This window comes from Sceloporus occidentalis, unplaced genomic scaffold (assembly GCF_023333645.1).
Source record: "Sceloporus occidentalis isolate IW3139 unplaced genomic scaffold, rSceOcc1.0.p SCAF_5, whole genome shotgun sequence".
Taxonomy (NCBI): domain Eukaryota; kingdom Metazoa; phylum Chordata; class Lepidosauria; order Squamata; family Phrynosomatidae; genus Sceloporus; species Sceloporus occidentalis.
Window position 1 is genome coordinate 122,151,796 of NW_028316985.1, and position 144,179 is coordinate 122,295,974.

A 144,179-nucleotide genomic window follows, 5' to 3' on the forward strand; every position below is an offset into this window, starting at 1 on the left:
GAACTCCTACATAATTCAAATATCTGAACAAACAAGCAGTTTAAGGGTATTGTTTACCTAATTTGTTTTTTTACAGAGCTCCCTTGCCTGCCACTTCCTTTTCATAGATGAGATTAAGGCATCATTTGGAAATCTAATAACTATGACTGCATTTTCCTTTGTTCTGTATGCTGCATTCAAATTTAGACTTACCGTATATCCTTAACTATAAGTCGACCTCATGTATAAGTCAAGGGTAAGTTTTGGGGCCCAAACTATGGATTTTGATAAGACTCATGGGTAAGTCGAGGGTAAAACTTAGGGGCATGTAACAAAGAATCTAAAGGATGAAGCAAAGGAAAACAATACCAAATAACTTCCAAAAATCCAGGAGACATAACTGTTTGCGCTCACACTAAAGGCAGGATGGATAAGAAAATAGAGCAGGGTCAGTGCTTCCATGATAGATTATATCCTTGCCTTTTACCAGGGGATACTTCTCCCTTTTTAAATAAAAGTTAAAGTACAGCATTTACATTGACCCATGGATAAGTCGATCCAGTTTTTTGGGGTCAATTCTTTGACTAAAATTAATAGATTTATACATAAGTATATATAGTAAATGAGGTGTTAACAGAATATGTGCATGGAAGAATCGCACTATATGTAATGCATTTTCCTAGGAACAGTATGCAAAGGGATCTTGTAGTACCTTTGAGACTAACTGAAACAAAGAAGCTGAAGCAGGTTTCATAGGCTCAAGTCTATGAAACCTCACACTACTAATTTCTTTCTGTCCATTTGTCTCCAAGGTGCCACAAGATCCCTTTGCATGCTGATTTTCCAGACTAACATGCCTATGTCTTTGAATTCTTCCTATGAACAGTGGTATAAAAACCACAACCTGTTACTCAAACATCAAAAAGAAATTTAACATCCTATTGTATCACCAGGGCAAGATTGAAGGAACAAACAAACCTGTTTGCAGTCCTGTTGCCCCATGTCCTAATGAAAGGTTTCAAGGGAAAGTCTGCATCAGCTATTTGTGGTATGTACTGGGACATATAATAGGTGGGAAGTGCATAATGCTGCAAGATTAATCTGCTTGTTTACAGGCCTGCCTTGCCACTCCCTTTTACTGGATGAGGTAAAGTTATAAGCCCTCTGAAAGACAATCCCATTTTTATTTGGAAGAGGTTAGTGGTGAAAAATGTTACATGGAAGACTAAGAAAACCAAACTATTTTTCTCAACCACTCCTTAGTGACCTTGAAAATATATGATCTGTATAGAATCATAGAAGCAAATATTATACTTCACAAACCTAAGCTTGAGTTTGGAACAAAAATCAAGTCTGGCATGGGATGTCCATCTGTAGAAGTTATATTTTGTAGTCATAGCTAAAACAGATGAAATGGATGAGGACATACATTCCAATTCACATTCTCATCTACCTCAGCTGTTCTCCATCGAACTAGCTGAATGCTTCCTTGAGGTAGTAATTATTCTCCGTAATGGGTTGTTGTGCACTGCTTACCCCTGGGTAGATCTGGATCAAAGTCAGTTGGATTACTGCATGCCCCTTTTTAGATCTTGCAGCACGCTGCTTCTGGAAACCCAGTTCTCAAGAGGCTCTCAGAACCTTTTGGCACAAAACATTTTCATTTACAAGGCAATGGAAGAGACAGGTAGGCACCACCAATGAGGTTATTTTCAGTGCCAGTTTTGTCCATACATGATCTCCAAAATTTAAATACTGGCACAGGGAGTGACTACAGAAGTAGCAAGCATACCACTTTAATTCTAAGATTAACCATCTGCCTTGTATGGTTTTATCAGCATGTACAAAGCAGCATTTCTCAACTTCTACTTGGAAACAGAGATGCCAACTGAAATACAGCAAGAAACCCAACACTTGATGGAAAGAAAAAATTAAAGTTGGAGGTTGAAGGACATTGTAATTTGCATTTCCTACAAGAGATTTAACTTCTTCCATAATTATTCCTCCACATGGTGCTACGGATGCAGATAATCACCAGAAAACAAAAACCACATTATTTTTGGTAAGTCTTCTGTGCCTTTCCAAAACAGCAAAAGCCAAGTATTGACAAATAGCATGTTTAGGAATTGTTGTTGTGGTGTCAGTAATTCCAAGTGTAAACTCAGTGTGAACGGGGCCATATCTGTCTGAAGAAAAGACTCGAGTACAGACTTTGATAATGTAAACACTACTTCTTCAATCGTTTATTTTTATTCTCAATCAGACAAGAGTCTTAATCAGTAAAAAAAGTATTTTAATTTTCAACACTCAAAGTACATGTGATCAAATATGACCTTGCAAAAGAAATAAATTGCTCCAAGACAAACTTTAAAGCCAAGTTTCAGCCTACAGCAGAATTTTATGGTTATATAAATCAATCTCTGGACAATAGTTTATTTAGAAGTGCTGAGATCTCTAGCTACAGTGGCGTGTACACTGCCATATATGGGTACGGGCAAGTAAAATGTTCCACAGGGGAGGCACACTTTATACAATATAAAATTAAAATATTCTATCCTTGAATTTTTGTATTACTGAGTATAATATGCTTTCATAATAAGATATTTTTGTAAAAAAAACCAATCCTCCTTTGCAGCCAACATTTTTGCATCCTAGACAAAACATCTCGCTTGGCATTTTATTTTCCACCTTAACAGAAGATTTTGCTAAGTCCACCTTCAGTTTTATGGAAGGTGCGAAGGGCATTTCTAATGTTTCTCCAGTCTTTAGCTGCAAAAATAGCATGATTTGCCTTTACTAACAAGTTGACTTCTCAACAGCAAAGGAAGTAACAGTGCATTCTTGGATATGGTAGTGAGGAGTACATACCAAATCAGAGCACTTATCAATCCTATGTATATCTGAAAGCAAAGACAATGTTTAACCATAAGGAGTGCATTTGTACTTACAAGACACATTAAATTTCTAAAAATAAATTTTGAACAGGTCATTAACAAGCAGACATGCACTATGTAGTCTTTAAATTTGTAATGCTTATGACATGAATATCTTCAACATATCACTTCAGCAAAAAAAAACCTCCAATTTAATTTTGCTAACTCAAGGAAGAAAGAGAAAGCCTCCTGCCAAATGAAACAGTTGATACAGAGACCTGCAGCCAATTGGAAAGAGTGGACAAATCTATTACCTATCAGCTGTATATGGCTCTCTCATAGCATTTACAGGTTAAAGTGCATATTGGTAAGCTATCAGTTCCAAGATGTTTATTCTGCAGAATGCAAGAGAGAGAAAAATAATTGGCAATGTCCACATCCTCTCGTTCATTTTAAAAATATCTGCATGTAATGATATCTGCATGTCTTTTGTTTTTAAATCCTGCAGTCATGGGTCAAATCACTCCCTTGTTCTGACACTGAAACAAGGTGCGTGTCTGAATTTTATACATCTTGCTCCTTTTTAAACATGTTATGGGAGAATTGTACCTAGGAAGGGAATCTAATTCAGAATACTTATCATTGAAACGGGTAGCCTAAACAACTTTTGAACAATATATTATGGTTTAAAGAGATTATCTGTCTCATTATAAATTCCACTATGAAATAGGCAAACAATGACAAAATCAAACAGAAATAACATCTCCTTTCATCCTTTTTCTAAACTGAAGTAGAGAGATAAGGAAGAACATAGAACACAAGTGACAGTTTTTCCTTAGTCCCAGTAAAGGGGAAATCTGATAGAACATGCATTATGACAATATTTATTCATGAAGTACATGTCACTATATTCTTCAGCTTTTGTCCTTTACAATATACATGGTGAAGGCAGCGGCATCACACACACACTCTTGTGTGCTACATCCAATTCATTCACGCCACACCCAGAGTCTCAAGAAGATGTCTATAATAAGGAACGTATTAAAGGTTGTGATCTTTTATTTAGAAGCCCCTGAGCATTTTTTCCCCTAGAGTTAGGTGGAAAAGGCAATAATGAACAAGACTAGGCTTGCTCTTTTAAGTGCTTTGTGCAACAACGTTCAGTGAAGTTATTACAGAAGTCTGTTCTTTTTTTAATCAGGCAGAAGCACTGTTTTGAATTCTGCTCCTGAACTTTCAGTATGTTATAGCAATTTCTCACAACAGCAGTTTCCAGTTATATTTCAGTCACATTTAGCTAATATAGCTCTTTGCTCCCTCAATCCATGTATTTAGTTTGCAGCAGATCATGAATGAACTGCCTGCATGGAGAGTCAATCTTCAGAGACGTGTCATCTAGGTGATACAGTTGGGCTGGAGAAGGAGCTGGAATTCCTAGGTGACTGAAAAGGCATTGGTGGGGTGCTTGGGGATAGTTTTTTTGGACTGCACAGGTCTCCGTTGTGTAGCTTCCATAAAAGTTCTTCATTCTCCATTGAAAGTCGTTTATTTACCTTTGATTCTTTCTCCAGGGATTCCTGTAAAACTGCTTGTTCAGTAGAAAGTTGCCTGTTAAGAGAGAAATAAATATATATCTGTATACCATCTAGATCTGGATTTACTAAGTTATAAGCAGGGCCTACAACAAAATATTAAAATAGCTAAGATGTTGTTTTGGCTGGTGGACGGCAGATCTCTGCCAGAACTGTTCTATATAGTCTTCTGCTGAACCCAGCTATGCAACTGCCACTTGAAGATACTATGGCAAACTTCATGCCAAGCTGTTGGGCAGGTGCTCCTGGGAACCATCTGGATGCAGTTACGCAGCAGAATGGAGCTTGGAAGCACCTCACCCAACCCAGTTGCCCAGCCAGGTGGGTGCACCCTGATGTCATCAAGCTACAGTTCACCAAGGGGTAATCATTCTACAAGGAAGTACCAGATCCTTCCTTCTAAACAATGACTGAAAATGTATATACCCCAGAAAAACAGGATATTATGGCAGAACATGCTACCAATTAAATTTTTATCAATGACCTGGGACAAACGGGCAGGAAAAAGTAGCTTGCTCCTTTTTCCCAAAGTGGGTCGAAACCCCACTGCCAACACAGCCCATTCCCAAAACGGGCTGAATGCTCATGGTCTGACTGCACAGAGCATTGTCAAGCGGCACTGCAGGGTAATTTTTTTGCCTCCCACCATATATGTGCACTGTTGCATAAACACACCACCAGTCATCCCCAAGTACCTCCCACATTCGCCCACATGCCATCCCATTGGATGGTCACCCTTTTGAATGGCCACACAGTTGCATGTGTGATGATCCGCCCATACATGGCACTGTAGCTTTGGTGTGCAAGTGATACTTTGGCAAAGCACAATGATGGAGGCCACCCCCCTACACACCCTCCTCAAACACACTCTTCATCCCATCCCCCCTTTGGACTGTCTGGTTTGCATATGCTGTAATTAAATCTATTGGAGTTGGCACACTTTCATCTCTCTCTCTTTTTTTGCCGCAGCTCCGCGCTCGTGTTGGGATATTTATATGCAGGTGCCAAGATGTGCATCTTCCACGCTAAGCTGGACTATCCCAGGTTCTGTTTGCTCCAGCTTTTAGCCCTGGAGTGCAGCTTCAGCCCACTTTGAAGGCATGCGTCATCTAAATGCCCTGCCTTCAAAGTGACTGGAAACCACTTTGTTTTGTCTGTCTGTTCTGTCCTAATGTATTTTCAGCTCCAGAAGTACTCCTGTTCAACAATACTCCACCAAACTTTTCTTCAGAGTGCAGTAAGGTGTAAGTAGGCCAAGAAATTTTTGTTTAGCTTTTCTTTTCCAGTGGATACTCAATGTTCTGTGGCTTCATTGGGCTTTTTGAGAAGGCTGGGTGGGGTTGCACCTTTGGGGATTTCCCCCCACAAAATATTTTGTATTTCTGCATACCTTGGAATTTATCCAAGCATGCTGATATTTCTGGATTGTTTCTCAGTAACCCATTTTGTCTCCATTCCTGCTGACATTCCAAATCTAAGCAGTATCAATGTGAAATGATAATGCAACCATATTTTGATTTGGAGGCCAAAAGGTTGTCTGCCTTTTTTTTTTATGATGATGGGCATGTCTTCCAAAGTCCCCTGGGATCTAATGCAGCATCCAACAGTCACCCACTGAGGACATTAAGCGATATGAATCCTTAAAGGGATTTCCAAAGGGAAAGGCAAAGCCAAGCCACAGCTGCCATTTCCCCACAGCCATTGGGACTGTAACAGCAGGGACTTAGTGGTTCCTGCTGCAAGGAGGGGATGAGCATGCAGAAATAATTTATTTCAGGCACCTTTTTTTAAGAAGTGCACCCTTGAAATTTAGAAAAAGTTACTACACAGGACTTGTTTTGGAACAAACATTTTCACAAATCCAATACAGTTTAAGCACACTCACATTTAAAAGATTTCTCTATTTTCTGCTAGGACAAAATTCTCAAACATTTATAAGCTAGAGCTGCTTCCTTATGTTATCATTCCCAAACTGCTTTTACTTTCAACAAAAGCATCTACTGAAGTTGAGTTTTGTGAAAGTCGCATTGAAATAAATCGGAACAGTGCTGACAGGGGATTCCACATATATACAGTGTGAGATTTCATGTTTATTTTCAGTCTCACCCTATTACATTAAGCTCAGCATAGCATATAACATAACTTTTCACTCAACTTAGCCCTTTGCCATCTACATCCTCCCTTGCATAAGATATATTGCAGCTGTTAAGAAAGAGCTCAGCTAAAATAAATCTTTTAGATTACCTGGACAGCTCCATGTGTTTGTCCATTCGAGCTTTTAATTCTTCATTCTCCTGTTGAAGCTTTCTTAGTTTTTCCATCAAGGCGGTGTTGTTCTCCACCTCGGATAACATGTGCAAATTGGATATATTTTTATTTGAGACATAGGTAGAGAAAGGCTAACTATACATATTTCAGTTAAGCTGCTGTAGCATGCCAATTCTGGTAAACGTTTGAATGACACTTCCAAATCTAAAGCAAGCATTTTTATTTAGTTTGCCATTCAAATAGCAGCATTTCACTATTAGCCCACTAAGAAAAACTATACGGGATATTATATTTTTACACCAGTAACATATCTTTTCTCCAATAACCTTAGGAAAAAATTGAACAGTCATCTAATCAGAATAGCCTCAGAATACTGAAATACAACAGGTAGTTGTGTCAATCTGTTGTGACTGATGAAGCTGCTTTAAACCCATTAAAATGTATGCTATAATTGTTAAGCTTTTAAGGGGTGCTATATGAATGTTTCTGGGGAAGTCTCATGCTAAAAAACAAGCACTCATGCAAGTTTTTTTTTAAAAAAACACTGAACAAACTCTGTTCCTCCCTACTGTAAAAGTAACCATTTCAGACTGTAGAAGTGCCACCTTGAAGTGCATTTAAGTGAGGTCCAGTGGAGTGTATCGAAAAGGGTCAAGCCTGGATTGAGGTCACCAAAGTTTAAAATTCTCATTCAGCTGCTAGGTTCACAGAGTAACCTTGGGCTATTAAATGTCTCAAACAGGATTGCTGTAAGGATGAAGTGGAAAGAAATCCGATGCAGAGCAATTTGGGACAATGGAAGAATGGGTCCACATCAGAAAAGCAAAGCAAAATTCACAAAATACTGAAATCCCACATAGTTTGTCAGTACAGCACAACAGTACAGTTAAAATACACAAATCTATACTCAGAGCCTATGACTTGTGGCTATTTTGCCACCATGTGTTAGTTTGCATTGCTAAATGTTCTCTGTTACTTTGAAATATTGGACTGATATTACAGGTCAATTAAACCACTGTAGAACCAATGAAGAAAAACAATTAAAACATACCTAGCAAATACAACAACATTTTTGTTTCCTGACTGCCAAGTTTCTAGGTGGTACAATTCTTAGCAGAGCTCGCCTGATTAACACCTCATAGTTTAAGGGCATGTAACAAGTTAATGGATAATTCTGACTTGGTTTTAGCTGCAGCACAGTACAAGCCTTCTTCAACTTTTATGATGGAAAAACCCGAACCTCCTCTTTAAGGGTACTATCTCTCCCTGCATTTGTAAAGTCTAACTAGGGAAGGAAAGATTTTGGTGTCCTGTTTCAACTTTACTCCTTAGTGACTTAAGTTACAGTCACTGTGCCTATTTTTTGCATTATCAGCACAAATCAAGATTTTGGAAGATGGCCGCTCCAATAGAAACCTCACCAGTTTTTCCGTTTTCAATAGTTTGATATCTTGCTGATGTAGCTTCTCATTCTTGATTTCCAACACTGCTTTCAAACTTTCCAGTTCTTGTTCCAGATACATAATCTGGGGGTTTTTCTGAAAAATTATGAGCAGAGAAGTTTACAGAGGGCTCTCAACATGCCAACTGTAGTAAACATATCTTAAATTAGGTTTATACAATACTGGCCCGTAACGCAGTCCATTTAAAACATTCATACTCAAAAGATTTGTATGACTAAATAAATGCAACAACTCTTTAAAGTAAAACTTTCCCCAAGAGAACAAGTGTTACAGCAGATAGAAAAGTTTAAAATGAACACTGCTCACATAATATTCTTTAATTTATTTTAAAAATGTGGCAATGGGCAAACAATCTATAGAAAGTCAAACTGAAATAAAATTCAAGATGATAATGAGCTGTTTCTCCTCCAAGGTGCATGTCTCTGTCCAATAGCACCTTTGTTTCCTTGGGTAACTTCACCTGATGGGTAGGCAGGTTCATGCACATCTCATTTTCCTCTCCTCAAATACTAACACCTCTTCCCAGTCCTCCATGGGGAGTGAATGTATAAAATACTGGAAATCCTACTCCAGAACGATGCTTCATAACCATGGGCACCTAGTGCTAAGTGACCTCCGCGAAGAGGTAACTAAATAATTACAGCAATGAATATACAACATAACTGATGCATTATGAACGCTATAGCACTACTGCAACAACCACTAGCGCAGGATTTTCTTTGCATCGTGTATTAACAAAACACAGCCTTAAGACTCAGGAGTGAAACAACACTCACAAACTAGTAGCGATATATTCTCAGCTGGGTCATGCTTTGGAAACAAACATCAAGATGTATTTTAAGGGAAATACAAGAGACAGCTTATTACTTCTAAAGAGTCCCAGAAAGAAGCTTTCTATAAAAATAAAAACAATAAACAAACTATCTTACAGATATTTAATATATTTCAGTTAGCAGTAATTTAGCTAAAGGCATGCACTGCTTTGGTCTGGAATGTATAGCCCAAGACAAAATCTGTATAGTAGACTAACTATAAAGACAAATGATATCCCCTCAATGGAGACACATTAACATAGGAATCCATCTTTTGAAAAGAGTTAAAGCAAATAATTGACTGCATTTATAAATACCTATTTAAGATTAAATCCAGTTGCTAATCCCAAGAACAATTGTTAAATGATAAATCAAAGCTTAAGCATAACTGAAAGAGTCTAGCTAGAGCTAGCATACAAATATAGGCCATACATACTCTTATGTGTGTGCACACCACTTTGTGTTAGGCAGCATCTGCACTGCAAAAATAATCCGGGTTGACACTACTTTAACTGCCTTGGCTCCATGAGATGGAATTCTGGGATTTGTAGTTTATTGTGGCACCAGAGCCCTCTTACAGAAAAGGCTAAATATCCCATAAAGCTACACTTCCCAGAATTCCATTGCATGGAGCCATGGCAGTTAAAGTGGTGTTAAACTGGATTATTTTTGCAGTGTTGATGCAACCTTAGCAATTTGACTTCAAGTATTTTTTTTACAGAGAAATAATTGACAAACATTTATAAAAAGTTGTATATCCCCACTCTATTTCCAGTACCCTTTATCCTTGTCATGAAAAACATAAAATAAACGTGTGGTGATGGTTCTGTTACAGTCCACATTAGTGTCCTAAAGTACAAATTGAAGGCATGACTTTTGTCTTAATTATATAGCAGTTTTTTCTTAAGCATTGTTGTTATTCATATTTGTAACAGTTATTAATAGAAACATTATAGGGAAGAAATCAGTAAGTCACAAGAGTTGAGGTAGAAAATGATAAATTCTCTGCCTTGAAATACAAGTGTTCCACAACAGTTAGTCTACTTTAACAATACAACAATTAAAAACAGAATTGATTTCTCATTGCAGTAGTTTCCATCTAGCAAACTGTTAATCAGCCAAAATTACTAACGAAGCCAATTTCATGTACAAGAGTAATGGGCTGACATAGATTAATTTTTCATACCAAGCGTGTACTTTTCCAGAAAAACGTCAAACCTATGTGAGTTGTGTAGTAGTATATTCAGATATGGAGGCATGTGATATTAAATATCAGTTGCTGATTGCCCTTTTTTAATATTAAAGGAACTAAATCTGCACCATTTGTGGACTAATATATAGTGATCATTTTCTGACACTGGGCATCTAAATGAATACTGTATAACCTGAAATGACTCATGAAAAGTTCAATGGTCTGATCAAGATGCATACAATCCTTTTATGAGGCACGTGGCTTATAATATGCTCAGTCTGGTGTGAATGCATAAATATGCAGTATCACAGAGATCCACACCAGAAAACGAGCAGTAAATATCAATCCACATTTGATATGATTTTGGTCCTTTTCCAAAAGTTATGCCATGAACAAAGAAGGGGTGGGCAAACTCTGGGCTTGGAAATAGGGGGAAAATATTTTTAATAAAACCCACAGCCCTTAGAAGGACTAGTAGACATTTCAACATGTTGGCCTCTCCAAGGCTGGAGAAGAGGTCTTTTTATATCAGAAGGTAAACCGAAGGTTCGTTTTTGGTTTGAAAAGTTGCACTCCTACCCCTATCCCCCAAACATGGAGTGCTGGTGGATCCTTGGAGGCCCCAAAAACAGCTGCATGTAGCCACACTGGGCATATCTATGACTTAACATTTAGTTTGATTCTTTGGTTCATGCAAAACATTTACAACAAGAAATGTTTATGTTAGACAGGTAACTCCATGTTTCTTTCAAAAAGCATATGATACCAGTTAAAGAGTTCTACATTTACAAAGGCATTATCCAGGCATACATCTGCATTCAGGTGTACACCTACATACTTACAAGATTTGCTTTTTCTTTGGCTATTCGCTTTTGTTCTTCTGATTTCAGCTTTTCATTCAAGGAATCATTTTCACTCTGTAATTCAGCAATTTTTTTCTGAAAGGTAAAATATAGTCAGAGATAATACATATATTTGTAACATAAAACAAAGACAGTTTAGGAGATTTTATCAAGCTAAACTGAGTAGCTACAAGTCAGACTGATATGAAAAATGACAATCTGGAAACAACCACCCTACTTATAAATTCGGTAGTTGTGTTGGCTAGAAGATAAATTCTTAGGTCTGTATTGTAGTAATCCTTTTAAAGGTTACAAATACATTTTGTATGTTTTATAAAGGTATTTCCACAATATAGATTTTGAAATATGCCACACACCGTCTGTCACACAGTCTGTCAAAATTTCAGATTAGCAAAACATGTGGCTCTCCATCCAGTGTTGATTGTAGTTTCCATCATCGCTCACCCCTGACTGATATTTAGGGAGAATGAGATCTGAACATCTGAAGAACTACTTGTTCACCACCCATGGATTAGAGAATTAATATCTGAAAGTAGTACAGTCCTTGCCAAGCAACTGGTTGGAGCAAAAGTGTTATATCTAAAAAAGTAATAACAACTAGTAGAAAACTAACAAGGAATCTGTATCGTTTCTTACTCAATGTTGAAGATGAGGTGTTACAAACATAAGAGGCATACAAAGGTGTAAAAGTTATGGCAGCATATATGCCAGCAAGTCGTTTTACAGTTGTCTCTACTCTAGTAGGCAAAAAGAAATTACAGACCTCTAACTCCTCTTGTTTCTCGTGGAAAGATTCTTCAAGCTTTTTCCTCTCTGACTCATGGATGCTCTTGAGTTCTGAAAAATATTTAAGAGTTTTTGTATCCACTCCTTTAAAAAAACACTTCTTGGACCTGGAGTTCTGTGGCAACTACTACTCTGCTTCTAATATCTTATTTTTGGACAAGGGGAGGAATATCTTGACTCCTTTTAATCTGGTTCCAGGCCTAAGTAAATTCTGAAATGTCTTTGATCACCATGGTGAATGAAGTCGCCTAGAGAAGAATGGGAAAGCATCTCTGCCTTGAATGGGCCGCAGTAGCTTTTCATATCAACCTAGGCATCTTACGAGATCATCTCTGTAGGTTGAGGATATAGTGAAATGGCAAGCTTTTTACTATCTACAGGATCGAAGTACTGTGGGACAGAATTCCATGGCAAGCATGCTATGGTATCCTGCAGAGCTCTATTCTATCTCTGATGCATTCTAATTTCTATATAACACTGCTAGGAGATATCATCAGGGGATTTGGGACAAGATGTCAATAGCATCCGGCTGATACTCAGTTACACAAGCTTGTCAACTGAGTCAAAGTTGTCCAAAGTTCTGGATTGATGCATGAAACATAAAAGATAGGATAGGAGCCAACAAAACAAAAGGGCTTTAGGCGATCAGTTTTCAGGCTTAGTAATGAGGTAGACAACCTCTTCTGCATGCAGCTGATTCCCTTCGAAAGAGCAGATGCTGAGCCTGGGGATACTCCTTGATCTGACTTGATCACTGGCATCTCAGTGGACTGGAGCTCCTTTACCCATCTATGAATGGTGTGCTAGTTGTAGCTGCTTTTGGACATAGCTATCTTAGCCACAATGACTCATAATTTGGTAACCTCATGTTTGGATCACTGCAATATACCTTCTGTGGGATTTCCCCCTGAAGGTGATCTGGAAGTTACAGTTGATATAAAATATTAGGATCAGGATGTTCCAAACTCTCAGGAACAGTAAAACAGACATTTTGAAAGAACTGCATTAATTGTTCATCTGTTGCTGGGCCAAAGTCAAGGTGCTGATACTAACCTTCAAAGGTCTAAATCACTTTGGGATCCAGGATTGCCTCTCTTGTACCAGTCTGCCCATGGTCATAGGATTTGCTGGGAAAGCACACCTTCTAGCCCCAGTAAAATGAGAAGTGATATGAAAGAGGGCCTTTTCAGGGAAGACATTCTAACTTTGGAATGTGAGGTCTCATCCAACAGACATCCCTATTATGGATCCAGAGCCAGGCTAATTCCTATTTGTTCACCTGAGCATTTAAAATGGGTTCATTCTGCAGTTATCTGATTAATTTATCTAAGATTCATAGAAGTTTACTACACAGATACATTTATAAATCTAAGGTCCAAAACACACTGCAGAAATAATCCAGATTAAAACCACTTTAACTGCCATGGCTCAGTGTTAGGGAATCCTGGGAACTGTAGTTGACTGGGGCACCAGAGCTCTCTGATAGAGAAGGCTAAATGTCTAACAAACTACAGTTCCCGTAATTCACTAGCATTCAGCCAGGGCAATTAAAGCGATCTCAAACTGGATTATTTCTACAGTGTATTTTGGATCTTATATAAACATATTAATCAAACTACTCTAGAATGAATCCATTTTTAAAATTCGGTTGGGCACACATAACACACACACACATACAGTTTATTGCTGGCATTTGTTGTTAATGACCTGGTGGTTTTATTTTTTAAATGAAGGGCAGAATAAAACAAAATTTTAAATATAATTTACTGAAACATCACCTTATCACTCTCAGGAGGATAATAATGCTAGATATATTTAATAGCATGAGAAATATTTTTATTTTAAAATTTCCAAAAGCTAACAAATGTATTTAGAACAAAGAAGTCAAACAAGCTATACAGTTTACCTGAAAAGGATGATTCATACTCTTTCTTCAGCTCCTCTATCTTTTCTGTATGACTAGTTTCAAGTTCTAGCTTAAAGTTCTCATGTGTGATATTCAAGTTGTCAACCTGATGAGGAAGAACATTTTTAAAACATTTGAATAAGTCTTAATTTCTCTTCACTTTTTAAGTTCTCTTTCCATTTTGCACATAAGCATCTAAAACAAATCATCTTAACTAAAGGATAAGTGAACATTTCCATAGCTATCAAATTGCCAAGGGTCCTGTATTACAGGAAGTCTGCTTTCAATTTCTCCAGTTCTTGGATACTGATGAAGAATCAGCATGATGCATCAAACTTCCAGTGGAATGGTTTGCTCAAAAATACATGCCAGAATCATTCTAATCCTTAAGTATGATCCACTGAGAACCTCACAGGCCCTCTGATGTTCCTGCCAGTCATGAACTACAATGCTGCAAGATAAGCATTCAGTTGCATTTGATCCCCACACCAAGACTGTTTTGGCGGTCCCTAGCTCCATCCAACTACCTTTTTCTGATAAAGAAGCAAATCACTTCTCCTGGAATGGCCATTAATCTTTTAAATAAGTTGGAAAGCCTCTTATCACCACTCATTACAAAAATACCCCCCCTTTTTTTTCATTTGGGAAACATCCAGGTTTTGGGGGGTTTTGGAGGCATTTTTGGGAGTCCACAACATATGGGTTTCCATAGTTAAGTGGGGATTCAAACCCTGGTCCCCACAGTCGCAGGATAATGCTCAAACCACTATACCATAATACAGACTCTACCCCCAGCCTGTATCAACACACACAAGACACTGAGGTATATTTAATTGAATCAAACTGCATCCAGGCCTAATAGCTATATAAGCAATTTGAATCCTCACAGATAGAAATAGAAAGAACTTCAAAATCCTAGCACATAAGATTGATCTGACCTCAGTGAGACAGATCTGACCTCAATTTCATGAAAAGTCAAGTCAAGTAGCGTGGTGGAAGAACACACTCATTAAAAGGAACTATGGTGTAGACAACCATTTCCTACAGTTGTAAAATTCAAATTAAAGTAGAACTCTCTGAAGTGAAAGTGCTTTATACACAAGGGCAAACCACCTGCTTAAATAACACTGGAACAAATGAGAGGAGGGCATGGGATTGTGCTCAAGCAATTCCACAGAAGAATCTCAGTCTCATGCCAGCCCCACTTGCCTGGTCCTGGAGTTGTGCTTTATATTTTTCAGCTTCTTCAATGCAGATGCTCTGTAGTTTTTCACATTCTGCAGTATAGAACTGCTTTAGCCTCTCTTCTAGTTCAGATAAATCACTTTGGTGTTGTTGGTTCAGCTTCTGCACGAATCCTTCATAAGCTGCTTGTAGTTCATTTCTGTCTTTCTCTAATTTCTCACAGGCTGTAGAAGTGGTTACTGGAGGAGATAAATAACATTATTGCCTTTTTTAAGTGGAAGAGTTTTATGAACCCATATTTCAGTATTTATGGTATTTCTATTAGTATTTCTAATACTGGAGGTATTTTTAACACTACTAAAAAATAGAGCAGCCTGAGAGGCATATGGGGAGTTCCTTTCTGATCACTAGTTCCATGTTCATTTGTGAAAACCACTATGAAGCTGCATGTTTTAATGAAGGACATTGCTTTAAACATCTGACCATACTCAGTGGTAAAAGGCATGATGTTCCAGATTCAATTGTTAAAATCTTACTTTTAAAAACAGTAGGCACGCAATGGGAAATAACTCTACTGAGAAATGAACCTGGGACCTTATGTCCAGTAAACTGAAGAACTTAATGTATAGGTTATCCTAGACTTTTCACTCAGGAGCCAACTTTCAGCGCAATCTGAGGACGATGCATTCAGATGCAGCTCAACAATAACATAGTAGAGTATGGAAGCAAAAAGATACAGATATAGGTATTGGCAATACAGACCACTTTCCACACTGAAAAAATTACTCACAGACACTTTTGATTTCATCCAAATTCTTGGAGGTACAAATATTTACAACCTCTCCTCACTGATTCTCATTAACTTTACCGTACATCAGCTTACAGCAGTGATGTGCAAACTCTGGCCCTCCAGGTGTTTTGGACTTCAGCTTCCAGAAGCCTCAGCCACCTTTGCCAATGGTCTGGGATTCTGAGAACTGAAGTCCAAAACACCTGGAGGGGCAGAGTTTGCACATCACTGGCTTACAGCTTCAATTCAATCCAAACCATAACTGATCCAACTCACACTGAACCACATGAATCCAACTGGACCAACCCAACACCAGTCCACATGTGACTCTCTTCTGGCCCACTTATATACAATATTGGTTGTGAGTCATCACCTGGTGCCTCAGGGCATGATGCAACCTCAGCAGAATTTGCATCATGCCATGTGCTCTGACTTAGCATTCTATGGCAGGATACAATGCCACCTGTCAATCAAAAATATTTTCACAATTATTTAAAGGAATATTTTTCTAACATGAATAGCACAGCCAGTGATATTCTTCTGAATTGCCTGGCTGTGTTGGGTTTAAAAGGCCTTTTCTAGAGGTGCAATCAGAGAAGGTAGTGCTGGAAACTCTTGTGTCCTGAGGCATCTAAGATGTTAAAAGATTCCATTTTGTTCCTCATGCTATTTAATTTCAATAAGAAAGTGGCACACAAATTATGGATTCTACCACTGCTTTCCATCCTCAAAACTCAGAGAGGTGGAACTCATATTTGGAGTCAGTTTTAGAATAGTTAAAAGCAAAAAGACTGAGGCTCAGTCCAGCAAGGGTGGAGGTATTCTGTGAAAGGAAACCACATGAACTTTTAATGCAGAAAAGTGACATCTTTTTGAATGGGGTTGTACTCCCACTAAAGGATCAAGTTTACAGCCTGGGGCTTCTTCAGCAGAAGCATAAATGGACCTTTTAAGTTCATCTACCCTGGCGGGCTGTAGGTACAGGGACTTTGGGCTTTGTAAATCCAGTCATGTAAAGGCACTTTAAAGACCCACTTGTTACAAATGTTTTAATTAGGTGATTCTTGGGTGTTTGTGCTTCTAATTTGTCTCCATATGTTTTGAGATGACTTGTTTGTGTTGAGGAATTATATTCTAAAGAGTTCTAAAATTAAATTCTAAAGAGGTTATTTTAAACTCTCACAGTTTGGGATATTTTTATTATCCAGCCCTGATTCGTGCTTCTGCTCAGCTTTATCTGACTTTTTCAAATAGTTTATTCAGCTTCATCATGTTGTTTGTTTAGATATGCTCTTCAGCAAACTCTGGGGCCTTCCAGAAAAAGGTGTATTTAATCTGAGCTCATATGGCAATGCAAAGGCATTCAGGCAAACTCTATTCAATAAGTCAATCTCAATGTATAAGTCGAGGGCAGGTTTTGGGGCAAAAATTATGGATTTTGATATGATCCATGGATAAGTCAAGGTTAAAACAGGGCCATGTAACAAAGGATTAAAAGAATGAAGCAAAGGAAACCAATGCCAAAGAACTTACAAAATTCAAGCAGGCATAACTGTGCTCACACTAAAGGCTGGATGGATGAGAGAACAGAAGTGTGTCTGTGCTTCTAGGACATAGATTATGCTCTTGCATTTCAGCAGGGGAGAGTTCCTTTTTTAAAATAAGAGTTAAAGTACAGTACTAACATTGACATGTGGATATGTCGACTTTGGTTTTTGGAGACTTTTTTTGACTAAAATTTCTAGACTTATACAGGAGTATATATAGTAAGTGCCAGAGCGTCTTTTGACTGCTAACCTATGAGAATCTAAGTTTGAATGAGTTATGTTGTCCTCTCTAGCCCCTTAGTCTCCCTACATGTAGCCCCCTTTATTCCCTGGAATACAGTAAATTCAGTCAATTGGATTCACAGCCAGTGAAAATCACATTTATTCTTCTATGCATAGCCCTGGGCTCTTTTTTTCTTCATAATCCAAGTGTAGGATAAATGAGAAGGAATTTGGGAATAGGAAAGCTAAAAAGAGAAGGAACTTGGGAATGGGAAATCTAAAAAGAAAAGGCACTTGGGAATGATAAAGCTATTAGTACATAGATTGAATAGCACATCTCAATACCAGAACAGATCTTTGCCTTTACTCAAATCTTCAAAACTTTGCTATTCAACACCAATTAGCAATTTTCTTGGTATTAATTTATTGTATGTTTTATATGTAAGGCAACCAAACAATTAGAGAATCCCTGTCTTGTCAATGGTTATACAAGTCCCAAGATCAGATTCTTAAACATAACTTGTTGTATGTATTTATCTACATGTTAGTATTAAAAAATCATGTCACTTTTTATCTTGGAAGGTGAGACTCACACATCAGAAGCACCACTATAAACATTAACAGATACACTCTGGAAAACAAAAGGACAGGCCAGTTCTGATTCCTAGAACTGTGCATGTATGTGTCTACAAGTCACCTGTTGATTTATGGCAACCCAATGAATTTCATTGAGTTTCCTTAGAGAAAGAATACTCAGAGCTGGTTTTGCCGGTTCCTTCCTCTGAAATATAGCCTACAGCGCCTGGTATCCTAAAACTACTAAACTCAAAAATAGCCTAACACAATTTTTCACCAATGCTATCTGTGATCCTTTGAAGGCCTTAATATTATACAGACTGATAATTCAGCAATTCTTTTTACCCTATCCTTTCAATAAAGTGGATATTACAAGAGGGTGATATAGTGACCTATGATATCCCTGGGAACACATTACCTTTCAGATTACTTTAAAAATTTATTTTTTCTGCTATTTCACATTATTACCAAGCTGAGATCAGCTCTCCTAAAAGTGGAGATGAACATTTAATTTGTGGGGAATAAGTAGAATAATAAAAGAGAGGAAATACATAATTTAATTCTTTATTAACCTTATTAAATATTCATGTGGTTTATACTTGAAGATTAACGTATTTATGGACCAAATCAGGAAAAGGCCCTTTATCTAACCTACTCTAAGTTTTTAATAGATACACTCTTTGTAAACTATGAGATGACAATTAAGAATGTAGTTATTAGTCTATTATGGTCACATGTTACTGAAGTTATAACAAGGCTATAACACTACACTGTTATTGCTCTTCTATTTCACTTTAACTGCTAAGGCTGCCTCCTGTGGAATCCTGGGATTTGCAGTTTAGGGAGAGGCATGTAGCATTTTCAGACAGAGAGCTCTTAGGCTCTCTAACTACAAACCCCAGAATTCCACAAGAGACAGTCATAGCAGTTAAAGTGGAATGATAGCACTATAACAGTGTAGTGTGATAAACAGATAAACACAACAAACACAAAGAACTCTAGCAAAGCTACTAGACAGAAAAGTGCCCTACTTTAATAACATGATAGTTAATTATTCTCTTTTTAAAAAAAAAGCTTGAGCATACCAGAAATGAAAATGAAGTGTGCATTTCAATTACGTTTTACAGGTTCAGATTTGATCAATGTATATAATATACTGCTCCAGTAATGTCAAATACATTATCTGATCTCACTCATTCTTCCTACAGAACTGTAAGGTAGGCCAATCTTATCTCCATGTTACAGAAGAAGGGGGAAGCTAATGGTCAGAAGCTTGTCTGAAAGCCACCCAATGAGTTGTGGAAAAATGTAGACTAGTAAATACTTTGCTCTCTTAACCATTTTATAAAAATTATTATTTTTTATTTAAAATTAAGCATTCTACTGCCCCACTTAAGAGGCAAACTTCCATTCTGCAAATGTTAGCCTTTTCTCCATTTAGACCATTTTAAGCATTAATCTAGTATGTTGCCCTGAGGCATTTAACCTGTTTACTGTCAGTGACTTTTCTCTTTCTCTCAATCATTTTATGTCTATTGTCTCTGAAGTTGCAGGGTGACATATTGTGATGAGTAAAACACAGTATATATTACAGCTGTTTCACTTACCGATAAAATGTGAAATAAATGTCTGTAAAACCATTTAAACAAACAGGAGCAAATGCTTAACAAGTGAAGAGGCACCCTCCCCCAACAACCAGAAAGTGAATGTTTTGAGCATCAGAAGCATTTTTCCAGAGAAGGCTCTGGAAAGCTTAGTCAAGTGTGTGCCAGGAACAGAAATAAACCCAGGGTCACACAGTCAAGACTCCAGAGAAATATAGAACAGAAGTGTTTGAACAGAATGCAGTCAGGGAATTCGATTGTGCTGGTTCTGTACTATGACCTATGTCTCTCAAGTCAGCTTTGATGGTACATTTATTTTATTTTGTTTTTTAAATGAAGGACAACAGAAGCTAGCATGCTCTTACCCAACTCTCCACGAAGATTGAGAAGTTCTAGGGATAACTCTTTATGTTGTTTTAGCACTTCATCCCTCTGTGGAAAAAACAACACAAAGACACACAACCTTAATGAACATTTCAAGCAGATAACATGTCCCTTTCCAATAATTAACTTGCAGGTTATCTGCTGAAAGACAAGAGACAGGAAAGAGAAGCCAAGATATGAATCACCGAGGACAACATTAGAAAAACACAGATGGCCCTGACTTCAGGAAGCAACACAGGAGAAGATATGTTTAAATAAGATCCCTAAAACTGGTTGCATAAAGTTAATAAAAAAAATTCTTTAATGTGAAGTTAACAGAATCTTAGTTTACAAGTAAAATACAGGACACTCTAAGGAATAAATATGCAGTGTTTAACTAGTATTCAACAAACTTTCTAGGTTCTATCGCGCATGCTTCCTACCCATAACTTTTGAGAACACAGCGCAAAGATAAACATTACGTGGAATGTACTTTGTAACAAAGATAAACACGGGCTTTTAAGAGTGAATGCTTCATCTTCTATAGAATTTTATGGACCCCGCTGCAAAATTTAATTTTTTTCGCTGAAGGAACAAGTTCCTCAATGGGTCAACATTTCAGACAAAACACCAAGTTTACAAACACACTTTCTCACCCCCCCCCCCCCGTGTGTGTGTGTGATAACATTTGCTGTCAGCATGAAACCAGCCTGCAGTTTACATGCCACAAAAGAGGAGAGAAGTATAGGTTTTTCTTTCCACTCTACCAAATGCAGTATCAAACATATTGTAGACAGCTGACTAAAGGGTTTAAATTAATGAGAATCAAGCAGCACCCACATAAATCTATCATCTGCTAGTATTTCAATACATCCTTTCCCTCCAAGAAGCAGCCACTGCTGAGGACAGATTCACATTGCAGAGATCACAAGACCCAGGCTTCCACCTAGTCCCTTGCTGCTGGGACCGTTTTTCACCTTGCTTGCAGCAAGCCACTGCTTAAAACTCCTTGACATTATTCCAAAAGAGCACTACCGAGCAAATACTAATTACCTTTTTTGCAGCACACTGAGAATACAGGCACATTTTGCTGCTTGTGCAGCCCATTGTACAGCTTCTGCCCCAGCTTTTCTTCTGCCCCCTGCATACACACAGCAGGAGTGTACAGGTGGCAGGCACTGCCACAAACCAAACTGGTCAGGCCACATTTAACTGGCTACTAAGTAGTACTCCATTGGGCACTGCCTCCTTCGGCCCTACTTCATCCTGCTGTGCAGAGTTACCGTACTTCTTCTACTGGTCTCTCCCCAACACAGAAGCAGACACTGCAGCTTCTGCACTTGGCACAAGCAGCCAGCGATTACTTAAAGCCACAGCCCTTTCGTTTTTGAAAAATGAGAACCAGACATTACGAAGATCGATTGCCACTTACTCAAATATCAGCTCATACAGTAGGGCAGCGGAGGGGGAGCAGGCAGAGAAAACATCCTGACCATCTCTACAGATAATGGATCTTATTTTTAGCTTTTCTGAATTAATGATTCTAGGCTTTCACTCTTAATTTATAAATGAGAAGAAAACGTGATATGACTTGAAAGGAGGAGAGAATGGGAAGAGACCCTGACCATATTACTATATTATTTGTTATACAGTTCCATCCAAGTATGTATGCAGGGCTTTACATGATAACTGGGAGAAGAGACAAATCCTCTCTCCAAGAAGATTAAAATCACAATATGGCAGAGGGCTATGACTACTGGATCAAGAGATATGAATAAATGAACCTATGTCTACATGAATATTTTAGCACCAGTTTTGTAGTTGCCCTCCCAAGTACACTGTCATTATTATTCTCCTACTCTAGTCTAGGCAATTACTAACTGGCCCAAGCATATGCCATGAGTCCATACCAAAAGGCTAAAATGCAAAATAACAGCTTTACAGAATCAATTTGCATTAATTCATATTTTTGGATTGTTTCTGAATACGGTTTTCATTTTTGTGCACCTCCAGACTGAAGAGTTCTCAGAAACTTAAAAGTTTGCTCGCTGTGTTTTAAATGCACTCCACTGATAGTTTTGGATTTCTTTCCCCTCTAGCCTGTAGTAATAGTTGTTCTTGTTTTTACTACTACTACTTACATTATTATTACAGTATTACTTACTATTACTACTATTACTACTGTTTTGATTACAGTTGGACCTCTGTATCCACTGGCTTGCCATCCACAGATCTGATGGCAAGCCCTGTTGTTCCCAATGGCCATGGAGCTGTGCTAGAGGCGCACACATGTTGCGTCACCATTAGGGGTCCTTTTTTAACTATGGGGTGTGTATGTCCAGAATGAATTCCCTGTGGAAATGGAAGTCCAATTGTATTTACATTTTAGAATGCATATTCATAGGGCAAAATTCCTAAGATCTTGTAGTCAGTTCAGGAGCCAAATCTTTGTTTGGGTATAAGTTGGACAGGGTGACTTTGGACAAGTCAATATTTTGCCTCAGTTTGGGGATATATTTTGCCTCAGTGTGCGGTGAATATTAAGGCAGAAATATTAATGTATATTTAGAGGTGTTTAGGATGTACATGGAAAGATCAGTACAGCCATTTATGTGTGTGTGTGTGTGTGTGTGTGTGTGTGTGCGTGTGTGCATACACACACACACACACACACACACACACACACACATTTATAATGTGTGTGTGTATTCTAAATACAGTGGGACTTTGGTATCCCCTGGGGTTTGGTTCCAAAACCGCCCATGGATACCAAAAACCGTGGATACTCAAGTCTCATTAAATACAATGTAAATAAAATGATGTCCATTATAATCAAGATTTGCTGTTCTGGAATCTATCATCTATCTAGATCCATATTTCAAGCCATGGATAGTTGAATCTGTGGATAATGAATCCGTGGATTCAGAGGTCCAACTGTCTATGATTCTTATTATTAAGTCTATAAGTAATTTATGAGGAGCATATATACAAGGAACTATGGTAAGTACATGCAGACAGACAAGAGAGAAAGCCCCACCTTGAAAATACACTGGTGACTTTCAAGACATTCACTCCAACTACAAATTGGTTCAAAACTCACAATAAGAAAAATCCACTTATCTGATAACCCGATTAGTGGCTAGCCACTCCTTCAACCCCTGGGTAATAGCAACAGCTGAGACATTGTTCTTAAGAGATCTGAGGGCAATAGAGTAGGGAATCCACCTTCTAGATAAGTAAGAACCCATTACTCTTAAAATGAATGGCCTACTGTTCAGATGGCTACGTTGGATACATAAACTTTAAGGTAGCTATCTTACAATGAGCCATCGTTCGTATTACAAGCTTGAGCTACAGAAAACAAAACTGGCTTAAAAAATTCAATAATAAAGGCAATTTCCAGAGTTATGTAAGCAGTCAAAATCAGGAAACACTCAGCATATGCAGGAAACACTTGTTAGATGAAAACAGGGATACATGACAGTGATGCAAGAAAGGAGTGCAACAAAGCCACTGCATTCCGCAGTTACTTCTGCAGAACTCTGGATCATGGACAAAATGGCATAATCTTATCTAGATATGACATACATGGGGCTTAATAAAGAATAACCTTTCTATGGATCTAACACCATGACTTACAGGTGAGCTAAAGTCTCTTTTTGTGTGGAATCAAAGTCCAGCAAGCTAAGCCCCTACTTCAGTAGCATACTTGCTGGATTTGGTTGCACACAGGGGAAAAAAGAAGTGGTTTTTTTCACCGACACAAGTGTTATCTGAGTAGCACCATCTAACAACTCTTTCACTTAATTAAAAAAGAAAACAGCTTAGGGACTAAATGTGAACCAGAATTCAATAAGCACTTGATTCCTGCAATTAATTCTCTTCCATAGCAGAAAGTTATTTATCAGATGTGGTGTAGAAAATGGCCAACTGGTGGATTCAGGAATTCTCTGAACTGAATTTCATCTTAGATTTTATTGCCTCAGAAACAAGGGCGGTTTACATACCGCTGAGAAGCGGCGGTCTGGCTCCGCCTCCGCTTGCAGTGTCCGGGAACCACAGACTTTAAACCGCACGGCTCCCGGATGCTCCGAGGAAGGAGCACAGAAATCACGCTCCTTTCTGGGCCCCGGAAAAGATGCCGTGAGGTGCTAGTCGCGCACTTGCGGCATCACTTCTGGGGTGCGACGTGCAGACGCACAGCGTCCGCTATGTCAATATGGCGGCGGCTGTGTGGAACGGCCGCTGCCATTTGTCACGGACTCTGTCCGTGATAGGGTTAGGGGCGTCTGGAAGAGATACCCCTTTTTCAAAATGGGATGTCCTAAGGACGTCCCTTATGGCGGTCTGTAACCTGCCAAGGAGACAGCTTTATGCTAAATCAGATTTTTTGTCCTTCTAGCCTAGGAATGTCAATGCTGATGGTTCTCTGGTGTTGTAAGTTTTAGGACCTATCTGAAGCTGCTAGGGACTGAACTTGGAACTGTAGGGTTACAAGGAATGTTCTCCAACGCTGAATCATAGTCTGTACCCTCACTATGTGGTTTTTGACATGTCACTAGTACTCAGCCTTGGCTGCTCTCCCCATCCCATTTTGTTCGTCCATCTTGCACTCAAATATTATTTTCTTTTTCCATTTTTAAAAGCTATTAAAATCAAGCTTGATAAAAACAGTGTGCCACCATATGATAAAGCAGGAGACTTCTCATGCATGAATGCAAGAATTAATTTCCAAGAATGCAAAATCAGCAAGTTCCAGAAAATCAAAACATTTACTAATACATCAGATCAACAGATGCTTCAATTCACATTCTGTCACGACATCATAGGAAAACATTACTGTTTCTTGTTACATGGGAGATATGGAGTAGAATCAGTTATCTGTTGGGGATGCTTTGATTTAGATTTCCTGCATGGCAGGGGGTAGGACTGGATGGCCCTTGTGGTCTGTTCCAACTCTATGATTCTATGACACTAAATTTTGTGAGGGTCTTTTTCAAGCTGTGAGAATGACCATTGTGGGTGGTGCATATTTTTATTTGCAGAAAAACTTACTCTTCAGTCTCTTGTGGATTTTTATTAACTCTGCTCCATGTTCTTCTTATCTGTTGCTACTGGTCAAGAGAAAGAATTGGTTCTTGTTTCTAGGAAGAGGGTGGGAACTCTGTTGAGGGATGACAAAGCTGGAACTCCCTTGCATTATGTTGTACAGCACACTAATGTGGAAATCGTGTATCCAATGAGAAGCCATGTAGTTTGCGACTTCATCCTTCAGACAACTGTTCCTTTGCAAATAGTTCTGCATTAATTTGGAAAGGGGTGAAAAACGCTCACAAAACGTATCATCTTGATTGTGACAACAGGAGTAAACTAGGATTACTGCTAAACAGATGGATCCTAGTACTAACAGCATACTGCTGCTCTGTTGTAAGTCAAAGAGAGTTACAGCAACAAACTTTCTGCATAAAGATAAGGTGCATTGCCTCTATGAATATCCCACTATGGCCTGTTACAGACAGGCCAAAATAAAGCTGCTTCGAGTCACTTTGAGGTATGGTATTTCAATGATGCATGAGTCCTAGGAGTCAAAAAGCTGCACTAAAGCCACGCTCCAGTCCTAAGGACTGGAGTACAGCTTTGGTGTGGCTTTAGGACTCTTAGGACTCATGCATCATTGAAATACCATACCTTCAAAGTGACTTGAAGCAGCTTTATTTTGGCCTGTCTGTAACAGGCCTATGTTTGTTTGAAACAATACACCTCTTCAGCTTTCTCACTCTTCTCTCTCCATCTTCAATTGTATTATAAATATAGTGTTCTACCTGTATAATGCTATTTTAAAAATAGATTTCCCAGTCGCCAGCCAATAACTAGTTGTTCAAATGGTGATGACTGCAATTAATATGATTTTCTATATCATCATCATCATCATCATCATCATCATCATCATCATCATCCCACTTTTACCCCAAAATTGGGACATCCAATACTGCTGGAAGATGCCAAGTAGCAAAAGGCTGCATTAGTCCAGCCAATGTTCACCTCTTCCTACCCACTATTTTTCCTTGATGCACAATGCCTGATATAGTTCCCTACAGACATCTTACTAAAATATGATTCCTTACCCCCATCATAAATACAAACCAAGTATTTATATAAAACATGAAAAATTTAAAAAGGTGACGTTTTGCCTACCACTACTATGCTCAGGAAGTAAACAGCAGGACAGAGAAACAAAGAACAATACAATTAAAACATACAAAAGTAAGCATCAAAATAGAATTATACTAGTATAGTATTAAAACATATCACTCATTAAAAGAATAAAATACAATTAATAAGATAAAGGTGCTTAAAATCAGTACCTATTAAAGCAATTAAAAATACAAAACCATATACAGACCCTTTAAAAACTCCAAAACCAACATCGCACATCATTAAGAGCCCAACCTCTACTGTCTGTAAAAGCCTAGTGGCACAAAAATATTTTAACTTGTCACCAGAAAGATGACAGAGCCATCCTGGCCTCTCTGGGGAGGGAGTTCCAAAATCTGGGAGCAGCCAATAAGAAGGCCCCCCTCTCACTTGTTTGAACCAAACAAGCCCGAGAAGGTGGTGGGAAAGAGAGGAGGGTATGTCCAAATGATCTTTAAAACCCCTAATGGGCTCATACTTGGAGATACATTCCTTCAAATAACCTGGACCATAGCTGTATGGGGCTTTATAGGTCAAAACCAGCACTTTGAATTGTGCCCAGAAACGGACCAGTAGCAAGTGCAGCTGTTGCAACAAGGGCGTTGTGTGTGTGCTCCCTGTAGCCAGTCCCAGTTAACAACCTGGCTGCAGCTGTTTGGAGCAACTGAAGTTTCTGAGCACTTTTCAAAGGCAGACCCATGTAGAGCTCATTATAGTAATCTAAACAAGATGTAACCAACGCATGTACCACCGTGGCCATATCCAACTTCTCCAGGAACGGGTGAGGTTGGCACACTAGCTGACTGTGCAAAAGCACGCCTGGTCACTGCCAAGAAACTCAGCGCTGAATCTAGGAGTGCTCTCAAACTGTGGGCCTGTGTTTTCAGTAGAAGCTGAATGTTATTAAGTCTACATTTATGGTACACTATGATATTTTGATATATATATTTAATAAGCAACTAGCTTTAGTTTTAAATAGTGATTCTCAGAGAAAAACTAGGATTTAATTAATTTAATTAATTCAATCTGTGGGGGTTTCAGAATGGAAATAGGGTCTTTCCATGCATGGAAATAAAAGAATTGTTTACTGTTGTTTTCCACAATAACATTAAAAATTAGTGGAAAACATAAAGAGAAGTAAGGCATGCTTTCAGATGCAAAAATTGCTTGGTCTTGTTTCTAAACTTTAGAATTATGATTCCAATTTTTTGTTTTAAAATTGAAATGGATTCATAGCAAAAGACTTACCACTTCTTTCCTGTAGCTGGACATTAAAATCAGATGTGCCATTCCATCAAATCCAACAAAGGCATAAAAGAGTTTTACCAGTTTGCAACCCATGAGTGGTAATAAAATGTTGGTGAAAGAGAGAAGATGAAGTCCAACAATAGCCCAATAAATTTATGGGCATTTAATATTGTATTTAAGAGATCTGATGTATTTATTTTGAAGAGAAAAGGTAGCCCATATTCTCTACATTTCAACTGGGGAGAAAAGCTGTCATGTTATTTCAAGGAGAAAGCATGTGGACATTTTTTCCAGTCATGTCTTAATTAAAAGCCTGCATTTAAGAAACTATGAGCTCACCTCAATCTTTCCCAAGATCAAGGCAAAGAAATAGACAAAGGCTGTGATATCAATAGTTACTATAACAACAAAGATGTCACTAGTATAGGATTATGACTTCACTGCTTTTTGAAATAGAAACAGAAGATCCAACAACTATTCCTTTCACACAACTATGCTCAATGTGCCTTTTAAAAAAAGTATTTCTGGCAAATGTTTACAGAAAAAAGATTGACTTATACTTAAAGATTTCCCTTTGATACTGATGGACTTACTAATTTGTGCAATTATAAACACAAATAGTCTCAGCAGAATTTAAAGATATAGCCGAGTTAGTCTGTAGAATCAGTACGTAGAGAGATCTTGTAGCACCTTTGAGACTAACTGAAAGAGAGAAATTGGCAGCATGAGCTTTCGTAGACTTCAGTCTACTTCCAAATGTATCTGAGAAAGTAGACTGAAGTCTACGAAAGCTCATGCTGCCAATTTCTTTCTTTCAGTTAGTCTCAAAGGTGCTACAAGATCTCTCTAGTCCCATGAAAGTTGTTTTTACAAAAAAGTTGAACTAATCAAAAAGCTATGCTTCATCAGTAATTTCAATAAAGGTCCTCTGCTATCACACTGAGGCTCAGTTCTAACAAACAGAAAACATTAAACTGTGTCCTTAGGATTTTATTTAACGTCACTTCACACCACTAATGACAATTAAGGACAATTAACATTTAAAGTACCTGATATGTGTTGTATATGTCAGTCTATCTGAGAAGGCACTAATCTTCCAATTCAGACAATACTTTTAAAACTTTTTAAAATGTATATTGGTTTTATATTCTCTTTTAAAAACCTTTCAGGTTACTGCATTTAATGCCTCATTAACTTGGTACTGTGTTTTGACTTTACTGCTATATTGGTATAGAGGAGAATAGCATTTATAATATTATTTCAAAAACTTGAAAGTGGGTTAGGTACTCAGAGTTACAGTATGTGTTTTGGTTCTACTGACCTCTAGCTTTGGGTAATGCAGCTTCCAGTTTTATCAGTAAGTTAGCCAATAGTATGAATTCTACAGGAATTATAAATTTGAATGAAGTGCTGCTGAGCTGAAAGGACAACCTTGCAAATAGAGTTTTGTCCCAAAACTTCTATTTTCCTTTAATGAACATTGATAAAACACCAGATATCAAATTCTGTGTACCATGAACAGCTTTGGCATCAGGTGCCTCAACTTGCAAGAAATGGTAAGGCTGGTTTTTGCTTTAAAATCAAAAGCATTCTCATTATATCTGATACAAATATTACCAGAAAAAGATAACCAAAGTATGCACTTTTTAGAAAAACAACCACATTGAATGTACAAATGACCAGACTGGTTAACTGCATTTTGAAATATCCCATGCCCTCAATGCCACAGAAGTGTTTACAGTGATAAAAACCTACCTAAGGACTGTATATGGAGGTAGTCAGACATTATTTCATTACTGAAGGTAAAAGTTTCCCCTTTGACAAGATTATCAAGTCGTGTCCAACTGTTCTCTGTTACTAAGCAGAGGGAGCCAGAGCTGTCAAAGACAATGCCATGGTCACGTGGCCAGCATGACTGCATGGAGCACTGTTACCTTCCCACTGAAATGGTACCTATGTATCTACTTGCACTTTTACATGCTTTTGAACATCTAGATTGGCAGAAGATGGGACTAGTGACGGGAGCTCACTCCATCACGTGGCACTCGAACTGCCAATCTGCTGACTCTGTGATCGTCAGTCAACATCTTAGCCGCTAAGACACTTCCTTGCTACTCAACCCCAAACACTTATTCAAAGAGAGAGATAGGTGTGACATGTTTCCAATTCCTTTTCTGTCCCCAGATGGGACACAGAAACAAAGGCACAAAACAGGAGAGCCTATTATTAGTGGAACACAGAAGCTTTCCCGACTGTAAACATTTATTCTTTAATATTTTGAATAATTAGGAGTCATCAAAAGCCCAATTTCAATTAACAGATATCCCAACTGAGAATATCTTGAGATTATCCCAGTTTGGACAATCATGCCTACACACAGCAAGGGCAATGGAGAAGTCGACATTTAAACATTCAAAGAGAGTAGACTTCTGTTATAGTTATAGTAGTTAAACCCTAGGTTTCTAACCTTGTACTACTACCCATAAATATTTTAAAAAGAGATTAAGGAAGGTTTTACGTAAGTGAGTAAGAAGAAAGCAAATTATCACCAATTAAAAACACATTTAGAGTTCCAGAAAATTTACCTCAGACTGTAAGTGTTGGATCACAAGAGCTAATGCTTCAAACTTCTGATTACTGCTTCCCAAGCATTTTTTCAGTTGTTGGATAATTCCACTTTGGTTTTCACATTTTCTTTTGTATTGTGTCAGCTCATGTGTTTTCGTTTCTGTGGAATGCACTTCAGCAGAAATCCGGGTCTGTATGCATGAGTTTTTAGGAGTCTTCTGCTTACCCTTGTCAACTGCAAAAAAGGGGACAAAAATAACATTGAATATCACAAAACAAATAAACATAACAGATCAAATCATCAACTGTCAAAACTGTGTTTTGACAGCTGCAACAAGGAAAATAGTTATCACATATTTCAAAACTATAATGTTTCATTATGTGTGTTTTGTAGATTTTCAGTAAACTCTTCCATTACTTCCTTTCCAATTAATACTGCAGCTCAGCAGTGTTTGACCTAATGACATGCTGATTTCATACATTGGCCTAAATCCTATGTCCTGACTAGGGTGAACCCATAGAATCAGTGGGATGTTTTGACTCACCATTCAGCAACTGTTTCAGTGAGTCTACTTTATTTGGGATTAACCAAAAGGATTCCCACCATTGTTTCTACTTCGGTATCTTTACCTGAGAGTCAAGGGTAGTAAACATGCAATTCTCCATATGTTTTTGGGCCTTAATAACCCTAGTAAGCATAGCTAATGTGTGTGTGGGGTGTGTGTGTGTGTGTGTGTAAAAAAAAAGTGCTTCCAAACAAGTATTGCCTTCCACTTTCTGTTGCTTTGAATTTCTTACATGTGCACTGGAAAATACAAACTGAGTTAGGTTTGTCTTCAATCCAGTGTTTTCCCAACACTATTACATAATAGCTTTTAAAAACAGAGGGCTTCCTTATAATTGCAGCATTATAAAAACTTTCATGGAATTTTGATTACAGTTCATTGATGATTGTAAAAAAATTAGTCATTAACATCAAAGATACAGATCTTTCAGATGTAAGAGATTTATTAAACTTTATCTGGATCTCTTCTGCCAAGGATGGATTCTAAAAAAGCAATCTCAGCAAATGCAGCCACACAGCGTGTCTTGTATTTTTGGTAGGTGTCTTACATAAAAGGTGAGAAAATATTGCCTGGCATCACATACATAAAGACGACGTTACAGTTGCAGAATTGTTTGTTTTTATATTAGTTTCAATTTGTTGTACAGTACCTTCATTCTACAAAGGGACCAGAACAATCCTCAAACCAACGATTTTTTAAAAATAATAATCTAGGGTTAGGTATGGAATACAGTACAGACCTCTCTGTATATAAATATATAGATTAAAGCATTTTAAATTAGAGGGATGTCAAGAGGAAACATGATGGATGCAAAGAAGAACCTTGTTATCACAAATAATGGAAAAATAACCAATTTGAAAATTTAGTGGGCCTTGGCCAGGTTGTTGTTGCTGAAGACCTCACTTTTTGATTGAATGAAACCTATGTTGGACTGGTAGCATCTACAATCCTTAAAATTTGTTTCATACTATGCCCCATAGAAAATGGACCAAAATAATCAGACCTCTGTCCCACCCCTCAAATAAAGTTTATCAGTCAGACGTAAACTTGAATGAAAATATTCAAGGTTGGTTCTAACTGATAAACTTGTAATTTAAGCCTAGCTATCATGTTTGGCCAAAACTAGTTTATAAATGTGCATTCTATAACAAAAATTACAGAAACCAAAAGTGTTTGTTTAGAACAATCCCTAACTAAGTGGATGGAGCGATTCCAGAACTTGACTGTGGCTTTAGGTTTGGTTCCACTGGACAACGCATAAAGTTTGTTTGAGCATGTGGATTTATATAGCACCAAAGACAAACACTTTAAAAGTACAATTTAGAGCAGGAGTGAGTAATAGTCAAGTCGGGGCCACATTGCCCACCCTACTGGACCCTGAGGAGGCTTATTCCAGACTGTCATTTCTGTACTTCTGACCGCACATCAATTGGGCTGATACATTAGCAAACAATATCCCACTAGTGCAGTTGACCATTTTATCCTGTTCAGGGGTTCTTTTGGTCTCCTGCTTTCCTGGGGGAGAGACACAAAAACATACCCTCCAACTATCCTAGTTTGGCAGGTATAGTCTTTTTAATCCCCTCTTGTCCCACTTGGCTGCTTTTAAATTTCCGAGTTTCTTTCTCATTTTTCCATTTCCCCCCTTGGCCCACAACTTATTTCTACTACTGTAACATGAGTTCAAAGTGAAAAATAGTTTGCACCTCAGTGAGGGAAGAAGAGGGGCAAAATTTTGCCCTTCCCAGTACGCTTAGGCAAAGCAAACTGCTACAGTCTCTCCTAGCTTGTGTGTTCTTCCTCATTAAAATGTTTTGCCATCTTCAACGCACTTTGCTCTTGCTTGGCCACACACATTCCAGTTATCATACGTGAAATATTAGAGGGTGTGTTAAAATATATTGGCAGGCTGCACACAACTCATGGGCCACACTGTGCCAATCTATTATAAAGACTCATACAAATAGCTTTAAGGCTTTCAACCTAGACCTATTGAAGTATATAATGAGAGTAAGAAGTGTACCATTTACAGGACATTTCTAGTCCATGCAAACATTTCCCTGGCCCCTGAAGTTTGTTTCTTCCCAGCTGCCATTTCCTAGGCTAAAGTACAAAGGAAGAAACAAAATTCAGATTGAAAAATATATGAACCAACTGGATGGGTCTATAAACCAATACACTGTTGAGTCTTGTTAGATTAAAGGAGTCAAATCTCTCCTTCTGTATTGCTCAAGATTAGACAGTGTTAACCTGGCTGATACCCAATAAGCCCATCACTACAAATGAATATCTCTCTTTTATAAGCGGTTAATCTTAGGCACCTTTGAACTACTTTAAGATCTGAGCTTCTCAATCTTAAAAGATTTTTTGTTTCAAGCTTTCTACTCATATTGACTTCATCAATTACATTTAGTATGAACTTGGAATATTTTCACTACTAAATGAGTATATCCACACGGATACATGAAAAGAACACTGCTCATCCCAACTACATAAATTTGGATCGTATCCTGTATGGTAAATGGATAGTAAAAAATATGGCGTGGCTAGTGAATTCCAAAAACTGCTTAATGTTTTGTGTTCTGACTATGATTTAAAAGATTAGCATAATTGCCTGTGCAAAGGGGTAAATAGATGAGTGTAATAGAAGTAGGTGAGGTGCTTTAAACTGGTTAAATTTAAATTATAGGAGGGACAAAAAAATAGGAGTGTCAGCATGGTGTAGTCAGTGATTTGAGTGATGGACATTGGGAGACCAGGGTTCAAATCCCTGCTCAGCTATGGAAACCTAGTGGGTGACCTTGGACAAGTCACACTTTGTCAGCCTCAGAGGAAGGCTAAGGCAACCTCCTCTGAAGAAATCTAGCCTAGAAAATCCAATGATAGGTTTGTCTTTGAGTCCCCTTAAAAAACAACTTGGAGGCACACAATAACGGAAGTTTCTAGAGAACAGCCTCATTTGTCAATGCATATAGATGAAGAAAACAACCAAGATGAGTTACTGAAGTATACTATAAAATAAACTTGCTTCTTAGAAGAAAAGTAAGAATACTTAGCCCTTCCCTCCTCTCCATCTCCAAATGTTGGTAAGTATTAATGAAACAAGGTTAATATGAAAATAACAGAACTTGTCTGGAAGACCATTAAGAATGCATGAATATATTAAGTAATCAAAGGTAAGACGTCTTACAGTGCACAACTTATTTCTAAATTTTATGGAAATCTTGCATGTTTTACTGAATTTAGTTTTGTAGGCTTTTACTATTTTCAAGGCTGCTGTAATTATGACACAATGGCCAAAATAATTTTTCAAAAGGCAAAACTAAGTGTCAGGTGACTGTCCTGCCACTGAAAATGCAAACTACACCTGCTCCTTCTATTACATCAGGATAGTCCCATTATGAACTATCAAAAGGAACAGATGACACATGACAGCATGAAACACTAGAGCAGGGGTTCCCAGCCTGTGCTCCGAGGAGTCCTTAGGGCTCTGTGTGCACTTCTCAGGTGCTATACAGCTGCTGCAGGAAAATAAATAAAATTGCTGTATATACTCATCTATAATTTAAGAAATTTATGCCCCAAAATTGACCCCAAAATCCTGGGTCGATTTATATACTGGTCAATATGATAATGCCAATGATGGCAGTTCATTCAATGACAAGCGCACACCTTCCTCCCCACTTTCCCTCCATGCCTGGAAATGGGCTGCTGGAAGCAAAGAGAGTGCAGGGCAATTTTTATTTCTATGGGAGGAACAGCTGATCCACTCTCAAACACACACACACCTTCCTCCCCACTTTGCCTAGTCTAGCATGCATGCACGCGTGCACACACACACGCACACACACTTTCTCTCCTTCTTTGCCCCAAAACTTGCCCTCAACTTATATAGCTGAGTATATATATGGTAAAGAATAAGAATGTATTCTTATATATACTCCTAAACACCATTAACTAGTAAGACATAGGGTGGGCCTCTTAGGGGCTCTGCCATGGAATAAGGGCTCCATGAGTCAAAATGGTTGGGAACCCTTGTGCTAGAGGATATGAAGGTGAACAAGCCCATGATAAGAGTGTCAAGGTCTCAGCAACAGCAGTAGCAACGCTAGTTGTAGCTTGCATAATTGCATTATTGCATTCCTTGTGGTTTTATCACTATGTTGTTAACACTTCCTACTTTATATTATTAATGGCTCTTCAGCACAGATGGTAACACTTGATTCCAAGACATGCCATGTTTTGGAAACATAAGTGAGTCACCATTTTAAGTTGATTGGGAGTTAGGGACAGTGTCCCTTGCACAAACCATAAACTGCAGGGTTCAGTAAAAACTGCTACACAGATGTACTATTTTATTCTTTCTTTTCTAATAAAATATTAAATTAGATTTCTAACAGACATAACCTGTTATAAACTGTTATCTGCATTACTAGTTCAATTCATGTTAGGACCAGTTCACATGCTACGTGGGAGATCAGTACCAAAATCCCAATGTTCACACAGAAACTCAACAGCAAACATTTAACATAATAAATATGCAATGAATTGTGATTAAAAGACTTAAGTTTATGAGACCTGTTAGTTGTTTTTTGGCTCCCCAAAACAAATAAAAGCATGTTCTTTTGCTTTAGTACAAAGTTGCAGTCCAATGCATACTAAACTAACCATAGAAGAAACTGCCCCCAAGGCAATTGGATGTGTTTCATTTATAATATGCATTTCTGCATTGGTTAGTTCTTTTTAGTGAGTGTGTCTCATCCCATGAGGACCAAAAAGTGAAGAACAATCTTTTTAAAACTATGATCTTCAGATGGCTGGAGGTCCATAGGCTCCATTCAGCTGATTTGAAAAAAAGGATGTGAAACAAGTGAGAATGTCTGCAGATTATTCTTCACTTAATTTTTTCTTAGAGAAGGAGTGCATGCTATTCTGGTCATGGTTACTGAACAAGTGAACAAGGCTCTGACCTAGGGCCTAAAATTTAAATCACATGATGCTAGAGCACTATTATTATTTTCTTTAAAAATTAGAGAGTACGTCTCAGCAACCTGGCCTAGGGCCCATGATTTTCATAATATAGTACTGGCTGTGGATAAGCCTAGTGCTCAAAAAGATATTAAAATATGAATTCTGCTTTGGTTTGCAAAAAACAAAACAAAAACAAAAACAAAAACCTAAGTGGTAAATAAATGAGTGGCAGATTTATGATTCTAAGTGATCTGCATCTTCTTCTACTCCACCCTGACCCCAACTTTAAAATTGTACATCCAAATGTTTGAAATAACAAATATGACCATGATATCAAGTAATCAGAAGATATATGTGAGTTTTCCCTTTATATGAGGATTCCACCTTTTATCCTCCCCTTCTGTGGTCACCAAATGTTGTATGGTGTCCAACCTTTATCTCACCATATGTGGTGTTTACACTTGGGCAACCCAACCAATGCCACAAGGAAGATTACTCAGTCTCAGGCAATCCCACCACTGTGGCCAAACATGGGGTTTTTACTCTTTAACCCACCAACTATTAAGACTTCCACAGTGCTCACTACAATTACCAAAACTGTGGGGCTTTTCCCAATCCCCACCTCTATGACAACAACTTTGGCGACTTTCTAAATGTCCTCAAGGTATCTATGAGGATTTATGCAACTTCTATCCTCCACTACTCTGTATTTAATGCTGCCACCAAGCAAATTTTTTATTTACAGAATTTAAACATATCAAAACAGATTAAACATTTATTACCTTTCTCACCCCTCTCAAACTAACCCAGACCAGCCATACCAAACCCCCAACCAAAACTCTCTTCCCTGCATCCAACCCTCAAACCTTTAATTTAACTCAAAACTTTTCTAACTCTACTTTTCTCAAACCCTCGGCTAACTCACCACTGAGACTGAACTCACAGCTGTCATTCAGCGCTGGGGAGTAGGAGTAAAGAGTAAAGGAGTAACAGGTTTTTACAGGAGTAGGAATAAGGAGTAACAAAATATATGTTACTCCTTATTCCTGTTATTATTTTGTACATGCAAACATACACACACCAGCCTTGCAAAGCAACCAAGGCTTTCCCCCAGGGCTGGGGAGTAGGAGTAAGGAGGAAAGGAGTAAGAGGTTTTTACAGGAGTAGGAATAGGACTAACATTAAGAAAAAATACCTTACTCTGGAGCAGGACAAGGAGTTACCTGCAAATCACCACTACTCCCCAGCCCTGCATTCACTAGCCATATGTAAATCTCCTTAAACATTTCATCCGAAACAAAGCATTCACTCCAACATTCCATACTCTCCATTCCCAATAGCTCCTTGCCTCATACTCTTATTATACAGCCAGTAAATCAAACATTTCGAAATCCAAGTCCATGACGTCACAATACCAACCTGAGAATATATTTGATTCTTTCATGCATCCAATGAAGAAATATAAAAGCATTAAGCTTCCTCATCACTGAGGCCATCACCATTTGATGGTTATATTCAAAAAGACCACAGTACTAGGTACCCTCACCCCACTCATTTCTAAATTTGACACACTCTGAATTTCTCTTGCATCTAAACTCAACAAAGGCCTGTTCCAGACTGCCAAAATAAAGCTGCTTCGGGTCTCTTTGGAGGTATGCTGTTTAAATGATGCATGCAACCTAAGAATCCGAAAGCTGCACCAAAGCTGCCCTCCAGTGTTTAGGAATGGAGTGTGGCTTTGGCGCAACCTCCGGACTCTTAGGACCCATGCATCATTTAAATAGCATACCTCCAAAGAGACCCAAAGCAGCTTTATTTTGGCAGTCTGGAACAGGCCAATGTTTCAGAGTTTTAAAAAGGGCATATTAGTCATAGTTATCCTAAAGAGTTTGTGTTTTGAGAGCATAGAAAGCTGATCTAGGAATCACGGTCTCCTCCAACATTGTTTAAAACCTAAGGACCGTTTACTCAGTTATTAAAGGTGTTTCCAGATAAGGTCTTTACTGTCCAATTCTACTACCTCATTCATTGAAATTTATGAGAGATCCCCATGGCACTGTCTTCAGTTTACATCGCTTCCCCATTTCCTCATTGATTCCTCCATTTTGTTTCTTACCAGTGAAAATCTATTAAGGAAAATGAGGGAATATTTCCACACTGCATTTAATTACAAACAGTAACAGCCCTCTGCCTGGAAGCATTGCAAGATGCTTGGGCTCTGGTTAAAGATAATGGCTTTGCCAACTGCAAGAGAGCTGCTCCAGACTGGAGTATTACATCTGCTCAGACAACCAAGACCATAAAGCCAAGATCAAAACAAACCATCATGATGCCTGTTCTACTGCTTTATGTTTTCCCTTAATAAGATCTGGTTCCTCAACTTGCAATTTATCAGATTTGACAGTATTTCAAGAAGATAAACATTTTGTTTAGTAGAGTGCATTTCAAACACAGCTTCACATCATCTCTAGGCCAACAGTTCTCAAACTTTTAATCCTTGTGACACCCTTCACATTGACATGCAAACATCGCGCCCCACCCCTCTTGCCATAGTATGTAAATAAAAACATTTTGCTTGTTTAGTATGTCTATTTTTGTTCACACATTCATTCTCCTCCGCCTCCCTCAGCCAGAGGCTCCAAGCATCATCCTTGCCTTTCTCTTTCCCTCCAGGACAGAAAGTTTGAGACAAGATACTGGGGGATAGGGCCTCCAGGTCTTATGCCCCCCTTCAGCAACTCTCATGTCCCCCTGGGGTTTCCACCCCACATTTTGAGAACCACTGACAACAGAGAGTTACGCTTAACCTAGTCCTCGTGTTACCAAATGTGTATGCCCAAGCAATCAGACCAGCTCAACATGGCTTAAAATAAGAACTCATTATGAAATCTGCAATGGCCTTTATCCTAACCCAACAAAGGATGCAGAACAAAACTTAAATGTTTAACTCAATATTATATCTCCCAATGATTTTGATTACAACTCACATCATCCCCGACTAGTGGCACTTCTGGCAGTAGTAGTCCAAAACATCTAGACAGCCCAAATGTTTCTCTATACCATTTCAAGCATATTCTGGGTTTTCAAAAGCAGAGTACCACTTCTCCTAGCCAAGAAAAAGCCCATCTGAGAGCCAGGATTACTTAATTGTTTGATATACAGTAATTCAGTGCAGGCTATTTCCTCAAAGAGGGGAAAATGTTTTCTTCTTTTATTGATGGCTGATTGATATGTGTGGTGATATCAATCAGACAAGGCTACTGAGTTCTCTTACCCAAAGTCAAATTCTCTTCATTCCCCTCACTCCAACTGTTTGCTTTGCACTTGTCAAAACTTTCAGCTTTCTTATCCCAGAAACAGAATGCTTGTTCCCAATCATTTTCAGAAGCACCATTCAAATGGGAAGGGATTTCCTGGTTCTTCACCATTGCCTGAGAAACTTTAGTATTAGTCAGATGGTGGCTCACTTCCTTCATCAATGTCACCAAATCACCATGGGTGTTTAGTCTCATTTCCATTTCCATCCATGCTTTCTTCATCTCCTCAAGCATGCATTTTATTTCTAACTGACTGGATTTGATCTCTGCTGCAAAATCATCTTTAATTGCTTGCTGGATCTTCCATAAATCTAGAATTGTTCCATTCCCTTTTCTGGATTCGACCATGCTGTTCAGCTCTTTTTGTTCAGCTTTTACCACCTCCTCGTTGTCATTCATTCTTCCAAAGATCTCCATCAGCATGAACTGGAAAGTCTTTAGACCCACTTTCCAAGTTTTGCAAGTAGGACTTATGGGCAGAATAGGCAATCGCTTAATTTGATGTCCTTTCATTAGTTGAAATAAAGAATATGAATTTTTTCATTAGCTGAATAAAGGCATGTAATAATAGTAGAGCACATCCTTCCAGTCCCTGGTGTTCAGCCTAATTGCAAGTCTTGGCAAGAAAATACCAGTATACTGGATGTCTGACGTGGCCACACCTGAACCAATCAAATCCTTTGCTACTTTTATGTAGGATGTCTTTCAAGATACTCTCAGTCATTATAATCACATGTCAGTCAAAAGAATGTATATGGGTGTGTTGTTTTATTTGTATGACTTGTTTGTCTTCTTTAAGCAACCAGAGATACTTAAGAAGAGCTTGCCTTTTCAGCCAAAAACAATCTATCCACATGCTGAGAATGATCCACAGAGATTTTAGACCACAAACGTTTATCTGTTTTCCAGTCTGCCTCATTATCTGCTTGATGGATATGCTACTATCGGAGTAGCAGTCTGCATAAGCAATATCATGCTGGTATCAGACATATTTCATTTCGCTTCATTTTCAAAACAACTTCAAATTGCATCACATTTGCAGAATGACAAGGAAGCAACTCCCCTGACCAAGTAGAGCTGTATTTTCAAGTGCATTGAAACTATAGAATCCTTAAGATTATTAATACAGAAAATGCAGAATTCCTTGTAGTTTTAGAATCTGCAAATACAGTTTACCATCATCTGGGAACACCCATGTGCTTACTTATGTCTCATACTGTCTAAAGGAGAAACATATAACATGATGTACCATATACATTTCCTAGAACATACTTCAGAACAAGAGTGTTTCCACAGTTCTATATGAGCAAGGTGCAATATTTACATATGCATACCACACATTTTTGAACTAAGGATGTAGCTACACTGTAGAAATAATGCCATTTTATACCACTTTAACTCCATCCTACAAAATCCTGGGATTTGCAGTTCTGTGAGGTACCAGCACTCTTTGGCAGAGAAAGCAAAAGACCTGGTAAACCTACACACCCCAGGATTCCATAAGATGGAGCTACAGCACTTAAGATGGTGTCAAAAGAGAGTTGCCCCCTTCCACAAATCTACAACCTGTTCTTGTGAGTTTAGAAATCCTTTGTTCAAATGTGGTGTAAACCTGATGTAAACACATTAACCACATCAAAAGGGAGAATACAATCATGCTTTTGAAAGGCTGTGCTTCTGACACACACCGAAGGAAGTAAATGGGTTACAGCAAGGATGGGGAAAGTATAGGCCGAGAACTGTAGTGCCCCCTGCCATCATTTTGTGGGTCCCTGAGTCCCCTAGCAGCCTCCTAAAATATGGAGCGGAAGGTTATGCCATTTTTGAAAACTCATTTTTGCCCCAAATGCCCCACAGTAGCCAAGAGCTTGAGGGGAAATTTTACTACTTTTGCCCCCCTGGGGATCTTTTGTTTTGTTTGTTTGTTATTTGGTAATACAAAGTGATCTAGAAATTGATTTCAGTTTAGTGACCCTGTGTCTAAGCTGGAAAATATTTGGAGAAGGGGAAATACTTGAAGGCATACATGCATACACACACACACAGGTTACAGAACAGCTAGTGAGAGGAAGGGTAAAGAAGCAGAAATTGAATATGCTGAGAGATCAAACTTTACTAGCTGTGTAAAAATTAAAGTCCTGTAAAATCTGGCTAGTTCAACTGTGACTAATATATTTCAGATCCCATCTTCCTTATGGAAGCTGTTTTCCATGTATGACATATAACCTCCACCTCTCAGCAGATTCAGAAAGGCTGAGTTCACGTCAAACAGGATGTGGCTAAGGTAGGTAAGCAACAATTACTGTCAAGCTGTGGGAGTTCAGTATAAAAGCAGCCATGCATGGGAATGCAGTATCACTTAAAATACTGTTCAATGTGTGTTAAAAACAGGAACAATTTAAATTCAAGAATACTAAGTATCTGTGCTGAAAGAACTAAGTACTGTACCTACTATTTGCCTAAGGTAACCCAGTCAGTTTCCATGGCTGAGCTGGGAATCAAGCCCTGGTCTCCAAAAGTCCTAGTCCAGTGATAGCGAACCTATGGCATGTGTGCCACAGGTGGCACTCAGAGCCCTCTCTGTGGGCACATGTGCTATCGTCCCAGCACAGAGTTTGCAGAGTTTGTTACTAGAAAGCCAGAGGGACATGGCACTTTGCAATAAATAAGTGGGTTTTGGGTTGCAGTTTGAGCACTTGGCCTCAAAAAGGTTCACCTCGTCCAACGCTCAAACCACTATACCACGCTGGCTCAAAACAAAAACTTCTAATCAATTAGAATTTATACATCTGCAATTCTGCTCTTAAATTCCAAACAGTTCCCACACTTAGAGAGCTTGCTGGGATATAATATAAAAGACTGTCATGGCACCTAATTAACAAGTTTATTATTTGAGAAATAACTGCCTATTTAAATTCAAGGCATCAAGTGACAGAATGAGTAGTGAGATTATTCAGTACAAAAGCAGACAGTGGGGAGGAACCACAGCCACAATGTAGTTAACATTTTGTGAACCAATGGGTTGCACAAGTACTTCAGATAAGGTATAGCTTGCACAAGCACCATAAACCACAGTATTATGCCAAGTTTATTCTGGCAGACAGTCTGGCAGACAATAGCAGCACCTGAGATAATTACAGTTGTCAGTAAATGCAAGAAAACACAACATTCCCAAAGAAGAAGATATATGTTGATCCCACATTTCAAACTATAATTTCTACCAATTTAGGATATAACAATGGTCCAATTATGAATACCATATTTGTTTTCAGAAGAAAATAAACTGAAGTGCAGATTTTGGAGTACTTCTGATTACAACATCTAATTGGCTTTCCTAAGTGCCACTCCTTCCCATTTTTCAAAATTCATCTTCCTTTTACTGTTTAACTATCTTCTGACTCTTTCCACTACTGTATCAATACAATGATTTCAACCCCATTTCCTCCATTGGGCATACTGATTTTTCTCATTTATCTTCCCCGACCCCATTTCAGATCACAGGGTTACTCCCTCCCCTGCCACTTCCATGTATGTCAAAAATATACAGCATTTAGATGAAGAAATACAGTCAGCTCTCTGTATCCAGGTACTCTTTATCCATTGATTCAAGCATCCACAGCTTGAATATCTATCTATCTAACAAGCCTTGATTTTGCCATTTTATATAAGAGCCACCATTTTATTATTCATGTTATTTAATGCGATTTGAACATTCACAGATTTTTTTTTATCCACAGGGGGTCCTGGGACCAAACCTAAGTGGATACCAAGGGTCCACTACAGAATGACACATTTTTAAGGAGGCAAGTCAATTGAATAAGACACCCCCAAAAAAGGAATCTGAAAATTATTTAGATACTCAAATTATAACTCAGGCTCACTTCATAATACAGTTCTTAGAGCATCACGGATTGCATTAGAACAGGCAATTAAGGAATGTGATCACGCCATTAGAGAGCCAGCATGGTGTAGTGGATTGAGCAATGACAGCTTTTGGAAACCAGTTTGAATTCTCACTTGGCCATGGAAGCCCACTGGGTGACCATGGGCAAGTCACAGGCATTCCTTGCCATAAGTTGGAAACTATGTACTTCAAGGAAAACTACAACAAAAACAGCCCCATATTTTTGTGTTCCAGAGGCACAATGTCACTGAAGCTGCAAGTTATATTCTCCTTTTTCCCAGAATCTACTTACAAAAAATAGACAAAGATACTACCATTCTCACTCCTCATTTCTGAACAAATTAGGGCTTTCCAGGGACATGAACTGGGAAAACTTTACCAGTAAATTACTAATTGTTGCTTATGGTAAGTGTGTTAATTGTGTGCACTTCTGGAGCCTGCGTTCTTCTGCAGCAACAAACAAACACATGGATTAGTGCTAAACTACTCATATTAGATGACAATGCATGCTTTCTTCCGCTCTATTTTCTAAAATTTCAAAAATTGTTTTTACAAAGGGTATTTTATAGCCAGTTGTGTGCTAAAATATCCCTTAATGAAAAATACTTTTGCAGAAGCAGCTGCAATTATGAATTAAACAAATGGAAAAGCAAGTGTTCCTTAACTCTCCCACCACCACATTAAGCAGCAAATTACACAATTACACCCACCTTTTTTCAAAAACTGAACTCAGGGCAGACTAATCTTTCTGTACATGCTTCAGAATAAACAATTTCAGAAAGGTCTTTAAAAGAGATATAGTAATAAGCTAGACAGAATGAACTCAAAATGTTTTGATCAATCAAGAAGATGCCACCAACTCACTGAGCAACACATTCTAATTTTTTGAAGAATGAATACTAACTGCAAGTGTCAAGTATTATAAAGCATTTCCTCCTTTGAAGTTGAAACTTACTGTGACTTATTAATATGCCCTCTTTAAAAATGTTGTTTTGTCTTCATAAATAAAATAAACAGGTTATGCATAAGTTATTAGTTCATGATTTAGCAATTAAAAATAGTTTGGTGGAGCGACAGCCCTTGTTTAATCAGTATCTGAATGGCTCTCTCTGCAGCCCTCTACAGGCAATTTTTGGACTACAACATAAGCAGGAGACTGCTATGCTATTTTGAAATTTAACATGCAATGAACTACCCAACCAATATGATTTGTGTATTTTGCTCAAAAATTGAAACAAGCAAACAAGATTTATTTCATACATACAAGTCTGAGCTCTCAAAAGCCCATTCCTCCAGTGATTGCCTAGTCTCATGTTAATGCCCAGATTTCCTGTGAATTCATACAACATGGTTGCTTGATGGACCAGAAGATGAGCACTTTCCCCCATCACTGTAGTGAGGTCTCTCCTCTTTTCATGATCCATTAAGAGAACACTATTCACAGTATATAAAGCATACATTTCCTTCTTTGCACCATCATTTTCAAAACTTAGAGGTTTCCCCTAAATCATACAGATTTACTATAGTTAACATGCATCACAAGATAACTGGAGGCGTGAATCTAGGTTATGGTTGTAAAAAGTGGAGAGCTGTAAAAGGTAAAGTTTTGCTACCATTATCTATCTGTCTGTCTGTCTGTCTGTCTGTCTAATTTCTATGCCACCTTTCTCCCAGAAAAGGAATCAAAGGCAGCTCACAAGATAAAAGCATTTAAAAAATTTTTGCAATAAGAATTTAAAAGCAATTAAAATCATCTTGTTAAAACAGTATAAAAGATTAACACAAAAGCATACAGAAGTTACAAACAGTCTACATTCTACATTAATGTCTAGCCTACTACATATTTTTTTAATTCTCTGCATCAGATAATAACAAGCAAAGATCAAAACATTTTCTCTTAGGAGGCAACTATGCGGAATTGCGGAGCCAGCATGGTGTAGTGGTTTAAACATTGGACTATGATTCTGAAGGCCAGGGTTCGAATCCCTGCTTAGTCATGACAGCCCACTGTGTGACCTTGGAAAGTCACAGTCTCTCAGCTTCAGAAGAGGGCAATGGCAAACCCCCTTAAGAAACTTGACAAGAAAACCCTATGATAAGTTCGCCTTAGGGTCACCATATGTCAGAAGCAACTTGAAAACACAACAATTCAGAACTGTTACCCTGTGTTTCAAAACAAGATTGAGTAAGCTACTGAATATGCCATATAAGCACTTCAAGAGGAAGATACAGAGATTTAAAATTTGTTTTACATCTTATCACAGAACTATACATATTCTTTAAAATATTTATACCTCTTTTTTGCTGGCTGGCATAACAGCATGAATGTAAGGGCAATCTAATGCCCAGGACATGTGTTGTAGTAGGTACAGATCATGTTTTTCTATATGCAGTAGAATGTAAAACTTCAGTGATGATAAAGAGTAACTCTTTACAGAGTTAAACTTTTCTTGCTTATTGTTCATATTCCTCTTCTCAGCTAAGCATGCTCACATCAAATAAATACATTAAACAGCCCTTCAACCCACTTTGCCTTGTCCTCTGAAAAAGTTTAGAGATAACACTCAGCACAAACTGACATCAAAATATCTTGGCCACTAAGTTTCACTAAAAATGCTTCCTTTGCAAAATTAAAGCCTTGGAAGGATTAGAATTTTAACTGCCTGTGGGGAGTTGAAGGCTGCTAATTTAACAGAGAATGGCTGCTGACAGAAGCTTGCAGATCACACTTTACTGCAAAATCAAGTCTTTTGGTGGGGAGTATGACACTCTAGGCATTGGTTTCAGGTATCACAGATCTGTTCTTCCACTGGATAATGGAGTGTGCAGCCATCTCTTTGTCAAACAAAAAGTAACAAATTAATCTCTTCCACTTGTGTCATATTTTCTATGTTTCATAATTTCTATATTTTACTTCTGTCACAGCTGAAGTTCTACATTCTACTGCATATAGAAAAGCATGACCACCAATATGAATATTACCTATAGAGGTATTAAAACAAAGCTTGTGTGCCTTATCAGACTCTTGTTGCTTCTTCATCTGACTCATGGCACCCACTACATTCCAAATGGACAGAACAAGGGATTGGATAATAGTTAAATTATCTGGAGAGATCTGATGACAGGAAGTGCTTACAGACAGACATGTGAGAAGGCAAAGTGATAAGCAAACCTTACTTTGGCCATTTTATATATAGGACACCATTTGACTATGCCATTGTATTTAATAGGACTTCAGCATCCATGGACTTTGGTATCCACAGGCACTCCTGAAACCAAATCCCAGAGAATACCAAGGACACAATGTATAGTCAAGTTAGCCCACTGGCAATATGTACGGTGGGTCCACTGTACTGCATCTTCATAGAACTGCCATTTTGGTGAAAATTTATGAATTTGGTCATCGGTGTAAGGAACATTTAACTCTCCAACCTATTTGATCTAGTTTTTTCTACTTTAGGAGATCTCATGGAAGACTACTAGAACAATATACAGTGGACCCTTGTTATACTCTGGGGTTTGGTTCCAAGCTCCCCCGTGGATAACAAAATCCGTGGATGCTCAAGTCCCATTAAATATAATGACATAGCAAAATGGTGTCCCTTATAAAAATTGGAAAATCAAGGTTTGATATTTGAAATTTATATTTTTTTGAACATTTTCAAACCGTGGATGTTTGAATCCATGTATAAAAAATCCATGATAAGAAGGGCTCACTGTAATATCTGAAAAATAGGAACTAGAGTATTTTTCAATAAATTAGACTTGAAGAAAATATTGTCTCCTTGAATGAGTAGACCACAAGCTGAACATGAGTCAACAATGTGATGTGACAGATAAAACAGCCAACGTAAGTCTAGGCTGCATCAACAGAACCACTCTATTCTGCTTTGGTCAGACATCTCCTGGATTACAGTGTCCAATTCTGGGCACCACAATTCAAGAAGGATATTGACAAGCTAGAATGTGTCCAGGGCAGGGTGACCAAAATGATGAAAGGTCAATAAACCATGCCCTATGTGGAGTGGCTTAGGGAGCTCTTTAGCCTGGAGAAGAGTACCGTAGGTTAAGGATGTGATAGCCATGTTTAAATATTTGAAAAGATATAATATTGAAGATAGAGCAAGTACATGCAGCAGTTGATTCAAGCTATAGGAAAAGAGATTCCACCTAAACATTAGAAAGAAATTCCTGACGGAAAGTGCAGTTCAACAGTGGAACTTGCTGCCTCAGAGTGTTGTGGAATCTCTTTCTTTGAAGGTTTTTTAAAAACAGAGGCTGGGTGGTCATCTGTCAGGAGTGCTTTGATTGTCTATTCCTGCATGGTAGAGGGTTGGACTGGATGGTCCTTGTGGCTTCTTCCAGCAATATCATTTTATAATTCTATAATTGATTAAGTCTCAATTGTTTAAATCCTGGTGTCTGTGTTATAATCTAAGGCCTTGAAGAATCCACCCATTTCCAAAAGAGACGAAGTAGGATATTTAGTACTGCTATAAGCAAAGGAATTTCTCCCGTTAGACATTTCCATGGCTGGGTTGTGCTATTAATAGAGGTTTACAAAATCACTACAGGACCACATTGGTTTGAGTTTTGATTGTGTGTACTTCTTAAAAATTTCTTAAAGTGTGCATCTATGCTCACTTGCTAGAGCCATGCTGGTTGCTTTAATTATGGAGAGCTAGACTTGTGTACCTTGTTTACTCCAGTTTCTCAATACACTTATCGAGTTGATGCAGCTAATCTGTAGATTAATTAATACAAAGAGCTCCAGCCTTAGGGTATGCAGACAGATTAGCTCCTTGTGGCTACACAACTGGCTCAATGTTATATTTTACTTGTGTCATCACTGAAGTTCTACATTCTACTGCATATAGAAAAACATGATTTGTACCTACTACCAATATGAATGTTACCTATAGAGGTTATTAATACAAAGCTTGTGTGCCTTATCAGACTCTTGTTGCTTCCCTATCTGACTCACAGCACCCATCACATTCCAAATTGACAGGACAAGGGATTGGGTATTATTTAAATTATCTGAAGAGATCTGATGACCAGAAGTGCTTACAGACTGACATGTGAGAAGGCAAAGTGATGAGCAAACATTACTTTGGCCATTTTATAGATGATACCGTTTCACTATGCTATTGTATTGGCTCAATGTTAAGGTTGGCCACATAAAACAGTTTGCAAATTACAGCAGAAGACAAACTTAGAAATGCTGGCCGCAGTAGTGAGTCATGACCAATGTGTTAAGAAGTTATCATAATGCCCGGAAATCAAGCTGTAGGGCTCCACTGTGCTTTACTGACACTGGCCTCAGCATATCTGGAGAGAGAGAATTTTAAGAACAATAGTGTACATTGGTTTAGCCCACATAATTATAAGGATCTGAAAGCAGCTTACCCTAGCCCAAGTTCTTTTCACTGCACTGTTAGTTACCTAACAACTTCTATAACATTCATGCACGCTTATTTTTACTCCAATTTGGAACACAGTGGAGTTGACACTATTTTTGTCTAACACTGTCTTAGTTTTACGTAGAGAACAACAACGCTTTGCTTGTGGTTAAAAAGGATACCACCCACACATTTTTTAAAAATTAAAAAAAAATGCAATGACTAGTTGTTAACGGGAAAATGTACATAACACACAACTACCACTCTTAATTTTAAGATGCACAGGGCAGATCATCAACCCTTGTATGTGCATTTGAACTACACCAGGGGTGAACAACTGCGAAAGACCAGGGGACTGCATTAGCCTCCACCACCACCACCCCCCAAAAAAATCTTGGAGGGCCACAGCCTCACCATACCCACTCCCTGCAAAAATAAATCAGAATTTTTGCCCCCCAGATGTTCCTAAATGCCCTTTTAGGGTAACATGTGCAATATTTTCATCATGTTTCTGGGCATTTGAGGCCCAAGAAAGGCCGTAACAACAAGAAGTAATCAGAGATCACTTCCTTTTTCAACAAAGGCCTCTCCTGATCTTAAATTAGCTTTAGGGGGTCTGAAACACGATGGAATAATCCCTCAGACTCCCTGGAGAGCATCTGGAAGCAAACAAAACAAATCAAAAACACCCCCATACTTTGAAAACATTTACAAAAAATTGTTTTGAATTTTGGGAACCCAAAGACCCTCCAAACATGGTGGAAATTCCTTCTGTACCACACAGAGGTCATTTTGGAGCATTATAGAGCCAAGAAAGGGTGAGAAGCTCTGCCCCCAATTTTTGATCAATGGATGGCTCTGGAGGCCACAAAAAAGCTGTAGGGGTCCACATGTGACACTCAGTTGCACTTTGCCCACCCTGATCTAAGTTGTGGATGTCAGCAAAGGGAGATGAACAAGGCGAGTGCCTTGGTTCCACAGCTGGAATGGTGCCTGGAGCTGAAGATGTTGATTTGAAAGCCTGTGCACCTCAGCATGGTAGGCTAAAATGAACTGACAGTCCTCTTCAGGAAGCTTTGGTGTGTGTGTGTGTGGGGGGGGAGTTTTCTGCCTATGGCATTAAGTCTGCATCTTTCTATATCCAAGGAAGAAGAATGAGGTACTTACAGTAGCGGCCCTGAACCCAGGTATTGGAATACAACCTCAGTCCTCGATGGGGTTACACTCCCCTCAAATTGAATTGTTTAACTGTATTTTACTAAGAGGGGGTGGTTGTTGGAATTTGATTGTATTTTAACATGTAAGCCGCCACAGTTGTGCTGGACAGAGAGGCAGGGTACAAATTATTATTATTATTATTGGAGTTTGCAGCAAGATATTTGAATAGGAAGGTATAATTACCTTCTTGGATTTATTAGTCCAACCTGATGGGATGCTGAAGGAATGGAAGTTGGGTTCAGCCATGACTGGCCAGCTACATTTAGGAGGTAAGGCAAATACAGGTATTGAAGCTAGAAATATTGGTTTTGATTGGTGCCCAGATCAACACCATGCCCATATGTTAGTAAGTCTAAATAAGACTGAATGTTGTCAAAGCATACCAAAGGATGTGTGTCCCCAACTGTGGCATCTGGAGAAATGGAAGAACCCTGTTCAAATGCACTGGACGAAGCCATGGACTCATAGTAAGCATCACTGGATTCATGGGCATTACCTGAGAAAGAATGAAATGGGCAGCTATCAGATCTACAAGGAGATGGCAATATCCACTTGGCCTGCTGAAATGGATATGCTGAAACTACTGAAACTTTTGTTAGATCAGTGAAACACGAATGTGAAGTAAGCAAGTGTTCAGTGGATTCTGCAACAGCAGCAATCATAATCAAAACCACTGTGAGCACCAAAGTAGCATTCACAGTTACTGAAGCTGTAGATGGAATTTAGTCTTCACAAACAGTATGATCCAGGGCTCATGACAGGCTCATAAGGGCTTCTCCAGGGGTCATCCTCTGAGTGCTGAAGTTGATGTTTATGGAATATGGGTTGTTGGACTATCAACTGGGAATAGCAACAACAGAAGGGATCCCACAGAATTGGGAGCTGAACATCCTAAAGAGGTACTGGGTGCATGAAAGACAAGTCATGGCAAGATGAAGCCTAAAAACCAGACACACCTGAACAGAATTCTTGCGATTGAGGCTAGTATCAGTACCAACTGTGTCTTGGACCATGTCTGGGTCTTGGAGGACATGTACAGAAGTCTCAGCCCTTTGGAGAATGGGTCTGGGAACAACTCAGCAGACAGAATTCTAGAACAATCCCACTAAGAGTATTGAGAAGGGGAGCAGTCCAGGATCTCATTAACTGAATATACTGCAACTAACTGAACTTCATCAGCAGAGGGAGAAAGTGCACACCAAACCCTTTTGAGTATGGATTTGTGCACTGTTAAGCTCTGTGAAAGGAAGTCAGCTCTCCTTATCCAGATTTTTTATCCACAGATTCAAAGATCTATGATTTGAATTTTTTTTAAAAAAAGTATAAATTCCAAAGCAAATCTTGATTTGGCCATTTTATATGGGGGACACCATTTTGTTATGCCATTGTATTTAATGGGATTGAGCATCCATGGATTTTGTTATCCACGAGAGGTCCTGGAACCAAACCCCAGGGGATAACAAGGGCCCATTGTAGAAGGATGGATGAAGACATAGGCCATGTCTGCATGGGCTAAAAGGCCTGCTCATCCTGTCATCATCCTGTCCAGATGGCACAAGCCATTAGTCCCAAGCCAGGATCAGGCAGACTGGACATGGATCCCATGGATCCAGTATGAGCCTGGCCCAAAAGGCCCTTAATCTGATCTAAAAAGACCGGATGTTTGCAGCAGAGTTTTTCAGCGAGTTTGCAACAGTTTTCTCTGTCATGACAGCAGGACAGGCCCACAATTTTTACCTGTTGCAGCTGTTGCATCCTTTCTGAAGGTCCCTGCCACAGCCTGCAATCTTGGAAAGGGGTGCTTGGCCATGTGTGTGTAGCCAGGCGCCCTGTTTCTGCCCTTACAGGTTATGATGGGGTCTTCAGAGAGGATGCAACAGCAGTAACAGGTAAGGAGCATGCGGCGGCAGCAGATTCATGGTGTGGTGGAGGGTTGGCATGTAAACATGCTGTGCCAGCCTGGGGACTGACCTGGGTGGAAATTGTGGACAGGATACTATGGGGGCTTGCTCATGATATCCTGCCCATCTGTTTGTCCCCAAGAAGGCAAAGGAGCCAGAGATCAGATGTCACTATGATAACCAGTAAGTCCTCAGAATGTACTGGGAGACAGAGCTTAGGAAGTCTTTGAAGGCAGTGGACAGCAAGTGTGCCATAATGAAAGGCAGCTGGTGGAGTGTGAGCAAAAGGGAATCATGACTGAACAAAAATACACAGGACAAAGGTCAAGACAACTTTGACAATTGGTCAGTTGCCAGTGAGTCCCACGTGAGGGAGAAAGATGCTTAGAAGGAACTCTACAAAAAGAGATGCCGCAATACAATGCCCAACCCACAATACAATGGTGTTTACAGCACAGAGGAAAACACAGCACTCAGAACAACAAAACAAAGAAGTGGGAGTAGGTGAAATTACTGGCATACTTGAATGCCAAGAGCCCAAAAAAGGACACAACAGACTAAGGGTAAAGGCTAGGTATCTTCAACAGGCTATATGCTAGTAACCTCTAGCCTCACCAACCTTGTTTTTCTTTTAAAGAAACCACTGAAAGGGAAGATGTGACAGTATGTACAGAACTCATAAGTAAAACCAGCAACACAAGGCATCTGAAGGAAAATCAGGAAAAGGAGAGGAGAAGCTCCTCACAGGGTACAGATTAGGCAAAGAAAAGCCATTAGGCCAAGTAACTGCTTTGACGCTTTGACTATTTCTTGTGACACTGACACAATATGATGTGAGAGTTGTGCTACAATAGCAAAATGTCACAATAAACAGAGAAAGCATGAAACTAAAGCTTGAGCTTTTAAAAGTGTTTAATAGCACAGTACAACTGGACAGTATAAACAATAGCTAGAATTTCAATATTGTCTCCCCTTTAAGCCCATAACAGGATAGTCCTATTGAGTGCTGATTCACAAGCTGTGTGCATTTAACTGTACACTTTAAATTTAACCAAATTAAATATAAAAGCCTGTGTTCAACTCAGTATAGTTAGAATATTAAAAGCCAACAGCCTAATGGTAACCTAAGAGCTCTCCAGTGCCATAGCTTTTTAATATAGATACAGTGTCAGTGCTGAAAAACAAATACCGAAGAAGGGAATTAAATGTTTAAATGAAGGATGACTCATTTGAAAGACATGCTCCTTTCCTCTCAGTCAGGTTGGTCAGTTATTTAGGACTGAAACCTATTTACAAATATCTTTTGATCGCTATTCAACCCTTCTAATCTTGGAACAGCTTTCAAATCATAAAACTAAAATATCTCAGGTGGCATGCCAAGAGCAAGGCTTCAGGCCTCATAAGGAAACTAAACTGAAGTTAGGCTGCAATCCTATATCCACTTACCTACGTGTAACTCAACTGAACCCAGAAGGGCTTATTTTTGAATAATTGTCTGTAAGATTCCACTATTACTGAGTTAGGTAGTTGCAGAACAACTTACTAGCAAAGAAGCCCTGAGGTTAATGTACTATTAAATGTTACAAGCTGAGTGTCACCTGCAGAAATATATTTCTCCATGCCTTCAAATACAGCCTCAGCTAAAGATAGTGTGTCTCCTCTGAATGAATGCCTGGAGGAGGTAATGGGCTGGATGAGGAAAAACAAACTGGAGCTGAATCCAGACAAGACAGAGATGCTTACTATCAACAGTACCAACCTGGGTTTGGAAGCATTACAGTCCCACTGAAAGATTGGGTTCACAGTTTGGGGGTGCATCTGAATCCATTGCTCCAAATGATAGCTCAAATAGATGCAACAGACAGGAGGACTTACTATCAGCTTTGGTTATTATGCCAGCTGCACTCCTACCTAGAGCAGGAGGATTTCATAATGGCAGTGTACGCACTGACAACCTCAAGGCTGGGCTTTTACAATGCACTGTACATTGGGCTTCCTCTGTACTAAGTACAGAAACTTCAATTAGTTCAAAACATGGCAGCAAGATTGGTTACTGGGACATTCAGGAGTGATCATATTAAACCAGAATTAAAATCACTCCACTTGCTGCCAATTAGTTTCCACGCAAGGTACAAAGCTTTGGCTAAAGCCCTTTAGAGATGGGCAGGGACACTGCAAAGTCTACGGTCAACAGCCAATAGTTCCAGGATGACACTTTACTGAACTGGCCTTAAACATCCATTTCCATGTCCATGTCACTCCATGGTAAATCCCAGGAACTGCTTTTGCCACTGGGCAGGATAACTCATTTGTGCATGGCACAGAGATCACGAAGAAGAAGAATTTCTGCAATAGGTTCTTTAGGGCAAAGGGGTTGCATCCAAGTAAATTTCAGCAACAGCAAAGAGAATGGTTGAAATTCAAGAGTAGAAGCTCACCACCAGGAAGAATTTAATGTACTCAGCACACACTGTTAAATTTCTGACATATTTAAGAGCAATTGGAGCAATATTTGACTGTTTTTTAAAAGTTTACTCAAACAAGCATAATCAATGAACAACACATTTCAGATCTAGTACAATGAGGCATGCTGAGCTGAGTTATCTGAATAAGAAATCTCCTGCTGACATGGTAACAATGATAACAGAGTATCTTTACAAAAATTAACATAAGAAGAAGGAGGAGTGAGAAGACTGGCATTTTTAGTTGCATAACTGATAAATTTGTACCAATGGAGTAATTTTACTTAGGAGAAAGAACATCAATTAACCATCATTCTCAATTATCTTCGAAATGGAGAAAAGCCTTCTATTATCTGACACCATCCCAGTGTTAAGGCAGGGTGAAGATTTTACCCATACCAGGTGTCCCAAAGATTATTTTTATCATCACTTAATGTGTGTCATTCTATTCACTCAAACAATACTAATATGCAGAGAACATAATGCAACCAAACCTAAGCATTTTAAGCAATGCCCATTTTAATGAAAGCAAGTTAAGGAATATTTAATGGCATCCTTAAAAACAAATAAATTACCTCTGAAATCAAGATAAAGCCCAAAGAAAGAGAGAGAGAACAGTAAACACACACACACACACAGAGGAAGAGTTTTCTTATAGCTGGTAAGCAAATGTAGCACAAACCTGTATCTGGTTATTTAAAGCAAGTTATTTCTATCTCTATAGGATGCTCACTTTCACCTTGGGCCTGCAACCAAAAACTGTAGTCTGACTGGGTCTTGTCCATGCAAGAGTCAGCTGTACTAAAACAAATATTTATTTTATCCAGGAAAGATACCAATCCTATCACCTTCTATTCATCTTTACTCAAAGATAAAGGACAAACTATTAAAAGTATAGAATCTGGACACCTTCTTTTATAATATAGTACTCTCAGTATTAGTTTATTTATTTAAATGAACTAATACTACACAAACACATATAGTACTCTCAGTATTAGTTTATTTATTTAAATGAACTAATACTACACAAACACATCACAGTTAAGATTCTTTCCAGCCAGTCTGTGAAGTGTGAAACTGGAGACATAATCATTCAATCAGATCAAGGGTACGTAGCTTGTGACCCTCCTGATGTTGTGGACTTCAGCTATCATTAGCCACAAACACCACTGTCAATGATGAGAAATCAAGGAAATGGTAGTCCAACAACATCTGGAAATTCATGTTTCTCCTCAACTTTACACTAGGTGGTAGCCATGCATTTATTCCTATTAAGTTTTCAAGCAATCACACAGCTGCAATAATAATTCTACAGGTAAATCCTTTAAAATGAATCAAAATTTAATAAAAAATAAATAATGAAATAGCCACCAAGCATGCAGATATGCCATGAAATTACTCTATCTACTATAGAAGAACCAATGCTAAACGTTCCTCAACTATGCAACAAACCCAAATGGCTTTACTTTAACATCTGAATAAGAACATGGTTACACTGGTTGAGAACTGAAATGCAGCCAAAGTGGTGACCTCACAAAGTACTTTAAAGAGCTGTGCTAACCCAACAGGTAATACCCTAAAGGCACCAGATCCAGTCTGATCTTGGGAGAGCGCCAATGACTATTAGATGCTGTGGGCTATATTTCAGAAGAAGGCAATAGCAAAATCACCTCTTCTTGCCTAAGAAAACCCTATGAAATTCATGGGGCCACCATGAGTGGGCAGGCAACGTAAAGACACATACACATAAAATATCATTTTAATAACATTTACTGAGACAACAGTCCTGTTTAAAGATCCCTGAAGCTTTAATTAGACACTTTGTGCTTGCTTGTTTCTGGATCTCTCCTTGTTTCCTGTTCAAAAGCATTACTGAGCTGACCCCATAGTCAGTTTTTCCTCCCCATAGAAAATGTGGTTTGATTAGGGGTTTCTTTTCCCATTTGTGTTCTTCAGCTACTGATGGTAAGAGGCATGCTCCCTGCAGTTACTGAATATAGTATACAACTACCATGATTGGTTACCATTTAGAGTATGAGTCCTGTTGACATTCTGTTCATATGATGTCAACTCCTAACAATTTATCAGAGACGTTTTATTAATTGAAGTAAGAATTTCCTAAGGAGAATGCCATATGGCACTTCATGCTGTTTGTCAAGCCATTTGAATTTAACATCTACAACAAATATTTGATATGTTCGCTAAAAAACTGTTGGTGCACAGCAGATGTGCCCTAACCACTTATATTCTATGTCCAGCTAGCCCAGAATCTTTTCTTCATTGTGTCAAGATTAAACAAATCTGTGGATGTAGCATATCTTGATTTTAGTAAGGCATCTGACAAGTTCCCCCATTATAGTCTTGCAAACAAGCTAGTAAAATATTGGCTACACAATACTCCTGTTAGGTGACTCTGTAGTTGGTGGATAGACCTAACTCAAAGGGTGTTTACGAATGGCTTCTCTTCATTCTGAAGAAAAGTAACTAGGAAAGTGTCACAGGGCTCTCTCCTGGGCCCAATACTATTCAACATCAATGACTTGGGTGATGGGATAGAAGACATGCTTATCAAATTTGCAGATGAAGACAAATTAGGGGGGGAAGCCAATACCCCAAAAGACAGGATCAGAAGTCAAAATGATCTTTAACAGATTGTCATTAGAGAGTTGAGCCAAAACTAACAAAATGAATTTCAACAGGGAGAAATGTAAGACACTAAATTTAGGCAGAAATAACGTAGGAAGGATGACACATGCAAAAGTAGACCACAAGCTAAACATGGGTGAACAGTGTGATGCAGCACTTAAAAACCCCCAATATAACCCTAGGTTACATCAACTGGAGTGTAGTGTCTAGATCAATGGTAATACAGTTGGCCCTTCTTATACATGGATTTTTTTATACATGGATTCAAGCATCCACGGTTTGAAAATGTTCAAAAAAAGTATAAATTTCAAGAGATCAAACCTTGATTTTCCATTTTTTTATAAGTGACACCATTTTGCTATGTCATATTTAATGGGACTTGAGCATCCACGGATTTTGTTATCCACGGATTTTGTTATCCACGGGGGATCTTGGAACCAAACCCCAGCGTATAACACTGTAGTACTGTTCTATTCTGCTTTGTTCAGACTTCACCTGGACTACTGTGTCCAGCTCTGGGCACTACAATTCAAGAATGATATTGACAAACTGAAGTGTGTCCAGAGGAGGACAACCAAAATGGTGAAAGGTCTGGAAACCATGCCCTATGAAGAGCAGCTTAGGGATCTGGCTATGTTTAACTTCAGAAAGAGAAGGTTAAGAGGTGACATGATAGCCATGTTTAAATATTTGAAAGGATATCGTATTGAAGACAGAACAAGCTTGTTTTCTGCTGACCCAGAGACTAGGACATGGAGCAATGAACGCAAACTACAACAAAAGAGATTCCACCTGAACATTAGGAAGAACTTCCTGACAGTAAGTGCTGTTAACAGTAGAATTTACGGTCTTGGAATGTGATGGAGCCTCCTTTGGAGGTTTTTAAGCAGAGGCTGGATGGCCGTCTGTCCAGAGTACTTTGCCTGCATGGCAGGGGAGGGTTGGACTGGATGGAACTTATGGTCTCTTCCAACTCTATGATGCTATGAAAACTCTTTATACATATATATTGCATGCAAGCCTATGTACCTTCATTTTCCCTGATGAGATTTCTTACACTACACTTCAACTTGTGGTATGGATAACCAAATGCATTGTTTCAGCTATGATGGGCACACTTGTAACAGTTTCCACTTCCACAATACACAGAAGGAGGAACCAGTCCTTTCCTAGTCAACTCTTCTATTTGATTTAAAAGTAGAAAGAGGCACTTGTGCATTCATGGACCATTCAGAATAAAATATATTCAAAGTGAAGTAAGAGAAAACATGTTTGTTTATTGGGAGCCCTCTAATACAGAAACGGTGTGTTAAGAAATGTGAAAATTATTTGTTCAAATTAATTGAGCAAAATATATTATTGTTCAAAATAAACATTTGAACCCCATCCTCTGCATTTCATGGCAGCTATCTTAAGATACTTATCTATTCTGTCACATCAATGATGCATGAAGACCTTCTATTCAGTCCTTTGCACACAAATGTTTACTGGCACTAGGTAAATGCTTTTGAAATTTCAACAAAGCAATCTGAGAGAGAATTTGTCGTCTGTGCTTGATGGCCAAGGATATTTTGAATTTTTTTTAAAAATCCTTGCACCATTCTATGCTACCTTAAATGGCTTTTATTTTATTTTTTTTAAAAAAGGATTTCATTTGGGAGAATATTTACTGTTGTGTAATTCAAAAAACAGGACACAAACCTTACAGCCTTGTTCTCCTATAATACGCTTCATTATACAAAAACCATGTGCCCATAAATATAATTCTACAGCAAATCTTGCTAAGACAGCTTTAGGACTAGGAGAGCAATTTCAGTACAACTGTCCTGATTAAAATTTATTTTAACACTATCTTGAAGCTGTAGTGCATAGACCACTGTGCCATTCAGGAGCTACGTGCTGCTACAGAAAATGAAAAATAAATTCCTACATTTTACTGGAGTCATATAAAAGCAGTAGACTGTACCTTTGCCCACAAACAACGTCAAGTTTCTCAAGTAAATTATGAAAAAACCACATAAAATGGCCTGGGCTGCAAAAAGCTTGCTATGCAAATCCTGTTTTCATAGTATGTAAGTATAAATTATTCAAGCTTCTTTAGCTTTGAGTTCTCTCTAATGCTTCCATCTTATTTTCAGTTTCAGCCATGCTGACACAAAGCAGATCTGGGCTCATCCACGCAAATATAACAGTAACACCTCAAGGTACCATGTGCATTATGAAAGATACAACATTATGTAGGTGCTTTTTAAAAATTTATTTGGGGGCACTTTCTAAATCTACTCTCTGATTAATAATTATCCTTTATTAATTAGCTAGTAGGTTAGAAGGTGCCCCCAAATAACCAGACAGCACATGTTTGAAAACTATTTTAATACATGTCCTTAAAAAGACACGGGAAGAGCTGCCATCTTAGAAAAGGTAGTGTTCCTCCTTACTCAAGCAAAGAGAATACTTTTTATAATAAAGCCCACTATGATGTAAATAGGCACATTTAACTATCTAACAATGTTTTGTCTTTCTCTGAATAAATATTTTATTCCTATAAGCCAGTGATGGTAAACCTTTCAGAGGCTGACTGCCCAAACTGCAACCCAAAACCCAATTATTTATTGCAAAGTGCCATGTCCCCCGGCTTTCTAGTAACAAACTCTCGCAAACTCTATGCTGGGGCAACAGCACATGTGCCCACAGAGAGGGCTCTGAGTGCCACCTCTGGCACGCATGCCATAGGTTCACCATCACTGCTATAAGCAAATACAGTAAATCCTTTGAATAGGCAGGCTGGCAAGTCATGGATTTGACTGTGTGTGGATTGCCATGCGCCATATTTTTTAATGGTGGCACATGATGCATCCATGCACATGTCACCACCATTGAATAATAAGGGGCTCAACCTTCTGCATTTTTCCCACCTATCCCCCCCCCCCCGCAGAACCAAATGCCTATGGGAAGGGTCCATTGCATCACTCCATTAACACTCAAATATGAATTCTTTAACACTACTTACAGTCTAACTCTTATTATCTAATGTCTAACAGTTTTATTAATCAAACCTTAGAGAGTATCACACAAAATAATTTCACTATCTAACAATGTTTGTCTCATCCTTTGAGTAAATATTTTGTTACCATAACCAATTATAAATCCATTAACACCCAGCCATCAAATATGAATTCTTCAATAATAATAATAATAATAATAATAATAATAATAATTTTTATTTCTATCTTCCTGCCTCTCCTGATGGATCGAAGCGGGATCACAGCAAGGTTAAAATTACGATTACAATATTGCAGCATTAGTTACTGCACTATTAAAAAACACAGTTAAAAGAATAAAAACAAGAACATAAAAACATAAAAACCTAAAAACATTAACATCAATCAATCACGGGGTCAGCTGGTCTCGTTCCATGCTAGTGGTCTTCATAGGAGGTCAGGAGGATAAGCGCGGCGAAAAAGCTCTGTCTTTACCGCCTTACTGAAGGTTTCTAAGGATGTAACAAGGCGGGTCTCCTCTGGGAGTCCATTCCAAAGTGTAGGGGCAGCTATACTGAAGGCCTTTAGGGCAGTAGAAACATGTTTGGATGCTGGTATCTCCAACAAATTTTTCCCACTTGTTCTAAGAGTGCGGGACAGATTGTATAGGGAGATGCGATCCCGTAAGTAACCCGGACCCAAGCCATGTAAGGCTTTAAAGGTAATGACCAACACCTTGTATTGTGCCCAGAAGCTAACTGGGAGCCAGTGTAGATCTTTCAAATTGATGTTATATGATCAAGTCTCAAAGAACTAGTGACCAACCTGACTGCTGCATTTTGCACTAGTTGAAGCTTCCGAACTTGATACAAGGGTAGCCCCATGTAAAGTGCATTGCAGAAGTTGAGACGAGAGATTACCAGAGCATGCACAACAGCTTCAAGGTCCTTTCGGTTGAGGTAGGGTCGCAGTTGGCGTATCAACCGAAGTTGGTACCAAGAACTTCTGGCCATCGCATCCACTTGAGATGACAAACGTAGAGACTGATCCAGAAGTACTCCCAGACTGCAAACTTCATCCTTCAGGGGAAATGTGACCCCCATCAAGGAGTGGTGGACAAATTTCCCTCACCGGACCTAAGGAACATACCTCCGTTTTCTCTGGATTCAGCTTGAGTATGTTTTTCCTCATCCAGCCCATTACTGACTCAAGGCAGGGATTCAGAGGGGAGAAGTCATCCTTAGTCACTGTAGCAGTTGGGGACATAGAGAAGCATATTTGGGTGTCATCAGCGGATTGATAACCCCACGCCCCATGTCTCCGGATGATCTCTCCCAGCGGTTTCATGTAAATGTTAAATAGCATAGGGGACAGAATGGCGCCTTGAGGGACGCCAGATGTTAGCTCTTTTCTGGAAGAGCAACCGTCCCCTAGCCTCACCATCTGGAACCTGCCTGAGAGGTAGGATTGGAGCCACTGGAGCGCAGTGCGCCCTATACCTAACTCCCTCAGGCGCTCCAGAAGGATACCATGGTCAATGATATCGAAAGCCGCTGAGATGTCCAAGAGCACTAACAGGGTCACACTTCCCCTGTCTGTGCCCAGACGGAGATCATCGCTTAAAGGTGACCATGGCTGTCTCCACTCCATATCCCACCCTGAAGCCAGTTTGAAATGGGTCCAGATAATCGGTTTCATCCAAGACAGCCTGGAGTTGGAAGGTGACTGCTCTCTCGATCACCTTGCCCAAGAATGGTAACAGGGAGACCGGTCTGTAATTGTTTCTCTCTAGGGGATCTAGGGAGGGCTTTTTTAAAGGTGGTTTAACCACTGCCAATTTTAGTTGTGATGGAAATTTGCTTTCCCTAAAGGATGCATTGATTATTGATCGTAATAATGTAGTCATAGCATCCCCTCCCTGGGCGGTCAGCCATGATGGGCAAAGATCGAGGGTGCACGTCGTCCTCCTTACGCTTCCAATCGTCTACCGTATATACTTGACTATAAGTCAACCTCGTGTATAAGTTTGAGGGCAAATATTTGGTCCAATATTATGGATTTCGCTATGACCTGTGGATAAGTCGAGAGTAAAACTTAGGGCATATAGCAAAGGATCTAAAGAATGAAGCAAAGTAAAGCAATGTCAAAGAACTTACAAAATTCCAGCAGACATAACTCTTTGTGCTTACTCTTAAGGCTGGATGGATAAGAGAGTAGAGGGAGTCAGTGCTTCCAGGACAGATTGCACTCTTGCTTTTCACCAAGGGATTGCTCCTTATTTTAAATAAGAGTTAAGACATAGTATTTACACTGACCCGTGGATGTCGACTCTTTACCACAAACATCTATAAAATTTTAGTTTGGGTTGGCAGCTATTGGGGAGGGGGGGTTCACACTTTTCTCCAGGTACTCTTGGGGAGACCGTATACACCTCTGGCACCCCCCATGCAAAAAAAAAATACCAAATTCTTTGCACTAGCATGCAAACCAGCAATTTTACCACATTCCAGCCATCTTCCAGGGTCATATTAAGACCAGAAAAGACCTCTTCTTGAACAGAAAGTCATCAAAAGTAAAAAAAAAAATTAGGTCACTTCCAATTATGAAAAAGGCCTTTACTTACCATAAAACATTCTGGGAGAGTCAAAACATGACACAATATACCCTCTCACACATGTCAGTGTCAGGCATTTTGGCATCCCCCCCCCCCAAAAAAAAAAAAAAACCTTTTAGGCTTCATGCAGCCAAGGGCTGCACTTTCCCTATCATTGTCTATCTACTTATGTAACAACATCTTCTAGTCAGTGCTCTAGCTAAGCTATGGTAGAAGATGTTACAGCACAAACTTCTGCTAATTGAAAACAGATATGTTTTACTTATCTTCTACATGCTAAAGAACAAAAATATGGATAACTCAGTGTAAGTGTTATAATAATTGCATTTGGTCAAGTTAAGCCTATATTCCAGGAGTGATGTTTCATGAATATCATGCAGTGCACAGAAACAAGATGGATATCCATGGTCCCTGTGTGTAAACTGAATGTATGAAAATACCACTATAATACATCAAAGCTTCAAGCACAACCATGTTGACAGAAATGCATGGGCAAATAGCCTTCAAGCAAACAGCTATGCAAATCCAGCTATTGAGTCAACTGCATTCTAAGTCTTTGCACAGATGTACTGTTACTTTATTTTTGTGTTCCAATTAAACAGCAGGCAGCATACAATGTACAATATTCATCAGCTGATTAACACAAATGTTAACTAGCCTACCTGCTAAGATATTCAGACAGCAAGGAGTACCTCTCATACAAGCTGTGTTGCCTATTTTGATGCTTGGATAATTTGCTTATGAAACGTTCCGATCTGTCACTATTGCTCACAATTATAATTATGAGCTCAGTTCAACTACTGTGCTAAAGCAACGGAGCGACTATGTATGCCTGCATGTTCTCTCTCTCAGTCACACATACACACAGCAGCCAAGCTGATTTGCCTGCAAAAACTACCCAAGGGACTGAGATGTTAGAAAAGATATTAGCTGCCAGGCTGGACAGGGGAGAGAGAAACACGCAGCCAGCATTAAATTACTTGGGCAAAGAGGCATAATTAAACACACACACACAAAATAAAAAATACATGAAATTATGTAACTATTATGTGCACCGTTTGAAAATGCATTTCTAATACACTATTTTAAAAGGACGTTTCCACAACAGTACATTTATTTTATCAACCAATCGATTTAAAAATGTAATGAGGTCACATTTCAAAGCTTTCTATGCATTCGTGTCCTGTCTTTCCAGGAACTATAATTTGTTTTTGTTTTTTTACTGCCTATCTATGTGCATTAAATCTAAGAGTATTATTTTAATTTTAAAATGTAAAATATTTATCTTTCTCAAATTCAGAAGAAGAAAAAATTCAGCATGCCAACACACTGCTATTGTGCTAAACACATTTCATAATGCTTCTAACATTTGAATGTTTGCCATAAATTTTTAAAAAAAGAGCATCACATTCTTCACTTTACGAACAGATTAGCATCTGTCAGATTAACATCTCTCTCACACACACAAACACATACACACACTCTCACACAGCTCTGTTACTGAGAAAATGTCTAACTGTTCTAACAAATACACATTTTCCTATAGTGCCAGAGAGAAATAGCACCCTGAGCAAACCATTACTGGTATTAATAGCAGCAGAAGTAAACAAGATGTCCCCCATGCATACAGAAAAATTACCAACCTGCATGAAATACAACTGTGCTTTTCCTAAACCCAGAAGGAAGACGAAGGTTTCGGAGTAATCCTTTTGCTGTGAGTTGAATGTGCATATTGGATAAGGAGAATTTCGGAGACCATAACATGTCTTCAAAGCAATTGGAAGAAAATCAAGCAGGAAACAGCCTCCATGTACTGTCACATACTATATTTGTAACCCAGCACTGAGGTCACACAGCACTTGGCAAAAACAACAACACCCTCACAACACACCAAAGCCTTCCCTTGTTTCTCCACTGAGATTGTCCATAAACAGATGAAAAGCCAGGAGAATCCAAGAAGGAAGATACAATATCCACTATGTTAATGCTGCTGGCAGCGTCTTTCCCCACCAGATGCTGTAAAACAAAGCTCACCCTTAGAATAAAACTGCTCTGTGATTCAGAAGACAAGCAGCCTCTGAATTACATCACACTGTTCATGTTTAATCTACTATAGGACCCAGTAGGGATGGGAAGGAGGAGGAAGTGGGTGGTCTCCTGGCCGAATATATCACACAGCAATGTCACAGATCATATCATATACTCTTCCTTCAAGGCCACTGGAGAAGAAGATTTAATGTTCCACAAGATGCATTAGGATTATTCCTCATATAACCCAGAACCTTTTATTCATCAGATTCTATTTCAGTGATTCCAAAATATGTTCAATGCTGCAAGGATAGCCAGTTGTATTTTGGCACTTTCTAATCAGATACTAGCAGTTTTATTAGCTAATGCACTTCTTTATCTGCACTTAAACCGAGTTTTCTGCCTTAACAAGATCAAAATGTTTAGAGCTTAGCAGGAAAGATCAGACTAGTTTTGCAGCTTCTTGTCATTTAAAAAAATGCCTTAATACAGGGAAAGTAACCTGGGACTCCAATATAGGATCATGGTACAGTGGGACCTTGTTATCTACTGGGGTTTGGTTCCAGGATCCTCTATGGATAACAAATTCCGTGGAGCAAAATAGTGTCCCTTATATAAAATGGAAAATCAAGATTTGCTATTTGGAATTTATAATTTTTTGGAATATTTTTAAGCTGTGGATGTTTGAATCTGTGGATAAAAAAATCTGTGGATAAGGAGGGCCGATTGTATAAGATTTAAATACTAAAGGAGATATACTAGGTGCCCTTAGGGGAAAAAAGCAAATAGTCACCACACCACTAAGCAAATACAGCACTGTATATGTGGCCCTCCGGATGTTGGACTGCAATTCTCATCAGTCCAAATCAACACAGTCAACAGTGAATTGCAATCCCATTACATCTGGAGGGCTACAACTTCCCCACTCCAGAATATGAGGACCCACAAGTCAAAAACTAGTTAGGTCTAACTTTTAACATGACATGAATTCAAGAGATGCAGCTGATTATAACATAGTGATTATCTCATGATCAGGTTGAGATAGTGGCCCAATATCTGAACTTTAAAATTACATTAAATTAAAAAAAAAAAAAACAGCCAGTTAGATATATAGAAGGCTGTGACTTGGATTTCTTCTGTTACCCTGTACCTTTACGTACAAAAGTAACTTTTTTGTTGCAGTGAAAGTTCTGACTCCTGAGAACAAAAAGATTATTCTAACCACACTGGATAAAGAACATTAGAAACAATTTATTTGATTCTCTTTCTAAGAAACAGTAATTTTATATAATTTCACATAAAGCCAAGCAAGCCAAATAAGTAATCAAAATAAAATGGTCCAAAAATCTCAACAACCCCTTGCCTCTAACATGTGACATGTGGTAGCTAACTTCCTTACATTATATTCCTTCTAAAACAACAAGAAACAGTCAATTGTATAGGAAGGGAGGAGACAAATGGGAAGAGAGAAAGCTGAAGCTTTCTCACCTTCCCAGAAATGTTTTCTTTTCAGTCTCAAACTGTCCTGAGTTAATCTCCTGCCAGCCATTTCCTCTTCCTGTTCTCAGGACTCCCTTCTCCAATCCCAGAGAGGGAAAAATCCAGTCATTTTTTAAGTTCTGTCATCACCCTGGTTACCAAACAAAACAGTGTTTGCCTCCTTTCTTCTGCCTAATGATCAACAAATGCACACAGAGAGAGACTGAGTCTCTCTTATCCACAATTCCGAAATCTGAAATACTCCAAAATCAAAAATTGTCAACCTGAATTGGTGAGAGAGTGACACTTTTGCTTTCTGATGGTTCAATGTTCATCAACTTTGTTTCATGCACAAAATTATTAAAAATATTATGAATAAAATTACCTTTAGTCTATCTTTATGAGATGCAATATGAAATATAAATGAATTTCATGTTTAGACTTGGGTCCTATCACCAAAATATCTCATTATGTATACACAAATAATCCAAAACCTGACAAATCCAAAATCCAAAATACTTCTAATTCTAAGCATTTTGGATAAGGGAGACTCAACTTGTATCTTATTGTATGCTTCTTCATCTATAGGCTTAATTTTTCTCTCTCTTTCTGTATCACACAGACACACATGTTTAGCTCTTCCAGGAAATACTGTAGAACAAAAAGAACAAAATCTGTCTCTAACACAGATCCATGCATTTGGTCAAGCTTAAATAACATGACCTATTTTTCTTTATCATAATCAAAAACCTAATCTCAGCAGTGCATACATTCAGTTAGGTTGCTTTGAGCTGAATTTCAAACAAAGGCTCAGTCCTTTCATAAGTGTGAAGTTCCTCCCGCCATACCTGTGAAATGCAAAGCATTCTTCTTACAATGCTGGTTACTACTCTTGCTGTAAATGCAAATAGGGGAAAATATGATGTTAAGTCTGAATCTCACTGTGCACAACAACATCAGAAGCCAATTATCATCCAGCCTCTGATGTAGTGCTTTAATAAAGCAACTTGCTAGTCCTAAAACCAGTACTATCAACACCAACTGGAACCTTGTTATGGTACACAGAATTTCCCATGTCTGCTTAGAAGAAAACCTCCATCTAATTCAGTGGAATTCACTCCTAGGAATTTGAGCTCAAGACTGAAAGCTAAATACCTTTCTCAATAAATATGCAAAAGCCATAATTTCCTTGTGCCAACTTAGAATCATAGAGTTGGAAGAGACCACAAGGACCATCCAGTCCAAGCCCTGCTTGGAAACACAATCAAAGCACTCTTGACAGATGGCCATCCATCCGCAGTTTAAAAACCACCAGAGAAGGAGACTCCATCATATTCTGAGATAGCATATTCCACTGTGAAACAGCTCCTATGTCAGGATGTTCTTCCTAATGTTCAGGTGGAATCTCTTTTTCTGTACTATGAATCCACTGCCCCATGTCCTAGTCCCAAAGGGTGCTCAACAATGGCTCCTTTTCATCCTGGAGGGAAGTGACCAGTGGAGTCCCACAGGGCTCTGTCCTGGGCCCAGTGTTATTCAACATCTTTATCAATGACCTGGATGACAGAATTGGGAGCATACTTATCAAATTTGCAGATGACACCAAATGAGGAGGAATAGCTAATACTCCAGAGGACAGGATCAACATTCAAAATGATCTGAATAGACTAGAAAGCTGGGCCAAAGCTAACAAAATAAAATTCAACACAGAGAAATGTAAGGTACTGCACTTAGGGCGGAAAAACGAAATGCACAGATATAGGATGGGGGACACCTGGCTGAATGAAACTACATGTGAAAGGGATCTAGGAGTCCAAGTAGACCACAAGTTGAACATGAGTCAACAGTGCGATGCGGCAGCTAAAAAGGCCAATGCAATTTTAGGCTGCATCAATAAAAGTACAGTGTCTAGATCAAGAGAAGTAGTAGTGCCACTGTATTCTGCTTTGGTAAGGCCCCACCTGGAATATTGTGTCCAGTTCTGGGCACCACAATTCAGAAAGGACATTGAGAAACTGGAGCGTGTCCAGAGGAGGGCGACTAAAATGGTGAAAGGTCTGGAAACCTTGCCCTATGAGGAACGACTCAGGGAGCTGGGGATGTTTAGCCTGGAGAAGAGAAGGTTAAGAGGTGATATGATAGCCCTGTTTAAAAATTTGACAGGATGTCATATTGAGGAGGGAGCAAGCTTGTTTTCTGCTGCTCCAAAGAACAGGACCCGGAACAATGGATGCAAGCTGCAGGAAAAGAGATTCCACCTCAACATTAGGAAGAACTTCCTGACAGTGAGGGCTGTTCGACAGTGGAACACACTCCCTCCGAGTGTAGTGGAGTCTCCTTCCTTGGAGGTCTTTAAGCAGAGGCTAGATTGCATCTGCTGGGGATGCTCTGATTTGGATTTCCTGCATGGCAGGGGGCTGGACTGGATGGCCCGTGCGGTCTCTTCCAACTCTATGATTCTATGTATCAGCAGAAAACAAAGCTTTCTTAATCTTCAATATGACATCCTTTCAAATATTTAAACATAGCTATCATGTTGTTAACCTTCTCTTCCACAGGCTAAACATACCCAGTTCCCTAAGCCAAACCTCATAGGATATGTCTTCCAGACCCTTCACCATATTGGTTGCCCACCTCTGGACATGCTCCACCTTGACAATATCCTTCTTGAATTTTGCTGCCCAGAACTGGGCACAATATTCCAGGTGAGGCCTAACCAAAGCAGAATAGAGTGGTACTACTACTTCCTTCAATTTAGACACTGACTATACTCTTATTGATGCAGCCTAGAATCATGTTGGCTTTTTTAGCCACTGCCATCCCATTGCTGACTCACGTTTAACTTATGGTCTACTAAGACCTCTAGATCCCTTTTATATGTATTGTTGTCCAGCTAGGTGTCACTCATCCTATATCTGTGCATTTCATTTTTTTTCTGCTTAAGTGCAGAATCTTGTAGTTCTTCCTGCTGAAATTCATTTTGTTAGTCACAGATATAAAACTTCTATTGGGATTAACTCGAACCTTTGTAGTTAGGAATTACTAAATAAATACATGTCATGTATCATCAGGTTTTGGGGGGGGGGGTGGTAACTGATTTGGAGCGTGTTTCTTCTACAAGCATGGCCACTGAAAACTTTGGAAGCTTAAATGCAAATGGCAATAGAGTGTTTGTGAGGAGTGAACAACAGATAGAATATTGAGTCCTCCTATATGTATGTTGCTTCTCACCATAATTTTATTTTTCCTCAGCTGGTCTAACTTATGTTTTCAGGACTCAGATGAAGAGGTAAATATAACAAATTAAAAGTAACATATAGGGGCATTAAGCATTCCTGACTTTTCCAACTACACCCAATTTGCATTCTATTTTTAAAAATCCACACACAAAAAAAGGAACTCAGTGTATGCCTTCTTAGGGCAAATTTAGGCAATTTGACTGGGCTGGCTGATCCATCTCACTAAACGCAGGTCAGAGCTGATCTGGTATGAAACTAGGCATAATGTAGGAGCTACATAATGTGCAAAAAATAGGCTGAATTCTCTTGGCCCTAGGCTTGCCTCACCACCAGGTTCACAAAGTGTAGGTACTAGGACTTTTTTATTTTGTAAGGATGGATGATTACATCCTCTGCAACTACACCAACTTCTCTGTTCTTTTTTATCTTAATTGCAGTTCTCAAGATAAACAAGAGGAGGATTTCCCTATCAACAATATATTGTTAGAAACTTTGCCTGCTGTAATGCAGTATTGGGGGGGGCCGCTTGGTTCTGGATGAGCTATTAAGACATATTAGCCTTACAAAATACTTGCTTTTGAGAGAGGAAAACTGCAAGCAATAGTGTCTTGTCTTTGACCTAAAGTGTTTCTCCTTAGTTTTAAGAATAAGAAATTACTGGAAATATTGAGCTAACAATTATATACTGTCTGAGGACATGTTTTGTGCCGGTTCTTTCTCTTCTCATGCAGCCTCAGGTTTCTCCAGCCAATGTCCAACATACTAACCACTACACAGCCCTTTGCCAACCCCAGCTTGCCATTCACAAACAGACATAAGCCAGACACAAGATACGAATCAAGATGGATGCCTGTATTTTTTTTTAACTTTTTAAACTATCTGGCTTTAAGGATTGATATAAGTACCTGCATGGCAAAAGTTATCAACGCACCAATGCTCCCTGGAACGTCTCACCAAGAGTTTTCCTTCCAAATAATTTTATTTTAATAAAATTTATCCCCACTGAATAAAAGCATTCAACCAATTCAGTGACTGACAGAATTGCCTACAAAGCAGGAGAACATAAGTGAACATTTGTGTGAAATAATTTTTAAATGTGGGGATTACACATTTATGTACCATGGACTAAAAATATTCCATTCTTGCTTGGAAGTGTTATATCCAAATACAAACATAGGAAACAAACAAACTTACAAAAATCACAAAGTTCTTACAACAAACAACTTGCAGAACTGCACTAACATGTTGATCAGAACAAAAATTCTTCCTGTTCACATCAAATACTTAGGATCAAGAAAAAGAAGGATGGAGGAGATAAAAGTGCTTACCAGAATTGAATGTTGACAATCCATTCCGGGGCCCATTTTGTCCCAAAGGCCCTACGAAGGCAAAAATAAAACTTGAGATGGCACATTCATTTTACTGAAATGAACACACAACAAAGACCACTAGGAGCCAACCTGTATGTTACACACAGAAACATGTAAGTAGTAGCCTGGCATCTCTTTAAAAACAAAAAAGGAAGCACTTGTTAGTAACAGTCAACCAAAAATCTTTCCTGGCCAAAAGTACCCCATTCCAAATCCATTTGTCCTCTCATAGCAATTCCCCACCATGGGTATGATTCCAGATGCCTGTCTAGGGTAGAAATCATGCACTTTAAATTTTGGGAGAAGCACAAAAATAGTTATGCATACCTACCTTATAGATCTTGAGCCTCATATATATAGCAGAAATTGTGCAGTCAGACACTCCTTCAATAGCCATGGATCAATGCTATGGAATTCTGGGATTTGTAGTTTTGTGAGATATTTAGCCTTCTCTGTCAGAAAACTCAATGTTTTTTTAAAAAACTACAAATCCCAAGATTCCACAGCGTTTAGCTATGACAGTTAAAGCAGTGTCAAACTGAATTATTTCTGCAGTACAGGTGCAGCCTCAGATATCTTGTTTATTCAAAATGTCTTTTCCTTCCTCACACAGTGCTGAGGTTTTTCACCTACTCCCCATTTCATAAATTAAATTAAATTCCCTCCCAAATCTCTCTCTCTTGGTACATTCAGACACCTGTTGCAAGACATTTATCCACCACTGTGAATATGCAGTTTCATTTTACAAACAAAAAATTACTGTACAATGGAAATTGTGCAAATGATACATGTAATTAATCATCAGTTTTCCAGTGAAATTGGCATACTTAAGAACAGTGAAGCCCCACTGAATTCAATGGGGAAGCATGCGCATAGGCTGGCAGGCTTAAATCACAAATGTTTAATTGCCTCAGTTTAAAGACACTGCAAACCCCAACACAAGTCATGTTTCCCAGCACAGGTTTGATTCATTGACCGAACAAGCTGAATGGTACATCAGCTATGTCAGTGGAGAGGATGTTGGAGAAAACACAAAGATGCTCACATGGCATCTTTATAATATAATAATGAGATTGATACTTTACCTGGCCGCTGGCAACCTCTTGAATCACTGGTTTTCCTTCCTGGAAGAAGTGGCCCTGCTGATTTTGGCACACATGGGCTTGCTAATCCTAACTTGGATTTTGCTCCTTTAAAAAAAGCACACATTGAAATAAGGTCAAATTTTGATCAGACAATTTCAGATGAACACCATGATCAGGTTTTTTAAAAGTTAGCAGATTACCGGTACGTGCCACAAACATTTAGGATCTAGCTTGGAGCTGGGTAGCTTCAGTGCATTCAAATGCCACTTTGCCACCACCACCATAGGACTCCTCCTGGACCAGAGCATGCCCCCAAAAAACAAAACTAGAAGTGGCCACTTATAGTTTCATTAATATCCTATTTGTAACAAAAACGGAGATGTGTCAAAGGAGAACATGCAGCATGCTTAGAAGAGAATCTGGTGTTTGGATGCTTATTTTCTTGTTCTCGGTATGCTGAGAAAAAAAAAGAACATTACAATCCACTTTGTGGCTTAAGGAAAATCATTGTGACAGCATCAGACTGTCTTTTCAGGTCATTTAAGGATAAAAAAAATGCACCTGCCATGGTTGTAAGGTATTATTTTCCCAGACCACAACTCCCAATACAAGATCAAATACCAATCATTTAATCAGCCCTTGGCCTTTTCCTCTCTGCTTAGCTATCTAGCTTCTATGGTTCATCCAGCACTTAGTCCATTGTTGATAACCAGGGCTTTGAAATATTAACTTGGACTATGATTTCCAGAAGTCCATAGTTGGCACACAATCGGCCATATTGTTTAAGCATCCTGGGAATTGCGGTCCAAAAAGTAGCTTTTCCAGGCTTTCACTGATATTAGAATAGGAAACAGTTGTCCTCTGTACTGCACCAGTGATGATTTAGCAATTCCACTCATCTCACAAAGGAGATTTTCATACCTGGCTCCATCACTGCTAAAACATCCTCCAAACGTCCCTAAAAGCTGGAGGAAGTGCCTATGTCTGAAAGCCAGGCGTGCTTCCTGAATCGCCATGGAAACGTGCCTCCCTCTAGCATCCCTGATGGGGAGCAGATTTCCTATGAACACAAACTTTGCGTTTAGAGGAATTCTGCTCCCCAGGAATGATTCAGGGACACAAAGGAGGGATTGAGGAAGCGCACCTGGCTTTCAGACACAGGGGCTTCCTCCACCTGTTAGGGACATTTGAAGGACATTTTAGCAGCGATGCAGCCAAGTATGAAAATCTTCAAATTCTCTGTTGACAGGAAACATGGATGCATTTGAAAAATGACTCATTATACACGATCACTGCTCATATAAAGATTTTCCCATATGTAGGGCCATTCATCATGCTTGAGGAACCAATGTAAGAAGTTACCTTTTGGGGTGTTTCTCAGGGAAAACACTCTTGGCCTGGCCGCTGGCTTAAGAGAGAGGGGTCCAGTTGTACCATTTTGACAACCCAATCTGGAAGGCCATTCTCCATTTTTGATGATAATTGTGGCACTTGTAGCTGCCAAGATTTTAAAAAAAGACACATATGGAATTCAGTTCAAATACTACATGCCAATAAAAATACTCAAAACACATTTTCTAGTAAATAAGAAACCATGCTAGTCCACAGTAACAACACAAAAAAGCCATAGAGCACAGAGCACAGATGCTCTATTGCAGCCCAAGACATTTTGTTTCCTAAGGCAAAAGATACCACAGTGCACCTTCTCATTCCATACAGAAGATGACTTCACTTCCATATGGTTCTTGTTTCAGTATTAGTGACAGGATAGTGTCATTCACTGTTGAGGGCAACAGATGATTACACACAACTTTGTCGTTTAGCAGAGGGCCCAGGAGCTGAAGAAGGAGTGTCACATAGGACCTTATCACACTAAGGACTTAACACATGGATATCGTTGCCCAAACGTTGCCAAACACTCCAGAAGCGCCGGAGGTGGGATAATCCGTCGCACTTCTCAAATATCACTGAAGCACTCTTGTTGTTCTCCCGTCGAAGAATCGTTCACTGAAAAGCCATTTTTGTAATAACAGAAGATCTTGTTTTTACAAAAATGGCTTCTCAGTAAATGATTCATCAATGGGAGAACAACAAGAGCGCTTCAGTGATGTTTCAGAAGTGTGACAGATGATCCCATCTTCGGCACTTCTGGAGCGTTTGGGCAACGATATCAGCACGGTTAGTTCCTAGTGTGACAAGGTCCATAGTGGTGGCGGCTGCTGCTGCCTCTACCATCTGCCACCTGGAGTGCTTAAGTTGCCTCATTCTGCCTAAAGGTAAGCCTGGATTTATTGTGGCATACACTTTTGTGAACTAAAGTCCACATCGTCAGCTGCCAAGGGATGGGAAGAGACTAATTCACATCCAGTATTTGTTACACTGATAAAAAGCACAAGAGCGAAACACTGAACTCTTCTATTAATAGTGGTGGTTGTTCATACCAAGATCCTGGGATAACTAAGCTAATATGTACAGAACTAGATCTATGATTGCCTCCTCTGTCCATAAATATTTCCAAGGATAGGGAAGAACTGGCAAATCATCTCTGAATATTCCTTCCTAAGAAAACCCTGTGAAAACCATGGAGTCATTGTAAGTCCACAGACAACTTGAAGGCACATGTACACACACAATATGCACATTAACCATTTCTGCACAAGGAGGTCAATAACATTATTATTATTATTATTATTATTATTATTATTATTATTATTATTTATCCTAATAAACTCCCTCGTTTTCTTGTAACAGTTTTACTCCGTTGGCTGACCATTTACCAAACTCTAACTAGCTGCTGCATTTCAACAGCTGGTTGATCATGTTTATCTTATAACATTTGGAGGACATTTTACATCATAAATATACAGCAAGCACTCTACCAGCTAAAACCCCAGCATTGTGTTCCCTTACATTTTCATATGTGCAAATATCCTTCAGATGTTACACAAAACATATGGTCAATCAGCAATAGAAATTCTGTAATGTAGGCACATCTGCACATTACAGTAAGCCTGGCTTATCATAGCCATTGCTTAAGCCACAACCGACAACTAAACAAACTGTAGCTTGTCTTCCTCATTTTTGGTTTGCTTCTCCCTCATACCTTTTGCCATCTCCTCTTTCAGGTTAGAGATCTGGGGAAACAAGCCATGGATAAGCCACAGCTTCAGGTTTAGTTATAACAACGCTCTAGGTTTGTAAGCCAACAACAAATAATAGCTTCAGATTGCATTCTGAGGCCCGAAACATATGGGCCAAAAGAAGCATCTTCTGGCTACTTTGGGGGTGAAGCATTTACATGACACACGTCCCCAAAGTATCCAGAAGCTGCTCTGCCACTGCCAAAGGGAGCCCAAAGCCGCTGCACAAAGGAGCCACTTAAATATGTCTCCTAGGTGGTGCAGCTCGGGATTGCAGACTGCGGCCCACTTTGGGAGTGGGCTACATGGTCGCCTGCAGTCCTAGCCTGATCTCGGCTGGAGGCTGCTCCTTCCCAACAGTCTGTTTCACCCATGAGACTAGTTAACAAACCATAGCAGAAGTAGATTCACTTAGCACAAAGCATTTTTGAAGAAGCCACTACATGGTTTGACATGATGTGTGTACAGAATGAACAACACATACTAGAAGTTACTTGCTGTCCTCCATATAGTACTACTTTTTTTAGTATGCTCTTTGGTAATGTGCAACTATTATATGTTAGCCAACTATTTTTTTCTGTATATTCATCAGGTATGCTGGTTGATGTGGTTTTTTTCTTCTTCCACAATTGTGGAATTTCAATAATTCTAGCACTTTTTAAAAATACTATCTTGTAAAGGTGTTGTAGGCTATATTTCAGAGGAAGGAACTGGCAAAACCACCTCTGAGTATTCTTTGCCTAAGAAAACCTTATTAAATTCATAGAATCATAGAATCATAGAGTTGGAAGAGACTGCAAGTGCCATCCAGTCCAACCCCCTGCCATGCAGGAAATCTCAATCAAAGCATTTCCGATAGATGGCCATCCAGCTTCTGCTTAAAGATCTCTAAGAAAGGAGACTCCACTCTGAGGGAGTGTGTTCCACTGTCAAACAGCCCTTACTGTCAGGAACTTCCTCCTAAAATTGAGGAGTAGCTTGCATCCATTTTCCTGTAGCTTGCATCCATTGCTCCGGGTCCTAGTCTCTGGAGCAGCAGAAAACAAGCTAGCTCCCTCCTCAATATGACATCCCTTCAAGTATTTAAACAGGGCTATCATATCACCTCTTAACCTTCTCTTCTTCAGGCTAAACATCTCCAGCTCCTATAAATGGATAGGCAACTTGTAGGCACATATACACACAAAGATGATTCACCCTATACTACAGTGGTTCCCAATCTTTGAGTCTCCAGATGATTTGGACTTCAGATCCCATAATTCCTGACTATTGACCAAGTTGGCTGGGGCTTCTGGGAGCAGATCAGGAAGGACCCAACCAGCCACTGGAATAAGATACATGCTCTCACTAGTTACTATACTCTCCTCAAATATTAATACAGTTTTAGAATATCTGTTTAAATATTTTTGTATTTATGAGCAATCCAGTACTTCAAGTCTGCACGATGTGTCCTATGAAAGAATTTAGCACGAAGAAAATATGGTCTACTGACCTAGTTCTGTGGCAGCACTATACTGTACAACCATGCCCAGTTTTGACAAAGAATCTTGTCAGCGTAATAAAATTCAAATACAGAATTCACACAGAATTGTAAGTATAACACAAATTCAGAGTGAGAGTCTAAGTTCATATACATCCATATGAAACATAAAGTTCAATATTTTTGTGTGTTCTCCATTACAGTATTGCTTTGGCCAATGGTAAGGTGAATTCACTCAATTAATAGTGTACAAGCTACAGCATGCAGCATACTGTACATGGCATGAAAATTTATTTGACTTTCACTTTCTAGACCTGTTCCATTAGCTGGGTGAAAAGATCATACTGTTTGTCCAACAGGTCCCCAAACGCCATCACATTAATATAAGTGGCTAATGTGTCTTTATATCACGTTTCCAAAATTATAGGAAGAACCATCTCCATATTTCAGAAGCTGACTAGCCTAAGATTAACAGATATTTAAGATACTCATCAAAATGTCAACATTTATTCTTTTATTAATGCAGCCTCGATTTTCAGGCTAAAGTATTTTATAGGACATATGCTATAGTATTTACAAGGCACACACTTATTCCTGTTAGTTACTATTAAATATAATGTCACATGTTTATTTTGAGAAATCATGCCTGACTGTAGCACACAAACAGTTCTAATACAAGTACAGTGTGAACTCTATTGCTGCCTTTATTTCCTTAGGAGAGCATTTTCTCAAAATGGGGTTAGGGTGAAATTACAAAGAAAGGTCCACCATCAAAACACAGTTAAAAATACATTGCAAGAACCAAAACATTTCTAAGGAAGTCACACAAAGAACTGAGCACACACAATAACAGTACCACTACTATGTGGTTAGTTATATACACACACAAAAAAAAAACGTTTCCAATTATAATAGCCTTACTGAACAAGCATCTTACTTTGACCTTACAATGCCCCAGAAAATGTGACAACAGTCTACCACAAGCTGTTAAATTGTCTGACTCCAACATGTACTGAGCAAAGCTATACACTGACAGTCTTGAGGGGAGGGGGGGAGGGAAGAGAAACAGAGAATTTAAAAGAAGATGTACTTACAAATATTAGATGCAAAATATACAAGGGAACAGTTGGAAATGTATTCAGCTCATATATTCTCTAGAATTTGATTAAGGATCCTAAAGGAAAGGTCAGACTTACATTTGCTAGGCAGAAGCTGAATAAAATCAATCCTTCTTCCCGGACCCAAAACAATAAAAATCCAGCCATCCAGAATTTTAAATAGCATTCAATCTCACACATTCACTTTATTTAAGAAGCCATTGCATGCTGCATGTTTTTATTTTTTAAAAAAGGATGAACACCTACTTCTTCTCCCAGTAAATGTGGTTAACAAAGGAATTATACAAAAGCTGTAAGATCCCACTACCAACAAGGTCAATAAGGTAATGTCGTAGTGGCTTCCTGAATCTGTCGGTGGTGTTAGAGTAGAGTTGGTGAAAATATGAGGCGAAAAGTCAGTTTCTGTGCAACTGCGAAGTCCTCCTGGTATAGTCATTTAAAATGATCAAAGCAAGCTCAAAGCCCGAAAGACTGCAGCCATGTTCACCCTCTCTCTCTCTCTCTTGTATTCCCCACGCTTGCTCTTAGTGAATTAGAGTGGAAAAAGATTGTAAGCTTCAAGGCAGGAGACAAAACAGATTAAGCCAACTAGCAAATCAGGCTAAGAAAGAGTAGTCAATTGGATACCTAATCTGAAAAGGAGACTACCATATTTCTTTGTTATGCAGAAAAGATCTTTCCTTTGTTAAGAGCAAAGAATAGAAACGAACAGAGCATTTACAACCTGCTTAGGTGATCCAGGCAGCGTAGTAAATGAACAGGGGGAAAATGAACAAAAAAAACCCCAACATGGCTGTCAGTACAGAGCCAATCTATTTGTAGGAGAGATGCATGCTACAAAATTTAAATATTAGGATCATTCTTTTGAAGAACACCGCATGGGGGAAGATTTGTTTTACAATGTAAGGGGAAGCACAGAAAAGCCATTATTAAGGCTATGCTGCTGATGCTTGCCTCCCTTACTCAACAAGGTTTTAGCATAATATCCTACTCCCTATAGCAGAAATGTGTAGTACTGTTTCTGCTTCCAAATCATTACACTGTTCCTTTTAATACACACACCCACACAGAGAGAGAGAGAGAGAGAAAGAGATGTGGGCAGTAACAAACAGTTAAGTTTAGCAGGGTCTAATTAAGCATTAAATTGTTTTTATAATTAATAACTTACAAGCACCTGCTGCACAAGATAATTAGAAATATTTACTTTATTTTGTATATAAAGACATATATGCTATAATGAAAGAGAATATAACTGCAATATTTTTTGGAGCTGCTAGAATGTGCCACCTATTCCAGAGATAAGCAGGTACTTAGAATATATATTTGATTATAAGTCGAGAAGTTTTTGCCCAAAAAGTGACCCCAAAAACCTGGGTCTACTTATATATGGGGCAACAGGCTTGTCCTCTCAAGTGTCTTCCACAGCCTGGCTGCCCCAAAACCTGCCCTCGACTTATACACAACGTCAATTTATAGTTGAGTATATATGGTATATGCAACTCCTATTAGGCGTTCAGAAAGCAGAATTGTTTTCCAGTTATTGTTTTCTACCAATTAGCTATAAGACAGTCACAACTTCATTAGTGCACTAAACACCAACCAAGGAGAATTTTAACTGAACTAGTCACTAAAACAATACTGGATTCCCCAAGTGACTTACAATTTTTGCTGCAAGTACTTTGGTCGCTTTGAGTGCTGCTGATTGAAGAGATGCTAGAGGTTCTTCGAAATCCTGGTCCTTCAACGGGCACTTTTGGTTTGGGAATCAGTTTACCAGAAGTGGTCCAAGATCCTGGTGTGGATTTTAGAGAAGTAAGCCTTCCCTTGGGAGAAAATGTCTCTACTCCTGCCAGCATAAAAAGGGACAAAATCAGGAACAATACTGCCACAGTACTGTATTATCTAGAACAGTTAAAGAAACAGTACTTGTATTATCTAAAACAATAAAATAAAAAGTGGGTTGTTGTTGGTTTTTTTGCCCCATCAGAAAATAGTAAGCTAGGGAAACTTATCACTCTAACAAGCAAATTATGACCTCATAAATGTTGAAACAAGTCTGTGTTTCCTTTTCTGGAACATGCTAATGCATTGACAAAGGTCTTAAAAACCAAAAACAAGATGAGATGCATGTGCACACTCACAAGTACACTTGCAACATGTGTGGATGTTCACATTTAAGATCCTGTAGACAAATTTCAAAGGTTACTATGTGGGGAGATGTGCCACATGGCACTCATTCTGTGGGAAACAGAAGAAACTATGGCATTTCATAGTCTCTCTCCTACCGAGCATCACAAAAAAAAAGATGGAACAGACTTGTTCTGTTTGTTTAGAGGACATGATTAGAACTGATGAATAGAAATTCAAAAAAACAGATTTTGGCTAAATTTCCCCCAAATATTGTTTGACAATATACCCACAAAGAGGGTGGGCTCTTTTTGACAGAGCTATTTAATCAGAGAGTGAGTGACCATTTGATGGGAATGCTTTCCTTGCAACCTTAGACGGTGGAGTCTGCAGTGAGCAGGGGATCTATGTAGATGATCTCCAAAAGTAATTGCCATCTCTATGATTCTAGGATTCAGGAATGTATGATTCTAGGATTCAGGATTCACAACCTGAATGATTCCCAAAAGCAACAACTATCAGGGTTATATTTTAAAACTGCTAGTAAAAACCTTCAATATCTGTTTGAAAGAATCTGAGTCTAAACAAATACAAAATTTGGCAAAAAATTTTTTTAAAAACTGTTTGAAAAGCAACAGAGACGTCATTCTCCTCAACACTAGGTGGCACTGTATGATAACACAGCAACCTAAATAGCTTTTGCAGTTAAAAGCTGCACTTATTAGCTAGCTTTGAGCACTTCCACATTGGTCTAAAGAAGAATTAGTGTCCATCTCACAATATAGCTCAGTGGGCTTCGACTTCACTCAGCGGGCTTTGCCTGTTGTTGTCTCCTCCCTATTCACTTAATCCACTCTTTTTGTGTGTATATAGCTGTTTGCTGGATCTGCACTTTCAAAAGTTTCTAACTAGGGATGTGATCTGTTGGGTGATTCTATGATCTGAAGGGCTCATTTTCCCCCTTTATTGTTTTCTTTATTTTTTTTCCTCTTTTAGTTTTACAGTGTGAACGCGCATTTCAATGATGTACTGATGCACTATAATAAAAAAGGAAAGAAAGGAGGGGGGAAAAAGAAGAGACGAGACTTGTGGTGCAGCCACATTGTAGCATTAAAGCACTTTAACTGCCATGTCTAGCCTACAAAATTCTAGGATTAGTAGTTTGGTGAGGCACAGAGGTCTCTGACAGACCAAGGTGAATATCTCACCAAAATCCCAGGATTCTGTAGCATAGAGTCGTGGCAGTTAAAATGGCGTCAATCCAATGAACCAATGAAGTTGATCCCTTCCCCACCATTCCCTTATCCTTTTGTATCATCTCTTTTTAGATTGTAAGGCTGAGGGCAGGGAACTGTCTAATTAAAAAAACAGTAAGCTGCTCTGAGAGCCTTTGTGGCTGAAGAGCGGGGTATAAATACTCAAATTAATAAATAAATCTGTTTTATATTTTTTGTTCTGTCTCAGAACTAAAAAGAAAACCACTTGGAGATGGGAATGTTTCAGGTGGTGCTGGGAAGTGCCAGAAAATAGTCTGGAACAAAAGAAATGTTGTTTTGAAATCCATAGATCTATCTGTATGATAGATAGATAGATAGATAGATAGATAGATAGATAGATAGAGAGAGAGAGAGCTGAGTCAAGTCTGGTTCCCCAAGGTTGGGGAAAACTGAGTATTCATTATATCAGTCATCAGTAAATATAACAAATAGAAACTTTAACCTATGTATGCTACACAGTGCTGTAGAAAAGAGAACCCTATTTAGCAATGCAAGAAAATTCTATCTTTTAAACCAGGGATGGGAATCATGCAGCCTTCTGTTGTTAGGCTGCAACTCTCAGCATTCCTCGCCATTAGCTTATGCTGGCTAGGGCTGCTGGGAATTGCATCCAACAAAATCTGGATGGCTATACAATCCCCACTCACTGGACATAAACTCAGAAGAAATCCTGCAGACCAGGATTTCACTCTCACCAATGAGGTAGTAAGGCCAAGATTCTAAGAAAGGCCTAGTTTCAGAGCTTGAACATGCTATTTCGGACAATAGTTCCCACCATTCTCCGATCATCATGGCCACTGGTCACAGTGGCTAGGGGATTCTTGGAGTTGTAGTCCACATGTTAATGTGAAAGGGTCAGTGTAACTGAAATAAATTTTCATGATCCAATAAGAGGCAGGGAGGAGAGAATGGTCCTTTGAACCATTATATGCTTGCACTGAAAACTGATGTCCTGGCAAGCATCCTGCTCTCAAGCAAGAATGTTTGGAGAGCCACTGGTGTTACTAGTTAGACTGGGACATAAACTCTGCTGTGAAAAGGACTGGGTAGCATTGGCCCAGTAACACTAAGGGAAGCTATCTCACAAGGTTGTAGTGAAGATAAAGTGGAGACAAACTGAGCCATGTGCATCACTTTGAGCTCTTTGGAAGAAAGGCAGGATATAAATGTTACTGCTTCAAACCAGGATGGGTACAACTTCATTTGATAAATGTTATTAATACATCCTGGGCTGTAGAAGTACAGATGTAAACTTAGCATAACTAAATTATTGTCAGGAACCCCTCGCACAAGGTTCTACAGTTTTTAATTCCTAGTACAATAACCATTAGCTATGCTGCCGATGGCTGCTGGGAGTTGCAGTCCAGCAATATCTAGATGGCTAGACAATCCCTACCACCCACTCCCTAGTACAATAACATTATTATCCTGGGAGATCCTGGGTCTTTTGAGTCCTCCTTGTGCAAACATACAAGTTAAAATTGAGCTCATTGAGGGAGAGGGTGAGACTGATGAGCCTGCTTAGCTTCTGAGCCTATTAAGTGCTTCCCACCACTTGAAAGTTCAATCAAAAGGATTTGCCATCAGGTTTCATTGAAGACATTTTCCCCTATCCATCCTGTTGTAAAGTTTCCAGTTTAAATTGAATTTAAGAACTGAAACTATGTTAATGTACTACAAATGTCTTATTCCTTTATTATATGGCCACTGGGGCAGTCCTATGTGAACACTAGATCAGATGAATATGATTCCATTATAACCAAGAAATGCAAGGAGAAACGGCAATCATTCCTACAGTTTATCCACATAAAACAGCTCAGAGAATTGATCTGAAATTTCACAGTGTAGGAAAGGTTGGGTTGAGAAAGGTCCATGCCAATTTCATATCCTTTAACATTTCATAGATGAGAACCGGGACACATGTGGTCAAGTAACATCAGAGTCTGGTCAAGGTGGTCATTATTGAGGAATATCACACAAGCTAGGCGAGGCTACAGCACTTTGCTTTTACATGCATCTACTGAGAAGGAAAAGATTTGCCTACTACTCTCGTAGCACTGAGTTAAGTGAATGCAAACTACTTTTGCACCTTGAACTCAGTTTGGCACAATGGAAGAAAGCTGAGGATAAAGCGGAGAAAGTGAGAGACAGAAAAACGAGGACATTTTTAAAGCAGCTGAAAAAGTGGGATGACAGAAAATTAATTGGGACTGTTCTTAGTAACCCGGGATAGTTGGAAGGTATACAATTTTGAAGTAGAGAACTTTAAATTAACCTCCAACAGAATTTTCTAGCTATCAGTCCCCTTCCCAAAAATGGCTGGAATAGATTTCCTGATATTTGTACAGCTTCTTTCATCAAACGGTTATGTAAGGTCAAAAAGAAAGTCTAATGCAGGGGTGGGGAATTGTGGGCCTCTAGTCAGTCCAACAAAATATAAAGAAAAACAAAAAACCCATCAGGATTCTCCCACAGTTGCCCATTTGTGATCTAACAGCTGCTTTGTCCAACCATTAATTAGTACAAAGTGTTTGTAGCTTTTATTAAAAATGGAATGTTCCTGTAATTTTGTCTTGAAAAAGTCCTAAGGTCTATTTTTGCATTTGTTCAGTTAACATGGCCTTTCTAATTAACCTTACAGGGGAGGCGGGAGAGTAGAAGGGGCCTCTGGCTAATTCCCACGGACAGAGAGAGATGCAGGGAAGAAGGTTCAAACAGAGACAGAAGATCTCAGAAGGAATCTGTAATTATTCAACACACACACCTGAGAAGCAATCAAGATTTGAGAATAAAGAGGTTAAATTTATGCATTCTGCTGTAGTTACACTGGGTTGTCTACATAATTCTTTTTCACCTTAAATATATTAATCCTTTACAGTGGGACCTTGTTATTGGCTGGGGTTTGGTTCCAGGACGCCCCATGGATAACAAAATCCGAGGATGCTCAAATCTTATTAAATACAATGGCATAGCAAAATGGTGTTCCTTATATCAAATGGCAAAATCAAGGTTTGCTTTTTGGAATTTATACTTTTTTGGAATATATTCAAGCTGTGGATGCTCTCCAGAGTTGAAGTCCAATGCTCAAGCCACTATGCCACACTGGCTCTGTTAAACAGAAAAAAATACCCATGCCTATATTTACTACCTTTAAAACTGAGAATATTAAACAAAACTGAGAATATTAAACTGTACTTATTCTTAAGTGTAGCTACTTAACAACTTCAGATTTTTTTTAAAAAAATTAATAGGTGGAAACTGCCACACATGTGGTCAAGCAATGTTAGAGTGCGGTCAGGAAGGCAGAAGTTATTAATGAGGATGGACATTCAAGAGGAGGGGCTGCAGCAGTTTGCTTTTCCCTAGGTCAACAGGGATTTTTCCTCTCCACTTCCCCCTCTTCTGAGTTAACTGAGTGCAAACTACTTTTCACTTTGAACTCAGTCTGCAGAAATTGAAGTAAGCTGAGGATAAAGGGTGGAAATGGGAGGAAGAGAGAGAAATTAGGACATTTTAAAAGCAGCTGACAAAATGGGATGACAGGATTAATTAGGACTGTCCCTGCCAAACTGGGACAGTTGGAGCATATGTATTATAACAGGCCTTGGCTGTTCAACTTTGGTTTGTCCCAAGAGTCTACAACTCCATAAAGAGAGCAGGGCCAAATCTTCTCAACTGTCAGTTACCAGAGAAGAAGCTAGCAATAATATATTGGCTCAGTGAAACAGAAGGTGCTACAGTAATGAAAATGTTACCGTAAGGACAAATTATAGTTGACCCTTCACATTTGCGGAGTTGACTATTTGCAGTTTTGATTAATATGTTTTCTCTAGGAATCTCTAGGTCCTTCCGCACAACTCTGCCAGAAATTAACCACAGAGTTTTGCTGGAGAACCTAGAAAGTCCTAGAGAAAACACTTCTCTGGCCATTTGTAGGTCTCCAGCATGATTCTATGATCAATGTCTGGCAGATGTTGACCATATAGTTATATTGGAGAAACTGGAGATTCCTAAAGGTGTTCTCTTAGGTTAAAAGAATAGCGTTTTTTTGTGTTTTTTCCACATTTACGGGGGTCCTTCACCCATAACCCCAGTGAATGTGGAGGGACCACTGTAGACCATTTCATATAACCAGATGTGACCAGGCTGGACTTCTATAGCCTGTGATGGCACATCCAGTTATCTGTTTAAGAGTCAAATGTAAACCAGCTCCAGCTACCAAGTATATCAGTTCAAAGTCCACACCTATACAAGACTAGAACTACCCCAAGCATAAAATTCAGGGCCAACGGTATTCCCCACTCCCACCCTCCACTACAGAGAAGAGTTATCTGACAGTGAACACATCTTTCTAATTACAAATTAACTCATGATGTTCTTTAGAGTAAAAAACCAAGGGGAGTGCTTACCTCCACTAATTCAGTCTGCTCTTTTTAAATAAACAAAAACCTGTTTCATTTTAAAAAGAAAGTACGTAATTTAAAACAACAACAATAACACAACCCCAAATAGAAAAATAATTCTATATCTGCATGTATATAAAGGAGACATGCACAATTCAGGCTGTTTCTCACCTTGAAGAGGGTGGGAAAACCAGGCCAATTAAAACAGGTTTTTCTGGCTACAAGTCATTAGCATGCTTTTTAAATGATGGCATCCTTCAGAGTTAGCTTTTCATGTCCAGACTAACTTCACAGTTAACAATGCTTAAAAAGCCAAGGGTGGGAAAGTATTTATTCTGAACATACATAGTAGAGGTGTTGTGGCTAGATAACCGTAATTTTAGACAATTGCATGGGAAAATGTCAATGATCCAAAACACACTGCAGAAATAATCCAGTTTGAGACCACTTTAACTGCCCTGGCTCAGTGTTAGGGAATTCTGGGACCTGTAGTTTTATGAGACAGCCTTCTCTGTCAGAGAGTTCTGGTGCCACAATAAACTACAGTTCCCAGGATTTTCTAGCCCTGAGCCAAGGCAGTTAAAGTGGTCTCAAACTGGATTGTTTCTGCTGTGTTTTTGGACCAAATGACAGTCCATTTGCTAATTATGGAGTTCCTTTTCAGCCAAAGAGCAGAGACAGCAGTATCTACGAAACAGAAGAACAATATGCAAAAGGATAAAGAAGTTGTAGCACAAGCTACACTTCTACTCCCTCAGATGTGTCAAACTTCTGCTACAACTTCTTTCACACAGTCTCAAAGGTGCTACAAGATCCCTTTGCATACTGATATTCCACACTACTATATCTCTGAAATGTATCTCCACTGAATCAGAAAAGTGCCTTCAAAATGGAACTCAATTACAGTGCTGGTTGTGAATTGGGTAGTTCAAAGCTGTTCAGCGGTACAGACACACATCAACCTCATGTCCTTATTCAGCTGAGTGATTGAGGTGTGTTTCAAAGTTTCACATAAATAAGAAACTGACAACCAGAACCAACATCAGCATCATAAAAAACATCAATGCTGTGACTCAGTTTTAGATGCTATTCTATCCCATGGGTGGCCATAGTTCAGGGGACTAACCAACCTGGCAGGGAAGAAGAAAGGCAATCACTAAGGTGGTTTAGTGCTGCCTATGGTCATGGGAAAAGCCAGGTTCAAAATCTCTCAGAAGGAAACCTCACCAGGTGGCCTTCAAGCAAGCCACTACTTCTCTGAGTAAGCAATTTCACAGATTGTTGAGAAACAGAACCTCTGTCAAAACCATCAGAGTAAAGGTAGAGGAACAAGGTTGCTGGGATAATTTATAGAATGATGAAATATCCCAAATTGCATAAATTTCCAATTTTGGCGGACATTGTTTTCATATCAGTAGTATTAAGTCAGCGGAGGGCAATGTGTGGCCTGCCACATTCTTCTTCAAATTTAGGATCCACCCCTGGACTCATCATCCATCCACCCCAGGAAAAAAAAACTGTTTCAAAACCCTGTAAAACAAGGCAATATTAACAAAAGTTAGATGTCACTTAAAGCAGCACTATATATACCACTTTCTAGCCAAGCCAGTATTCACTGACTATAAGAGAAAGAAGACCATTAATATTTTAATATCTAAGGAACTGGACAGGCACGGAGATTCATGAGTTCCAGCCCACACATAGTAGTTATGCTTAGAACTTTTTATGGGATCAACCTGTTCCACATATAAAACTCAGCTAAAAAAAACACAAAGCAAAAGCAAACAAAAAAAATTGCAATAATGGACAATCTTCTGAAGCCAAACCAGAAGCTGATTTGATATCTCTATTTTTTACTTTAAAAGCACAGCCACATCCTGCTCCCAAACAGATTCAATCCTGCTGAGCATGCTATCTTCCCTGCAACACATATTCCCTGAAAAGTATTGTTTTCTCTACTCTTGGAGGTCACGAAAGCATCTCTTTGTGGCTATGAGCCAGTATGGTGTAGTGGGTTGAGTGTTCAACAATGTCTCTGGAGAGCAAATCCTGCTCAACCACAGAAACCCACTGGGTGGCCTTGGGTAAGTCACACTCTCTCAGCCTCAGAGGAAGGTAAAGACAAACCTCCCTGAACAAATCTTGTCAAGAAAGCTCTCTGATAGGTTTGTCTTTGGGCTGTCATAAGTAAAAAATGATGAAGGCACATAACAAGAACAGTAGTTGTATATGTGCTTGCATGTGCACAGGTATGTGTGTGTGTTTGAGAGAGAGAGAGAGAGAGAGAGAGAGAGAGAGAGAAGCTTGTCTCACTGGAACTATGGTCCAAAGTGAAAGGGTTATACTTTCTTCTCATACCACAACTTCAATCCTAATTGACGGTATTCACAAATGTTGTTTTTAAGTGTAAAAGCAAGATATATTAAATATCTACTGTACATGCATTTAACATACTTGGGATGGGATATAAGACTTTCACACCAATTATATGGACTAGCTATTTCTCTTGTAATGTCTTTGTTCACCTTCCAGAGAGGCAATTAAAATACAACATAAAAACAGTAGTTGACCTAATAGAATATTATGAGACTCATAAAGAAAAAAAATTAGGAATTTTGTTCCTGGATTTGGAAAAGGCATTTGATAATGTAAGTTGGGTATTTATGAAAGAGATATTAAAACAAAGTGGAGTAGGTGATAGATTTAAAAATTGGATTAATATAATATATGAACGACAACATGCACAATTAATAATCAATGGGGAGAGGTCAGAAAAATGTAATATAACCAAGGGGACATGCCAAGGATGCCTTCTTTCCCCACTTTTCTTAATTACAATAGAAATTTTATTGAGAAAGATAAGAAAAGATAATCAGATAAAAGGAATCCAGATACAGAATCATAAATTTGAACTAAGGGCCTTTGCAGATGACATCGCAATATTTTTGGACAATCCCACAGATAGCATTAGAAAATTAATCAAACTCTTAGAAGAGTACAGTCTAGTAGCGGGAATCAAGATCAATAAAAAGAAAAGTGGATTATTAACAAAAAATCTTACAGAAAAAGAAGAAAAAGAATTAGGAGAAAAGACTGAAATCATAATAGTTCGGAAAGTAAAATATCTAGGAATTGTAATCACAGATAGAAATTCAGATCTTTTTGATAACAATTATGTCACCACATGGAAAAAAGTAAAGGAAGATTTAAGGAAATGGAAAGGACTACAATTATCCTCAACAGGAAGAATAGCCACAATAAAAATGAATATCCTTCCAAAGATGTTATTTCTATTCCAGACTATCCCCATAATCACAACAAATGAACCATTTAGAATCTGGTCTAAAGACATTAAAGAATTTCTATGGCAAGGTAGAAAACCAAGGATAAAAACAAGAGTGCTTCAGGATTGTAAAGAAAAAGGAGGAATGGGCCTACCAAATCTGCAAATTTATTATAATGCTAGCGCATTTATCTGGATTAAGGACTGGATAAATTTAAAAGAAAAAAGATTGCTTGCCCTAGAAAGTGATGGTTTGGAAAGAGAATGGCATGCTTATCTGTGCTACAATGAGGATTTAAATTCCCAAACCTTCAACAAACATGTAATAAGGAAAGCCTTATTTAAAATATGGAATAAAAATTAAAAAAATATATATAATAAAATCCTGAGATGGACCTCTGTTTTAGAGGCCTTCTATAAAACAGGAAAGACATATAAAGGGAAATGGATTACTTATAATGACATCTTAGTTAAAAAAGGCGAAGAAGAAAGAATGAAAAAAATAAAGGAATTACAGGAAGAAGGAATAGATGTATGTTGGTTAACATACTATCAAATTAGAGGAAGATTCTTAAAAGATGTTAAAAATACAAGAATTGAAAGAGAAACAAATGAGTTAGACAAAATTATATCTCAAAAGAAAAAAATTGATAACCAAAATATATAAGATACTTCTTGACATAGAATTGGAAGAAGAGACAGTAAAAGTAAATATGGTTAAATGGATGCAGGACATAGACCAACAGATTACATTAGAAAGCTGGGGGAAAGTTTGGAAGAAGAATCTTAAGATTTACAAGAAGTACCTATCTAACAGAGAATTATTATAAAATGTTTTATAGATGGCATCTCTCACCATTAAAATTGGCCAAGATAAAAGGAAATAAAGACAGCAGCTGCTGGAAATGTAAACAACCTAATGCATCTTATTATCATATGTGGTGGGAGTGTCCCGAAGCGACTAAATTTTGGAAATTGATACATGTTAAAATGCAAAATATTTTGCAAATCGAATTTGAACTAAACCCTAAACTATATCTATTGAATATTGTGGAAGATGTAAAAGTAAAATGAAAGAGTTGTTGTTCTGCACTTGGTCACAGCAGCTCGCCTTACATTTGCTAGAAACTGGAAGGTATTAAGCACAGATCTACTTGAAGAATGGATTACGAAAGTATCTGATTTATCTATAATGGATAAATTGACAATGGTTATAAATGGAAAAACGGAACAACATTTCCAGAGGAAATGGGAAAAGGTCAACAGGTTATGGGATTGAAATCCCCAGATTTAAGACAAAAGGCTATAGTTTGGGCGGAACTTGTTTCTATATCTATATCTACTTTATTATGTCTGTCAATTGACAATATATTGCACATATAATAACATAGGCGAAATGCGAATTTCAGACTCTCTCCAAGCCAGGGTTTTTTTAATGTTTGTTTGATGGGGGGAGGGAACCCAGGTTCCTTATACCCCCAACACCAGTTTGCTTCTGTTTTGCTATGCTTAAACCAGTTTATTCCCCACGATTGTGTAGGACTACACCAATATTAAGTAACAAAATACAATTCAGATTTTATGGCTGCTAGCTTAAATAATAATTGTTCTTTTAAAAGTTCTCTGTTAAAGCAAGTTGATTTGACTGAACTTATGTCAACTGAAGGATCTGATTATGAATTGTATGTCTTACACTGTGAAATAAAGTATTTAAAAAAATTAAAAAAATATTGTTTTTAAGTGTAAAAGCAAAATATATTAAATATATACTGTACATGCATTTAACATACTTGGTGTGGGATATAAGACTCATTTTCACACCAATTATATGGACTAGCTATTTCTATTGTAATGTCTTTGTTCACCTACAAATGTAGATTTTGACCTATGAAGTCCAATATGGCTTGGGGCCGATTTACTAGAAAGACTGCTTTATGCCATAATACCATTCTTTGCAATGTAGCCTCAGCTATTAAGGTAACAATGCATGAGATACTTTTCTGTGGAAGCCACCCCACAACTCTGCTCCCTAACAATAGATCCATATAGTTCTTCTATTGCTCACATTTAGAAAGCCAATTAAGACTTTCCTTTTTAATCTGTCATTTGAGTACGCCTAAATATTTTGGTTGTTCTGCACTTTAATCTTTATTATATTGTTTTAATGTTTTTAGTGTATACTCCTCTGATCTCCATGTGGTCTGAGATGACAGCTGACTCACAACTTAGTTTCCAGTTCCTTTTACAAAATAATTTGCCAGGTTCTGTCTCACCCACTGGTAGGTCACTTACACCAACATACACTGAGCTACCCATAAACTGCAGCAAGACTGTAAAGCCAGACTAATTGAGTGTCTGTGATTTCTTGACAAAAGACCCAAGGTAAGGAGCAAAACACACAACAAGCAACTGTGGAGCCAAACAGCAAAGAAGCTTCCCTTTTTGTCAGGGTTGGAAAAGTTACTTTTTGGAGTAAACTTCCTAAATTTGTCATCCTGTTGGCTGGCGGCTTCTCGAATCTATCATCCATATTTCCTCCCCAATTGTTTCCAAGCTCTGCTTTTGTGCACATGGAACAGGTTTGGATAGCCATAAAGCTTAATAATGACAAGTGATGTTGAGTAAATGTTTGATTTACAGTAGCAAAAGTTGCAAGGGGAGAGTGCTGTAATTTTTAGCCAAAATGCCAACTTAAGCTAAACAGATCCTCACTTAATGTTAGCACTAACAACAATTTACACCATATACCCCTTCTGATTGAAAGTGGATGCATGACTTGAGGTCAACACTAATCTGCAGTATCCATTTAGCACAGATATAACTTTCAAAATTATGTTATTTGTAATGTCCTATCATAGCACATTCCATTCAAAGAGACACATTAAAAAAAAAATTCTCACCAGAAATTGATGACCGAACTGCTCTTTGAGGAGATGAACCTTTGGTTGCTTGAGTATTTTTATTCTCACTTCCTCTCCTGGAGCGGAATGCAATCTTGGATGGTGCTCTGCTTCTTAAAATGATGGGACTGTCCTTAGATAAAGTTTGACCTTGTGCTATATCTGCTTTAGGCACAGGAACCTATAGTATTCAACATCATGTAAAAAAACAAAAACAGGAGATGTGAATCAGAATACAACCAAAGTCCATAAGCTTTATATATTCATAGTGCTACTAAAATGCAGATAATTAAAACAACACTGGTCACAACCTGCTGAAAATATGTTCCAAATTAAAGGTATCCCAGATACAACATCAGAAAAACACTTGTTTTAATTATATATATTAACATGCTCTCATTTAAGCAGATAAGGAGTTATGTTCATAAGTTTATGGATAGCACCTTGTTCTTAAATTTAATTTTGATTTGGAGATAAAGAAGTCTGCTTGGGGTATGAAAACATAAGCTCTCCTGGTATACAGGAATTGCTAAACTTAAATGTATAGAAAAAAAGAAGAGCTAAATACTTATGACAATGTCTTTTACCGGCCTGAAACCTCCTGGTTCACAGGAGAGGGTAAGGGACATAACATCCAGAATCTCTACAGAGTACTAGACAATCCTGAGTTAGGAAGGCCTCACAGCTCAGTAGGAGAATGTATGTTCCACAATAAGAATGACAGAATCACAGAATGGAAAGGGACTACAAGGGTCATCTAGGGCTGCATTCCAAAGAGATGGACAACCTCTTTTTAAAAACCAAATAAGGTTTTTATAATATTCCAGGGTCAACCCTATTCCTAGGTAGCAGGATTTGAACATGGGCCTCAGATTCTAGAGAGACAATGGAACCTGTAGTAGGGTATCAAGCTAGACTAAATAGCAATTTGACTGAATAAAACAACTTCAATTGTACACAATCACTTTATGCTGGCAGTTTTGGTCAGTATCTTCTACACATGTTTCATCTTTTCCTGATAAAGTATGCAACCAATGTAGAATTGGTTGTAGAATATTCAGCACATTCAAACATCATTTCTGTATTATGTTCCTATTTAACAAATAAGCTTTCAAGTATGTAATCTAGTTTTAAGTAAAGATTATGGTGTAATGGTTTGACTGTTGAACTAGGACTACAGGAGACCAGGGTTTGACTAGGATTCAACCATGGAAAAACTCTGGATGACCTTAGGCAAGTCTCTTAGCCTTACAGGATGGGTAAAAACCCCACTGAACAAATCTTGGCAAGAAAACCATATGGTAGTTTCTCTTTACAGTCAACAGAAGTTAGAAATGACTTTAAGGCACTCAACAAAAATAAAAAAAAACATTAGTAGTAGAATTGAGAAAGATGGTTTTCCCTGGCCAAGGATTTGTGAAGAGAAGCAAGGAGCCACCATTTTTGTTCCAGACTCGTAGCCAACAAAAAAATATTTGTAGTTAAAAACCAATGAGTACCTCCCTGCTAATTTCTGGCATATGCACAGGACAGTAGTCATTATGCCCTGAGCTTTGGAGAAGCAGCAAGAGGGACTTGCACTATTTCTGCCTTCTCCAAGAACCAATGCATACTGAGTCAAGGTCCTTTTCTGCGAGGACCTGTGGAGGCGGGGGGAGACCATCCTCTCAATCTGCAATAGCTTCCAGAGGAAAGAAGTGGTAGTCTCTTACTGTTTCTCCTTTCCACAGAACGTACTGTGTGATAAGAGACTGGCCCCTTCCCCTCCTATGAATTCTATGTATAGCGACCACAAGTCAATCCAGACACTTTGCATATGGGAGGGGTAGGCAACTATGTGGGTACTAGAGGCCAATTTTCTCTCCCCAGACCACCCTCTCATGTCCTGCATCTCCATACAGCAAGCCCAAATGCCTGTCCCTCTCAAAATGGCGATGGGGAGTCATACTATGGCACTTCCTGTTGCCATTTTGAGAAGGATTAGAAAGAATAATGAATGTCTTTGGGGAAATGTGGGGCTCTTGAGTGCTTGAGGTTGGGGATATTTTGTGTGTTTTCATGCATTTGAGGGGCTTTCTGCATATTTTAAGGGGAAACTGCCTGAAAATTGGCCAGTTTATTAAAAAATGATTTGAGGGACTTGGTGGAGGGGCTTCAATGTCCATAAAAGCAGGGTCCAAAGGGAGCATACACCCCAAAAGCCATACTATGTCCACCTGGTGTATCAAATTCAGGATAGAAGCTACCACTACAGTGGAAGAACAATCACCACTGGCCACTTATCTATGAACGTCGCTTTGAAGTTTTTATTTTCATCGAGTATCAGTGTGAAGTTACATTTTCAAAAAAAGCTAGAAAATTTATATTCTGGGATATACCTGCAAACCTTTAAAATGATTGTGTTAAGTGTTCCAGATTGTAACAGGCTTTATAACTGACTTTAGGAATTTTTTTGTAGGTCTGCTAAGAACCTTCACTGAAGTTGACACTTGTGTAATATTTAATTACTGTACTGAAAGGAGAGAATTCTACAATCACTACAACTAGTAGCTGTCACCTAGGTAGTTTGATATAATATCGTTTTCACATGCTGTTTCCTCTTTCAGTGTCAGTCATGATGTTTGATTATTTTAGCCTAAATAATGTTGAATGGAAAGCTATTTTTGCAGCTATATGGGCGCATATCCAGGTCATATTGATTACTGTATTCAAACAGATTACATCCAGCTATGCAGAGAACGTTTACAGCTCAGATTATAGTATTAGATGTAAACAAGCTTTCTTGTATTAGATTTTTCAGCAAACAGGCACATCACAGCTGCATAGGCTGCACCCAGGTTTTAATTTCCCATTGCTAATTGTACCTGCTCTCTGGAGTAGAAACAGGCAGCAAATAACTTCATGTGGTTTGTAGCCACCAGGACACATACCAATGTGTGTTCAAAATTGGTAATAAACTATCTATTAGATTTTCTTTCTCACTCAAAGAAACAAATATCATGTGCTAACAGGTTCAAAAAGTTCACGCTTCAATAGCACGCAACCAGTGCTCTAAACACATGGCCTGAAGATACATTCAAATCAAGTTTTTAAAAAACTTACCGAAGGAAGATCTGCAAGTCTTAAAGCTTCATTTGTAGCATCTGGAACAGAGCTTTCTGCTGGCATTCCCAAACAGTCCTTCTGCTGCTCCTCCTCTTGAGGTATCTGAGACTTACTCAAAGCACAATGTGGCACCCAGGACCCTCCAGTTTCCATTTTGTCACAGGGCATCCCACCTGAGTCCTGAGAGCACATTACAGGCCCGGGACAGTATACTGAATTAGAACATCTTGCTCTGTCAACCTGTTCCACGTTCTGCTTTAATGCTGTTGTTTTTGGAACCTTGTGGGAAGTGTTTTCGGAATGAGTTGCAGCATGCAGAGCTTGGCTAGGAAGGTGTTTATTAAGATGTTGCTTATGGGTCTTATTCATTGGTGTTTCTGCTTTTGTACCTTTATCCAATTCAGTTTTTCTTCTCAGTGTTGCAATTACAGACAGTGGCTGTCTTGGGGAAGAAGATGGGGAAGATGAAGAAGCAACAGATAGCTGAGGGGATCTTTGAGTGGCCTTTAATGCTGCACTCTCTTTTGTCTGAGATACAGGTCTGGACATCACTTTGGGCTTGATGTTTTTAAAGTTTGGTTTTGGAAAGCTCACTATTTCTGCTTTCCTAGCTTTGGTTATGGTAGCTGCAAGGGGAGATCGGTTTGTTGATTTAATGGCAATTTGTTCACAATTATTTTTGAATGAATTCCTCCTGAGCTGTTCTTTCCCTAAGGGAGCATTCCTTCCAGATTTACAAGTCCCATCACCAGCTTCTTCTGGCATGGTAAACACTGCAAAGGTTGTGTTTTTTGGCCCTGCTGCAGGAGGAGAAGTCAAGTTTTGTTCATTTGTAGAATTAAAAACCACAAAAGTTGCTTGACAATTAGGTTCAGGTAGAACAACAGTTTCTAACTTTGGTATATCATTTTGTATTGCCGCAAACACTTTATCTTGTCCATCCAGCAAAGCATGATCTCCCTCATGTCCAACTGGCAAAACACGATCTCCTTCAGGGATATTTGGTACTTTGGTCAATATTCCTCTGTCTTCATAAAATTCCTGTCCTAAATGCTCATTGAAACTCTGAACTGCAAGAGGGCACACGCCACTAACAGCTCCGGGTTCAGCTGGCCATTTATTTTCATCATGCTCTGGCGTGCTATGCATATATCTCTTATCCTTGTTTTCGTATAAATTAAATGGTTCCAGTTCAGGTGAGCCCCCACAGTGAGGTTCAGGCCATTCAGCAACCTGGTTTCCTTGCTTTTCATGTTGTTCACTATTCTGTGATACCAAGTCAATATAATTGGTGACCTCATTTTCTGTTAGTGAAAGAGCAGTAGGAAGCACTCTTCTTTCTACATGGATGATGTTTGTCATATTTGGGCTGCTGAAGACATTTAGCTTAGGAGATCCAGCATGGTGGGCATGAGAGATAGTTTCACAAGTTTCCTCAGAAGATACAGGAACACATCCTATCTCGTAACACTTAGTTCTCATCGTATCCCTCAGATTTATAATTGTAATGAAAGATTCATTTGAACTAGCACCTTCCTGTTTCATCTGGGCACAGTTTAACCCATCCTGGATGTCAGCATTTGCATTCAGCTCCGTAGCTTCATCAGGCGTTAAATGCGCTAAGTTTGCCTGGCAATAAGGCACAGATTCCTCAGTACTACAACTCTGGGTATTTTTTACTGAACGACTGTTTTTGAGAAGGCTCTCTGGTTCTGAGAAAGTCTGATTCAAGGCATACATGTACAATGGTTCTTTTGGAGAAGGGACATGTGTGACTTCTAGATCTGAAGTCCCCATGCAGATATAGTCACTGGCAATTTTCTGCTGGTCTCGTGCTTCAGTACACTGAGAATATGAAGAAGTGCTTTTTGTCTCATTCCTATCCCTAAGTTTAATATAGTCTTCATCATCCACTTCTTGGTGGTGGCTAACAGTGCCTCCATTCAAGGTCACTGTGTTGCATACAAATTTATTGCCATTTTCATCCTTGATGATTAAAGGAGGCTGCAAGTCCTTACCTTCTATATCTTCAACATTCATTTTGATTGTACCTCTAACTTGTCATTGTCTCAATAGGTAGAATTCTCAGGTGTTCCCCATTTGATTGTTCAAGTGTCTCTTCAGTTTTAATTCATTGCTCTTGATTGTAGCGTTTTCAACTATATTCCCAACTTTGATCTAGAACTGGACACACTGAAAAAGCAAACAAGATTCCTTGTTTCATAAAAAATAAAGCTAAAAGACCTTGATCTAGCTAGAATTAATGTGATTAACATTCCACTAGAGCCAGTGTGATGTAGTGGTTTGAACATTGGACTACCACTCTGGAGACCAGAGTTCAAATTCCCACTCAGTCATGGAAATCAACTAGGTTACCTTGAGCAAGTCATACTCTGTCAGCCTCAGTGGAAGGCATAGGCAAGCCTCTCTGTGAACAAATCCTAGGGTCGCCATAAGTCAGAAGTGACTTGAAGGCACACAACAACAAATGTTTTCAAATATACATTAGGCTAACATCTACTTGTTGAAATATGTTTACTAGGCACTTTCTTCTTTTATAAAAAAAACAAAACAAAACAAAAAAAAAACAGTTTGCAGAACCGCTATCCAGGTTAGAGCCACAAGACAATGGAGGAGTGGGAGTAAAGCCCTTTCCTCCTTGAACTGATTACTCGGTGAAAGTTTCACACAATGCACAGCCATTTATGTTGTTTGCTCCTCAGATTAAAAGATCATAATGTTTCCCCTCCAGATTAAGAGATCATAACCTCAGTACACAGCAGTGTATAAGAAGGCAGCTCTCAGGTATTTATCCAAGATGAGAGCATAATATATTTTGTTTTTAAGATCCAACTATCCATTCATTGCTTTAGTCTGAGTAATCACAAACCCTGCAACTGACAAAGGCATGCAGAGGAAGGGAAAGCTGACAATATTGCTTTAAAAACACAGACAGATAACAAAAGCTGTCAAGAGCACCTAGCTCAGACTTGATCCCCTCCCCATTTTCCCAAATATAAATATCATCTTGTTTAAGTACAGGTTGAATGAGTATCCTTTATCTGAAAAGACCAGAAGTGTTTCAGATTTCAGGTTTCTTCGGATTTTGCATGAACATAATGAAATATCTTGTAGATGGAACCCAAGTCTAAACACGATACATATTTATGTTTCATATACATCTTATACACAAAGCCTGAAATTAATTTTATAGAATATTTTTAATAATTTTGTACTTAAAACAAAGTTTGTACACATCGAGCCATAAAAAAGTAAAGGTGTCACTATCTCAACCACCCATTTTAAAGGTTCAGGATTTTGGATAAGGAATATTCAACATGTAACTGGTTTTTTAAAACACAAGGAGTAAAATACTTCAAGGGTATCTTTCTTCCCTACTCTATTCTAAAATGAACACTAGTCCATAATAACATTCATCAGACCTTAGATACAAGACTGTGGATCATGTGGCCCTTCAGATGTTGGTGGGCTACAACTCCCATCAACCCCAACAATTGGGTATGGTACCTAAGCCCAAAGGGAATTTGGAAAGCCATTACATCACACATAATACCTCACAACTAGAACTTATTTCCCAGTACATCTATTTTTCTCTTTCAATTTTGCACTTTTTTCTTGTACCTTGACAGCACTGCCAATTACACCAAGCCTCACACACATACCCCCATGAGCAAATTCAAAATATATATTACCGTCGATTTATTTACCTCCCTCACTTACATAATATGAAGTGTACATTATTCTACACAGTTTTGCTTTGGCTGCCTCTGGGATAATACCTTCAATATTTACCTTCTGTGACTCAGCTAAGACACTCTTGAAGCAAAGATTTCCTGAATTACTCTTTGAAAAGAAAACTCTCATGTGGCGGCATGTTTATTTGTTTACTATGTTTGTTTGAACTTCTAATCCACCCTTCCCTGAAGGCTCAAAGTAGAAAAAGAATAGTCAAAGTAAAGTTGTGTGATGGTATGTTTATCCAGCCTCAACCATAATATGCCTGCTCAAAGATTATCTGGCCCAGGATGCATGAACCCCCTCAACAGTGAAAGGGACCAAGTATAGTCTAACCATTTGCATTGCTCAGCTGGTGATGGTTCTAACTGGAAATCAATCTTATTAAAGGATAGAAAGTTGGGAAAGCAAGAGGAGAGAGGAAGTAGTGGAGAAGGAGGAAAAAGGCACATTTGTGTTATCACTGTCATGACACCAGAAAAAACACACCTATAATGAAAGTGACATTTTGCAGACTGAGACAACACAAAGAGAAAAGAAACTACACCCATCCATTCCTATTTCAATTTTGAGATTTATAATCCTGCTAATGTCAGGAACATAGTCTGGATTGAACAGAATAAGGAGTGCATTGTATGAATCATAAAAATAAAAGCTTAAAATATATCCATGAATAAAATGCCCAAATACTCTTCTGTAAAACGCTCCAAACTTATCCCTAAGTGGTGTGGAGGGCATTTCCATCATATTTAGAGCACCTCTGGATTCCGAAGGGTCAAAACAATACTTTGCAAAAAATAAAATCAAATATATTTTTCACTTCAGGGAAGGCCTCCAAATATGTCTCCTAGAAAGGGGTTGGAGGACTTTGGGGTAAAAATTGTTTGGCTTTGTTTTATTACTGTGGAGGCAAGTGCTAGGGGACAGTTCCCCAAGATCTACATCTGGACTGCAGAAATAATCCAGTTACACACCTCTTTAACTGCTATGGCTCAATGCTTTGGAATCTTGGGAACAGTAGTTTAGTGAGACATTTAGCCTTCTCTGCCAAATATCTCTGGTGGCCATAACAAACTCCATTTCCTAAAATCCTATAGCACTGACCCATTGCTGTTAAAGTGGTGTCAAACTGGATTATTTCTGCAGTGCAGATGCAGCCCTGGAAGGATAAAGTGGCCTCCTGGTCTTCTACAGCTGCCCATTCCTGCTGAAGGTGGTTCCTGATATCAAAAGCTTGAAAGAAAGAAAGCAATTGCCTCTGGATAGCAGATGAGTTTATACTGTAAGTCACAACTTACTTCCTTACACTGCAAAGTTAGCCACCGCTGTAAGCCTCTTCTATAATAAGGAATAAATCTGTTCACTTTTAAGTGACCAGGACTTGGGCCAGAGCATACTGTTATGCTTGGCTGTCTAGCTCCATACAGATATGTTCAAGGACATAGCCAAGTGCTTGCCTTTCTCATTAGAGGAGGTACCTCTGTAAACAATCAGCCAGGTCTGTTTCAACTTTAGACTATTCAGAACTTGAGAACTATGGCATATAGTGCTAGCCCCTCTCCCTCAGTTCTTACATGTAAAGGTGTCAATAACGATTATTTGCCTTTTCATGGTATGAACTTGTGATGCAGAGCACACACATGGAATTAATCTAAATAGTTTACTTTGCCAGTGTAGCACATTCAGTAACCAAGATGCTTGCACACCACAGTAATGCCTGAAAAATCTGTATGGGAGCAGTGTTGAGTCAAAAATCCCAGAAAAACACCCAGTTTTATAAGGATTGTAAATGATTTCCTGGAATGAAGTTATGCAACTGTTCCACACACACTGCTTCTAACTGTTGATCAGGCACTAGGAGTACAATATCCTAGCAGTGCAAAAGGGTGCCTTTTTTGGTGCTCAACAGTGTCAAACTGCAAGATACACACGATCATTGAGAGGCTACAGCAAAGCCACAATCTCCTCCATGAGTCAGCTAAGAACTATTTTACATTTATCCAAGAACATAATCATCGGAGAATGTTAACCTTTCATTATATAGTGGGTTGTCCACATTCACTGGGATTAGGGGCACAAGACCCTGTGAAAGTGGATACCCGCCCACACACACACAAAAAAAAAAAACCCAAGCCTTTTTTTAACCTAAGAGAACACTTCTCTAGGTATTTTTAAGTCCTCCACTGCAACTCTATGATCAACATCTGCCATAAGTTGACCACAAAATTACACTTGAGGATCTACAAATGCCTGGAGAAGTGTTCTCTCTAGGAATCTCTAGATCCTCTTGCGTGATTTCTGCAGGTGTTGTCCACAGAGTCGAGCTAGAGGACCTTGAGATTCCTAGAGAGAACATATTAATCAAATCCGCGAATAATCAAACCTGCAAAAGTCAAAGCCACAAATGTGGAGGGCTGACTGTAGTATTGAAAGGAAAATAATGGGTCTCAGCAAAGTCCTAAGAGCTCTGCTCAGAAACATTTATTTTTTGGGGGTTGTCATTCAGAAACCATTGAGGGCAGTTTCGGTTGAGACTATTATGGCGTATGGACAATCAGCACCATCCACTAAATTTTATGGGGGTTTCAGATACGACCTCATTCTCCACTCATGACCTTCCCTTCCTTTCCCAATACTTCTTCCATACTTTTCATTACTACAGAAAACCTGTTCTGCAGAAAAAGACTAAAGAGTGGCATAAAGCCTTATAACTACTAGTGTCTGGAGCCTCCTCTGTAGCACTTGGAAAACCCTGAAAATCTCCTGCACTTTTAAACCTTACACACAACAGAGTGAATAAATCCAACTCTCCCCTCATATTGCACAAACAGAAAGCATTTCCATCCATGAAGCAGAGGGAGTAGGGGACAAATGTTTCTCCTAGTGCTAACTTTAAACCATTCTGGAGGGTTCCACCACTGGAGGAGCTTTTTAGGGAGACAGTAAAACTGTGTGTGTGAACTGAACATCAAAGACCTCCACTTCAGTCTTGAGGAAATATAAAAGAATCTGGGCTGGATACATGAAAAGGGTCCTTCTTCTTTCCCCTTTTAGTGCAAAGGAAGAGGCAGTGGAGCCTAAGGGCTTCATGCCATTCCCAATCTTTTTGTCTAACCCGCTCAAGCTCCCTAAGACATCCCCAGAGCTTTCAGACCACACCTAACATTTCCAAAAATATGCTGAGGGCACAAAAGTCATCCCCCCCCCCCAAATCAAACTGCAGCAAAATACATTTAAAATATGGTGGTTTGTTTAGTTCCTCTGTCTACCAAAAGTAGGGGGAAACATGCAAAATGGCTGGTTTTTGGTTGAAATAAAACCAGAAGTGACATGAAGTCACTTGCAGGGTACCAGAGACATGTTTTCTAATGTATTGTTATTTATATACTGCCTTTCTCCAGGAGAGGGACCCAGGACAGCTTCCAGAAAGTGCAAATTAAAACTGTTACAATAAAAATTTAATGAATAAAAACAACTAAAAACATCTTGTAGCCTGCCAGGTTGGTGCAGTGGCAAAACTGCCTCCCCACATTGTAGCAGAAAACCTTTGAAAACCTGCAATGGTAAAAGAGACAAACAATTATTCAGAAAGTTAAAAGTGATTTGAGAAAGGGATCATTGCTAATGATATGTGCATTAATCCAATAGTTTGTGTGTCTAGGAAACAGGTTTTTCCTGCTACAGAAACATGCAAAGCCTGTTTGACCAAAGACGGCTATATAACAAAAAGTAAATGTATGCACCACTCTTTCCAGTCTTTAATATTTTATCTTCTCTCTGTAAAAGGAGCTGCACTTACTACATTGGGAAACCAATAATTTGTTATCGATTCAGTCCTATAGTCTCAATAAGCAGTTCTGATCGTTTTATGTTTTTATAACACTGAACATTGCATGCTTCTTAGCTTGTCAACTGCAATACAGTGGCCTGTTACAGACAGCCAAAATAAAGCTGCTTCGAGTCACAGTGGAGGTATGGTTTTTCAATGATGCATGCATCCTAAGAGTCCAGAAGCCTCACCAAAGCCACGCTCCAGTCCTTAGGGCTGGAGCATGGCTTTGGTGCGACTTCTGGACTCTTAGGATGCATGCATCATTGAAAAACCATACCTCCACTGTGACTCGAAGCAGCTTTATTTTGGCTGTCTGTAACAGGCCAAAGTACTCTATATTTTAAGAATTTAAAGTGTTCTTTATACACATATTTCTTCTACTTGTGAACTACTCTTAATTCAGAAGGTCTTGGTACACTTCCATCAAATTGTAGTGTAAATGATCTGCTCACCAGTGTTGCTTTTCCTGTATGTACCATGTTCATGTATGATGTGCTGTGTAGGTACTTCAACACTATACTAAGACTAACTGCCTGCTTGTTAGTGGATCAGGCTTGCAGACTGTATCTGCACCATTTATTTCTCCATTAGGGAGCTGCCACTCTGTGATCTCCTTAAAACAGAGAAGACTCTCATTAGGTTTTGCTTACCTTTAGAAAACTGTGTGTTGGGCAAGTTCACTTTTATGTAATGATATACAGAAACAAAATAAGTATCTCTAGGTAAAGCAACCAAGTCTTATGTTTATTACTTCCCTCCCACACTCAGCACTTGCAGACCACAAGGATTTCCAGTTAACAACCTACTTCTCTCCCCTCAGATATGTATGCTAAAAGCATTCAAATTGGAGAACTGTACTGACAGAATGAGCCACTTCAATGTCTACATTCCAATGACAAATAGATTAAGCTACTGCTGTCTAGAAGCCCCAGTAGGTTTTCGAGTTTGGGTTTTGTTTCTAAAGAGCGATCAGTGCACTGAAGCACAGGAATACTATTTGACAACCCATTCATGTTACAGCTATCACTTACAGCTACAACAGCCTCCGCTAACGTAGTCACAATGGTATTTTTGTACCACAGCCAATTTTTAAAAGCGATTCAAGACAATTACAGTATTGACGCTAACCACAAAAAGTGATGTTTTCTTCTTTGAATGTTAGCCATAGTGATTTTTAACAGATTCCATACAACACACGAAAACATATAGGACACATATCAGAGTTCTATTTATGCAGGAAGGGGGAAGGCATATGTTCATTGTACAGTAGGTTATATTACATTCTGTTGTATTTTATGTTTCTGAAGCAATATTCTGAAGCACATAAGGGTTCTGCAATTTCTTTCTAAAGATATCAAGTTGAATATACCATCTACCCTACATCACCACTTTCACACAGGAAGCAGCCTACAATTATCTGGAGTACAATTTTGTTCTTGTTACTGTTGTCAAGTCAACTTCCACTTATGGTGACTCTATGGATGAAAGACCTCCAAGTTCCTATCCTGAAAAGCCCCTATCAAGTCTTGCAGACTCAGGGCTGCAGCTTCCTTGATTGAGTCTATCCATTTGAAATACAGTCTTTCTCTTTTCCTTCTACCTTTGACTTTGCTAAACATTATTGTCTTTTCTAGTGAATCATGTCTTCTCATGATATGACCAAAGTACAGCGCGCCCGCGTCATACGCGGGCGCACTTTACACAGGAAGAAGGGGCAGCACGTCCCATAGGGTTGAATGGGGTGCATGCCTATGGCGCGCGTGCCACCACATCGCCACTAAACGAGCCCCATTCAGAATAATCTTCTTCTGAAATTCTTGAGTGTACTCCATTATCCAACATATGTTTGCAATATGATCCCTAGTGTCTCTTTCTTTCCTGAACCCAGCCTGGACATCTGTCACTTCTCATTCCATATATAATAAAAGTCTTTGTTGTGGAGTTTTAAGCATAACTTTGTATGGGAGACTAATGCAATGGTCCTGTGCAGTGGCATACCTGCCTGGGGTGACACCCGGTGCAAGGGCTTCTTGGGGTTGAGGTACAGCACAGCGAGGTGGGGTCACGCTTGGCCCTCTCAGAAGGCAGCAGCCGCCCATCCTCACCCCTGCAGCCTTTAGAGTTGTGTGTGGTGGTTTTCATGCAGGACTTGGAAGGTAGCAGTGTCCCCCAGTGTACCACCCCCCACTGGGTGGCACCTCCCTCTGGGGTGTCACCTGGTGCAGCCACATCCCCTGCACGCTGCCAGTGACACCACTGGTCCTGTGATTACGGCAATCCCTGATGTCCCACTGGCTCACTGTATATTTTTTTAGTTTTACAGTACTTTAATTTTTGGTATTAACAGTTCATCATCTGTGCCACAATCTGCTCCTGGTCTTGTTTTTGCATAAAGGATGGAGCTTCTCCATCTTCTGGTTCCAATTATGTAGTCTTTCTGATTTCTATATTAGTCATCAGGTGGTGTCCAGGTACACAGTCACTTCTTTGCTTGCTCCCAATTCCACAATAGGAAAGCTCAAACTCTGACACACACACCAGAAGGGCAAAAAAAGACTGAAGGATATGAACAAGAGGGATGAAATACACTGGGCCCTTGTTATCTGCTGGGGTTTGGTTCCAGAACCCCCGTAGATAACAAAATCCGTGGATGCTGAAGTCCCATTAAATACAATGACATAATAAAATAGTGTTCCTTATATAAAATGAAAAATCAAGGTTTGCTATTTGGAATGTATGCATTTTTGGAATATTTTGGAATATGCTTGAATCCGTGGATAAAAAATCTGTGGATAAGGAGGGCCGACTGTATGAGCAGCTACTTAGAGAAGGGAGTATTGCCCCCAAACCAGGAGCATGAACAGTATAGAATGCATGATGATGAGGGTGATAGGGAAAATTACCACAAAAACAGGCAGAGGTATGTATCCACTTTGGAATGATTCCTCTCTAGCAGTGCACACTCCATCTCATGTTGTTTAAAAGGTCTACCTGACCCTCCAGAGGAGCAGCAATACCATGAAATGGGAGATGGGAAATGGGAATGGCAATACCATCTTAACTTTTCTTTGGATCCAAGCATGCTTCAGGGTCAACATGACCAAACTTGTGATTTTGTCTGCAGCTGGCTGATTGTTTTTAAGTTTGCATTTTCATTCTACTTATGTATTTTACTAATATTTAATTTATTTTTTTTAAATACATCAGATACAAATGAATAATTTAATGATGCATAAATGCTCAGCTCAGTCAGATACCTTCCTGATATTAAAAGACTGATGTTCAGGTTTGGTTGCTATTACTCGTTCCACAGCTTGTGTTCACATGTCCTGAGACAATGAAGGGAGAACCTGGAGTAGACTGGAAAATGATTTGATATACTGAATACTTTGTAAAAACTGTAAGCATTTTTCAAACTGTTCTTTGGGAAAGCTGTAAGCTCTTCTCTTGACAAGTATAAAAGAACACCTGAAGAGTGTTTAAACTAAGAATTTGATTAAACTAACCTAATTCTCAATTAAACTAACTTAAGTTGGAGAAGTCTCATTCACATGAGTCATGGTTGAACTCAGAGCAGTTAACAATAAATTATTAAACTAAATAAAAAAGTTTGTTACATACGGTAATGGTTAATTTTTTTTGGCGCACAGGAATTTTTGAAACAAACAAGTTTTAATTAGAGCAAATAAAACAGGATAATTTCACTTGCCTTCACAAAGTCAAATACAAATAAAGAGAGCTATATTCCAAACTGTCTACTTTTAAGAGAGATCTTTTTTTGCTATCTGTCTGCCTCCTTGTTTGACACCAATTTGGGTAAAACATTTGTTCCATTTCCTTCAGAGGGAGGGACCACTTTTCTGGATATTTCACTTCAACAACTCATTAAGTATTAATTCATTTCATTCCCACAGAGCATTTTTCCTTTTGGAATAGAAGACCCTAGTACTTCTTGGCAAGAAAAGTGTATGCTTTGCTTTCATACATCACTCTAATAAGATTCATAGGTCCAAAACTCACAGCAAAAATAATCCAGTTTGCTACTGCTTTAACTGCCCTGCCTCAATGCTATGGAATCCTGGGAATTGTAGTTCTATGAACTAGCCACAAATGAATTGTTCCAACTTGAGCATTTTCCTGAGGCTTCCATATCATCATCATAAAATAAACTGGATGAAAAAAGTTATTCACCTCAATCTTTAATTGCTTAACTACTTTCCTATATACAGATTCTGTTGCTAGCATGTATTTGCACAAAACACCACAAGAGTAAAGGGGGGGGGGGGAATGCAAACTTTACCTGTATTTTCTTTATTTTACAAAGACTTGTCTCATGAGATGGCTGCATACACAGAGATCAGATCAGTGGTGCAGCAGTAACAGGGCAGAGTTTTATAACTCCTCCCCCCCAACCCAGGCTCAAGAATTTTCCTGGTATTTGCTGCCAACCCTACATCAAGGGCTTCTTGTCTGCCAGCAACACACTGCCCAGTAGTTCTCGCCAAGCCTGTTTTTAAAATGAAGGACAGTGGCATATAAATGTCCCCACTATCCCACAGCCACAGCTAGCTCCGGAACGTTAGAGGCAAGTAAAGCATGACAAAGTGAGCAATTGGTTAGCCATTTAGATGAGGGTAGAGTTTCAGAATATTACTGTTCTGTGTTGTCCAGCAACTACACGAGAACAAGATTTGCAACCCTTTAAAGTAAATAGAATATTTTGTCCAAGGAGAATTAAGGTAGTAGTACATTTAAAAACACAGACTCTTCTGCATAAAGCTATACCAAAGACAGCAATGTTTTCAGGGTTAATTATTTCATTTTTTTACAGGGCTGGAAAGTAGTGGTGATTTTGGGGCTACTCCATGCCCTACTCCAGAGTAAGAATTTTTTTCTTTATGTTACTCCTACTCCTGTAAAAACCTCTTATTCCTTTACTCTTACTCCTACTCCCCAGCCCTGGGGAAAAGTCCTGGTTGCTTTGCAAGAGAGAGTGAGTGCATGTGTGTATGTAAGTGTCTTGTCTTTCCCTCCCAATCCCTTCCCAAGTGCAATATAATAAAAACGTTTTTTGGTGTTTGCATGTACAATACAATAACAGGAATAGGGAGTAACAAATGTATTTTGTTACCCCTTATTCCTACTCCTGTAAAAACCTCTTACTCCTTTACTCCTTACCCCTACTCACCAGCCCTGCTTTTTTAAACTGAGCTAAATGTCAAGTTACAATTGTTCATTAAAGGGAAAGGAGCTGCCTACTTCACTGTCCAACACTAAAAATACTTTCTAGTTAAGCACACCAGCCTGATCTTAGGAACAGTCACTTGGAAACCAATTCCACCTGAACACAGAAGTCAAGACCGAGCTTTTAAGATGTCATCACGAGGACATTCAGCTTTGGATGCATTCTTCCACTCCACCCAAGTATTTTATATAAATTAAAAACCTGTCAGTAGCCAATAAAGCTCAGTATCAGGTTTTGATTCATTTCAGTTTATCCTTCCATCTGCAACTACTATGAATGCACAAAATTTCTATACGTTTGTACTTTGTAAGGTAACGAGACATTTTGAGAGGTGCTTACACTACATTCAACTTGGGTAATTTCTTTAGGACATACATACGCTTATTTACTCACACATGGCACTGGTTTCAAAGTCATTTTTTCTTGCCAGGAAACCCTAGGAATCGCAGTTGGGGGAGAAGCTAGGCAATTTTAACAATTTTCAACAATTTCTCAACAGCTGCTAGAACTTTGGGGTGTCACAGGACTACAATTTGAGTCTGGAATATTAGATTTCAAAGTTGATTTAGTAACATTAGAAATTAGTTTGTTTTTGTATTATGAGGGGTGACAATTGATCACTGCATTAAATAATTTGTCATGTTTTCTATCACCATTACTGTTTACTAGCACATTTTATTACAAGCCTACCTAATTTAACAAAGCCTCTGACAAAGAACCTCCTTTTTACAAAGTCTGGGAACCAGCCTGGCTTCCTTTTTCTTATTTTCTGTCTAGTCACAGTTTTTTTGAAGCATTGGCATTGGGAAGATAGCAAGATGAGGGCTGGAGAAAGATAAGATTTTGAGTGCTGGGTTGCAGCAGCATTTCTGCAGTAAAATGCAACAAAGCTTGACCAAGAAAAGAACGGAATTCTAATCTAGTCAATCTTACTGTAGCTGTGCATTTTTTTCTTCCAATGTGCCCAGTCAATTTGCTAATTTTTATTATTTGTCATTCCCAACTTGGAACTGTTGAAATGCACTAGACTATAAAAAAACAAAAATCTGACTGATGGTTACTGCTGATTATTATTTGTAGTGCAATGCATCCAGAAATTCAAGTAGGCTGTCAAGTGCATTCAGTAAGTTTTTGTCACTGATCTGCATCGTTCTTCTGTCTAGCTGCAGTTAGCATCATCATGTATATGGTTTCCTATTTTAAAGAATGGATTGGGAAAAAATTCATTCCTGTTGGAGAACATAGTTTCACTGCAATACTGCAATAAAAAATCAGTTTGTGAATGAAAGGTGGATAATTCTTATCAGCATTATTAATCAGCATATCTTAAGCATCTGCAGAACATTTTTCTGCATTATTGAACAACTGCTTCCTGCTTTTCCCCACTCAGCTAGAATAGAAAAAAAAGTAATCTGCATATCAACCCAAGAGTGCAAGCAGGTACTTTGAGTCTTCAATCCCTGCCATCTCCAATTTCTAACAACATTAGTACTTTCCTAGTATCTTGTGCCTTCTGAGACCAACCCCTGCAATGAATAATGAGACAAACCTCACAGGAATAGTGAGTGCTGTTAACCTGTAAATTTACTAATTGAGGAATAGGGGGAGGGAACCCATGAATGCATGAGTAGATGGATTTAATTCGTTATTTGAAAGCACTCACAGTTGTAGCATTCACCAATAAATTAACTAGTTAAGTTGGGGAGCAAGCCATAATCAGTTAAATTTAACTAGTTATTTCTAACCTGTATATTCTATCCACAAGAGTCCTAGCTACTGTACTTGCTAGCCTTACAGTTGAGTGACAGGAAGATGTCAGAAGTGCTCATAACCTCTCTGGAATGTCAAATTGCCAACTTCAGATTCTCCTCAGCCTCAGCATGCCTAGAATTTGAGCTTAGCTTCATTATTATTATTATTATTATTATTATTATTATTATTATTAGTTTTATTTATACCCCGCCTTTCCACAGGGATGTGATCAAGGCGGCTTTAGAATTAGCACACTTCTTCAATACATTTTATGAAGCAGGGATCTCATGTATCACACATGATTTGGCTTGCACTGCAAGGTCTAGAAATAACCAACAGGGTCACTGATATGCTACTGAACGTGTTACAAACAAAATTTGTTTAAATGATTTTCTAACAGTTATCAAAACACAGGCTAGCGTGCCAATCCACAGGCTTGCGTTGTTGCTACCCTGCCATTGCATGTGCATGCATGCATCATTTGGCTAAGAAGTGGGGATGGGGGAGAAAGGAAGCCCCCTACCAAATATATCTGCCCTGGTCCTCCAGGCTGCTGACACTATAAGGAACTTTTTTTGTCTTAACCAAATATTACTTTAAACTTTTTGACCATGATCTAAAAATAATATTTGTAAACTACTTAATATATGTGCAGAAGGCCAGATATTTAATCTTGTTTTTCCCCCTTAACCCTATTAAGCTATATTTACATTTCATAAAAACAATCTGTCTGGATAGAATGTTTCTCAAGCAATTTTAAAAATACAAAATCATTTTGCAAGATGGAAGAAATCCTATTAAACCAGTTAATTTTATTATAGCTTAACAGGTTTGCTTCACATCATAGTAGCAAAGGGAAAATCCAGGTAGTTCTTAAATCAGAGTCTAAAAATGGTGGGAAATCAACAATATTGCAAGCTGCCTGACTTTAAAAGCTGTTGTTCCTTCAAGTTGCATATAAATAACTGAACAGTATTAATAGTAGCTTTACTCTAACCAGAGTCTGTTATACACCAGTACTAAATATAACCTACACTGGTGTTATGAGTGACCTCTGCAGAATTTCTCTCTCATCGATAATACTAATCTAAGAAGTTAGTTTGACATGACTGCAGGGCTAACTCCTGCATTTTCTTACTTTACCTAGCTTCCTAACATTGGGAATCAGGATTATATGGATTCATACATCACAGTATGCACTCTTTCCATTCTATATAAATATTCTAAAGGCAACATGTCATCAGCTACCTTTCTGTATATCAAGGCACTTTTAATCATTAGTAACATTACAGTAGTAAACGGCAGTATAATCCACCAGATGACAAAAATCTAATGTTAGTATGTTCACATTAAAATAAATGGAAAAAAGGTGTAAGAAAAAAAAAACTTTGACTAAGAAACAACAACTAGAAAATGTTTTTGATGTAATACAGTACCTCTTCCCCCCCCCCCTTTTTTTAAGGGGATTTTGCCCAAAATGCCTTGAAATATCCTCTAGTAGGACGTGGAAAGCATTTCCATAACATTTTGAGGCTCCGCTGACCTTCCCAGGGGTCAAACATTTTTGCAAAACTTTCCAAAACTGATTTTGTTCTCAAATGCTCTCGTAAAAAGTTTCTGGGGACTTTCCACCACATTTGGGAATGGTGGGTAGGCCAAGTTAGACCACAGAGTTGCCTTTTAAAAAAAAAGAAAGAAAGTGAACAGAAAGTGACTTTGTTCAATCCTCGTTGTTAGAAAAGTCCTTTCCTGAACCTAAAATAGACAAAGGCCCAAAAACACTATCAAAATGCCCCCATCTCCCCCAAGAAGGCACTTAGGGACAAAAAAAAAGTTTGCTGGAACACTGCAGTGGATATATACACAGCTCTCCAAGTTCTCTTGAAGAGATAATATGCCCCTCTACCATTCCACACATGCTCAACCTGGGTTTAGATTACTTTTTTGTAAACATTTGAATATGTTATGAAAGCCTGGCGTGGAAGAAAAGCAGCATATAATTCAAGTAAGTAAATAGATTAGATCAACCCCATCCAGAGACAAATTAGCCATCACTGATGCCCAAGCTCCATTAGAAGAGGAATGTGAAAAAGTAACAGTGCATCTCTTCTTCACCACAATTTATGAACTTGATCAACTCATTACATATCTTTTGTATGGGTCAATAATATTTCAGTTCAAGCAAAGAGGAACTTGCATTAGCTCCATGGATCAATCAACCCATTCAATGCACACACACAGCCTTTCTATTACTTCAATTTCAAAACTATTGCATATTATTAATAAACATTCCTTCCAGAGCCATGACTGGCACACTGAACTACTTGCAATGATCCTTTTGAAACTAGCTATTGTTTCAGTTTCTTCTGTTCAAATCACCAAAAATATTGTGCATTTATTCCATGCATAACATAGAATTTCAGTTTTTTTCTCATATAAACCTTTCAACATAGATGAAGCCTAGAACTTGTTTTTAACGTCCTAAATATAAATTTGTTAAAGATAATGCAGGCTTTGTAAAAATACAAAACATGCTACTTGATGCACATCAATAGTGTTGCACTTCCTGGAAGGAAAAATCAGAAGACTGTTTTATTTGTCTTGGGAAAATAGAGAGCATAACTGAGAAATATCTGTAAGACCTCTATTTACACTAAAACATTAACCTGTGACATTTAAAAGACAGAAGAAACTTTGACCTTTACAATCTAAATGTTGGAGTACTTTGGTCACACATGTCCCATCAATTATACTATGCAATTCTGCTGCTACAGCTTAATATGCATCCTTCTCTGTTCATACATGCTGAAAAATTAAGATCTGCCATATAAAACTATGGAGTACACAATATTAACTAATTACAAAATAAAGATTTAAATCTAAAGATTAGTCACATTGTACTATAGTTACTATTGTTGTTATGTGCCTTTAAGTCAGTTCTGACTTATAGTGACCCTATCCTAGGATTTTCTTGGCAAGATTTATTCAAAAGAGGTTTGCCATTGGCTTCTTCAAAGGCAAAGAGTTCATGGTCACCCAGTGGATTTGCAAGGCTGCACAGGGATTTCTCCCCTCTCTCCCTGAGTTCAGCACTCAAACCATTACAGCACTAGGCTCACTGGAATAAACCCACAGAATAAATACAGTGAGCCTTTGGTATCCACTGGGTTTTGGTTCCAGGACTCCCTGTGGATACCAAATAAGTGGATTCTGAAGTCCCATTAAATACAAAGGCATAATAAAATTGTGTGTCTCTTGTATTAGGTGGCAAAATCTAGATATGCTTTTTTGGAATTTGTATTTTTGGGAATATTTTCCAACTGCACTGATTGTCCCATACTAATCAGACATAAATCCATATAAACATAAACAAGTTATTCTATTGCACCTTGTAGCACCTTTAAGACATGGGCCTGAAAGCTTCCGGGCTGCATTGGGAGTGTGGCATTTACACCCACACACCCCAAACATGGCCGGAAGCTATGCCTGCCTCTTTGCAGACTTTGCCACAAACCCAGATGTCAACTTTGCCCACAATATTCAGGAAATTTCAAATAAGTTTCCCCCACAATATCCCCCACAATATTAGAGGGACTTCCATTTGCTCATCCTCTAATGTGATATATGCCATCTTCTGTCAGCAACTTGTTCTGTTGTGTGAGCTTGTTCCCATCCAGTATGCATATGGATGACTGGCCTAACGATTTGCAGTATAATGCTATCAATTATCTGGCTGATTTCATCAGTTTCTCAAAATTATTTAGATTATCATGGGTTTCCCCAATAAAATAATATAATGTGCAGGTACTTAAAAACTGATTTTAAGTTTCTAAAGAGAGAAGAATATTCTTAACAGGCTAAATCCAATTGTTACTACCAATTAGTGTAAATCTACTGAATCAATGGAACTGTTGAATTGCTAAGTGCCCATTTATTTAATAGAACTACTCCAGTTGAGTATTTCTATTAAATTGAGTGTCATTGTGGTGCTGTGTCTTCAAGTCATTTCTGACTTATGGCAACCCTAGGGCGAACATGGGATATTCTTGGCAAATTTCTTTAGAGGGGGTTTGCCAATGTCATCCTCTGAGCAGGGACGTAGCCAAGGGGGGGTCTTGGAGTCCGGACCCCCCCTCCATTAGAAAAATGGTGTGTGCTGCTGTGCCGCCGCACCCAAGCCCCATTATAATGGTGGCACTTAGTCTGGACCCCCCCTTCCTAAAATCCTAGCTATGTCCCTGCTCTGAGGCTGTGAAAGTTGCCTAGGGCCCCCCAGGGGTTTACATGGCCAAGCCAGGATTCAAACCCTGGCCTCCAGAGTCGTAGTCCAACTTTCAAAGCACTACACCACACTGGCTCTATTAAACTGAGAACTACTCAAGCTGATGATAGAATTTACCCAGCTTTCTACAAGTATGATGTTACTGCTGGCATACAGGACTGACACAAAACATTAACAATACTTTATCAATGTAAACTACTTTTACTGGAAGGCTGGCAGTAAACAATTTAAACCTAAGCATAACACTAGTGCCAGCGTTCTAGAGAATTCACAGCCATTCAAAAGTGAGAAGCATCAATATACGAACCATCTAAAACAATATGTAACTAAATAATAAAAATATCAGGTGGAATATATTGCAAAACAAGTGCCTTATTAATAAGGACAGAAAAAGTAAGAATGAAAGTGAGAAGTCAGACTGATAAGATTTTGAATTCCTTTCCTGCAAGTGAAAAATGATCTCACCATTCGTCTTTGAGCAAGAAAAGAATCAGCCCAAAGGGTCAACTGCCAGCTAAGGCAACAAGCATGAGAAATGATTGAAATTCAAGAACCAGGCTTTGCAGCCCTGGGCAAGATGATATGTCAACAGAAAAAGATGATATAACTTGCTACGTATGATTATTAATTGTTCTCTTTGTGTAACACTTTTTCTTCAAAATACAACTGTTATTAATTTTGTAAGAATTTAGACAAGGAACATATATGTATGTGAGAAAAAGAAAGGCACCCCACTTCTTTATGTTATTTCCCATTTATTTATTTATTGCATTGAGCCTGGGACACAGATAGAGGAGGGCTATAATTCAGAAGCTGTTCCCACATCTCTCTTTTGAAGTAGAACAAAACAAGGATGCAATACATTGGATTAAGGGACAACCTCCAGATGAAAGAGAACTTAAGAACTGGCTCAAAGACTGGTTCCTCTGTGCAAGAAGCAGATGGGCTCATGGAAACATAGCTCTTTTTGCGATCTGCCTCTGGGCCTCTACTGTTCACTCAAAGGTTTTTAAATAAAAAGCTTACTTTCATCCATTGTTTGTTCCAAGTTAAGTTTATTTATTAGTAGCAAATAACAACAGACAGCCACCATGGCGTAGAGGTTTGAGCGTTGGACTCTGGAGACCAGGGTTTGAATCCTGGCTCAGACATGGAAACCCACTGGGTGACCCTGGGCAAGTCATATTGGCTCTCAGCCTCAGGCGAAGCCAATGGCAAACTTCTGAACAAATCTTGCCAAGAAAACTCAGTGATAGGGTCACCTTAGGGTCACTGTAAGTCAGAAACAACTTGAAGGCACACAACAACAACATAATAGTAAAAGATAGCAAATTTGCTACTATTTATTTAAAAGAATGTAAGAAGTTATACATATGAAAACATCTCCATTTTATATTTGCTACAAATCTCTCTCTTCTTTGTTTAACAGGAAATGCAGCCATTTGGTCTTTTCTCCCATGTATGTATATGTAAAGCATCCTATGGGCTGGTTTTCTGGATCAAAGAATTTCTCAGCAGACAACGAGATGTGGATGAATATGTGGACTACATTATCAACTGAAGAACTGTATTCATCAGCAGTAATGAATTTGACGAGTCAGTGCTCTTTCACACACCACAATTAGGGTGCTATGATTCCACTTTAACTGGTGTCGTTCCATCCTATGGAATCCTGAAATTTTCAGTTTAAATCCATGGTGGAACTACTTGTATGCCTTCAAGCTTCCAACTTACGGTAACCCTCAGACAAACCTATCACCAGGTTGTCTTAGCAAGATCTGTTCAGAGGGGGTTTGCCATTACTTTCCTCAGAAGCTGAGAGTGTATGACTTGCCCAAGATCACCACTGGGTTTCACTGGCTGAGCAGAGATTTGAACTTTGGTCTCCAAAGTCATAGCCATGCTGGCTCTCCTGAGGCTAGCTTCCACCCTTTATTTCCAGTTCAGTACCCCCAATTGCCAACCATTGGGGGAGATTATCAAGCATTTTCTATTTCAAGATCGCAAGGCTGTTTACTTACAGCATTGAACACTCTGCTTTATAAATCAATTCTGGTTTTAATTAAGTCAAGGTTTTTAATTTTTGTTTGTTTTACAAAACTTTCCCAGTTTGTGGCCTCTTTTCCCTTAGGCCAGAGGAAATGAAGGCTTGCTGTTAATTAGTTTGCCATTCCTCTCAGAAAGCAGAGAACACACCCAAGCACCATCCAGTTGCCTTTTCATGCTCCTCAGTTATATAAGCTCTTCTGCAATACAAATAAAATTCCATTCACACCGACAGTGGGAACCATATTAAAGTTATTTTCTAGTCCTTTCTTCATATCTTACTTTACATTAAACCAAGAGGAAAGAACTAGATAGCACATTCCTGATGAGCAAAATCCAACAATAGACAAAATCATGTTTCATTTTTATCTGAATGAGGTGACAATGATAATACAGTACAAAATACCTATGGTGATGCAATATATATTGTTTATTCAATATATAAGTACTGCTCAAATTGTTGAAAGCAATCTTCTAATGAGAAAAAAAAGTAGGAGATATGGTTTGGGTTCTTCATCAAAGTGGTGCTCATGTTGTTGTTGGACACAGAGAACCCAAAACTGCTACTGCCAAAGTTGTTTGTGTTTACTTTAACTGCCATCTGTTATCTCTGCAGCAAGCAGGTTGATAAAGTCACAGTGCCATACATTTTACATTTGCTGTAAAAAGCTGCCATGTCTCTCAAGTTTGCCGCATGTATAACAGAAAGCATATGCGCTTATTACACACTAATCTAAATATATAAAATGTAAATGGCATTGCCTGCAGCTACTTCATGTGTGCCTCTCAACTGATATGTAATTTGGCTCTCAGCCCCTGGAATTCAAATGAGAGCTAAATAAGAATTAATTGTGAAATAGCACACAGGTGTTCAGACCATACGGTGAATTACTTGTCCTCATTCTAAATAACTTGATAGAGACCATTGGCGTCATTGATCATAGTACCTCTTGTCACTGGAGAGTGTGGGTTTTGTATTTGTTTTTTAAAATAAAATTAACTTTATTAACAAATTGGTTTACAAAGAAAATACAAATAAAGATACAGAGTAAAAATAAGCAAAAATAGACACAAGGAATAAAAATATATAAAGAATAGAGCCACTACCCCCTTGTCCCCTCCCCCACCTGCTACTTCCCATACTACTCTGTGATCTCTAACTATTACATGTACCCCCATAGCTATTCCATCTTTTGCTACTCTGTGCCTTCAAGACATTTCTGATTTATGGCAACCCTAAGGCAAACCTATCACAGGACTTACTTGGCAAGATTTGTTCAGATGTTTGTCATTGCCTTCTCCTTGAGGCTGAGAGCATGCAACCTGCCCAAGGTCAACCAGTCAGTTTTATGGTTGAGCCAGGACTCTAACCCTGGTCTCCAGTATCGTACGCTCAAACGACACTACACCACACTCTTTTATAAACCAACTTTTCTACATTTTCCTATACAGTGTAGTTTATTTGACAGTAACAATGATATAACTCAACATCTTCCTGTTAGAAGCATATTCCAATCTAACTATCGAAACTTACACTCACATTATCTCTTGTTCTTTTTTAAACATAATTTATAAAAGGTTGCCACATTTGCACATATATTTGTGTTGAGTGTCCTTTTAATAAATTGGACAGCTTATCATATTTTTCCAGATCCCATAATTTGTTTACCCACACCTTGATACTTGCAATACCCTTCTGTCTCTAATATTTAGTATGGTACACATAGGGCTGCCATAATTGTCCACTTTTACCAGGGACAAAATGTAGGACAAATTCAAGACCAAACTGTAGGGCAACTGCAGGACAAAACTCAGCTCAAAATGTAGGACATTTAAGGTCCACCATTTTTCTTCAATGTCCTACATTTTGGGCTGAGTTTTGTCCTGCAGTTGCCCTACAGTTTGGTCTTGAATTTGTTCCACATTTTGTCCCTGGTAAAAGTGGACAATTATGGCAACCCTAGCACAGTACAGTGGACCCTTGTTATACGCTGGGGTTTGGTTCCAAGATCCCCCGTGTATAACAAAATCCGTGTATGCTCAAGTCCCATTAAATATAATGACATAGCAAAATGGTGTCCCTAATAAAAAATGGAACATCAAGGTAAATTTATACTTTTTTGGAACATTTTCAAACCGTGTATGCTTGAATCCGTGTATAAAAAATCCGTGTATAAGAAGGACCGACTGTATTCTTCCTGCTGTAGTCATATAGCAACTTAACTATGCTCCCTCTATGTGTCTTCTTACTGAGGTCCACTGTATTTAAAAGACACAATTTTGGTCTAGCTCTATTTCTAATATCAAAATGTTGTTTATCCTTCGTCTATTTTTGCCTCTCTCTCTCTCTCTCTCTTTGCACCCCATCATTAATGATAAAAGGAATCATTTATTTATTTATTTATTTGCAATTCCAACTTTTACTATTTGTATGTTAATATATTTTTGACAATTTGTCCAGGGTGAAGTACCTGGAGATTTTGGAAAACACAGTCATGGTGGAAAAGCCAGTTCTAGGTTGGTAGAAATTTTTGAAAGCTACGGCCTCCAAGGTAACTTCCTCTGAAATTTCACCTGCTTCATGGGTAGGGCAAGCTACATAGGAAAAGCTGAGAAGTCTTGCTGCTTGAATGAGATGTGGCACACAGAGAAAGACTCAGATTTGGCAGGAACTGGGGGTTTCAGAATCCTTGTTAACATCATGGCCAAATGTTAACAGCTGCCCACCAGTGTAAAGAGTCAATATGTATTACTGTCATTGTTTGATACTTTTTGCATTAGGTTGGCAGTTTGATGTTGTGAAAAGATATGAAGCCCAGGAATAGATTGGAAGAGTGAATGTTCTACTGTTACTAATCTGATTGTACAATTTGTACAGCTATTGGAGTGGGCTGGGCATAGTGTATTTTGATATTTGTTGCTTGCTTCTGCATTTTACAACCCTGTAGAGTCTATCTTCTATCACCCCAAGATAGAACACTACAGCACTAGTACAAAGGCCCCATTTAGCCAGCAATAGGAAATCTGACCACTGGTCAGGGATTGTGGAGGTAGAGTTAGTTGCTTAGCAGAAAGTAAGAGTGGCTGAGAACCGTTCTTGCTCATTCACCAATAACTTGGAATTCTCACCATTGTATGCAAAGTGGGTTGCTATGTAGAAAGATGAGGTTTGTATCTGTTTCACTTTTACTTTTCAATTAGAGAGATATTGAAGTAATCTTAGGAATTGTGTGACACATTTGTGAGACAAATCTTTACAAGAATGGAAAATTAATAATCAATGAACCTGAACAATTCATGAAAGACAATTGAAAGTCAGAGAAAAACTCAGCTATCTCCAATGCTACATGGCTGAAAGGTGACGAAGATGACATGGCTAGTGCCATAACACAAAAAGGAGAGCATTAAAGCACATTTTAAAATCACTAATCAGACTTTGAATTTTATACATTTGCAATACGATTATTATAAAAGTCTAATGAGCTGGAACATACATTTGAATCAGTAAGCAGAGAACAGGCATTTTCCCCACATGAACATTCTATACCATTCCACTCTGAGACAGGTTAAGGTATTATCCTACTAAATTCAAAAGGTGTTTTGCAGCTCAAAACTACCCCCATTAAAGACAAGCTTTCTAAACCAAAGCAACATACCATAAAATCCAGCTTTAATGGCAGTTTACTTGTTAGTTCCCATCACATTCAAAAACTGATTTATAAGATAACCTTACAGATGCTATGCATTCCATTAGCCACAATTTACATTTGCCATCAGTTTCATTGTAAGAATCTGGAGTCCACTTCTGTATAGTCATAGCTTGATGCCTCCACCATGAAATGGTAACTTGATTATATTAATATCAAAGTGCTGACATGTTGTTTTCATCATATTTTTCCAAGTGATTCATACACATAGTCAGGAGCCATTAAGTAATATTCATGAACATATGTATGTATGTATTGCCTCAGCTTATATTGAAAGTTGTTGGCATCCTTTTAATCAGCCACAACTTTATTCAAATGGTATTAATCCATAAAAGTAAACAATGAAACACTTTTAAAACCACAGTAGTTTTGTCTATTCCATTCCCTGTATAACCAAGGAAACAACCAAGTGTTTTGATCCATATAGAAAAAGAAGATACTTCTTATTCTGAATGGAACAGCTAGTTTAAGCTTCAACACAGTTGGTAAGTACTGTATATACTCAGGTATAAGCCTAGACATTTCACTAAAAAAAAAAAGGACACAAAAAACCAAAGTCAGCTTACCCACAGGTCAATTTAAGTACTGTACTTTAAGCGTGTCCAGAGGAGGGCGACTAAAATGGTGAAAGGTCTGGAAACCTTGCCCTATGAGGAACGACTCAGGGAGATGGGGATGTTTAGCCTGGAGAAGAGAAGGTTAAGAGGTGATATGATAGCCCTGTTTAAATATTTGAAAGGATGTCACATTGAGGAGGGAGCAAGCTTGTTTTCTGCTGCTCCAGAGAACAGGACCCAGAACAATGGATGCAAGCTACAGGAAAAGAGATTCCACCTCAACATTAGGAAGAACTTCCTGACAGTAAGGGCTGTTCGACAGTGGAACAAACTCCCCCGGAGTGTAGTGGAGTCTCCTTCCTTGGAGGTCTTTAAGCAAAGGCTAGATAGCCATCTGTTGGGGATGCTTTGATTTGGATTTCCTGCATGGCAGGGGGTTGGACTGGATGGCCCTTGTGGTCTCTTCCAACTCTATGATTCTATCTATGATTCTTATTTTTAAAAGGAACCGTTTCCTGGTGAATGACAAGAGTCTAATCTGTCCTGGAAGCACTGATCCCCCTCTACTCTTTCATCCACCTCTTTCATCTGCCTTCAGTGTAAGCACAAACAGTTATGCCTGATGGAATTTTGTAAGTTCTTTGGCATAGTTGTCCTTTGCTTCATCCTTTAGATACTTTGTTAAGTGCCCCTAAATTTTACCCTTGACTTATCCATGGGTCATATTAAAATCCATAATTTGGGCCTCGAAACCTGTCTTTGACTTATACATGAGGTCAACTTATAGTCTAATATATACTGTATTTACCATGAAAGCTGCATTAACTGGGGAGGTGAAGCACTTGTGAGTTCTATAGTTCTCAATCTTCAGTCTTCACTAAGCTTGAGATTTCAGCTCACAGAATTCCTGACCATCAGCCACGCTGGCTTGGGTTCTGAGAGCTGAATTCCTGGAAGATTGAGAAACACTGCATTATACCGTTTTGCTGTTCACTGTTAAGCAAGTTTATCTGCTTCGTTTCAGAACTCCCCTGCTCATTGCTTTAAGGAGATTTAAAAACAAAGACTCTTTAAAAAATACTACAAGTGCAGCTGAATACCATGTCCACTAAATTCATTCACATTCTTTAGAGGGCATATAGCCAAAATGTTTTTCCATTAAAAGCCAGAATACCAGAAACACACACCCTGTGTTCAACCAGGGCTACAGTTTACTGATTTAGTTGAGCACAACATACTTCACAACTGAAGCAGGAAATTGTTTTCTTTATCTGCTTTTTTTTTAAAGTTGATTTTAAGCCTGCCATTTAAGCACATACATTTATTTCAAAAACAGAAAAATAGAAGAAGTTTGCTTACTTAGAATGAAGCCTCAATGTTTTCAGTGACTCTCAATCATGACATTGACAGCAAATGTTTAACATCATAACATGAGCACAGTGTTTCCCAAACATCTAACAAAATGAACCATATATATAGATGGTAGACTGACGGTTCATATTTTTCCTACCTTAACACAATCTATTCATTGTGCATTCATACTGCAATAAAACTTGATTAAACATCTGTTATAAGGTAACCTGATTTTTCCAATAACTTTACAAGGCAGCCTGGAAAATATTTAACCCAATGGTATTTTATATTCCCACATACCAAAGCTAGGTACTTAGAGATTTCATCAGGTTATTCCAGATTATTGAGCTTGTCCTGTCCATTCGTTAGTGGGGCATTCTCTGCTTGGGGCATGATTACTTTTAAAAAGAATTTGTAATCATTTAATGTCTTAGTGAGCCACATGAAACCATACACATGCTATTCCTTCCTTGGCCAGAGAAAGAACAATGGTATCATATTTAAAGTGAGTGCCCTTTCCAGTTTTTCCTGTTTTTTCCCAGCCACATTGTATAAAAAACAGAGAAATATAGAAGTACAAGTATCCAAAGCAATTCACCTCAAGCTGACTGGCATGACTATCACTACAAGTCACGGGACAAAATAGTTACCAAGCTCTGTGTGTTAAACAGACCACATATTAAAAAGATTTACTTTAAAATTTAAACTCCATGTTTGAGATATTAAATTCCAGTTCAATTTTTCAAAATCTAAGCATATTCAATTTCCAAATGCACTATTTATTTATCTATTTTAAAGCAATCCTTTAAAAACAAAACAAAAAAATCAAAATAAAATAAAATGTTTAGGTAGATGTTTTGAAACATTCCCCCCCCCCCATTTTTTGCTTCACAGATCAGTGTTACTATATTACTGCAAAGTAACTGCTGTCAATTTTTTTTTACAATATTTGGCACACAGGTGTGCATTTGAGAGCTGTCATATCTTGAAACACTGATAAAACACACATTCACTACTTCAAGATTTAGCCAGAGAAAGCCTCCAGATATGGTTCATGTATCTTGACACCAATGACTCAAAACTAAATGCTCCATAATTTTGCATTATTACTGGTGGGTGGCCTCAAAGAAAATAAAAAGACAAAAGGCTGACACATCAGCAAGTGAAGTCACAACATACTGAATTCTCAGATTTTTAATTGTTTTTTAAAGAAAACAGGGGCAGGATTAACCTGCAGGACTAATCCAGTTATACTTCAACAGAGGCCCTCTCAGGTCAAGGCTAAGGTCTTTGACTGTGGAGGAGAGAAAGAATATGCAAGAAGGACACAGAAGGCTTCAAAGAAACAACAAACTTCATGTCTGGCTAACTTTTTTATTTAAAAAAAAAACCAGTAATTATATATCATTTTAGAAAAGACAGAACCAAATGCCTTCTCCTCTAAATATAAAGCACTTATAATTGTTCAGGGTTTGTGTTTCTTTTTCATACACAATACATATTTAATATCTGACTCACAGAACATTTTGTTTGGTTTGGCCAAGCTTTGACAAGAAAACACCAGCCTCCGATGTTTGGTATATTAAGGTGAAATCTAGGAGCCCATTCACACCATAGAAATAATCCAGTCTGACACTGCTTTAATTGCCATGACTCAATGCTATAGAATTCTGGGAACTGTAGTTTTGTGAGACTTGGGTGAAACAAATGGGCAGAAAAAAGTGTCTTGAAACTGCCTTTTCCGAAGCCGCATTGAAACCCAACCAACTGCAAAGGCCACTCCAAAGGTGGCTGGAGTGCGCATGTCATAACTACATGGTGCAGCATCAAGCCATGCCGCTGGGTACCCTTTTTTTTGCTGCCTCCACCCCCACTATCCCTGCACACCTTTGCAGGAGCGATCCCCCCGCAACTGCCATGCCATTGGATGGCCATCCCTGTGAACTTGTACGCATTCGGAACAGGGCATCAGAGCAGAGGTGTGCCCATGCAGATGCTGGCAAGGTACAATCATCGCCCCCTTCACACACATCCTTCACCCCCCCCTTCACCCCATGGCCCCTCTTTGATTGTTTGTTTCATGTATGTTGTACTTATCTCCATGAGAAGTGTCAGTTTCTCTTTTGGGCACTGCCACCCTCACAGCTTGGGTACAGTACAATTAGGGTTAGGGTTTGGAAAGAGCGCCCTTCCAGAGCTGCCCTGGCGTTGGTGCATTTATACGTACATGCAAATGTGCTTACATTCCAGGAAGAAAAGGAAAAATCCAGTTCCCTTTTAGTCCAGCTGTTCTCCCTGTAGCATGGCTTGGATGTGCTTTCCGGCTGGCTTCAAGGTGTACATCATCTAAATGCCCCACCTCAAAGCCAGCCAGAAACATGCTTATTTTGACCATCTGTTTCGCCCCTTAGTCCTCTCTGTCAAGAGAGCTCTGATGCCACAACAAACTAAAATTCCCAGAATTCCATAGCAGCCATGGCAGTTAAACCCAGATCAAACTGCATTATTTATGCAGTGCACATTTGGAACACTTTTTGGAATTTACAATTCCCAGAATTCCATAGCACTGAGCCATGGCAGTTAAAACGACGGTGAACCAAATTATTTCTGCAGTGTAGATGCAGCCTAGAAGTACCTGAACTAGTAGCTACGAAAGAGATGAAGAGCAAAAAGAGAATGCAATTATGGCTTCCTCACTATCACTATCCTTGGATCTTTTACAGTATTAATAAGGTCAAACGTATAGCATTACACTGACTTTACGAAAGACTGTTCTATGAAAGAGAAGCAATTTAATTCATGTACACAAAGTAGTTCTTTTAGAAGCATTTACAACTACAAAAATCCTAAACTTAAGTACAATACCATATACTGTATATTAATACCTTCTCTTTTTGTCCATTCACCCACTAAACTAAATCAGGCAGATATTTGGCATCTGTTTGTTTATTTAATGTGATCTCTCAATAGTAGAGAGAAAGACTGGGTATAAATTCAATAAATAAATAAATAAAGAAGCAGAAAAAAAATTAAATGGATAATGATCCAATTCCAGATTGGTTTATTTATTTAATTTATATCCCACCTCACTTCCAACATGAGACCCAAAACCACTTACAGCAAGACCAAAACAAAATAAAAAGTGGGTGATATAAAAAGCTTAAAAAACAACAACAATATGTACTGATGTTGTGCCAGGTGTCCCACATCCTATATCAGGCATTGACTTAGCTACATAAATCATGAAGGCATTACTACAGACTTCCATAAGGAATGGAAAATGGAATGGGGACTGGAAGAACAAAATAACACTGCCCCCAACTTTGGAAAATATTTGTCTTTCAATTAAGTAGTCTTACTACTAGTTGAAAAGGTGGATCCCAACTCTGTCAGGACTGCAGGCTATTGGCCTAGACCCTCCAGATCTTTTGGACTGCAACTTGCATTGCCCCCAGCCCAGACTTGCATAATGCTTTTTAGGTATGGTTTGAATTGTAGTCCATACATCATTGTTCCCACTATGGTTTAAACCTGATCAAGATTTTAAATGATCCAGTACAAACCACCATGGTTCCCACTCAATTTGAATCACGGAAGCAATTCGAAGAGGGGCCACGGTTTTTACCCATTTAACCCTCGTCAACAAGACGCTGGTAAAATGGGGGGTTTTTTTGGGCTGAATCCCAAATTTCCCAAATAAATCGATTCAGCCCAGTGGGAACCATGCAGATTCACATCCGTACCCTGGCACAAGTGGGAACCAGAGAGGCAGATTAGAATCTGGGGGCAGCTGCAAGGGCCCTGGCCATCTCCCCTGCCACTGGCCTCCCTGTCTGCCTCACCTCTCCTTACCTGGTCACCGGCCTCTCCTCGGCCTTCTGCATCCTCCTTCAGCTTCCCTGTGGGCTTCATCCACTTGGCAACCTCCTTCCCAAGCTTTCCCACTTGGCGACCTTCTTCCTCCATTCTTGGCCTCCCTGCGGCCAGGGAAGCTGGGAAAGAGGTCGCAGGGCTTCCCCAGTTTCCCTGAAACCTCTTTCCCAGTTTCCCCGGACGTGAAGAGGCTGGGAATGGAGGAAGAAGGTCGCCGAGCAGGGAAGCCTGGGAAGGAGGTCGCTGATTGGAAGAAGCCCACAGGGAAGCCGATGGAGGACGCAGAAAGCCAAGGAGAAACTGGTGGCCCAGGTAAGGAAAGGCAAGGCAAGCAGGTGACAGGAGACATGGCCAGACCTTCCCACTACCTTTGCACCACTCCTCTTGTTCCGGCACACAGTTCCACGCTTATTGCTGAACTGATTCCTGGATTTGGTCACAGAAACCAATTCAGCAATAAGTGGGAATGGCCTCTAAATGGTGTTGGTTAGCAAAAGTTTCATCTAGACAGCTTAATTACAAATTGTATACCAACTGCATGTCAGATTGTTTAATAAATTCACTTTAGAAATTAACATACTATTCCATGACAACCTACTGTTCATTATCTGAACATCAGCCCAGCCCAGCATAATTAATGTGCCTAGGCTTAACCAGAAAGGTAGCCATCCATCTGGAACTGTGCTCAAATCTTTCACTGCTACCACTAATGGCTATAGCAACAGACATAGCTTAACCCAGATAGTCTGGGCTAAGAATGCAATTGTGTTTTTAAGTGAAAGAACATTTCTACTAGACGTGAAAGTGTACTGAAGTGCTACTTGACACTGTTCAGCCTGCCTGACAGAGAAGCATTTGATTGCTTCTCCTCTCTTGTAACCAAAAGCAAGCGTGCATATCCATGCCAGTTGTTTCAGTGACAGCTTCATCCAACACCATCCAGACCAATTCAGGTTTTCCATATGGTTGGCAATCTTGGCTTCAAGCAGTATGAAAGTCACTTTGGGAGTGTTTCCACCACTCCCAGACTTTGGGAATTCCTTTCTTAGCTCTACAGTTCTTTTGGCTTTTATAACCTCACCTCCTATTATTTTTTCAATATGCCTCAACAGTCAAAAAGGGACAACCAATTAAAAAAGACTAGAAATGAAAAAATACAAGTGATCACAAACTTACAAATGAACTTCAGTAAATGCTGACCAAATGGCTAGACAGATATCCATATGCATATGTGAGTGTTTTTATGTGCTTGCTCAGGGGAGGAGGATTGTCACTGGCTAACCTCCAGACAGCTTATAAATATTAGCTCATTACTGGGTTACTCTTACTAAATTCAGTACAAAACCTGTAGCAGCTATCAATGCGATGAGAAAACCTGACACTACACATTAGCCCAGCTGAGAGGAAGCAATACAGGAGCAATTTGATGCCAGGAATGGAGTGGGAATGACAGAGAAAAAGAGGAAGGCAGACGTCTGGATTCAGTCGATTTAAAGGGTCGAACAGTTGTTTTTGGCTCAGGGATTTGCATGACTAGAGGGCATTAAGCTGGAAGCACATAAAAATTGTCCACATCAATACAAAGGAGAATAGCCAAGAAAGTAAAGTCGGATTCATGGTCCTAAGAAAAACATAAATCCTTGTTTATTCGTGAATATATCAACATTACACTTGTAAACTTGCTAAGATTACACTGTTGGATGGTGCTTGTCAGAGGTCTGTGGTAAGGTTTTATTATTCTGTCACTTTTAATAAACAGACTATTCCACAGTCATGACATCATTCATTTTCACAACCATCATACAAAAAAAAAAAAAAAACCCCACCAAGAACAAAGTAATAATCCATTTTACAGAAAGGAAACTGAGGCAGGCCATGATGAAGTCTCTCTCAGGTTAAACTCGAGGGACAGACACATCTGAAACACTTTTGAGTCCTTCTCTCTCCCTCCCCCTCTCCCTCTGTGTAGGAGTATTTAGTCTGGAGATCTAGTATTTAGGAGAGACATTCTTAAGAAGCCAGATGTACATTCTAGCAAAAATAGATTTATGCAGAAGTGTAAGAAATACTGGGTTTTAAGGAAACTCTAAACCAGACTGAAATTTGAAATTCTTACTGGCTAGCATATACATTATTTAACTATAGGTATCACTCAGCATGGTTTAGTCATTTGAACACTGGACAATGACTATGGAGACCAAGATTGGGATCCCTCCTAGGCCATGGAAACCCACTGGATGACTGTGGGCGAGACACATTCTCTCCGCCTCGGAAGAAAGCAAAGGCAAACCAACTCTGAACAAATCTTGCCAATTAATCCAGATGATACGGTTGCCATAAGATGGAAACTAATTGAAGCCAAACAACAAATGTTCCATTAGTCTTATGCAAAGAAAACCTGGTGATAGGTTCACATTAGGGTCACCCAAGTCGGAACTTGAAGGCACACAACATCTTCTGCAGTCTACTCCACATATTAGTATCACACGCACACACAAAACCAAAAAATGCTCTGAGGCTGCATTTTTATGTCAGCTGTGGCAACATTAATCCATTATCCATTAGTGCTCTCAAAGGCTAACTGGGAAAGCCAGCATGATGTAGTGGTTTGAGCATTGGACTATGACTCTGGAGAACAGGATTCAAATCCCTAGTCAGCCATGAAACACACTGGGTGACTCTGGACAAGTCGCACTCTCTCGGCCTCAGGGGATGTGATGGCAAACCCTCTCTGAAGAAACTTGCCAAGAAAACCTCTAAAGTGCAGAGTGACCAGATGTCCTAACCACAAAGGAGGACAAGGCACCACAAAATGTAGGGCACTCAAGAAGCAATATAGGGCAGCACAAAATAAATATTAAGAACACTAATATAAATATATATTCATGTTTCATAGTCCTGCTCAAAATGGAGGACATTTTGGACAGAAGGCTGAAATGTAGGGCAGGTGCTGGAAAAGGAGGACATCTGGCCCCGCTGCATAAGTTGGAAATGACTTGAAGGCACACAACAACAACCACCACAACATTTTTTAAGAGTTGGCTTTGTATGTTGCTTTTTTTTAAAAAAAAAACTTTACTTTTTATCAAAGTGTAGTAACTTAAAAACAAAGAGTCTTACATTTTGTTGCCCTGTCTTTAACATATATTGTACAATGACATTTCTTGTCATGAATAACCGCAATCTCTATAAGCTCTTTTTCTATTACTGAGCTTCCTATTGCCTTTCTGGTTTGTATGGCCTGGGGATCTTTGCCATTATCTACTTCTATTTCTCCTGTACTTTACAACAACAACAACAACAACAACAACAATTTATTTATAGCCCGCCCAATCACAAGGAAACTGGGCGGGTTACAACAATAAAAATACTAGCCCCTTCCCAACACCCCCCCCAACCCCAATTATGTCTCGCCTCAGGTTATTATTTATTACTTGAGATTTTTGTACGATCTATTTAATATACATACATATCCATATGCACATCTGTATATATACATCTGTCTATGTATACACAACTTTTATTCCTTTGTTTCATTCAGCTCCATTTAGTCTTACAGTATTCTGTGAGTAGTTCCCATTCCTTTTCTACTTTTTCCCATTTATCAGCTGTGTTCATCTATCCATCTCTGTTACCTCTAAGGGCTTTGTGTGTTGCTTTGTAAGAACAACCTGCCAGATCCCTTTTCCACAGGCTTTTTGCAGCACAAAGCAGTCACCCAAGGGATCAGTGAGAGAAAGATTCCTTTGACCTAGTCAGGAGGACATCCTTGCCAACTTTTTCCCTTAAGTGCCTGGCACTGACTGGCTAAATCCAGGGGGAAGGCAAGGCAAAGCATGGCACAGCCATGACCTGAGCTATTACCCAAGCAAATGCATGCCCTAACTAACTATAAGCAGTTTATCACACGGGAGGAATTTCTCTTAATTTCGAATGAAAAGAAAGTGGGGCCAGAAGGCATTCATGTAAAGTCACTAGTTCAGCGAATTTATGTGAATTCGAATTGCATTCCAACTGACTTCCCATTGCCCGAAAATAGCATGCCATTGCCCGAAATTGCGTGTGGTAGTCTATCATGCAATAACATTAAACCCCATGATTGCATTCAGGTTGCCATTGGATTATACTTCCAATTTCCCTTGTCTGATAAACTTCTATAACTATTTTCAACATAGTTGCTGAGACATTTAAGGCCAGCTGATGCATTTCTTTTCCTTCCCACCCAACACTAAGAAAAACTCTTCTGGAGGTGTTACTGTTGCAGAGGAGCCTTCACACAGCCCAGCTTCTCTCCTTAAAGCAGAGGAACCAGATTATGTCCTCCTCTGAAAGGAGGACTTTTTTACACCGCAAAATGTGGGGGACATGCCTGGACAAAATGTGGGACATGGCCACAGAAAATGCTGTGAACCACTTAAGAGAGTGCTTAAGTGCACTGATAAGTGGTACAAAAATGTACTTGCTATTGCTATGCTCAAAATGGAGGACGTTTGGGGGTTCCTCCTGCAAAGGAGGTGGAAATGTAGGGTGTGTCCTGGAAAAGGAGGACCAAGCCTGGTCACCTTGAGAATCCCAGATATCCCAAGCTCAAACCACCACAAAGCAATCCCTCAAATTGACTATAGATATGTCCAAATCTCAGAGGACAAGGCACCTCAAAATGTGGGACATGCTAGAAAAATGTGGGACATGATCACGTAAAAAGCTCCTATAAAACACTCCTATAAAATGTAAATGCGTGCTTCTTAGTCATATGCTTAAAATGGAGGACCTTTGGGAATTCCTCTTGCAAAGGAGGTGGAAATGTAGGACATGTCCTGGAAAAGGAGGACCAAACTTAGTCACCTTGAGAATCCAAACATCCCAAATCTTAACTCAACACTCAAACTGCCACAAAACAATCCCTCAAGTTGACTATAGATATGTCCTAATCTCAGAGGAGAAAAATTGAGGACATGACCAAATACAAGGCTAAGGACACTCCTAGCAAATGTAAAATCCATGCTTCTTAGTCATGCTCAAAATGGAGGACGTCAGAGTCAATTTTTACTGCTTTTGGCCACTGGCCTTTGCATAAAGAAGGATACAAACATAAAACAGAAACATAACATACATGCAGAACGCAACATACAAAATATACACGTGAAAAAAATGGAGGAGGTGTTGGGATCCCTCCTGGACAGGGAGGCTGGGATGGAGGACGTGTCCTGGAAAAGGAGGACCAGGGCAAGAGTCACTGGAGTAAAACACACACTTTTGGAGCAGAGCTTGGACCTCCAGGCCAAAAGAAAGGGAAGGAAAGGACCCAGTTTGGGCCCCACTCCTCCTCCTCCTCCTCCAGTCCCAGCTCCAAAGTTGCCTTTGCAAAGCAGGGAAAGGAGGAGAGGGAATAAAAGAGGTGGAAGGGGAGCCCAGGCGCCTCCTGCTGCCCCCCAACAAGCCCCGGGACAGCCAAAGTTCAGGGCGTCGCAGTGCAGAAGAAAGGAGGAGAAGGAAGGACCCGTCCCTGGGTAGGGCAACAAGGGCAACAGGGACAGGGCTGGCTTCCTTCCTTCCAGGCTTCCCCCCCACTTTCCTTCTCAGCAGCCTCTCTTCATTTTCAATTGCTTACATGCAGCACAGCTGTGGAATACATGCATACATACATATAATATTCACAGCTATGCATGTATGCTCTCTCTCTCTCTCTCTCTCTATATATATATATATATATATATAAAACAACTATGCCTATATGCTCTCTTTTTCCATATATATATATATACATCACAACTATGCATATATGCTCTCTCTTTATACACACACATACATATATATTACAACTATGCATTCATGCTCTCTATATATTTCACAGCTATGCATATATGCTCTCTCTCTCTCTCTCTCTATATATATATATATATATATACACACACACACACACACATCCACAGCTCTGCATGCATGTCTGCAACTAAAACCTGTCCAGCCCAGAGCTTTCTCTCCTGTGCTGCTAACTGCTCTTTGCAGGGTTCTCCTTTACCTTGCTCTGCTCTGCTCTGCAGCAGCAGCAGCAGCAGCAGCAGCACCCCAGCCTCCTCCTGGCGCTGATTTGAGCCAGCTAGAGTTGTGTGCCTCCTCCTTGTGAGTGTGTGTGGGGCTGGCTTTTTGCCTCCTGCTGGCCAGTGCGCATGCTCAGTGCCGGCTTCCCAGCCAGGACCAAGCCTCTAGCCAGCCAGTGCCTGCCTTGCCTTCCTCTACCTATCTTTTTCTTCTTCTTGCTCTGGCGCCTGGAGGGAGCCGCAGCAGCAGCAGCAGCAGCAGCAGCAGCAGCACCTGCCTCTGCCTGTGACGTCACCGCATTCCTTAGTACCTGGGGAAGGAAGGAAGGAAGGAAGGAAGGAAGGAGGCAAATAACGATTTAAAAATTGGCGGGAAGTTTCCTTTCCCTGCAACAGTCCACTTCTGGTGTCCATCAGGTTTTGCTAAAAGCAAAATAAAAACTGTGAAAGCAAGCAAGGACATGGAGGAGTGACTGCCAGTCAGGGAGGTTGCCCTGTGCAGTGATGGCAGCAAGACTTTAACATTTGCATTATATATATATATGTGTGTGTGTGTGTGTTTTAAAAATCTTAAAATTTGCATATGTCATTGTAATGTTTAGGTTCGTGGTTCCCAACCTTTCCCAGACCCCAGGTCCCTAGGAAATGTTTGATTAAAGTTTGCACCCCTTTCTATGATGATGATGATGATGATGATGATGTACAAATAATGCACAAATCATACTGGTCAGTGCTAAAATTAAAAAAAAGTTCCATTTCTGTAATCCATACCAAGGTACGTATTTACTCACGGCAAGGAATCTGGGGCCTGCAATGGACAAAACAGTTTTCAAACAAACAGCCTCAAAGCTACTACAGAAAAAACACCAGAGTAAAATGATAAAACAAGCCACAATTGTTTGATGGTACAATAATAGGCAATGTTTAAACACACACTGAACCCTTTCTTAAAAGAGAGTAGTTAAATCTGCCTGGTGCTGTGCTGGCAATAGGCAGCTTGGATATGCATTCTTATAATGTACTGTAGTGTGAACACTGGTTCTCAAAGTGTGGGACAGGACCCCCCGGGACTGGGTGCGAGAGTCGCTTAAAGGGGGCCAAGACTTGGAGGCCTTCTCCTCCTGTCAAACATGGAGGATTTGATCTTTCCTCCCAAACTTTCTGTCCCGGAGAGAAAGAGAAAGGCAAGGAAAGTGCCAACTCTGCCTGAGAAAAGAGAAGCAAACGGAGGAGGAGGAGAGCAGGAAAGCTCATTACTTGTGGCCTCAAGACTTTTTCACACGGAGGGATGTATCACCATCCCAAAAGTTAGAGGTGGGCAGGAATAAGGATGAGGCAGGAGGCATGCTCAGGCTCCTTATCTTTATCTCCCCCCCCCCTCCTTCACTCCTTCCTCCGAAAACAGCTGCTTTGCTCTGGGCTGCCAGGGAGTACAAGAAGGAAAATAGCAACAAAGGATCATGGGAATTGTAGTTTGTTTCTAACGGGAGAATCCCATGGCCGAACTGGAGTGGCATTTCATACTAACACAAATGCAAATTGACTATGAATTCACAGTGGAACAGGATTTATAAATTCAATAGTTTTCCAAATGTAGTTATTTCTGGGATGTATCACAATTGCGTTTGAATTGCTTTTCATTTGTGTGTGATGTTGTTTGAAATTCTTTTGCGGATTACATGGAATACCTTGGATGACCCCAGATTAACCTTCCAATTTTCCCCATGTGATAAAGCCTTCTGATAGGGCCCATCCCAAACTGCTGCTGCTCTTTCTTCTTCTTCCCAAACCTGTTCTGTCTGCCCTGGTCTCAGGGAGGGTGACCAGGACATGTTTTCCAAGACATGTACTACATTTCAACTTTCTGTCTGGGGGTCTGGGAGGAATTTCAAGATGTCCTCTATTTTGAGCCCTAAAACCTGTTCTTGTGATCTATTACTGTTGCTGCAAAGGGCTTGTTAGTTTGGCAGTAACTTGATCCCAGCGTATGAGGAGAGGGGAAGAAGTGAGAAGACTGTCATTGACCATGTGTCATTAAATCATCATTAAATGCTGTTAATCATGCGATCGGGGAGAAGATTATCACACCCCTGTGCACTTATCCTGTTCTTATCCTGTGTGTAAACAGTAATGGACGTGTCATTTGGTATTAATGGAAACTCACTGATACTAAATAATGGAAACTCCCATTAATACCAAATGTTTATCCATTATTGTTTACAGATGAGACAAGAACAGGATAAGTGTGCAGGGGTGTGATAATCTTCCCTCCGATCGCATGATTAATAGGATTTAATAATGGGAGGAGGAGGAGGAGGACGCTTACCTCCTCCATGTGATAATCTCCTAAATAAAGATGCATAAGGCAGTGCTCTAGTGGATTTTGCCCCCACTCCCCACAAGTCACTTTCTTCCAACCTTCCTTTTCTGGCTGAGAAATTGTGAGTTATGAATCTTGTGTTTATCCATTGTGGCCTCAGATTCCTTATATCATTTGCAATCTTGTATCTTCCCTGGTAGATAGCTTTAGGCAAGCCAAACTTTCTCAGTTTTCCCATCTGCAGTATGGGTGATAACAATACTTACATTACAAGGTTACTACAGTTGCCCCTACGTTTTCATGGGAGGAATCTGTTCCAGACCCCCTCCCCCGCAAAAATTGAACATTGCTGATATGTCAAGCCCCATTGGCTTAAATGGTGGCGCACGCCCCATTTTGTCCGCCTCCATTTGCCAACCCCAAACAGGCCAGGGATGCAGATTCCAAGTCTGCAAAAATGGAAGGGCGACTGTATAAGGATTATGCATTTATTCATCAGTTTTGAAGGCTTTTTGGACATGTACATAAAATGAAAGACAGCAATGTAACTGTAAAAAATAGTATAAACAATTTTAAAAATACTAGTTGCCAACCATAAATGATTAATATTTACTCCAGACATAAAAACTGCAACTACAGCTGTTTCAAAATATAGTTCAAATAAAGACATGAATTATAACAATAATGCATGTGAAGTGCTTTGAAAGTCTTACTGTACAATTTGTATGCTGTTATTTTTGTGGGAATTCAAATGAAGTTAAGCTCAACAGGAGTTAAAGTACTGTCATGCATCTACAGTACGCCTGACAAATGGCCAGCCAACTTAAGAAAGTGAACACACCACCTCTTGTATTCAGATAGCCTTTTCTATTATCAAACCAGTCTTAGCATTAGGACCTTTCTCTAAATGTTTAGCTGATATTTGCTTCCCTGCCATTTTTACCCACTGGCTCTAGGCCAGATCTTTAGAATAACCCAGAACAAGAGTACTTCCAGATTAACTTTTCTCTTCTGGTTGTCTTGCTTGAAACAGAATTTTTGTCAGTGGTCCAGATGACGTATTCCTCTGTTTGTAACCCTTCTGTATTTTCCCACTGCTGTTTCCATCTTTTCCTTTCTTTTTTTTTACCAAAAAATTATACTGAGGAAGAAAAGACAGAATGGTAAACAGTGTCTTTTGACTGGTAATGCTGGAATCTGTCAAACTGAAATCACCACTAGTCTGTATCCTTTTCTTTATCAGCTCTTTTTGGGCACTCTTATCATGTCTCCAAGATACAGTGTGGCGTAGTGGTTTGAGTGTTGGATTGTGAATCTGGAAATCATGGTTTGATTCCCCGCTCAGCCATGAAACCCATTAGGTGATTGGACAAGTCACATACTCTCAGCCTCAGGGGAAAGCAATGGCAAACCCTCTCTGAACAAACCCTGCTAAGAAAACCCATGGTAGGTTCAGCTTTTGGTCTCCATAAGTTGGAAATGACAAAGGCACACAACAAAAACACAAAAACTCCCCATAATCTCTTTCTACCATTCCTAATAGCAGTTGGTTTCTAGATGCTTCAGCTCCCTGGCTGCCCTCCTCTTCTGGGAAAATAAGTATACAACCAAATATACTCTAGGCACTAAATGGCAAGCAATAGGAGGAAAGACAATGTATGAAATAGGATGGGTGTCCTTTACTGTTAATTATTTTATTTTAGTTAAAGGTTTTTCTTGTAATGCCTACAGACTACAAGATTTACCATAAGTGTCCCTATCCTAGCTCTAAATTTAATGAAAGATTATTGAGAGAGAGTATTAGTGATGTGGCTTTGTTTTAGATGAATTGGAAGCAGACCTGCCACTGGCTTGGTCTTGAAGGGAAAGAGGAGCAGGCACAGCTCCATCATGCCTAGTCCCAGAAACAAATGAAGGGGCCTCCCTCCATCCCAGCTGCCACTGCCCTAGTCTTGGAGGGAGAGAAGAACCATATAAATAAATAAATAAAAGTTTTATTTTTATACCGCCCTTCTTCAAATCAGGGCGGTGTACAACAAAGTTAACAATACAAAAATACTTACAAACAAGTGCAATATAAAGAAACCCGGATCACAATAGAAATCTAAACAAGTTAAAAACATTACAACCTCATGCCGGCCTGATGCTGGCAGAGGGAAGGGGGGGGAAGTGGGTACACATTCTGGGGGGAAGTATTCAGGGGTAGGCTTGTTTGAATAGATAGGTTTTCAACCCCTTCTTAAATTGGGGTAGGGAGGTGGCTGCGCGGAGCTCCGTGGGCAGCGAGTTCCAGAGGCTGGGGGCCGAGATCGTAAAGGCCCTCCTGGAGGTAGAAACTAACGTGGCCTCCGGAACTCTTAAGAGTTGCTGCCCTGATGATCTGAGGGTGCGGGGCGGATTATATGGGGAGAGGCGGTCCATCAGATACCCTGGGCCCAAGCCATTTAGGGCTTTGTAGGTAACGACCAACACCTTGTATTGCGCCCGGAAGCGAATAGGCAGCCAGTGCAGGTCTTTAAGCACTGGAGTTATATGACTGGCCCTAGATGTATTAGTGACCAGTCGAGCTGCCATATCTTCTAGTCTTAATGCCCTCCCCCACTGCCATGCCCATTTGCTTGTGAGTTGTGTCTTATTTGGGTTTTAAGCTTGAAGGTAGAAAAACTGTCTAATTTGTAAACCTCTCTGAGAGCCTCTGTGGCTGAAGGGCAAGGTATAAATGCAGTGGGCCCTTGGTATCCATAAGGGGTTGGTTTCAGAACCTGCTGTGGCTACGAAAACCCATGGATGCTCAAGTCTCGTTATATACAATGGCATAGTAAAATTGGGTCCCTTATATAGACTGGAAAAATCAAGGTTTGCTTTTTGAAATGTTTATATTTTTTGGAATATTTTCAAGCTGTGAATCGTTGAATCTGTGGGTAAAGAATCCATGCATATGGAGGACTGACTATACACTAAATAAACAAAGATGTATGATGTCAAGGGGCATAGTACTCTTTGATCCAAGTAGAAAAATGGATGCAGATTAAATCCTTGTTTTGTTGCCTTCAGTGTATTTACCAGGATGGGGAGAACATGCAAAATATCTGTGGAAGTTGTCTGAGATGCTGGACCGCAGCTTCAAGAAGCCCTGACCAATGGTGAGGAATCATGGGAACTGCAGGTTGAAAACCTCTGGAGGGCCACACAGTTCCCACTTCTATTCTAACCTATTAGTTGGTTGCTATAGGAAAGGTTGCCTTGTTTCAATAATTTACCTAGCAGTAATCAAGAAAGTTACCAGCATCTAGAGAGCTAGCCTTATTTATTTATTTAACCATTTTTACCCACTCTGTATCAAAAATATTTCAGGGAGGCTTACAGCCAACATTAAAACAACAGACTGAACAATTTAAAACAATCATTGCAATTCTTTTAACCAGAATTTTTAACCAAACTTGGAAAACTAACATGGGAGAAAATAAAATTGACAGAGGCCCTTTGTTCAATTCCTCCTTCTCTTTCTGTGCCACTATCAGAAAGCAGCCTTTTCTTGCAGACAGCCTGTGGTAAATGCACTGTAGGATAAATGGGCCAGAAAATTCCCCAAAAGCAAGTCATTGCCTATTTAAAATAAATGTGAATGCCTATAAAAAATTACTGTCCTAAAGGAGGAGAGGGTTTATTTTTGTAGAAAATCTTAACCTATCCTCATAATTTCTAAAAGCACATTAAAACGATAAACACAAGAATAATTATAAACTGAAAATTACGAGAAAGAAACAATCATGTGATAAGTTATCAAAAGAAGTGTAAAAACAGTAAGCACATAAAAGCTCTCATCCTGTACATACTCACTTGGGGCTTAAATCCCCTTGGATTCAAAGGGACTTATTTCAAAGTAGATATCCATCAGACTGCACTATTAAGTCTTATTACAAGTTCAGTAGAATAAAAATCAACCCTGAAATGTAAAAGGAAGGAAGCCAACTGTACAATGCTAGGCAGAAAGCTCTACAGTTGAGGTGCCACTGTGAAAAGGCTCTGTACCTATCTTCAGCCTTCCATGATCCTGAATATAGATAGAGGGATTATTCACAATAAACTGTATACTAGTAGGTGGACCAGGGACGTAGCCAAGGGGGGGGGGTTCTTGGGGTCCGGACCCCCCCCCCTTCCATTAGAAAAATGAATGGTGTGTGCTGCTGTGCCGCCACACTCAAGCCCCATTATAATGGTGGCACTTAGTCTGGAACCCCCCCCCCCTTCCTAAAATCCTAGCTACGTCCCTGGGTGGACACTACTTCAAATGCTACTTTACAAAAAAAAGGTCCCTATTATAAGCTTCAGTGTTAAGATGATAATTATTTGTTGTGAGTTTTTACATGATTTAAAAATAGATTGTTTCATTTGTACATACTTTTTGGTTGCTTTTTAGGGGTGGAAATTCTAAAATGGGTTAAGAGTATGGAATAAAAAATGTCATTCCAAATACCTTTTGAAATGCATTTCAAAAGTAGCTATAAAAGTAACTTTTAAATGTAATTTGTTACTTCCCAAGAAACTGACACCCTCAGACTGTATGTTCCAATTTACACTTGAAATACAACTTCATTGTGGCCTCTTGCTATGCATAAACAAGCAAGGTAACTTATTTGTAACTACTGTAGTTAGCGCCTAGGGCTTAATGGACAGTCCTTTCAGGACGTCAAAGCAATCCTCCAAATATTCTGCTTCCAAGCTATTTGGAGCTTTCTTAGTAATACTTTGATAATTTACAGAATACTGTTTTCTTTTTGAAAATATGTAGACTCGTTTTGCCATGATATATCTGAACACAAAAAATAGAATATGAATCATGACAACAATCTTAATATGAAGGTGAGAGGATAACGTAATTGGGGGGAAACATTTTCAGACCTACAAATACTTGAATACTTCTGGTGGGACCACTAGCACTATTCTGGGCATCATCATTTTAGCCCTATACCTTAAAAGGGAGACTGTGGCCAAGGCAACTCCATGCCACAAAACATGAAGCCAGAGCCTTTATTCCGTTGCCTGTCACCTGTTCCTGCAACACATATTTTCTGGGTTGAAAATAGGAAAGAGTTGTGGCATTTTAAAGACAAACAAGTTTTATTTAGCAGAAGCTTGGGTAGATTACAGTTTGCTCTTGTTCTTTTAAGTCTTTTTGCTTCAGCAGACCAATAGGTCTAATGTTCTGGCTCAAAATGTACAAAAGTACAGAACAGACTAAATAAGAAGTTGTTATTCCCACACACTAGTGTAATTTGTAAATTGTAGATTGATCTTTATCAGACATAATTAGAGAGAAGCTACAGGGCATATGCACAACAAATGGAGTGTTTAGTTGTCCCTTTACATGGTTTAGCAAGTTAACAGTATCCTAAAGCAACCTGTCAAGGTATACTATCTTCACTCTAAACATATCTATACTTATTTGTTGGGTTATATTACATGTCAAACAGGCCTTTCCTCCCAAATTATATGTTTAGTGTTTTACTTGGAGGCCCTTTGATTACAAGTTAGTGTTTGAATATGTATGTATTGACCTTTACTAGGACACTTAACTGATATTGCCCATGATGATGTTGATTATTCCACTTACAATTTTAAAGAAAGAAACATTTAAGTGGTTGCACCACAGACATTAACATTTGTTCTGCACCACGTTTGATGAAAATGAACCAAACCATTACATTTTCTGGGGAACAAATTGAACTGTGCAAATGTGCATGGAAATGTTTGTGATGTCACTTTAATGAGTTTTTCACATGGGAGGGAAGCACCCAAATCTTGTGGATAATGGGATTAAAATCCAGAAATACCTCTATTTTGAGGCGTTTGTTGGAATAATGTTCATTTACCAGCAATAACATGCTCTCATCAATTAACATGTTCTCACTGCCCAGAATCATCACAGCAACCAAACTTTTAATTTTCATCATTCTTTGGTTAGTATCAGGGTTTTTTCATGTTTGATTTTATGATGAATAGCAAAATAATTAAAACATCTGCTTTGACAATGTATTTTATACTCTGTATACCTTTATAGTCTGTGCAATTAAAACTTCACTACTAACTCAGCAATTGTTGTTACAGTGGACATACCTGCCATAGAGGAGCTATTTACATATAATAACCAATTACAAAAGTAGGCTTTTCTTGCTTTTTATTGTAAAGCACTCTACCAACTCCTTATTTAGCAAAATTATAAATATATGAGCTCCTTTTAGTTTTTGTATGGAACATGGCTTGTGTCTGGCATGTGGATTTGTAAGAATTTTGTGTCTGACACTGCAAAGACAGTTTTACATTACCTGATTGTTAGGGCTTGAAAGCTTGTCACATTTAATTTTCTCCTTTAAGAATCTTGTTTTATGCAATCTTTCCTCAAGCTATCTAACCTGACAGTTGTGGTGTGCGTCATTCTTATTGTTTCCCTCTATCACTTGTATTAATATTACGTGCAAGGGAATGAACAGTAATATTTCTTTTAAAAATAATTGCAAACCCACATGAAATGACAAGGGAATTTAAATTCATGTGTCATAAGGTCCCCCATCCCCATTCCAGAACAGAATGCTGAATGCTGATGCTCTTAAACCAGTGACTTTTGGGGGGGATTAATGTAAAAATGTGTAAGCTTAGGAAAGTGTGGAAATTAAGAGAAAGGTTTTTGGTGGCATGGATGAGAAATGGGTTTCAAAAATTCACAGAGCTGTTCTGTCCTAAGCTCAAAACTCTCTTCCAAGCTTAAAACAAAGACGCACATTTGCAACATAATGGATGGCTTTTATTCAGTTTCGTGAACCCAGGCTTTTAACCAGGCATTTAATTTAAATTTAATTAATAAGTTGAGTTTTTCTTCCCTTTTTCTCGGGTTGTTTTGAGGATGGTGTGGAAAGGGGAGAACCACATACACACCCTTGAGTTCACGGAAGGGAAGGAGGCATTCTGAAATTACATGATTCTGTGGACCAGAATCAAACGTACTTACTTCTAGATGGAGAGGATCAGGCTGCTTAATCTATTCTTTTGATAGAACTTGGTGGTGGTTAACTTTGACTGTATTTGGCCTTTTATGCGAACACTAGCATTAATTAAATATACTGTATTCTAAAGGCTTTTTAAAATCACCAAAATACAGCCTAGAAAGTATCTCCCTAATGCCAAGTGTAGATTAAAGTCACAGGGCTCTTCCTACTACAAAATAATCCGGTGTGGAAACCAGGTTAATTTGTGATCGAATCTTTCCAGGGCTGTTTACTCCCCTTCTACTCCCCTTTGTGATTCACACTTAAAAGGGGGGGGGGGAGGAAGAATGGCTGCCATGGAGCAAGGAAGAGAAGGAAAGAATAAACCTTACTAAGAAAACCCCATGACAGACTTGAAGGTACACAACAACAACAACAATAGAGCAGTGGTGGTGGCATGGCAGGAAGGCTTGGGTCCTGGCAGCTCCTCCTCCAAATGGGCTGCCCTGCGGTGCACCCCTCACCTCGCCATCTATGACAGTGGCGGTGGCACTCCGTCTCCCTCTCCTCCTCCTTGCCCTAACCGACATTCAGCTGCCTCAACTGGGGAGCCTAGCCAGAGAGCTCCCCAAAGGTGAGAGTGCTCCTGGGCCCAAATTCGGGCTTCTCCATGCACCCAGCCCTGCCCCACCCTCAGTAGCCTCAACTGGGGAGTCTGGCCAGAGCGTTCCTGGACCCTCCTCCTCCTCATGCCCTCCGGCTGAGAGAGTGTGACTTGCCCAGGGGCACCCAGTGGGTTTCCATGGCCAAACTGGGAAAGGCAGAGGAAGGAAGAGAAGGCAAAGCTGTGCTCCAAGGACTCTGGTGAGGCTCCTGGCTCGCCTTGGCTCTCTTTCCAAGGAGGAAAGCCTTTAAACTCCCTCCTTGCCAAGGGGAGGAAGGGAAGAAGGACTGCACTGCTTGCCAGCCATGGCTGAGCCCAAAGGGAGCGCTGCAGAAGAGGAGCCACCCAAGATGGTGCCCTGCAGCTGTACCCCCAAAAACGGCACCAGAGAGAATCTGGTAAGAGCCGGCGCAGCCTCCAATGCAAATCCGACCCATCGTTCCCACTTCTTGAACACGGTTCAGATTTTGGTCTTTTGGGTTTGCCTTGCTTCATTTCAGTTGAAACTGATCACAGCAAGATGAGAACTGGTTTCAAGTGGGAACAACAAACATATAACCAGATCAGCAATATGCTTTAAACTCTAGTGGTAATGAGCCAACAGTCTAAGAAAAATCAGTTATGATTAAATCCTATCGAATATAGGTCCTCAGGTCCTGTGCTGGGGAAACAGAAGATGCAAATAAAATAAAATAAAATAAAATGTCCTAGAATAAATCCTGAAGCCTGACCCTATCCCCTTTTAATCAGAGGTACTGACATATTGAAAACATGTACAGATATGACTAGCCTTGGTTACTAGTATTTACTGGATTATGTTCAAAGTTTGGAAGTAAGAGCCAGTTACAACTGGGCTGTATGCAACATGGAACAACACCACAATTTAATACTTTGGAGACCTGTAGAGCAATTTAAATTTGTTTCTATGCAGTCTCTGATCCAGGTAAGCTACTGAGGAAAACCTACTTATGTCCAGCATTATAATAGCATCAGATACTCCCACACCATGGTAAGTGTCCACTATTAGCTGACTTGTACAGAAGACCTGCTTCATACAAGGAGGTGCTGAAAAGATCTCTGCTCAACCATGAAGGGAATGACCTAGAGCCATGCAATGTACATGCTATTTCACATATTCATTCCAAAAGTTAAATACACTTGGCATATTGGTTCTCAAATTTCTTTAGCCCTTCCAAAACAATTCATGTCTGGTCACTGAAATACTGCTCTGTTGCTGCTGCTATCCCGTCTGAACCATTCAAAAATTTCCTTCCTTTCAATCTCTTTTTAAGGCTTGGAAACAGGAAATAGTCAGATGGAGCAAGATATATGAACTCATATCCCAAATTCTGCAAAACAACCATGATTTATGCCAGCCCTGTGAGCAGGCGCATTGTCCTGCAAAAAGAGAACATCTTTCCAAGGCTTCCTTCAAAGACTTTCCCTTCAAAGTCTGCCTTAATTAACATAGTAATTTAGAGTACCATTCTGCATTGACTGTTTGGCCTGTCTGAAGATAGTCATCAAAATACTTTCCTTGTCCCAAAAAACTGTAGTCATGACCTTTCTTGCTGACCTTTGCATCTTGAATTTCTTCATCCACGGAGAACCTGAGGGCTGGTACTGCAAGGGCTGTTGTTTGGCCTCTGGATCATAATGATGTTACCATGTTTCATCAACAATGATGCATCATTCCAAAAATTATCACTAGATTGCTCAAAATGCTACAACCAACTTGGAGGTATCCATTCAACTTTGTTTCTGGTCAGCGTTCAAATATTTCAGCACCCACTTTGCTGACAGCTTCTGCACAGCCAACTGCTCTTGAATAATAAGCCCAGTGTGTTCTCAGGATATCTTTGGTGTCTCAGCAAATGCTTTAGCTGAGATTGCTGATCTGCCAAAATCAGATCATAAACACATTCAACAATTTCAGGCATTAACACTGGTGAAGACCTCTCAGAACTCTTCGGCCTCAAAATCTTTATGCTGAAAATTGGCACACCACTTTTTCACAGTTGAGTATGAAGAGAATTTGCCCCTTAATGTTTTCACTATACACTCATGGATTTCCTTTGTTTCTTCTGCCCTTTTCCCAGATAAAAATCTGTTAATGAAAAGGTTAATTTAAAAAAAAAACCCTGTGAGTACAAGCAGTCACTTTGTATGCATCCTGAAATTATAGATGCAGCCTGAAAGTATGCAGGAAGAATGATGGGGAAGAGGCAATGTGGATTTTGCTTTGTCCAGTAATGATATGTAGTTCAGTTCAGATTTATTATCTGAACTGATGAATGATCTGTTCAGTTATCTGAATTGTCCTGTGACTAGCACCACACATTTGCTTCTTCATCTTGATAATGCTGAAAATGTACATTTACTAGATTGTTTTAAAAGTGACATACTGCACTCACAAACAAATGAATATTTTTTTAAAGGTGGGTTTAAACAATTACAGACTATCAAAGAAAGAAAGGCCATTAATTTCTTTTTTAAAAAAAGCCTGGAAAATTTTCCTATAGATTTTCCTCTTCAAGCTACCCTTTTTCTCAGTTGAATTTTCTTCTGATTTCAGCAGCAGTCATCTAAGGAACAAATCAATTTTTTAAATGATGGAAGTGGAAAATCTGCTAGATGCTGAAAGTGTTATCTCCCTTTTCTATGCCAATTATTACCTAAAAATCCCCTCCTCTTCACTTAGACTCATTTAAAATTCCATGTTTCTCACCAAATATCCAGTTCCTACATGCTACCGTGTGCAAAGGATGAGAAAAGGATAATGGGAAACATTAAGGCTCTTAATCTATACATACTTGTTATATGCCTTCAAGTCAATTCTGACTTATGGAGATTCTATTATAGGGTGGATTTTTTGTGTGCAAGATAACTACATGTTATAACGAAAAAGAATTTGTCCAGCCACTTACAGTGTAATTACGTAAGATGGTTTTTTTAAAGAAAGACATGAAGAGTAAAGAATGGAGAATAAAAAGGTGAATTTAGAAAAATGTTGTATAGAGCAATTATGTTTTAATAAATGACTTAAAAGCAGGGGGAAGTCCAACAAATCAAATCTCAACATGCAGAACATTCCAAAGGTAGGGAACAACTGAAGGAAACACCCATCAGAATGAAAAAGTAGTAGAGCTGTGGTTTAGAAAGAATGGAGAGAATGGGGAGGTGAACAACATCAAAGGAAGGAAGTATTATTGCATAGCCCAAGAATGAATAAATTTAAAACAAGTTGTGATAAATATTTAGTAAGATCATTCCAGACATTCAGGCCTGGAACAGATGGGCCAAATGAAATGGCTTCTGACCACTTTGGAAGTGTGGCGTTCAAATGATGCATGCCTCCAAAGTGGCCTGAAGCTGTACTGAAGCTGCACCCCGTTTCTTTGTCCAGGAACCAAAGGAGCTGGGATAATCAGGCTCCTGGTAGTAGTGCAGGTTGGACCCTGCATCCATGAGCCACTTTTGGAGTTGGCCATGTGGTCAGCGGGGTTTGGACCCACTTCCGGCCAGAGCGGACTTGGGCCACTCTTTTGTGCCCATGTGCTCCAACCCTCAGAGTATTTTAATGAAAATATAATACAAATGCTAACTTGGTTAAAAAATAATGGACTAAAGATCTGAACAAAACCGTTCCTGAAAAGAACTAAATTTATATTAACTAAATTATATTCACTAACTAAATATTGAATTTCACGTATTTAAATT

The 144,179-nt window shown here is 39.1% G+C and overlaps 1 protein-coding gene across 4 annotated transcripts; it reads right to left on the reverse strand.

The window, feature by feature from the left end:
• Positions 1-2,251: 2,251 nt before the first annotated feature.
• On the reverse strand, positions 2,252-97,966 carry MTUS1 (microtubule associated scaffold protein 1). Of its 4 annotated transcripts, XM_089525310.1 has the most exons (16): positions 97,862-97,966; positions 94,046-96,241; positions 90,944-91,124; positions 78,614-78,799; positions 72,578-72,712; positions 71,216-71,320; positions 70,089-70,139; positions 30,050-30,267; positions 20,024-20,090; positions 14,944-15,158; positions 13,735-13,840; positions 11,806-11,879; positions 11,022-11,117; positions 8,134-8,250; positions 6,689-6,786; positions 2,252-4,460 (listed from the first exon to the last, which is right to left on the reverse strand). In XM_089525310.1, exons 2-16 carry the CDS (start codon positions 96,086-96,088, stop codon positions 4,244-4,246), a joined length of 3,909 nt encoding a protein of 1,302 aa, XP_089381436.1. In that variant the 5' UTR covers positions 96,089-96,241; positions 97,862-97,966; the 3' UTR covers positions 2,252-4,243. The 4 variants fall into 4 exon arrangements, with proteins under 4 accessions (XP_089381436.1, XP_089381438.1, XP_089381439.1 ...); XM_089525312.1 differs by lacking the exons at positions 78,614-78,799; positions 90,944-91,124; positions 94,046-96,241; positions 97,862-97,966 and adding an exon at positions 77,200-77,404; XM_089525313.1 differs by lacking the exons at positions 70,089-70,139; positions 71,216-71,320; positions 72,578-72,712; ... (2 more) ...; positions 94,046-96,241; positions 97,862-97,966 and adding an exon at positions 63,658-64,082.
• Positions 97,967-144,179: the final 46,213 nt, after the last annotated feature.

Coding starts and splice junctions, on each gene's coding strand:
- MTUS1 (XM_089525310.1), bottom strand. CDS start 96,088: ATGAATGTTGAAGATATAGAAGGTAAGGACTTGCAGCCTCCTTTAATC. Junction 72,713..78,613: donor AAGTACTTGCAGCAAAAATT/GTAAGTCACTTG, acceptor AAATCTTGGCAG/CTACAAGTGCCACAATTATC. Junction 4,461..6,688: donor AAACACATGGAGCTGTCCAG/GTAATCTAAAAG, acceptor CTCTCTTAACAG/GCAACTTTCTACTGAACAAG.